The following is a 109497-nucleotide window of genomic DNA, read 5'->3' as shown; positions in this document are numbered from 1 at the left end:
TAATACAAGTAATTACGTTCTCGCATTTTGCAATGTCGGAATAGTTGCTAATCCAAACAAAAGTTTATATTTAAATGAGCATAGTATCTTTCGAATTATTTGGTTTGTTTGGCTAAATTTGCTGATTAGTGCTACAAAAGAGGTTATATAAAGAATAATATTAACTTACCTATCACCAATAAATCTGTTTATCATAATGCTCCTATTTGTGAACAATGAAGAAAACAGTTTAAGGAATACAGTTGTTTCCTAGATAAATAAAAGCTTATGAAATTGAACTAAATTGGCTTAATGTTGTGTTCACGTTTGATAATCTAGATTGTTGTTTGAAATCATATGGTAAGTCAGCAGTACAATTACCAAGAAAGAAAACGTCAAAGAATAAACTATGTCAAGTGATGGTATGCTTCTGTAAAGCAAATGTAGTACTTCTTTATAGAAAGACAACATTTTGGAAGTTTTAAACAACTACGGTAATAATTTATAGAAAACCAATAAAAAAACTCTAGGCATGACAGCTGCAAAAAATATATCACATACCACTGGTTTGATTTCTGTCGTTTGCGAGCTTTAATTTTGGTAATGGCTGAGTGTGTTCTCTTGCAGTGGTTTTACTTTTTTAGGACACAACATTTAAAGATTTCTAGAGATTTAATATAGGTATCTGGTGGATTGAGCATTGTGGATTACTTATTCAATAAAGTCTTAATTTCTTGACTTTTCAAATATTTTTCAACACTTTCATTATCATCATCTATTCTCAAATTTGAAAATTGTTTGACTAGCTTAAGCTTTGCTACCTTGTACCTAATTTTTTTGATGCTGTTTGTGTAAATGTTTATGTAACAGACTAACAGTTGATCTTGGCAACCCTTTCGTCTTTTGCTGCTATTCTTGTGCGAATTATTTGTAGTGTTTTGTATAATTTTATTTTTTTGCCAACAAAACAAATATCCTGAACTGCACTTTGCTGTATTTTGTTTTTATTGGGATAAAAGAAACAGGAGTGGTTTGCATTTATTGATATTTTGTAAGATTGGATGGATGTTGATTTTTTTTTAATTCTTTTTTATCAGTTTTGGTACTCCAGCATCAGTTGAGCTACAAGGAAAATGTCACATGGAGGTATATATCTTCATGGCCATTCCAGTGTAAACACTGCACTGACGAGACCGGAAGTTTGAAACGGTGTGCTGTGCACTGTCTGCAGATGTATATGTATATATAGATAAATATTTTGGATGTGGTGCTAGTACTGGGATGACAGCGAAAGACCACAAGGTCAATGAAGTCATCTTCTACGCTTATACAATTAAAATAAAATAGAAAAAGAAGAGGCAATAACAACAAGAGATTTTTTTGAATTTTTTTTATTCCTTAAAAGTTAAACAAAACAGTATATATTTATGTATTTGAAAGCTTAAGGCATGCACAGGACATGTTTGTAATTTGAACACTACATTCTTTAACTACAACAGCAAGGATCTGTTGTCCAAACAGCACGTTTCAATGCATTAAAATTATTACATTTCTAGAATATGTTTAAAACATTTATGTTTACATTTTTATTCTTGATGAATTTGACCAGAAAGGCAATCCTGTGTTATGTTTAATTGTAAAAACAATTTTATTTGGATGGAAAACTTCTTAGCAGCTTGACCAATGACCAGTCAAGCCGTTGCTATAAAAAAATCGGAATGGCCCGTTTCGGTGAGTCCGATTCGGTGAGTCCGATCCCTTAACGGGAGGATTTTTTCAATTTTTTTTTTAATTATTGGGTACCGTAGCCTAATTATCATTGCCGTTTTAGGGTTAGGGGTTAAGGTTAGGGGTTAGAAGTTAGGAACTCACCGAATCAGACTCACCGAATAGTAGCAGACCCTAAAAAAATATATATACGGTATGATATATAAACAAATTAACTTTTTAAAGAATCTATACCTCTGTCCTCTACTCTACATATTTTGCACAGTCGAGTAATTCCTATCTTTCATAATTTGACCGTTCATTGAGGTGTTCGTTTATATTTGAAGCAAAGTGGTTGATGTTGTTTGATGATGATAGTTTATTGTTGATATATACATAATACAGTAATCTCCTATGAATTATTATATAGTCTATAAAAAATATATATTTCTTCATTTCGGTAGTTTTTGAAGTTATTTTCTAAAATATATATATATACTATATATATAGTGCTTGTGATGGTTTTATGATTTCATTATATTCCTTTGCATTTGTGTCTGGTATATTTTGCCTGCCTCAATCCCCCAATAACTTGTGTAGAACAATTAAAATTAAATACCTTCTCTCTATTTAAACAACTTATAAAATTATGCATCTTTAGATATAGTATCAACACAACAGGCTACCAGTACATCAGAACATGATATATAACTTGTTTTTATCATTGCTAGTTAAAAATTTCATGTTTGTCCAATCAGGCTTCAGCATTGTGATTAAACGGATTATGTTCAATGCAGATTTAGATTTTGATGCAAGATTTGATAACTCCCTAGTCCTGTTCGCATTGTAGTATTTTGATGGTGTTTGAAGTGTCTGCAGGTTGCGGCAACAAATTGTTTTTCTCAATATTTTGATTTGAAGCAAAGCTAACAACTAACTGCTATGAAGACAGTTCCAACATCAACAATTTTTCGCACTGTTCAAAATTTACTGTGACAACAGTTTCTGCTGGTTTGGAAACTACATCTAATAGTGAGCACCCTTCAATGTGTCTCCAGTCACCATGTTACATGGTTTTATACCTTTGTAATAGTCGCTTGTTAAGATTGCATTATTCAACACACTGTGATACAGAATGGCATGAAAAATGAAACTCGCTTAAGAGATGGTTAATTTTACATTTTATTGAGATAAAAATTATTCGTGCTGCAAATACGATAGTGATCAGAATTTAGTTGATGATAAAAGTGGAAAACTTTGCTGTTGAAGTTACATAAACAGGTTTCTTGCTTTGATTGAATGCTGATTTAGGTTGTGCATGGGTCACACAGATAGCAATCTAACTGTATCAAGCTGTTCGGAATGGCCCGTTTCGATGAGTCCGATCCCTTAACGGGGGATTTTTTCAATTTTTTTTTTTGAATTATTGGGTACCGTAGCCTAATTATCATTGCCGTTTTAGGGTTAGGGGTTAGAGGTTAGGAACTCACCGAATCGGACTCACCGAATAGTAGCAGACCCTAAGCTGTTGTCATCTTAGTTACAAACGAAGTGTAATAATGCTTGTAACTTAACAACCACGCTCAAGCATTATGTTTTACTAGCTGTGCATTTACTAATAAGATGGCTTTCAGTTTTGACTTGATGATTGTGAACAGCCTTCCGTAATGTCGAATGGAATATCCCTGTGGTTGTTGAAAGTGTGTTGGCTACCTGAGTAACGATAGTTAACGAGAAACTTTCCGCCTGTGATAGGAAAACCACCTCTTGTTGCCATAAGGTGACTTGTTTGGTGGAAGCATCGTTATCAATGAAAAAGTGCGTAATTTTGTTTTTTATTGATTTTCTTGTGTTGGTCGTGCATCACTTCTAAACTAAATTAGTTTCCTGGTGTGATTGGTTTATCAGAACAACTGCATCTATTTTCAAGCGCATACGGTATCTACCTACTGCGCTGACAAAAATAACATCTTGCCAAGCAGCTTGTATTTCCTTGTTTATTTCAAAGAAAACATCCTGCATGTTTCATCTGCATTTGCATTAGAAGTATTGACATGCTACCTTTGTGTAACAATTGGATTTTATCAATAGCGATTTCTTTGTGATGTTAGCCGGAATGTCTTTGTTAGAACAGCTTTTGGAGGTACTGGGTTCGAAACCCACTGGTTCCAATAGCTGGAGACCGCCGAGCTCAACTGTGATCCGCTTGACATCGCGTGCTCATCATTGGCTAGAAATGAATGTTTTCACTGTTTGGATAAGAATTGATGCCTGCCATTATGACGTTGATTTTTAAGAATGATAATTATGTTATGACGTTTATTTTGAAAACGTCGTTCTTGACAAGACAGGTACTTGATTAAATTTCCTTCTTACTTTCACTTTTTGATCAAAGTAGCATTTCTACTCCACGCCAAGAAGCGAATAGCCACATGCATCACACATGTGGTCCTGTTCGTATTTTTGATCTGCAACCTACTTCCTGGTCAGATATAGACGATTTCGTCCAACCACGTGGAGTTTTGCCCTCGTCGATTTAAACGGGCAACACTGATATCCACTTTTGCACCGTTTGACAACATTGTGTTCATTTCCACCTTTGCTCAATCCATGCAGCACGAAAGCAGTTATTGAAAGGTTGAAGCAGGAAGGCAAGCTGTGGAAGCTGCTTGCACTGAAGAAAGAGCAACGGTTGAAGTTCATCTCAACCACGCTCTAACCTGACATGAATTGTATTTCTGTGAGATAAAGACGGCATCAGCAGCTGCTTAGTAGCAGACAGTTGCCACTGCTTGTTGTGGTTGGCTTGGGTTCGATTCCAGGTTAGGTTATCCCAAATCTTTTTACACTTTATCGATTGTGTTTTAAGGATAAGTCTTCTAAATAGTAATGAGGTCATATGATGAGGTTACGATACAAAACCAAAAAAAATACAGTCGATAAAAAATGCTTACTAGTTGCAAACAGAAAGTAAGTAACACGTTACAAACTTATTGTCATGATCTAAATTCGTTGGTTCGACACTTACTCGCACTAGTCAATGAAAGATTGGTTTCTTTCCACCAAAGGTCCATTAAGTTTGCCAAACGTAGTGGATAGAAAGGTGGCGGGAGAAAAGATTCGACACAGGAGCTCTCCGTTTGTGTGAAGAGAATGGAATCCTTTGCCAAAAAAATATTAATTCTTTGCGTTGATCCAAAGTCTGCAAACGTTAAAGCAATGAAAATAATGACTGATTTGTTGACTTTTGTACACACTGCAAAAGCGCGATCCAAAACTTTTTTGTTTTCTTTCTACAGCGACAATAATAGTGAAGGTTTCTATTAAAGTACTCATATTTTGCTTACTTTTGAAAGCAGGAGCGTCATTAAACTATAATTAGTGATTACAGGAAATAATAAAACCGCTAAGCACAATACGTGGTGTTACCAGCTTGCCACTTTTGATGCTTGTTTGTGTTTCGAGCAAATGACGGATCCAAGAACTTTCCTGAACCGTATCTTTTCTTAGAAGCAATAGCTAAGCGTCCACCAATAGCTTCTTCAGTACATCCTGTGCGTTAGAATTCAAGTAATATTGTCCAAAAAGTGTTCTTATGTTTTTGTTATTGCTTAGCAGAAGTGAAGAGCGTAAAAGTCCTAGTTGCAATATACGTGGTTGCGATATATCACATATACAGTATCATATAAGACAAGGCCACCGCCCACCATGTGTCACTGCTGGTACTTGCGGTGCACTCAGTTGATCAGTCGTATTCCTACACTGTACTGTTGTGGTACACACACGTGGTACATCACTGTACAACATGCATTTGTATGGGCAGGGGAGTGCCTTGTCTTATGGGCAGGGGAGGGCAGGGGAGGGCAGGGGAGTGCCTTGTCTTATGGAGTGCCTTGTATGGGCAGGGGAGTGCCTAGGGGAGTGCCTTGGCCCTTGTCCATGCCATGTTACCGTGAATATTTGAAGTTTGAAAATTTACTAAGCTCGCTAGATGCCAACAAAGACAGTATATACTAAAATTAAATGAGGCTGTTGGCAATACATCATTGGCAATAGTGGTTTCTAGTCATTAATTCGCAAGAAAACACAACTATAATGACACTTGAAAAAAATAGTTAAGAAAACACCATTGAAGTTTTGCCCATGACCAGCTTGTCTTTTGTGCGGTTGCAAGCGTTTCAAGCCTTGCACATTATTTATCCTGCCGGTCTGTGGTTTTCACGGTAACGCGGTGTTATGTCCATACCTCTAACTTTGTGGTCTTTGACAGTGCAATTTCTTAACAACCCTATTTGTTCAAATCCTTTACTTTTCTACGAATTGTAGCAGATCATCGAAAGAAGCACCAATGCAAGCGTAACTTTTGTATCTTACATTTCGCCAACTGTAATGGCAATGCGCATCTTTGGATCTATCAGTGGACAAAAGCAAATTGCGTGCTGTGGAGGTTAGTACTGATGAAAGAATCAAACTTACCTATCAACAGTACCAACTAGTAAACGCGGCGTTTTACATTGACTCAACGTTTGTGATGGTTGAATCAATATAAAAAGGGCCGGTTTTGCTCTTTGAGATAACTTATGCTTTGACCGAATCTTCTTATACTTATAGTTTTCTCGATGAAATTATCTGATTCCGCGTAACTGACCTTTGCTGGATTGTTGGCGTGTATGAGAATGTCGGCTGATCTTATGAAGTTTCATGTTGCGTTTTTACGTCAAACAAGCGTTGTAGAACAATAATTGAACACGACATGAACCGAACATTGTTGCTACGCACCTACGCATTGTGGCCGTGGTCCTCGGTTACAAGTCAGGCATTTATCCATTCATTCTTATTGTTGAAATACCTCTATCATGTCATATCGAGGTTACATGATAGCAAGTATCGATAGCTGTGTGATCACCATTTCAGTTTACTTAACGACATTTTGTAAATTCTATTAATGTTTCGCTTTAAACAGATTGCCCCATCCCTAGCAAGAACAATGCTCGGTGGTTACAGTTGACACCCAAGGTCATTTAATCCTTTTAAAGATATCCAATTTGCGAGTTACAAATTAATTTCGTTCTTTTAACGTGTAATCACCATACGCCAATGAAAGAGTAACGTGTTGTGTTAGCATAATAATAAACCTTTTCCATTTAAATTTGTGCTTATTGTTTCGTCTTTAGTTTACAACAAGTACTTTTTACGTTGATGTATTGTCGTCTGACGTTGTTTTGTCATAAACATCGATTGCGCAAAGTTGTCTTTCAATCACTGCGCGTCCTTAAACAATATTATCGCGACTTTTCTGTTGAGATTCTCTCAATTCGTTGATGATACCTTGCCAGACGAATTCCAAACGAGCTTATCAGCGTCATAGAACCTTGATACTGAAAAGCGTAAGTACTGAAGAGGTGATTTACTTAACGATAATGACGATAGGGAAAGCGCAAAGCGAAAGTTATGTTATGCTGTCGTGTCGTGTACCATGACAATGCGTATCATTAGCGAATATTTACAAAGAGATTTTTCTAAATACGTCTACGTACCTGGTAGAGTCCATCAACCCCTAAGCGATACAAAGGTTTACCAGAAAAAATCTTGCCCAGTTATAACTGTACAGGATGTGTCCCGGATGAAGTTGATAGGGTAACCTTTGGTTCAATTGAAAAGCAGATTATCAGCGTCAGGTGGCAATACATTAATGATGCTGTTGAGCGAGGCACATAGACACAGATTGAACCCACAAACGCTTTTCCGAAAGCTGCAGAAGATTCGTTTTTGTGCAGGGTAGCATGATTAAAAGCGGGTAACCTACTTGGTAGAGTTAAACTGTCTATATTTACAGCGGAATTCGTACTATGTGATCTTACTGTAAGACTTGCATTGTCCGTTGGACCCATCCTCACATCGATTTCCCGGTTAGCTTTATTTTCATCATTCAAGAGCATCTGTCAACGGAGCAACACCTTTCGAACGTCAATTGTGTTGGCTCATATAACTTGTCTGAGGGTTGCCAGTTTAGGGAAGTGAAAATGCGTTTTGTTGGCTTGATGTGGTAGTGGTTGTTTTGTTTACCAATTCACAAGCCCAGTGTATGGTTGGCGGTGATCAATGAGCGGGGAGCAGCTGACTCGAGGACTATATGTCACTTCGCTGCTTCCTATCGTCTGTTGTATCGCATCTGTGATGGCAGTGTACTGTGTTACCGCAGTGGGCGCAAATACAGTAAAAACACGATTATTATTATTGTTCAAAGATGTTTCAGATCTCGAATTTCGGCATTGAAAATTAATGTATTTTTTGTCTTGATTCTACCAGGCTAAGTGTGATGAGCTAAACTTTCTGATCTTTGTTGGATTGTGCTCCTGGCATAACCGTGTTATTGTTAAGACTATTTCTCATCAATAAGTTACAGTAAGTACGTACTACGTAGTCAATTAGTCATGAGTTTAATCTAGCGCAAGTAGGCTGAAGGTCAACGGGAAGAAATTGCTTTGACCAGATTTTTGCTTTGACCAGATTTTCTTCCAATATGCTTTGACCTTGACCATAAAATGCTTTGACCAGATTTTCTTCCAATTTGTATTGTCTGTGAATGCTTTAAGATGTAGATGGAGTCATCAGAGGTTGGTGTGTTTTAATCGAACCTTCCGATCTTTATCGACCGTAAAGCAAACAAGGCATTGTCTTGTTTGTAGTTTTGAAACAAATCATTTTTTTAAGAAACTTTTTTATAGGTTAAGTGAAATTTTATGCCATCGGGAATATCATGTATGAGCCCTCGGGCATCTTAACAAGCCACAAAATTTGCATTGAAATTTCCACCTTCACTTGTTACCACTTGCTCACTTGTTGCGTTGCTAGCATATTCATTCCTTTCATGAAGCAGCTGTGGTTTTTGATCAAATTTGTGACGCAGGAATAATGCGATTAGGTTGTACCAGATGGTTGCCTGGTTCAAGGTTAATATTAAATGATCAATCAAATATAAGAGTTTGCTTAACAGGAGTTTCTGCATCACCGTGTGGTGTGCGAACCACAATACCTTTCATAGTTTTCACCTATGTCTTCTTATTGGAAATTAATAAATCAAAACAATAAATATATACGTTTTTGTTTTCACGCACTGAGTCAACTGGCCATGGCAAATAACATATATACTTTCTGCAATAAACACGCTTTGTGCGAGAGGTGTACTCTGTCCGGCTGTCCCTGAGTCATGAATCATGAATCTTTGAAAGAGTATGAAAGAGATCATGAATCTTTCCAACAAATCCAGACATATTTTTGCATTGATTCCACGTTTGTAGATGTTAAATTAATATGAGATAGTCTGACTGATTTGTGTCATATGCTACTTATAGGCCTACTGGTTGAAAAATATATACCGTATATAAATAAATATTGTACATGACGTTGAATCACTGTAAAAAAGAAAGGACGGATGTTGCAAGTTGATAGTTTGCCTGGTGGGTTGTCATCGTACACGGCATCTCTGTGAAGTTGTCCACAAAATTATTACTTCTTCTTTTGTGACGCAACAATGATCAAGGTCGACTTATTTCTGTGAATAGGTTGCAGATCACTAACATTGACTTGGTTGGTAAATTGAAGCCTGGTTATGTTAAGATTACGTGTTATGACGTTGAGCGATCAATGTATTGACAAAATGGCGCAATTATTTGTTATTTGGCGAAATGGCATCATTAAGAAAATATCGCAAAGGTGAAGGACATTACTAACTGGCTGGTTATATTTTAATAGCAATGAGTTAATCTTTGACTAAGTTACTGTTGTTGTTTCTATTCCAATCCGTCAGTATCCCACAGCAAATCAACTGCTTTTTGCATTGATCCAACGTCTACAGACGTTGAATTGATATAAAAAACGGTTGATTTGCTGTCTATGATGTTTCGCGGGGTAAATATTTCTGACGTTTGACGTTGGATAATAAAAGCTTCTATGTCATTTTAATAGCAAAACAAAATTGTACTTCGGGAGTTCGAAAACGTTCTATTTGCGTCGCTTTATTTGTATTGAAGTAATGTAGTTTTCAACACTGAGTTGAAACTTGGTGCAGTATTTTTGTTTTTGGGGCAAGGCACTAAAATTTTTATCAAAATTGTATCAAAGCAACTCTGTATTGTTAGTTTCTCTTATGTGTCAAAATTGAATTCTACAAAACATGTATCAAAGTAGGCTACAGTTTATTAAATTTTGTTTTCATTTGGCAACATTGAACCAATTAAAAATGTTGGTATCTCTGCTTCGTTTGGTTTCATATCTATATTGAAATTATTGCTCAAGTTTTTTAATCGCATTGGTATTTTCTAAACCTTCTAATGACGTAATCGTTTGATTAATAATGTATAGCACTTACTGGAAGTCTGGCTCGTGTTAAAAATGACTAAAATGTTGAATCGAACTTAACCGAACGCCATTTTCTCTTAATCCCGACGCGTAGATCAACGCGTTTGTTAATTCGATGTCTTGTGATGATGAAACAACGTACAGACAACGATCAATGCATGGCACTAATTTTTTTGTTTTTTTTGTTGGATTTTGTCAAGTTTTCCATTAACGAACCTTTTTGATTTGCACGTTACCAATCTGTCGTTGCCAAGTCCCTCATTAGTTATATCCCAACACGAAGTCACGATTTTTAATAACGTGCCTTGAGACATCGTCGGGTTAATTATTGCAAGTTTGAGTGACAATTACATTTTTCATAACACGAATTTGCAATTGAGCTTATTGTTGTCTATGGCCTTTCTTCCATTTGATACTATGCTTATAATCCGCACTGCAAGTTTAATTATTCCTCGCGCGATTCCTTTGTTTAATGTTTATTTTAATTTCTAATTTCCAGTCTAACTGAGCGCTGTTTGTTTATTATTATTACGTCATAGTTTGTCTTATCTCGGAGCGGGTTAGCATTGTGGCATTCGAACCATCTCAGTGACGCGATGAATAATTCACCACTTTGCATTTGCCGACTCAATCAATGACTGGCACTGCCGATTACTTTACCATATAAATGTCTATTCGTATGCAATATGCCGCTATTACGTCTCGTAGTGTGTTAGGAGTTGCGATTGGTTGAAACTTACTGATTTCGATCTTTTACGCGGGCAAACGGTTGTGTTCTGCCTGCCAGACTAGCAGTAGTGACCAGTCCATCTGGTTGCTGATATATTTGCAATATTTGTATCTTATCAAGGTTTCGATGATAAATTGACAGATTTTTCTTTTCTCCGTCAAAGCAGATTCAGGTGATTGTGGTTTCTTGTGCCCTTATGAAGCTTTGAACAACTGACGCAGATTCGATTCCCGAGGTTGGCTGCTTAGAGTTTCAGTTGATTATTATTGCAAGTGCTCCAGTGTGGTTTCGATCACGAACTTGTCACTGCATGAATACTTGTTAGAAGAGAGTAGAGTTGATTTTGGTCTCTATTGTTTTTTTGTTAATAAAAAAAATCTTCGAAAAGTTGTAATCAGTTGAGTAACTTATATTCAAATTAAAAAAAATCGCATAAAATAACTTATAACTCTAAAAAATTCCACAAAACTGGAAATATCTTCTCTCGAAAGTGTTAGGTTAGTTTTACGTTGACACAACGTTGCTTGTGTTCATCAACCACTTCATTGTAAATGTTACTCTGAAAGTCGCTTTTTGTCGATTAAACCGCTACAAACGAAGAAGCGATGTTTGAAATTATTTCTGCTGCTTAGTGTGCCAAGCAAGCTTCCAGCTTTAAATAATTACTTATCCAGGGTCTATGATAGTTACAATCATCGGTTGCATCGTATTTACGTCGCTTAACAACGACCTGACGTTCTGGTGGGGTAGTTTTATGATCCGCCTACTGCTAGCGGCAATGCATTAAAATTGTGCAATTGATAATTGAAACGCTGCTGAACTTGGTTAACCCTCCAAGCTGCTCTGGTGAGCGACGATCGTTATAGTAATGAAGAGTCCAACCGATCCCAGTAATGCCGTCGTGGTTAGCGCAATCCCAGGCAGAAAAATCTGTCATTTTTCCATTGATTCAACATCTGCAGACGTTGAATCAATGTAAAAATGACAGATTTTGCTCTCTGTGATGAGGGTAGGTTGTAACATTAATTATTTTGTAAGGCCATTGAAGCCGGCGGAGATGGAAGAGGATTCAGTAGCAAACAATCTTTCAACGTTCACTGATAAATAATATCGGTGAATGCATATCAGACACAATACAAGCTTGCTTATGTTTTTCTGCTTCATCAAAGATGGCTTAACCCGGCGGATAGTGCTTTGTTGTTCGATTAGTGGCGACAACCGGTTGTTCTTAAGTCGTTTTTGAAAGGAATTTTTAAGGTTAGTCCGTTAGTCGAAAACTGTGCTTTGAACTACTAGGGCTGTCTTCTAAAGAGAAACACTTCGTTTCAACGTAAAATTCCTTTACTTTGTGTTGTTTTGAATTGAGCTTCTCAGTGACACTCTGAATTATTTCATTTTGTTAGGAGTTGAAAACGGGCACGAAAATCTTATAACGCAAATGCAGCCGAGAAAGTTCAGATGCGTGTCCTTGTGTCATGTTATTTCAAGATTTACTAACCATTCAGAGTTACAAATATTCTGGAGGTAACATGCAAAAAATTCGAAATGAAAGGTCGTTTCGGCTCAACATTTCCTACGTTCTATTTTGTTTTAAATTGAGTTTCCAAGTGGAACAGCGTTTCTAATTACGTCACAGAAACTGCTAAGTTTAAGGTTACTCGGAAATGTTCTCTGTCTTCAACCCACTCTTTGTCACGGATCCATCGATGACGATTTGCTCCCAAGAATAACGGCGCATTTCATCACATTGCGGCAATCGTGCAGCTGTGGGATGTCACTGAGATTGGTTGCTTTGGTCTTTCAAGCGAGCTGTTGTGGAGAAACGCGACACAGCGTTCAGTGAAAGCAATGCTGCGATTGATCACTAACTTTTGCCAGCTTTGCACCGGAGCCTTTTTTCCGTCTTCAGATTTGGGAAGCTTTAAAACTTCCGCTTGATCATAGTTCGCGGTTCTTGCTTCTCAGTTTGATTGAATCTTGGTTATAGACTGATTCGTGGTCAGGCAGTTGGTTGCTTGGCTGGCGAGTAAAGGTTTATAGTTCGATTCCCTTTGTGTTTAGTTTCAAAAAAAAAGATTCTGGATAATCTATCTTTATGAAAAGTATTCAACAGTTACATCGACATACTATATGAATAGAAGAGCGCCGCCTCGGCATACACTAACTCTATTTGTCAACAAATGTAGACTAGTACAAAATGTGCTTAGCAAATCTTTGTTCACAAATAGCTGAAAGTGTCAAAATCTCCGTATATTTATCGATGTTTTCATTTGCTATAGCAGATCAATGGGTCACTACTGTAGTGCAGCTAGAAAATAAGATTAGAAAAGTCCGACATTTTGCATTGATTCAATCTCTGCAGACGGATTTCGCCAGCTGGATTGAGTTGGTAGCGTATTATTTTTAAATAAAGTTAAAAGCAAGATCACCAAGTGGCGTCTCTTCCACTATAGACCTTGATTTCTCTCGTGAACCGCACGCTGCTCAAGAGAGAAATGCCTACGGCCCTTCTTAGGACCATGGTCTACTGAATGGGAAAGTAAGACAAATCTTCTTCACTTCCAACTGTCCGCCACCTGCATAGAACACTCCTTCAAATATTTTGCTCATGATGGGGGTCGAACCGTCGCCCTTTCGAACGTCGTACCAGTGCTATCATCGCTTGGCTAGGCATTTGATGTATATATTGTGGTTCTGCTTCTAAGTTAGCTTGGAGAGCAGCCAGAGTAGCCTCCAAGAAACAAGCACAATTTGTTGTTTCTTTGATCCAAACCAAGCACGCGCATGGGCTGTTACCATATAAACTTGGATTGATTTGTACGCGTTAGTATTCAAACGTATGCTTGCTTCATGCATCGCCAAATTTGACCATAGTTGAATGTTTTAAACATTGACAATTTTGCCGTTCAGATATTCCTAAAACTTTATTGTGTGATTAATTAAATTTTCGTTCATTTCAAGGTCGTTTTGCATACAACTAATCCAAAAGCAAGATTGCCAATAGGCGTAACTCTGCGCCAAAGTTGTCGCTACCCAGCATCTGTGCTCACTGGAGCTCTGACAAAAATTCATCTATGACCGTTTCAAATTTACAAAACTGTGTCCGTCTTGTGCCAATACCAGTAGGAATGATATCGTGGGGCTTCGTTATTTGAGTGCATGGTTGTATTGACGCATCATGCGAACTATCAGTGCCATATTTGCACTTGTCGAATATTAATGAATTCCACGTCCGCCTTAACATATTCGTGATCCCATTCGTTTGTTGGTGTATTAATAGCTTCGTTGTGTCAGCGATAGGCAGTGTGGAAAGTTATTGGTCGAAATATTTCGTTTCGTATGTATCGTGTAATTTTTACCCGATCAAGCGTGCGAATGCATTGTTTTTACATGTCATAACGTCAGAAGAATGTTTGCAGTATTGCAACACGCCCAGTAGCAATAAAGACAATAATTTCTCGGTCGTGTTTCGATCAGTCGCCTATTAACACCGCACAACAATAAATCCAATTTTGCGCTTGATGTCATTCTCGGGCTCTCGGCACTCGAGTGCATCAAGAATTGACAGCGACAGCGATAGACACGGTGTTTCGCCCACTAGACTGGCCTCATCAGTATAGCACCATTAATTCATACCGCAGAGTTCTCGACCGCTGCTTCTTTGTGTTAAGTAATTAGTTTTGATTGCAGTTCCTGCTTTCGTTAGACAACAGCGTTTACCGCTTCCACTGCTGCTACCCAGTCAGGCCGGGAAAAAAATTGAAAAAGAAAAATGGCAATAAAAGCTTTCTACACGGCATAGCTTTGATGGTTAGAAATCCCCAATTAACTATACATAGCCAGTAGCCACTGCGGCTTATCTTGTGGTCGTGACTGTGCTGGTCTAAAATAGCTCACCATTAAACTTCTATTCTCTTCGCTAACCCGATCGCTTTCATATAATTTCATTTGCTAGATCATCAGTTGTGAGTGGTGCGTGGGATTGTTGGTAATGGGCACCCCGCACATTCTGCCATTTATCATCAAAACCATAAAACCTGAGTCTTTTGTTTGTTACCAAATTTTTTTTAAGTAAATAAATTTACTTCACATTTTTGGATACATTAGAGGGAAATTAAAACTATCGTAAATATCAGGTTTTTTAACGTCACTTTTGTGTTGCTAAACGTTTGTTTCGGGTTTTGGTATGTACCTCCAGTAATTTTATGGTCATTACCATGCCAACTTTGGCAACCGCCCTACGTTATGGGCAGCGCAATAAACCATTCTCCGCGCATCTTCTAATCAACAACGACACTGCGCCGCCTGTTCAATATGCTCTTGGAGGACACATAGTGTTGTTTTTATGTCGGTTAAACATTTTCCCTTGGTTTTGTTCCTTTCTGTTGCTTTTCTTGATTTAAGTTAATTATTATGAGCAGTATAAACGCCAAGATTAATTCAAGCACACGTATAATAAAGTTTGTAAAAAGTTTTATTGCCATTAATGTCCTATTTTTAACGTGGCTATTAGTATTTATGACATCATAATATATAGTTTCTCGCTGCCGCATTATACTTGCGTGGTCTCTCAGCCTAATTAATGCATCATTCGTAGGTGGTGCTTGTAGGCCGCAATAAGAAAATAATGATAATGCATTTGTACGTACAGTCAAAACAAACAAAGTGGCCTTTTTCTTTATTCGAAGTGCTCTTGATCGAGATATGAAAAAATGTCACGACATTTTGCTTTGTGCGAGGTGAATGTAAATCAGTAGAGAAAGTTCGTTCAGTGAGTGGGATGTCAGTGGCCTGGTGGCGCAACTTGAGCTGAGTGTTGAGGTTGGGATTGTGCTGTGATTGCATTATGCTTCTTGCTGGTCCGCTTTAATCTTTCAGGCCTGTTAGCTTAGTTCCGCGATCAAGGAACCATAGTTCAAATGTTGTGAGGCGCGCTCCCAACACCTTTTGATTCAGCGGTATACGTTAACGAGCTTCTTCCAGAGCACATCATGCGGATTTTGTTATATAAACGAACATCCCCCCTTCTTGTGTCCTCTCTTGAATTCTCTTACTGTTGTACATCTTGCATCGTTGCATGAGCAGACGAAGCAATGCGAGAAGAGGTTGAAAAGCTTCTTGTAAAGAATGGAAGATTCGATTGCGTACATACACTGACAACTTGACTTGTCACTGGAATGTTTCAACTGTTAACCTCACCAGCAGATCTTGTACTGGGGACGCCTCTGCACGCTTAACTTTGTGAATATGTTTTTAATCGCACCAGCGTTAACCCAAGCAACAGATTTTCTTTAGTTTTTAGTTTTGATTCTTCTTAACTTGTACACATTTCAGTGTTTTCTATTCTTATCTGATGCTGAGTCTTTCATTTTGTCTTTGTATATTATGGTTTAGTTTTAAGTAGCTCCAAGCTGCGTTGAAAACAACCATTCGACACCATTGCGGTCAGAGTTACAAGTATATTCGCTCGCTTGTTGATAATTGGTTTTTCATCTGGATTCAGTTAAAAGTAAATTACTTTGATGGAAATTCTTAGTGTGGTTTTGATTTGGTTAGTTTTTGTCAGAAAGTTGTTGGAAGAAAGTTATGCTAAACAAGTTTATTTTAATATACACAATACGTCTGTACAAAATGCCCGAGGCCTTAGATGTTTTTTTTTTATGATTTACATATAAAGCGATTGGTTTTGTGACGCTTGTCGTTGGAAATACAAAAAAAAATTTCACGTAAGATTTGGTTTGGGATCCATCGCTGTATCATTTACTTACGTTTTTTTTTATAACCAAGTTTGGAGGTGCTCAGGTGTATTGTAAAACTGACATTAAACGACGTTGTTGTTATGATGTATGTTAGACGTCAGATTTAGTATGAAACTGATTGCATCAACCACATAACTTGATCCGTGCTGATCAATATCCAACCTTCTAATGGGTTGCTCGATAACCTGTGGTTGAAACAGCCCGAGATTCAAATAATCAATAGCAATAAGATTCGTTTACAATTCCAACCATATGCTGCAGAGAGGTTTCGTGTGTGAGGAGTTTTACTGTTTTTATGGTCAAATTACTGCTAAGCATCTGTAGGTAGCCTTGTGCCAACCTACACGAAAACATCAGAAGTACAATTTTGGTAAAGAGGTGATTTTTTTAACCATAGACAAATAAAACCTAACAACCACACGGCATTTAACATAATATAATAACATAAATATAAACTAAAAATTACAAACGTTTTCGGCCATACTCATGTTAGTCCTTCAGAGGTAGTAGTAGCAGAAGTAGCAGTAGAAATAAATCTTAATTTTGTCAATTGTTTCAGGGCTGCCAGGTCATGCACTAATACGGAATTACACGCGTAGTGTTTTTTCTAGGTACCAACCACCTGCTTGCATGTTAATATTAGTTCGAAGGGTCATACTTAGGTAATCCACTGGCTTTGCTCTCAACTTTGCTTGTTATTTAAGTATAGATGTTTCATCATTAATTATGCTTTTGTTATAGAATTGATCCGGAGTTGTTCCAAACTAGTTTTTTATGCATTAAGAAGACAGAAAATGTTGCATTCATTCCAACATATTTTTCTTTTAGTTTTACGCGTTGGACATTTTTGTTCTGTTGACGAATCAAAATGTAATGCTTTAAAAAATTGTTTTGAAAATTTGAAGCTGCGCGGACCACAATGCTAGGAACATAATATTTCCATAGTCACAAGCAACATTGGCATTGTTTGGGGTGTTCGTGTAGAGATCATGTTTCGATTATTGCTGTAAACTCACAAACCATTCTGTTGTGGCACGAATTGTTGCGTTATTGGGATGGATTTGATGTGTTGCTTTTGAAAATGAGTGACAAAGTGAACGTTTCATCTCTCGCTTCCGTTTTGCACTGAAACTTTTTATTTGGGGATTTTTAAGCAATTTCGCCCATTTACTGGCCCAGTCTTCTGATGCTCAGCTTTTATGGGTAAAAGTTTTCAAAGACCCCAACCATCAGCCTGACACTGACTATCCTTGTGCCGCTAAACTTTATTCCAATAATGACGCCCACTGTAAAGTTTTAATAAGATTCTTGCATTACGTACAAAGTCGTCTTTGATTATCTCAAACTGTCTGATTTGTTGAGGAAGTGGTTCGTCACGATTCCTGCTATTTATGTCAGAATAAACATTGCATTTGAACTAACCAATACAGTGTCTTAATCTAGCGCTACACTTTCATAAGTTTTTCAAATCATTTCCATGTTGAACGGTAATCGGGTGTTGTGTTCGCTATGATCTGTGCAAAATAACCAAGGTCAAGGAGCTGCTCAAATTTTCTAGCAACTAGTTAGTTTTGAAGCTGCAGTCATGCGTAACATCTCAAAGATTTTTTGTTCTTTTTTTTCGTAAACAATGACTTAGCGAGTTCGTGAGCGAATTACTAAGTTCTAGTTACCAACAGGCGCCAGTCTGCAGTCGTTTGTATTGTTGCTTCACAATGGGTGGAGTGAGGGAGTGTGGATAAGTTGGACTAAAAAGTAGTGAGATTTTGTGTTGTGTTGACTTTGTTTCAATTTCGATGCACTGTGAAGGAATAAAGTTCTCTAGTCCAGAGATGAGAGCACAATCTTGTTCTTTCTGGGATGTGCTGAGATTATGCGGAAGGTCTGTGACATGATCATCGACAGTGGAATTGTGTTTTCATCGCAGATCGGAATAGAATCACACGCTTATAAGGTTAAAATAATAACCACGATTGATCGGAGATACGTTTAAAGTGCGCAAACAACCAAAACAATATACAATATAATCTCACGGTCTTTGTTTTAGTGAAATGCCCACAATGAGTGGACTGATTGACGTACTGCAGGTGAAAAATGTAAACTGAAAGTATTTGCTTAAGTATATGACGTTTACCATTCAGTCAAAACACGGGGTTACTCGGTTGGGTTAAAGCTTGAACGGATGGATGGTTCTGCAAAATAAAAACGGGATTTTGTTCCATTTCCCTTCGAGTTGCGTGAACTGGAAGAGGCGATCTAGTCAGCATCACCATCAACGTCATTATCCAACGATAATTTCACTTAAAATGGCGGCGTCGACCAACTATTGATAGACTGGTTGTGTTTATATTGAACAAAGATGTGGCCAGGAGAGCTTTGTTTGTGCAATGGCCGCATCAATTAAATTATTTAACGGATTGAAACGAACCACGCAGTCAGTTTATTAGGCTCAATTAATTTTGTTTACTCAGTTTAACTAAACATTGTTTAATTATTGATTTTGTATTCAACGACAGAATGCAATCATTGGTTTAAATAAATAAATACATTAAGAATAAAGCATAAATTAACTTGATGCTTGTGAATGAAGTTGCGATCATGGACGAAGCAGAAGCCCCGAAATTCACGGTCAATCAAATCGTTTTGCTCCAGAAACTAAAGCAAAGCGGATTAACTAAAAATCAAATTGTGAAAGGGTTGGAAGAAATGGAAAAATTAGAAGACATGGGCTTGGGCAGTCCCGGTATAAGGTAAGCCGAGTTGCTCTACGACAGTGGTTTTCAACCTGTTTGGTGGAACGGAACCCAATAAAACATTCCAAAAGCTCGAGGAACCCCTGTTCAATAATTTAATTGCCTGATGCAAAAAACATCGTTTGATTAATAAAATTAAATTAAAATACTCATGTTCAGATTTATTTATGTACAATAAAAATACAAACTAGTGGCAAATAGTGGCAAACCTAATCAATATTTGATTATATTTAAACAATTTGCATATAATAATAAAATAGACTCTCAGATTTGAATGTGAACTTGCGGAACCCCTAGACTTACTGGCGGAACCTTAGGGTTCCGCGGAACCCTGGCTGAAAACCACTGCTCTACGATCTTTAACGCCGTGCCAATTTGTGTTGTTTTTTCGTTTCAATTCTCATCTTGTTTATGATAAAGCTTTGGTAACTTTGTGTGATAAAAATAAAATATGATAAACCCATTGAAGTTACTTTGTTGTGTATGCCTTGCTTACGAGACGACAATTTAGATGACATCTTCCGATTGTTGTAACCAGTGTTTTCTATTTAGAATACTACGTTGTCGCATCTTGTTGAATGTAGTAAGTGTATATATAATTAAAAAAAAAACATGCCACTAATTCTTATTTCCGTTGGACTACGCTAATATCACCGTGTTTGTTTCTTTGAATCTTGTCGGTTTGAAGAAGGTCACCCAATACAAAATGTGTTGTGTCCTGGTCGAAATCTCGTTATTAAGGCGACCGTCAGTCCCGCATCGAGATTGACGGTCGCCTTAATAACAAAAAAATTCCCAACCAACAGGTCTTTTTTCTCTGCTCAATCAACAGAAAATTTCAAATGTATCACAACACATATGCCCAAACTATGATCCCATAATGGCTTTTTGTCGCATCCAAGCTTATGCTCGATGGTTGAAGATTTAGATTCAGGCTTTCTATTAAATGTTCTTCCAAAGACACTGCCGCATGTTCTTAAACGGTGTCGAACCTTGCGAGCGTGGTGCCAGGACTCCACCACTCGGCTAGATGCAGATCGGAGTAAAGTTAAATCACCCACCCAATGGGGTAAATGTATCCTTCAAAACTCAGCAACTGGGAAACGAGAGTGAAATAATTCAAGGTGTCGATATGTAGGACCACAGTCAAGCAGATGTTAGAACAGATACGGTGTCAGTGCATCATAATGCTAAAATAATGGTGCCACGTTTGAGCGATGGTGATTCCAGAACGTTCAGAAATTGTAATTCCACTGTCACGCCAGCACGAGCATGACGCTATTGTCTTCCATCACTGGCTTTGCTTTTTGGCCTTTAATGGCCACTGGAATGAAAATTCTTTCTATTTTTGCATTTGATTTCCAATATTTTAATTTTTATGCGTCGATCACTTGAAAATAAAAACAATTCGTTTTAAGAATTTCTAAATTTAAAAAACTGAAACAAATAAAAACTTTAATTCATGAATTTTGCATCAAAACTTAATAAAAAAATACAAACTTAATGAAAAGTTCGCAGTTTACTATCTAGCATGGTGTGTTTCAGTGCAGTTTAAGCCAGTATTCAAATGTTGGACGACGGCTGAATGTATTACTGAACCATTTGTACGTAACAACTTTTTTGTGTTTGCTATAAGAACTATTATGACTGGAAGACCTACCACCTTTGTGATGTCACATTATCATTATTACACCATTACCTTTGATATTCGACTTATCTCTGGCATATTGGCGGAAGATTATCTCAATGTGCAACTGTGCATTCCAACGCTCATCAGATCTGTAATCTACGAAACCTCTTTACCGCGGTCTGGTATATTTGCTGGTGTATGTTTGCTTGTATATAATGTCATAACATTGATTGGTTAACAGCATTCTTCTTCTCTTCTTCTCTCGTTTGACTTGTAGTAGCTTAGATTGGCAATGCCTCCTCGTGCAGCCAAGATACGGTAGTTGGGTCCAGTTGTCGAATACCAGTGATTCCACTTGGGGGTCGTAAGATGGAACATTCGTGGAGTATGTGTTGCATTGTTTGTTCTACCGCTCCAAGTTAACTTTGCAAGTAGCAAAGTTAACAGCATTGACATGTCTCTCACAAAACATTGGCGATGATCTACCGCTCCAAGTTTAACTTTGCAAGTAGCAAAGTTAACAGCATTGACATGTCTCTCACAAAACATTGGCCAAGCAATAAAGTCAACTCTTTTTTACATTGTTTCAACGTCTGCTGAGGTTGATCACTTATAATGTAATTGTCTGCAGACGTTAAATCAATGTAGAGAAGAACTGACTGGGGCGACAGCACGAATGCGAACCCGCACTATCACGTATTACATAAAATACAGTTGCCATTCACTAAAAACCTTATCAGACCAAGACAGGCCGTTTCATCCTGATAGGGATCATCAAAAGGTTCTTATTCAAATAGAATCTAACGTATTATGTTAATGCTACAGCAGTACCCCCTCCCTACCAAACGGAAACGTCGCTGCCTCCCCTAACAGCCACTGCAGTACTGGATCAATCAGCAACACGACAGCCAACCAATCACAGAGTAAAGACAATGATGCTCAGAGGAGCACCTCCAGTCCTTCATCGCCCAGAGTAAGATTAATGATGTCTTTGTATAATGTTGAATAATTTTCGGATTGTGCTTATATATATATAATAAAATTTCTCGTCTTGACTGTTTTATTTTTAGCGGTTCTTGTCTTATTATTGGCGACACTTACATAACAAAATCAATTACCGGTACGTTGATATCGTCTGTCCTACCCGTCCTTGGATAAGATGTTGATTTGGTATGAAAAAAATATATATATATATATATAGTGTTAATTGTCCACAAGCAATGCGCATCATTGCATGGTCAATGGTGATGGACAATTGGACATGGTAGACAAATCAAGTTTTTGCCACATCGCATCCAATATATCAGTTCATGGGTTTCTTTTCATGTTTTTTTAAACCAGTTTTCCTAAGCACGCCTGGTTGGTCGGTGTTCAATCTTTATCCTCGGCTGACAAAGCCTCTGACATGTTAGTGGTGGCAGTTACGCATATAACTTGTTGAAGCTAAAAAAACGCCTAAAAGTAGCCTACATTGCTACTACGCGTCAGTGGGTAGCACTGCAATACCACATCTACATCTATTCGATGTAAAGTTTTATCTACCTAATGTCACAACAACGAGCTCTCTCAGTCACACCGTAAGTTGTCTACTCTCTAGCGGTCACGTTCTCATTTGGAACAAGTCGGGAAATGCCGCTTGCAACCTGAACCTGGCAACGCAAACGCAGATTCATTCAAGTTCTCAATCTCATGGTTGGTAGTTGGCCTGGGCAAACTTTCAGTAAATTTTTATTGTTTTCAGATAAAGTTCAGCATGGGCAGTGTCCACCACCCCCTGTCGCAACCCAACCCCTTGATGTTTGGGAGCCATTTACAGGTGATTTAAAAAAATTTAAAATTATATCCCAAACAGTAAAATTTGTCTGCAGACGTCGAATCAATCTAAAAATGACGGATGTTGTTGTCTCGTATGGTCTTGCGTGTTGAAAGAACGACCAATGCATGGTTGTAAAGTTATTGAGCCCACCTTTGGCACAGTTGCTTAGATCAATAAGAAGGGTTTACAAAAACTGACCAAAAAGAACAGCACTGACAAATTCCTATTGTGGAAATTGATTATTATTCAATGGTTGCAACACGGCGTTGCAAAAACACTGTTCTTGTTTCACAGATTGTTTTTCTACATTAAATGTCTTTCGCAGACAAAAAAATTCGCATTTTTTATCAGCTGACTTATGGGCTTGTTACAAAATGACCATAATTTTCGGTCAACAGCTAAAATTCTGCTTTTCATTAGAATAAACTGAATTGTTTGAGACCTTTGTGTATTTAGTTTTATTTCTGTTGTGTTAGTTTAGCATCGCATTACGTCACTTTTAACTATGATATCACAATAGTGCAGTTGTTCCTGGTATTTTGCTTTCCTCGTCTTGTTGCCAATTCAATAAAGGTGTGAAACGGTACTAATGGCAGGGCCGGTTCGCTTTATGATTAAATAATTAATGTTTAAAGTTGGCGTGCCTTCTTACAGAATCACAACCAGCTATCGCTGATACCCCCAGTTGGTGCCTGGCCCAATACATCACAAGCTGTCGCCGTGGCTACCGCCGCCAGTTTACTCCAAAATGGTTTTGCCCATGGGGCTGTACCCCCTTCAGCCTACCCGGGCCTCATCAGCAATAGAGGTAGGTAGGTCTGCATATAAAGCATCCAATTGCTTTATGAGTTTGTAATAATTCCGTCTCGTTCGCGTTGTATGAACAATGCCATCTGTAGTTTGTTTGAGTTGAAAAGTTTTACAACATTTAAGTTTTCCAGGCTCTGTGCTCCTTCAATTTCATATGTTTCTGCCACTTTATCTGCAATGTGCGTTCAGTATCACCTCAACGTGTAGTGTCATCAATGGTTGTGTTGAAAGCGAGAGAAAAAAACTTAATAGGCAGCGTTTTTATGTCTGTTGTGGTGAAACTCTACCAATATTGTATAGAGCTTTTATTTGTTCTTCTAACTTGTTTACTTTTGTATGAGTTTATTGTTTGTTATTTATACCTTCACCACAAGATGGCGTTGTCTCGGAATTGTTGATCACAGTTGTCCTAGTGCTTACGTCATACTTTTGATATTAACTAATCTTTTCACTCTTTCCAGGCCCGGATTTAGGGGGGGGCAGAGGGGGCATGTGCCCCGGGCCCCCCGACTTTTAAAGGGCCCCCCTACGTTGAAAAAATATGATTTTGTGTTATTTTTTTCCTTTCAGCCTTTAAAGTCTCTGCAAATTGCTGTGTAGTGCTGGAGTAATGCTATTGTAGACAGTGGAGGTGGTTTTTCGCGCCGTAGGCGCAAAAATTTTTTTTACAGGTGGGCCCCCCGATCTAAAAGTGCCCCGGGCCCCCCATCAGCTAAATCCGGCCCTGACTCTTTCCTTATGGTGCTATTCTGACACGAGAAATATCGAATTCTCTGAGCATTACTAAGTAAAAGTCCTGCCACAACGGGCCCAAGGGGAATTGCAATCGAATTGTTTGATCGTAGATAGATGCAGTTTTGAGTAAAGTCACTTTGATTGAGTTGATTTTCAACATTTTGAGTTGATATTTTCAATCTCACTTGAGCGTTTATTTAATTAATGTTTGGTTACAGAAGCTAAAATATTCATTGAGTCTACAAAGCGGTTTGTTTTCGCATCGCTATCTCCATGCCGCATCCGAAATAGGTCCTTTCAAAAACCGACCAGATAAGGTTGAGTTATTTTTTAGCAACCCTTGCGTAGTGACGAAATCCACATTAGAAATTAATGAATGATGTCCACGACAACTATTTCCCAATATTTACTTTGAAGTTGTATATTTAAATGAAGCAAACTACGTCAAGAATCAACAAATAGTATTTTTCCGCTTACTTCAACACAGCCAGGAACACAGTGATTGAATACACAATCAGGTTGTTTGTTCTGGTGACGACAAAGAATTAAAAAAAAAATATATTAATATTTTACAAATATTCGAAGCAGATCTCTTACATTTTGCGTTGCCATGATAATAATACGAATCATACGCCATACGCCAGGGTTGCTAAAAAATAAAAATATTACCGGTAGGTATATTTTTTTCTACAAGCTTCTATTTTCCTGAAGAAGTCAACTCTTCGAGACCCGAAACATCTAAACTATAAATTTTCCATACATTCCAAAGTCGTGTGTGAACTTGGTTCTAGGGTTCCAAACCGGATATTCGCTGTATCCGGATTTCAAACACGTTTTTGCGCATATTGTTGCCTAACGTGATCCAGACTGTGTGCTACTGTGTATGTGACTACCAACAGGCTTCATGTAGTTTGAACCCTGCAACACCATATGCTATGAAGTCTAATGGTTAAACTCCGCAGTGTTTTAATTTTATTAAATAAAAAAAGCGCATTGTCCCATTATTGGCAACTCATAAACCACCTATTTAAATAAATTGCACCAGTTGTGTTGCGGTAATCACGTGCTTAGGTGAGTCACCTTAATTTAAAACTCAAACTTATTGGGTTGTCGTGATACAATGTCCTCATAATCCTCCCGGTCTGTAGTCGGGAAGTGCTCTGTTGCATGGTTCTACCAACCATGTGTTTTACTTTGGCTGTGGAAGATTACGATAGCCAAGATGAAGATTACGATTACGTAGAAGATTACGATCTCGTAGTTTAGATTCAGCATGTACATCCGATGTACATACTCAAGCAGCACATTAACCGTTTTTTACATTGATTCAACGTCTGCAGACGTTAAATCAATATAAAAAGCGATTGATTTACTGACTGAGTAGCTTTGAAAAGTGTCGAACGAAACATAAATCACGAACCGAAAGTTTAATGGTATGGATTGCAGAAAATAGATCGTAATGATGCATGTAAATACAAGGGATGCATATGAAAAGGAGATTTAGAAATGTTTTTAGCACCAAAGCAGAGTATCGTATCCATATTTAAAACTATAGCGAAATCGATTCTTATTTAATAAATAACACTAAGAGGTTAGATTGTTGTGCAAATGCCAGCATTTGATGAATGCAAAATAGCAGTACCATATTTAAAAATATCATATTTGCGTTTATTTTTAACACTCACAAAAAAAACGTTAAAACAAATTTCATATATCGAACGTTTTCGACACATACATAGAGTGCCCTCGTCATGAATAGCTCTGGTTTACAAATTGTTACTTATCCCGGCGCGATCTTGTATTCAACAGTCAAGGCACTACTTGGTATGTACATTATTGGTAATTGCCATCTAGTCAAACTAGGGATGCACGTGCTGCCTGCTTCTATCAGAAGCTAGGGGGAAGAGAATTCTATTCAAGAGTTGTTCAACATTCTTACTCTAAATTCTTGCCAAGAAACCCAAACACGAAGCGAAACCAAGGCTCGTAATTATTTCGGTTTGTTTTCGATGTATCTCAACGATCCTACATTGTACACGGCACAAGAAAAAAAAAATTTTTCAAATGCTTTCGTTTTTGGACAGTTGTCAAAAGCGATGTCAAAACAGAACTTTATTGCAAAATTTCTTGTCTCGAACATGCTGGAAAGTTTTGTGACTAAAAAACAGGTATTTTGTACATTTCAAGAAGGCTTTTGCGTTTCTCCATCGAGTATACACTTATACACTGACCGTTGCACACTGTTCGTGCATTTTGAAATATTGTTTCCTTAGAATTTTCAGTCAGATTCCAACTATTATTTGAATGCAAGTTTGCAGCGCAATGGCTAAATTAGTTAATTAATTAATTTCGGTGCTTCAGATATTGAATTTACATTTTAATGCCATTTAATTGATGATCATGAGGTTGAGGCCTTGTTAGTCATGGACAACAGCACGCTGCAGTCATTTGATCTCGCCTAGCACCACGTGTTGATTATTATCTGTATTGTCGCAACGTCAACGTGCAGAAAGTGCATATGACAACATCATTTAGCATCAACTTAGCACCGTAGCGAAGCCAGTTGAGTGCAAACGACTTATGGTTATGCCATTGTCGTCTGTTTTCATTTGGTTATGCAAACCGCCTGAGACAACATGGCAATGCTTGGGTTATTTTTTAGCGTTGAAAGAACAACACACAGTCAAAATAATACCCCCATTTTATCCCCGTATTTAAACCAAGTCGAACTGGTGCCACCAGTGCACATGCCGGATCTATTAGATTTGTTTGATTAATTTAAACGCTGTCCTCTGAGCGTGGTATGATGTATCGCGGCGACAAAGTCATCGTGTGAGATACGTCAGCTGCATAGCTGAGTGGTGAGAGTCCTGGTACGGCACTTGAAAGAGCGCCGGTTCGACACCGCTCAAGAGCAAGCAGCTTGTAATACACTTAATGGCTTGCTTGAAGTAGAGAAATAAATGGGAGATACCAGCTGTTTCAGAGGAAGTGGGTTTTCTTCTATGTCGAGATAAAAGCCTAGTTTCTAATAAGGTCTGATCAAATTTACAAATCCACTTTCATTGTTCAGGGTTAGTGAGGAATGGAGGAAGCGGAGGCGGGAGTACCATCATTGAGATCGATGATGAAAAAGTCGACATCACTGAAGATCTGGAGGATCTTTTCAGGAGAGACCAGGCAGCAGTGAAAGAAGACATCCGGAAGTTCATCAGTGAACGTCACATCTCGCAGTCCGCCATCGCGAAGGCAACAAGGAACGGTAGGTATTGAACGAACTGAGATTTGCTCTTGTCAAACGTACCACGAATCAGATGTCGCTACAAAAAAATCTTTAAAAACCACAAACTCCTTTCAATAACGCCACGCCTGCCAAGCCCAGCCATGCATTAACATCTCATATAGCCCGGTACAAGTTCCCCTATAGCCCCATCCACTCCTTCTGTGAAGTATTCACGAGTCTAGAACCGGCCAGTTTTGACATTCATTCATTCATAGCTTGTCACGCCAGTGTCGGAGCCAGGTAAGAGCATTGTTTGTGATGTTTTTGAGGTCGTTGTCATCACATGAAGGGCTAAGGGGGCAGTTGGTGAGGATGTGCTTCATTGTCTGATTGTCTAGGCCGCAATCACACATTGGGTCAGGAGTCATCTTCCATCGGAAAAGATTGCTTTTATTTCTCCCGACTCCGCAGCGGGCTCTGTTTAGGCAGCACCACTCTCTTCTCTCAAGGGTGGGAGTTTGTTGTAGACTTTCGGAAGGACTTGGGATGGCAGGATGTTGTGTCCTATCGGGCTCATAGGTCCACATTTCTAGTCGTGCAGCTGTCGCGCTTGTGTGTTCCAATGGGCCGACTTTGATGAAGCTTTTGCGTGACTTGAGTCTTGCTGGAATAAGTTTGTGTTCATAGAGAGGGTGGCGTTGGTCGGATATTTGTTTTACTCTTTCCTTTTTTGACATGACGTCATATAGTGACTTACCAGCTAACAAATGGGTCCTTTATACTTTGATTTAACGTCTACAGACGTTGTATCAAAGTAAAAAAAAATATTTTTTTTATCTAGTTTTATTATCAGTGATCAATGGCACGGTTGCCAACCAATGCACTGAAACTAGATCAGTGTAAAACTTTCCGTTTAATTCGATTTGTTTTTTCTTTCATTGGAAATTATTAAAAAATAAAATTCTAATGTAGTCTGATTGAACTTTCAGATTGAGTGGGCGGAAATTTCATGCTTTTTGTGACAGTTATTTGGCCAATGCTGGAGTAAATAATAATCGCTCATTTGCGTCATTTGGAAAAGTTGGCAGCCGACTATGATAAGTAGCTGCCGAAATAAATGGGAAAAAATTAGCTAAATCATTTAACTTTAATGAAATTAACTGGCAGAAAAGAACACTGTCACTGTCTTGTGCGGAAAATTAGCAGAGTTTTACTTGCAAATAATAATAATCAATAAAAGAAATATTCATTTTCTGTTCAAAGCCTTTCTCTGGCATCGCTTTAGTAATTCTGCTTGTACTTTCCAAGACTTAATATCTGCACTGGCCACAACAGATCATTAGTGAATCTGAAGAGTCGTTGAAATTGAATTTGCAAGGTTCGTTTGAGGTTACGTTTTTCCATGATTTGGCTCACACTTTGATGCAATTTGTAAAAACATTAATTTAAGGGATAAAATGTATATTACAAATTCATGTCGTCTGTTTTTTTCTTTACAATTTCTTGAGTAACTTGTCCAGCTATAGGCAGACGGAATACTCTTTGCGTGAAAATCAACATGACAAAATAAATATGTGATCAAGCGTTAAAAAGTTTTAAGCAGCTCACAATAATAGAGCTTTGATAGAGAGTTCGCATTGTTTCTTTTATGTCCTAAAATAAATTCAACCACACTTTTTGTTTGGCCTCGCTTTGTGGGAATTTCAATTTCCACGATTTAAATTTCAAGCTCTATTTGATTTGAACGTGTTGGTCCATGACGTCACATCCGGGCTGAAACCTGGTGGTTAAAGATGTGGATTGAGTGGACGGGAAAGCAAGGAAGCCAATCTTCATTTTAAGTTCAAACTTATCAAGTGTCTTGCCATTAATCAGGCTCTGCTTTCGGTGGACGTTGAACCGACGTCACTCGAGAGTGAATAAAACTGTGGGTCTCAATTATCTTATTATCATTGCGCCAACATAAAATGACGTCATAAAATGGTCTATTTTAATGATCCAATGACGTGGTTTATGAAGCTTGTTATGGGTGTTATTAAAGTATGCCAATCAAGTACGAGATTAAGCTTGAAGTTTATCACTCTAATAATTCCTTTGTAATCGCGACAACTATTTCTATTCAACTAATGACGAATTTTGCTGTCGTGGATAGTCACGAGAAAGTATGGAAACCTGCGCAATGATGTCCTAGTTAATGCACAAGCCTATCGCGTGCACTATGAGAGTTTAGCGTTGAGAGAGCTGGTCTTGAAAGACTATTTTGACAAGTTGCATAATATTGTCACGGTTGTGAATTACTTGAAACACACCGCAAAACATTTATGAGAGAATTGTGTATTGCCGGATCAAACAACGTCTTCTGAAGGTTAATCCTGACAGTTTCGCATTCTTGCAAGAGCTTTCAATAACTGTTGCAAACCCGGTCTCAAACGTTCCAATTCGCCGCTGATAGCTTGCACGGAAGGGGAGGTTGCGCATATCATGTTTTCTATCTATATCAGGTTATTGTGATTATTGTTGCGTAACAAATCCAATTGTTTGTTCAGCAATCAGCCAGAGCTACATCTCACAATGGCTGGCCCAACCGCAGGACATCAGCGGCCAGAAGAAGAAGGCCATGTACACTTGGTATCTCGCGGAAAAACGGAAGCCCCCAGGAATGTCCAATGGTAAGTTTGTTGTCAGTGAAGTGAACGTCTTCATATCCGACAGCAGCATTTTGGCTGATCTGTTTAACCCAAATTTCTTAGTTGATTATTGTCTGTATGTGGCAGAGTAGAATTACTTTATTCCCAAAATTATACGAACCTCTTCAACGGCCAAGCTGATGTAATTTTGGTTGCGTGGATCTTCAAGCGACAATGTTAGCTGATCCTACTGTATCATATAGATGGCAATGTTCTACTGCCCTACCATACAATAAGTTCCCTTTTATGTTGAATCAACGTCTACAACATTAACTTAATGCCAAAAAGAACTGATTTGCTGACGAGGCTGGCGGCCAAAAGTAAAGTGGTTTAGTTAAAAGTAAAGTCAGTTTCAACTGGAACTGCTTTATTCGGCATGTTTGCCAGTCTCCGCTTGATTGAACCGTGAAGGAATTTAGAGATAATTTCAAGTTTTGAAAAACCTCTTTTGTTTTGACGTTTACTTTTTATGGGGTATTCTGTCAGTCTAAAACAGTCTCCAACATTCAGTGCAATGCCAATAATAATGTGTTAGATTCACCGTTGCGTTGCTTCTCAGCACTTAACAAAGCAATCAGTACAGCCATATAGAGGTGCAGCCGCGTGCATGATTAACCACACATATTAACACTTTATTTACTACATCAATGTTATTATTACTATTGATGACTAGATTACCGTGACGTCACATATTCTCAAAAGATACTGGCAACACAAACCAAACCTTGCTGTTGCATGTTTCGCTGATCCTATGCATTTCGGGAGGCGCCTGTTTTTAAATTATAATTTTAAGTTTAAAAATTCATAATGCGACGCTGATTGGCGGCCTTGTGCAATGTAGGCGTGTTTACAATACTTCTTGATAAATAATGCATCTGGTATAAATGATGAATTAACTGCCGTGTTTTTCATCATTATATCTTTTCAGCAAATCCCCTGTTTTTGATTCGATCATTGTTACGTGCATGCAACGTCATAGCGATCGAATCACAAGCAATAGCGTTGTCCATCGTGCACACCTCGTCTGCTACTTCGTGTATAACACTTCGCCGCGTTAATATTAATAACATATCATCGGTGAGCATCTTGCTCTTGTTGGCTTCTCGCGGCAGGGCAGCGTGTTGGAAGATCATTGATAACGTATGTTGGTGTGAACCTGTCGTGTTCATGTGTCAAAGGATATTCGGCCCACCAACGCGCGTATAATGTCGCCATTAAAACGACATAATATCGTTTTATTACATTTATTTCATCTCCTCTTGATCTTTGCAAAAATCATGAAAATCTGTCGTTCTGAAAACACCTGGCCCGATATAAGTCCGGAAGCCTGTTGCTAATGGGGATTGTGAGTAGATTGTGATGTTTTGAGGTGAATCTCTTCACAATGTTATCATTATCTTGCAACAATAAACAAGCAACGTAGAAGGTCCAGATCTTGCAATTTAAATCTTTAAAAGTTTCGGCTGACTTCCTTGAAGTGACATGATTTTCAATCTCATTTTTCCCAATTATAGGCAGCTGATTTAACCCTGCTTTTTGTTCATAAGAAAACACCAACAAATGAATGTAATGTGTTTTTTTTTCGAAACAAACCTCTTCCGTTGACTTTTCGTTAGTGTAGGTTACGTTAACGTTGAAGAGTTATAAATAAACCATTTTACAGTAAAATTTATTTTTACCCTGTATGCTCTTTAACATTATCATTTGGCCGCCATCTTGTACAAATAACTTTTTATTTACTTTCAATAAATTTTTCAACTTTTCAAAAACATTTTTCAAATTTCTATTTATTTTTGTTCTTGAGTCGGTCAACCGCCTAACGTTATCTCAGAAGGGTTGTTCAAGTACTACTTAGCGCGGTTTTGACCTCATTTGAGATGATTTATATTGGAATGCTACAATTTGATTTGCTCGCCATTAATTAACGCTTACATTATTGCTAATAAATGCATCTACCTTCTCATTATGACATGTGGATGACCTTCGTTTACCTATTTGAAATGCACTGTGAGACCATTTAAGTTTATACTGATCTTAAATTTTTGTGGTGGCAGTAAATGCTTCATCATAACACGCAATATCAACGTAACATTCAATGCATTAGCAAGCATCAAATTATTGTTTGTTGTTTAATTAATTGCATAGTAATCAGTTGCGCCTCCATGTTTGTTTATTTGTTTGCATTGTGCCCATAGGATGACCATGATTACCGTCAACAACTAATGCCTTGTGCGCTTTCTAATTGCCTCTGTAGGTAAATCAAGGACAAAATAGAAGCTTTTCATTCCGATCATTAATTGCGATGTAATTCTTAACCGGGCAGCGGCTCAACAATGCCACCGAATACGTTGTGTGATTTAGCTCTACCGTACATCAAAACCATATCATCCCTTGTGAAGAAGGGAGCGATGGGCGAAACACGGTGTCTATCGCTGTCAATTCTTGCTACAATCGGCTACCGAGAAACACATATCTCTTATGGAATCCCAATTTATTTCCAACTTAAGCTTAACATTTAGTTTATTGTATTTTCGAAAGCCACGAAAAAAATATTATTCCACAATAATCTTGTTTGGCGTGTTTGAAACGAAATTTCGTTTCTGTCAAAGTACCTTAAACCAGTCTTCATACTTGACTCATTTTCACTCCAGGCATGGGGACTTTCCAACATGTGTCGTCGTACCGCGGCGTGGACAACGACCAAGATGGGATCAACCCCATACTCCTCAAGGCGAAAAGAGGAGCGAGGTGAGAGACTTTGGGTTGTGTCAGAGGTTTGCTATGTTGTTGAGACTCCCTTTCACGTCCGGATAACTTTTTTCCGTTGTGGTTAACCCAGTAGTCTTCCTGTTAGTGATTAAGGCCACGATCGAACGAAAATTGAAGACGCCATACTCGAGTTTCACTCTTGTTTGGGATCATCAGTTGTGCATATCCATGTGTCTTGTGCGGGAATCGAACTTACAACTTGATGGAAATTATGGACGTCCTTGACTTGAGTGGGAATCGAACCTCCGTTTAGATTGTACTAAGGTGTCCAGCATGTCGTTCTCAACCACTCGGCCACGTCTCGGGGTCTACGTCTAACCTTCTACGATTATAGTTAAATTCACTTCTACGTTTGTTGTCTTGTTGCAAGTTTGTTTTGTGTCATGATTGCGCTGCTGGTTGGGGTTCGACGAAGAATTAAGGAAATATTGGAAGGGTTCGGTATCTTTGCACAGTTTAAGTAATACTGCTCAAAATGGCGCTGATGAAATAATGAAATGTGAACATGGTGGTCATAAGGTGTACATCTGTAGGTTCACCTGGCCCAAGGAATGCCTCTCCATCTTGGAAAACTATTACAACGCCAATTCGTATCCTGACGAATGCAAACGTGAAGAAATCGCTCATGCGTGCAACAGCATCATCCAATCACAAAAGCCAGGTGTGTATTCTAATTGTAACGCTATCAATTAGAAATTTGCTATCACTATGTGAAGCAGACCGTGCCACCAACATATCCTCCATAAGGTCCTTGTATCCCGGATGGCGAGCTGGGTGGCTAAGTTGTAACACCATTGGGGTAAAGTCCACCTATGTGGGGATAAGAGAAAATGATCCCCTGCGCGCCATAGGGTATAAATCCTGTGTAGTAAGAAGACGATATTTATGAGATCCATGCAGACTCAAATGTTGTGCTTGTGGTGACTTCCCTTGGAATTCTCCTTCCCAGTCCAACTTGAGGCTACCCCCGCAACAGATTCTGATTTCTGACTCGATTGAGCGAATTCAATTAAAATTCTTTTCATTTGCATCCAATATCAAGCGCAAGTGGCCAGGAAATGAGATGCCTGCTGCATTGCTGCAAAGCCAAAAATCGTAAAAAAAATCAGTCTCATCCTTATTGGTCCCGCAACCCACAATGACGTTGAATCAATGTCGCAACATCAAGATTTTGCAATTGGCAGACAGTGCCTCTGACGATTCTTTTCATTAGTTTTCAAATGTTATGAAACTATCTGCTCTTAATTGAAATTATTGTGACATCACTGAGTATTCATTAATGACGTTTGGTTGGTATTTGCTATCGGAAGAACATTCTAACATGGGCTTCGTTGAAAGCGAGGTTGAGAGAAAGCTCAAGGCCGATGTTTCAGAAGCGATGGCCGACGCATTACGATGTCGGTGGCGATGGCCGCATTATGTTATGACGTAACAAACACGTCATTACCTTAGCGCATTGCCTCTATTTTAGCGATGCATTTGCGGAGATAAATTTGATATTTGTCATACGTAATCATACAATGTGACGCTTTCAAAGGAATCGTTGCTCTCACAATCCGCCCTGGGCAGGAAAACAAAAGGTGGTTGGTTGTGACGTCATAATTGTGGCGCGAGAAAACCAGCGATCACATGACTCTGATAACTGAAGTTGTATCTTTCCAGATCAGATATAGATTGTTATATATATATGTATACAGTAGTTGCTATGTAGTATTATATATATGTAGTATAATATAAAAACAATGAAAACTATTAATACTACAAAAAGTGCTCAATGCCAAGCAAAAAGGCAAAGCAGAGCGAATTAAATCAAATGTAGTTATTACTATCTGAAGCCTTTACAAATTGTTTCACCTAACGGATCATCAGAAGGTCTTATTCAAATAGATTCTATTTGAATAAGACCTTCTGATGATCCGTTAGGTGAAACAATTTGTAAAGGCTTCAGATAGTAATAACTACATTTGATGTAGTATAATATATGTATAATATATATATGTAATATATGTAGTTGTATATACAGTAGTTGCTCTGTGTAGATGTGATATCGTTCCTCTGTTGTTTTGCTTTATTTAGCTATATCGTGTATTCGCATATGTTACCACCATTTTCACAAAACTAAAGCGTTCTATTAGGTTAAGCTTGTGCAAAAATAGCGTTGCTTGTGGTCATTATGCAACACAAAGAGGTCTATTAAAAGATAAAATCTTACTTATTTTGTCAACATTTTTAAAAAACTACAATATCTTTAAGTCCCGTTACTTAAATTTCACATTAGCAACCACGTGGTCATAGCCTCTCTCTTCTCAAATGATCAACAAATAATAATTGTTCATTTAAAATACGCCTTAGTGGAATCTTTCTCGTAATTTAGACCACAAACTTCACTGATCGCCACTTACTTCAAAAGGCCACTTTCGATCCAAGATGCAGTTATTGTCGAACTAAGTCAGCTTCCCACAGACAAGCCACATAGCGCAACTGTCATTTTGTTTCATGAGTTTACGACTCGGGCAGTAACACAGGAATAAATGAAGGAAATACTCAAAAATGCTTCTATTTGAGCCTTGTTAGGAATATCAAAAAATTAAAAAGTAAAATTTATGTTTTGAATATATTTCCGTTGTAAGGAGAGTCCTATTGGAGAATAAGTTAGAGTTCAGAATGCCCAATAATAATTTCCCTTTTTAAATTTCTTATACTTAAATCACTAAACCTAAGAGCCGCATGCCAGGCGTGGATTTTACCGATGCTTCCCCTCATTTTATCGAGATGACTACCAAGAATGGCCAAGGGCATAATTCACCGCACATCTCCCATTCTGTATTGAGTGGCTAATCAATGTTGTATAAGGAACATCCAGTGTTAGTGGCTTATATAACGCAGTTGCTGTGCGATTTGTTTATCTGTTTACGATTTTGATCAACAGGTTGATTGAAGTTCAACTGTTCGTGATCGTCTTGTTTAAATTCTAGATTTCATCAAAACGATCTCGCATAAAATTAGCTCAGCTTTGCACAAACCATGCCAAAAGAGTTTTTAAATTTCTGAATTAATTTATAATATAAGTCGTTTAGATTTCATTAACAAATGTAGATACTAACGACCTGTTCAGCCTGATGCTGCGAGTTCGCTGTGGTAGTAACGGCGACGACCTCGCAGCATCAGGCTAAAACAGGTCGTTAGTGTCCACATTTGTGAAGTTAACAACGATCATGCTTCTAAAAGCGAAACTCAATTTATTACATTATTTCAAGTTCCACGTTTTCTTTTTTGTGCGCTGGTATGATATTTGCGATGGCACGTTTGGCCCTATCTCTTTAAACTGGAGCTACCAAGCTGAAGAGCTGGGCGGCCTTATTAAAGGGCTGCAACTTTACCATCGTTAACAATCTTCACACGCTTAAAGACTTCAAAACGTTTTTGAAAGCTTCGTTCTTGTACAGAAGGCTCATGTGGTTATCATCTCCAAAACAGTTGTGGTGAAAAGCTTGTTAAGGGGATGATCATGTGCATATGCGTACAATCACAATAACGTGCTCACAATTACAATAACATACTCACGATCACAATAACATGCTCACGATCACAATAACTTACTCACGATCACAATAACTTACGATCACAATAACATACTCACGATCACAATAACTTACTCACGATCACAATAACATACTCACGATCACAATAACTTACGATCACAATAACATACTCACGATCACAATAACTTACTCACGATCACAATAACATACTCACGATCACAATAACATAATCACGATCATGTGCTTTCGATAGCTAATCATGTCCACACTTCCCACAGGCATGATGCTATCAGACCTCGACAAAGTGACAACAGTGAAGGTTTACAACTGGTTTGCGAACAGAAGGAAGGACGACAAGAGACGCCGCCATATTGGTGAGAGCTATGCCCATTGCCCAGTCATATCAACTTTTTTTCGGGACGCCGCAAGTTGTACATTTAATTCTACGCCGCTTTCCTATACTATAATTACTTTTTCTGCATTTCACACGGAAGTTGTGTTGTGCTGCTCCTTCGTGTTGTAAAAATACTTTAGAAGGAAGGTCACTCTTTTGTAGCTACTTCTGGTTTTCTATGCATAGCGGTGGATGGTTAAGACTCGGAAGGGCGTTGATTCGACACCTTCGGGAGCACTTGGCTGTGTTTTTAGAAACACGCTTAATTACAATTTTGAAGGTGGATACGAAGATTGGCTTCCTTGCTTTCCCGTTCACTCAATCTAATTTTTTATAATCAAAAATCGTATTCAAACCCGTTGGCGGTATGACGACAGCACGTGCGTTTCCGCCGCGACTCAGGCGTTCGATTCCTCGGTTTTCTTTCAACAATTGACATTCATTTGTAACAATGCTTCTTTCTCCAGAGAACGTTGAAGCGATGAACCACTCGCAGATCATGATGAGTCCTCGAAGAAACTCCACCATCTCCCCCGCCCCATCCTGCAACTCCACGGACAGCCACCATGACATTGACGCCGCCAACGTCAGTGATAGGGTGAGCCCACTTCCCACCCTCGTCTTTAACAAAATATTATAATTCACTAATTTTATTTTGCTTGTTTTGCGCATCGGGATTTTAACTTTCTAAAATTTTGAATTTTTTTTATATTATTCATAACATTCTTGAAGAGTTGATATGTGGTACAGAACTTGAAAATTGCAAAGAAAAGGTTTTTCATGGCTCGAAGCTGCAGTTCTTTTCGTCTGACTCTCTTCAGGGGCTTGTCGCCAGCTCTCAAAGCTCCCGAAGAAAGTCAGACAAAAAGAACTGCAGCTTTGAGCCATAAAAAACCTTCTCGCAATATTTAAAACATTGTGAAGAAAGGGGCGTTCTTCCCGGCTATCAGCACAAGGTTGAGCACTCACTAGTACAGCACGTTTCTATCGCTGTTAATTCTTGCTACAATTCGGCTGCCGAGAAACATATTAAAACATTGTATTGAAATAAGAATATGGTGATGAAGCCACGCTTCTGTTGCGAAAAGTTTGCAATACACTTGAATTTATCAATAGTGTGGTACACTGCTTAATTGAAAGGTTGTGTTTTTATATTTAGAGCATCACCAACATAAAGAAGGAGAATCCGATGTCCTACGCCATGGAGATGGCAGCTGTCAATCATTCTATACTCGCCCTTGTAAACCCCCATCATGACTCAACATCTCATGATGATGATGAGGATGACGAGCACGACTCAGCATTTGACAACCGATTGAATGAGAGAAAGGACTCTTATCATCATCCGGAACGGATGGCAGAATGTCGGAGTTACGCAGGATAAATCCGCTTTTTGTCTTCATTGAGGTGTTGATCCGCTAACCGATACTGTCCGTGCGCGTTTGTTCCGCTTATTATTTTTATCTCAAGCTATAAAACCCAGCAGGCTCGGTAATTAGCGATTCCTTCTTTGGCCCCTTAAGTCAGTACATAGCTTAAACCCATCAACTCAAAAGACTTTCACAAGCATGGTCAATTACTTCCTCAACTTGGTTGCAAGTATCAAATTGTGCTGATTTCGACAGTTATATTTACACGCTACCGTAGGCTGTCTGCTGGTGGTTGCTGTTTGGACATATTTACCTGATAGGGAATTGAACCTGTAACTCCCTATTGGAACAAACAATAACGTTTCGTGTTCTTTGTTGTTTGATTTGCTTTTACGCGTGTGGCGCGAAACATCGGCGTCTGGGTAACTCCCGATGGTAGGACTGCTGTTGCCACGACAACGCAAGAGTTAATGACGTCGTTGAATTAGGAGGAAACTGCCAGGTCATCGTCATAAGCGCCCGTGACGTCATCAGTGACGTTGCACTTTCATCACTGTATATTTTTACGTTCATTGAAGATTTGTAAGAGAACCTCATATCGGGTTAGGCTGTCACTCCTGAGAGGGCAACGGTTGCATTGCTGTTAGTTTAACGTTGTCCAACGTCAACGTGATGCATTGACAGAGGTAATACCTTGCACAGGTTTGCGCATTTTCTCGATTTTACATTCTCTTTCAAGAAACGTTGTAAAGATGTAAACACAACAAACTGTATTTATTTGGTTTGGACTCGTTCGGAGTCTTCGGTTCTTGGCTGCTGTGCTCATGTACAAGGAGACTCCAGTAATCCGACCGCCCGTTGTCCGCAGCCTTGGAGTTTCTACGCTAGTTTTGCGAATATGTTGGAATGGAACGATGTTGAGGAGATGAGATATTTTCGGTCGGGGTCATTTGAAGGGGCACTTTTATTCCTTTCCAGGGTACAGGAAAGAAGGAAACACCATATATTCTGTGGATTCCTATTGTTTTTAGAGACCTCTTGTTTGGAGGGCCGTGGTCTCTCATTTGTACCAGGTACAAATTTACTTTTTAACAGCCCACACGTATGTTGGGTCGTCAGATTGGTCGTGTTGCCGGAGTTTCTTTGAACAGCTTTCGCACCCACACGTAACTTTAAGCATTTTTTTAATCTATCGGTGTTTGGTATTTTCTTTTATTCTGTATGTTGTCTAACGACAAAATATTCAAATTCATTTCTTTGGAACAACGGCCCGCGCTTTCCATTGAACAATCTTTGTGATGTCATAATGCTGTCGCCGGGAAGTTCCAACTCTCTGTTCTTGGATATTGGAACGTTGAGCAACAATCAGTTGGACATTCGAATACTCAACATTTTTTTTGTCAATTATGCGTCTCTCTTTGGAGCAAAAGCATACAAATGATGCTGTCGAGATTGTAAAATGTCAAACAGGACTTTTACCTTGTTAGGCCATGCTCATCATAACTTTTTTGTCATCATCCAGTGGTTGTGATGCTTTGACGTATTGTTACCACGATAAAAACTTTAACATGATCAAAGATTTAACAAACGAAAGCAGAAACGGTGAGAAAACAAAGTGTGGTTTACGAAAACTAGAGAATAAAAAGACCACTTTCTTAAATGTTAGTTTCCCTTTTTATTCTCTCGTTTCTGCAAACCACACTTTCTTTTCTCACCGTTTATGTTTTGTTTATTAAATCTATGACCATACTAAAGCTTTTACCTGTTGCCACACCTCCCGTGGTGAGTGGTAACCAGCTTCCATTATATTTCTATTTCATTCATTTTCTTGTGTCTACTGTTGTTAGCTTCTTATTCCTTTCAATGTTGTATCATGTTCCAACGTTTTATTTCCATCTCGGGATGAAAATTCAACGCAAGATATCATGACTTCCCCTGTCATCAGTGTTATGAGACCCACGTGTGGTTCTTTCTTATGGTGCTTGTTGTGTGGTGTTGGTTGCAATATAGCATCAGCGACCCTGGGATGAAGACAGTATTATTTAATACCATCCTGTTTTTAGAAGATTTATTTATTAACTTTGCAGCCTATCCAGCCAGCAAAATTTATCTGCTGACGTTGAATCAATGTAAAAATGGAAGATTTCGCTGGCTGGGTATGGTTCAATATCAAACTGATTTCACCTTTTCTCACATTTTTCTGTGTTTTTAAAAGTTTTTTATTGTTTATTTTTGCGAGCTTTGTTTCTGCCATTGTGACGTCACTGCCGGGGGCGCGCGTTCCGGGCGGTGGCGCAAGAGATTAATAATTGTTGATTGCATATAGTAAGCAATAGTGCGGGGATATACTGTATCTGTTCTGTACATATCGCGAGATCAAATTTTGCCCGAGCTGACCTGGTGGTCATCGGAGGCAAGCAACCCCCTGTGTTCATGCAACTCTGCCTCGGGTAGATCTGGGTTCGATTCCAGGTTGGGTCATACCTAAGACTTTAAAAATGGCTCCGGTTGTGTTCTCTCTTTAACGTTGAGACAATGACGCCACCTGGTGGATAAGACCAAACGTTAAAAAATCTATTAATTTTCAACAACAAAAACAATCGATTAGTAAAAGATAAGTTGCTTGCTTTTGGTGTATGATTGCCAGCAAACAACCACACTTTCTTCGTTTTCATTTCGGTATTTTTCGGAACATTTCGGCTGATCGAACACTTCTCGGAATTCCAGTTATTTGATGCGTTCGAGTCATTAAAGAATCAACGTTTACGGATGCCGTGACATACCTTGTTCGAGAATTTTTGATTGTTAAACTGACCGGTGCTTTATCTGCATGTCTGTGTAGTTTTGTGGCGTATACTTGTCCTCTTTGTGACGTCATATCGGGAGTTGACGTGTTTGCTTGAAAATGCGAAATAAAGACAGTGATATTTAAGAATTCGTGTGTGTATTTTTTCACTTTTCCCAGTAGCCTAATGGTTTTTATTTGTGTAAGCATAGTTGGCTTCAAGACTAATTTTAACGTCTTTCAACAGCTAGCCCTTTTGTTTCTACAACAAAACGTAAAAGCCACCACGTGTTGGTATTGGAAGGTTGGTTGGTTTGAATCTTCATCCTCGGACTGACAAAGCCTTTGATAGTTTATTCCTGGTAGTTTCGCATACTTGCAGAGGCTTTTGACGCAGGGCCGGTTACCGAGATCGGCAGATTAAAGTTTCCGATTGTTGAAGTGCTGGAGAACTGTTGCATCCACTAGGTGCCGCTGAATGAAGAGCAGTCCTTGTAATGCATTGCTCAAGCGCACACTCTGAGAGTGAACCAGCGCCGCTTGATCTTGAGTTGAGCGCTTAACCACTGCGCTAACGGGACTAAAACAAACGCAGGGTAAGGGCAGCGGTAGGCAATTCAACGTATTCCACTATCCCATCGCAATCATGCGTAACATAGTCTACGATTCCTCGCGAATCAGCTGATTGCAGTCATGTGACTCAGCACATGATGTTGTGAGCGTTCTTCTCAAAAGTTTTTTCATACGAAATAAACTAAGTGAAAGAATCGCCATTACCAGCGTATTGGTCATTCTGATACAAAATTAATAGTTGAAGAGCGACCATAAATAAAATTATTATTATAACATCAGTGACAAATGTGAGCTGGCTGCGTCATAATTTATGTTGGTAGCCTACTTAAATATCCGATAATCTTCCATTAATCAAAAGAGCACCACGTATTATGGTGGGCCAATCACATAAAACAGGGGTCGGCAAACTGCGGCCCGCGGGCCAAATGCGGCCCGCGGACAATTTTTTTTTGCGGCCCTCGAACGATCTTACTTTTAGTGCATAAACTAAAGTTTCATCATTATGTACGCATGAATTTATTTTATATCATAACAATGTCTACTGTTGTTAAAATAATCAACTTTGTTTTGGCAAGAGGCCTTAACCACAGCCAATTCGAAAGTTTATTTGAAGAGATGAATGCTGTGCATCAAGATCTGGTGCCTATTTTTGCGAGGTTAGATGGCTAAGTCGCAGTGCAATGTTACAACGGTTTTATGATTTGCGAAACGAAATAATGACTTTCTTGAAACAAAAGAATGCAGGTTTCGGCATTGATGAACTTATTGATCCTGATTGGTTAACAGATTTAGCCTTTCTCACTGATTTCACTTCTCATATGAACAAGCTAAACTTACAACTACAAGGAAAGGAGCAATTTATTAATCAGATGTATGATCATATTACTGCCTTCGTAAACAATTAAGCTACGTCTTTGGGAAACTCAATTAATCAATTCCAACTTTGCTCATTTTCCCAGTTTTGGCCTTTGTAAACCTTCCAACCCTGATAAGTACATATCACTTATCGTTTCCACTAAAAGTAACTTTGAATCTCGATTTTGCAAGTTGAAAAATCAAAAAAACAGATTCCATTTATTTGCCTTCCATTTTCAATGGATGTCAATACTATGCCACATAGAGCAAATGGAAATAATTGAACTTCAATCATTCAACATATTGAAGGCCAAATACGATTCAGTTCCAATTGCCAACTTTTATAAAGAATATGTCCAGAAATCCACCTATCTTCATCTGTTGACAATGCAAAACGTGTAATGTGCATGTTTGGAAGCACATATTGCTGTGAGCAGCTTTTTTCAAAAATGAATTACGCAAAGAATAAACTTCGCACTCGCCTGTCAGATCGTCATTTGAATTACGTACGGTACCGAGTATTGCAAATATCATCAACAAAGTTGCAAGTTGATTTAAACACCTTGGCCATGACACAGAAACAACATCATCCTTCACATTGATAAATGATAAGTAAATAAAAACAATGCATTGCATTTTAATACGTGTTTGATAATAAATATGAAACGGCAACAAACACGTCTCGTTGTGCAATAGACACAGGAATAGGAGTTGCAGGTGCGCCATGATTTTAAGGATAATGTGGCGATTGTTTATAGGTTGAAATTTATGCGGCCCGCACGTTACCGGAAATTTGCAGATTTGGCCCAGTAGTACAGAAAGTTTGCCGACCCCTGACATAAAAGCTGGCGCACTGAAATACTTTGATGTTCCAAGAACTTTGTAAGTAGACCTACTACCATACGAAATACTCGGGCTGGTTGAAACTGAACCTACGTCACTGGTTTAAATAAAACGTTTTTAAAAAGAAAACGCAATTCAATACAAAATCTTTTTTTCTTCCCGAATTTAGTTTCTTGATGAAAGGTAGCGTCATAATGCAAATTGTTCCGAGCTCTAGGACACGAAACTTGAACAAACAGAAAAACAAAGTTGAAAACTCAATGAATTCGGTCTATGTACGTACATCTATTCTGTAGAGTGTAGAGGTCTAGAAAGACGCGTTATAATCAGCTTCAGCTCGTGTCCGAGCATTGGTTTCGTCTCCAAGTTGTCGGCTGTGACTTTGAATGTTGATGTTGGATGCGGCTTTGGATGATGTTGTGAGAATTTGAAGGAACACCGTGTAGACCTACTATTTTTCTATAGTAGCCTACATTTCTGGAGGTGTTTGCTTCGGTGGCCCATCTATCTCATTGGCACCGAGTCCACATTATCCTATCAACACTCTTGTATATTACTGACGATACATAGCCTACTGACTGGACTGACGATATGTCAAACCTGTCAATATATATCTTTACTTTAGTCACTGAAGATAGCGACTGCGTGAGAAAAGTGGTAATGACCCAGACAGGAAATCAGACGTTTTTACAACTTTTTCAGACGTTGAATCAATGTAAAAACAACTGATTTGTTGTCTGAGAAGTTTCATGTACGCTTAAGCCCAATTTGATTGGCTCCGTTCTGATGTAAATAGATATCTCGTAAGGATCAACTGATGTCGCATACCCAAAGAGGTATTTTTGTCCTCGTATTTTGTGGTTTCGATCCATCCACAGATAGCTCTTGATTTCATCTTGGGAACATGGCCAAGGTACCACACGTAATCTTTCATCTTGTGTTCTCGCGGTAGATGATGCGTTGTGATTGGACAAATTGAGAGCATGAACTTTAGTGAGTTGATGTCGGAGCTTCCAATACACAGTATGTAGGACATATACGAAACGAAATGATTATGCGACGCCCTTGAAAAATTGAAACGACGTACCAGGGCGTCGAGACGCACAATTTGAAAACCTTTGTCGTACAGGATGATGGTGCGTCACAATAGATGAATAGAAACACGATGATGATGATGATGATGATAATGCAACTATTTCCATGAATATGTTGGACAAATAGAAACGCATCAGTTGTAGCATGACGCTGTTGTTTGAAAACAGCGTATTCGGTAGAATTAGTTGAACAAAAAGTGTCAGTTAACATAAAGCAATTGTAATGCCTTTTTCTGTTGAAACAGAGATTGATGTAGCCGAGCTAGGTTATATTTATTTGCATTGAAATTGGTACAAAATCACTCACAGAAAAGCAAAGATTTGATGTACATGGACTGTAAGTATCTCGATGATCTAAAAGCTCATTGAGAGTTGGAACATTCACGAGTATTAGAACTAAACAGTATTAGAACTATATTAGAAGTATTAGAACAGTATTAGAACTAAACAGTCAGAGGATATTAAGATGTTCATGAAGCGATGTGAAGAATGAATAGTGTGGTTTGTTGGCCAAGCAAAGGATGACTTTCAAAATTTAGTGATAATCCAACATCACTTGTTGTTCATGGGAACGGGCATAGCGAGTCAGATTGTGGAAACACGGAATGAATCGTGGCAGCACTCAAATGCTTCAAACTGGAACGGCTTTGCCTGTTCCACCACCAAGGTACATAAAGCGACATGCAATAAGAACGAAATAAAGTTGTTTTACAGCCGTCCAATATTTATAAAAAAAAAAGATATTCTTCCATTCTCTTGGCACTGTACAGCCAGACAAGTGACAGCATAATGACAGACTAATGACAGCATAATAAAGACTAGAAACTTATTCGGAAAAAACTTTTTGAGTGCGATGATTTCTTATTTTGATAAACTTAACTAAAAATGACAAATAGAAATCGATTGAAAAGACTCTTGTGAAAATAAATTTACTCATATTGCAAGTAATGTGACCAAGTCGTTTATAGCAAGCATTCTGGTGGGTTTGACATCTGTGACTTTTCTAAAGATAGGCTACTTTTATCTTTTTGTCTAACGTTCGATGTGCAAAGTGACAACAGATAAAAAATATGTTATCAAAACTCATCTTAAAAAATTCCTAAAAATCAATGACCTTTCCACAATTCACAGATAAAGCGCGTTAGATCACAATGCATGTCGTTATTGGGTTACGGCTTTTGTTAGTTTCTGTCTTGTCATCAATCACGATAGAAGCAACGACTATATATCGCTTCTATGAGCAATCAACCAATGAAATTCCAACATGCACGAAACAAACTGTTCTGAGGGAAAACTCTGGATGGAAAGCTTGGTCTGGACAGAGCGACGTTGACGCAATAAAAGAAACTGCCGCTCAAGCTATAAACGGTAGGTAGGCCTGATCAGTGACGTAACATGAAGAAGATGATAGAGGACAAAAACAACCGTTAGAGGGGGTGCTTTATGTTTGAAAATATAGCTACTGAATGCAGCCAAACGTTTTATAAACGTCATTAAACGTACAATTTCGTTAAAACGTTGTTGTAGTATTAAAGCATATTTTTTTGGGGAGAGAAGGGGAAAAACAATTTTTTAGGGGTAAGATTGCTCCCCAAGTCTCCCCGTGGCTACGTCCCTGGGCCTGATGTACACTGAGTAAATGCGCAAACTGACAATAATGATTTTATGGTTATGATAGACTACATTTATTATTAAATTTGGTTGCAGGCTACCTTGTGTCATCAACAGCTGTTGAGGAAAACTGATAAATATTTTCTTGGTTTGTGTTTTAGTTAAGTCAGTTGTTCTTAAGGGGGTACGGGAATGCTGAATCATTAAGGTCAGTTATAAAATGACATAAAAAGCTACGCTTGTTTACCAGACATGTGGTCACATGGAAACATTCGCCTAGTTGATAGTTTAACATTCAGTGGAAGAGATCAGTCATGCATTTGCGTATTTGAAAAATTATTATGCAACACTTTGTCTTGCCACGTCTTCACAGTCGTTCAGCGTTTCCTCAAATATCAACTGCAGTTGATATAGTAAAAAACCTTAAATGAAGTTTGTCTACCTGTATGGCAGTTGGATATTGTTGTTTGAAAAGCAATATTTTTTTTGTATCAGATACAACGTTAAATATGGGTTTATAAAATTACTTCACTTATTTTCAGACAGCTTGGATCTGATCAATACAAACCACAAAACTATTCTGAAAGAGCTGGATGAAGTGAAACAATTATTGACTGCAAAGCCAGCAGCAAGTAATTAATGCATTGAAATGTGTAAATACTGTGTTCAAACCATGTTTGTTGTTCTTTTGGTCTTGATAGGAAAACTGCTCTTCTTTCTACTACACATCTCTCTCTCTTCAGCTTTCTTTCAATCTCATAGTATAAAACTTGTTTTTCGTCTTTGCAGATACCATCATTATTGTCATGCCCTTATTGGCTTTCCTTCTTTTTCTTGATGTAGCGTTCCATCCTACACTGCTCTTTTCTCTTTCACAAATCTCTCTCTTCAACTTCCGTTGTATCTGACAAAGAGAAATTGTCTTCGCAAAATCCTGCATCTTTTGTTCATGTCTTTCTTTGTATTCTCCCGATAGCCTGTACTTTTATACAACCTTTAATCCCATCATGTCATGTTCCAAAGTCATATATTGCATCACAAATATCGCAAACCTACTTATACAAGACTTTGGTAATACTTTTGAACGATAGGCCTACTAACTTATATGAGTTACCGTACCGTACATTAATTAGTTTACGCTGTTTTACAACAAGAAGTTTAGGTCAAATTATCTTAATCAAAAATTAAAGAGACCGAAATTTAGATCCTCAACTCATGTTCAACAAACAAACGTTTCAGAAATTTATATCACTGAAGATGAAGACAGTATAGTTTTTGAAACGTTTGTTTGCTGAACATGAGTTTAGTATCTAGCCTACATTTTGAGCTCTTTATTTTTTGATTGGAGCTTTGACCAAAGTTACAAATATCTTCCAGGTTTCTCAAAATTTTAAAAGAAGTATTTGATTTCTTTTTCAATCGTCTGAACTTGAACTCAAGTCTTCAACTTAAACCACTACAATTGTTTCTTATTATTGCGTCATAGCGGTGGCAGGTGGTATGTGTTGTGGATCAGAAGTTCCACCATTCGTTAATTAACGTTCATGCTCAGGTTGTCCTATGATAACGCATCATTTCCCACGAGAACTCAAAACGGAAGATTACGTGCGGTACCGTAATTATGTTCCCACGATGAAATCAGGAACTATCTGTGGATGGATCGAAACCACAAATTTTAAGAACGCAATTTGTCCTCTTGGATACGCAGCAGGACATTACAACGCGCTAACTCTCTTCTTTATAACGAATCCAGACAGATTAAGCTTCTACGTGCATGATCAGAAAGAGTACATTTCTACACCGCTGTTATCTTCATTATCAAAGGTATCAACCGCTATTGTAGGCTAGTCTGTCGCCAGTATTAGACGGTATCGTGCTTTAAAAATTTTCAATTTTTTTGTTGTTTGATCCAAACTGACGCCAGGTGGTTGCAGATGTGGATCAAGTAGGCGGAAAGGCAAAGAAGCCAATCTTCGTGTTTACCTTCAGGCATGCCTTTAAGTGTCCTGCCAAAGACACAGCTGCATGCTCTTGAGCAGTGTCAAACCGGCGCTCAGTTTTCAAGTGATAGCTAGCCGATGATACTTCTGCTTCTTATGCCCTATAAAGTAAACAACGTTGAAGAGGTCGGAGTCCGCCCCGGTATCTCAGTTGGTGAAGCCCCCAACTTTGCGCACGAAGAAAACTCAAGATATAACGGAGCTGGTTGGGCTCTCGAGGCGTGCGCTTGAGAAAAGTATTTTTGGACTGTTCCAAATTCAGTGGAACCTAGTAAATGGAATAATTCCCCGACAACGACACTTTAACAGGCGGAAACTTCACTTTGTCAATCTCGGTGACATCGCCTGCGTCAGTGGTTCACAGGGACGGGCAAGATCACCAGTTTTGGTTTCACCAAAATAACGTGATCTTGAAGATCATGATCACTTTTTTTAAACTTGAAAAAATGACGTTTTTGATCAATGATGCTGCAAACAAAAACCTAATTTTACTATAAGCAACGTGATAAAAGACAGCTGGGATGAAATTCGCTAACTCACCTTTTATAATATTGCATCTGGATACCACACCACATATCAAAGACATATAATTTCAACATTACAATCACAATAAAAATAACATTTACCACTTTTGTTATAGCATATATAGCCTAGCTCACAGCCTTGTTCTTCCGCGTCAGTCAGTATGGGATCTTTGTACATCTTTGGATGGTAGCATATGGTATATTGGCAGAGATGGGCAAGATCACCAGTTTTGGTGATCTTAAAGATCAAGATTAAAAAGAATATGTGATCTTGCAATTCAAGATCAGACCACCAAAAATATGTGATCTTAAAGATCAAGATCAGACATCCAAAAATATGTGATCTTGAAGATCAAGATCATTTTTTGTTTACTTAAAAGTGACGTTTTTGATCAATGATGATGCAAAAACCAAATTTTTAATTGGAGCCTGGTTAAAGATAGTTGGTACGGTAGGCTATTGCTAACTGTTACTTTTAACTACTCGATTGCTGGCCTAACAATTGCAATAAGTTAGTTACTGTTGTTATTAGGCCTACCGATCTTTGTCGTAACTTAGTTTGCATAGAATCGCAACGTCAAACCAAGGCCGAGGGTAATTACAGTAGGCTACTAAAAAAGTAACAAAATTTGCAATTAATTTAATGCTATTTATTAAAATAAAAAACACCTTTCAACTGCATCATTTTTTACCAAATTTTGTCTGGATTATATGGGAAGGTTTTATTTGTGTTACTAAGTATTTTCAACTTTAACTAAGTCTAAGTTATATTATATCCATGTTTATTGCACCATTCACGCATCTGGCAACATTGAGACTGTTGTCTGTTGTCAAAAACGGTAGGCACTTTAACATTACCCACTCGTCGAAAAGCGTACTCGCGATTCAGCTGATTTCAGTCATGTGACTCGACACGTGATATTCTGATCGAAAAATTTTGATACAAAGAAATTTAACTGAATGCTTCGCTACAACAACCACCGTTGCGTAATGGTTAGGGCAGAGGAGTAGTAATTTCGATTTCGTGGGTTCGATTCCCACCCTCTGCTAATACTATTTTTTCTACTGCAACTGAACTGAGTGCAAGAAGGATCTTAAAGTGCCTCTGACAGGTAAATAAATTCGCTAAATTTACCTAAGATACCAAAAAGATGACACTAACAAACTTCCTTGACCAGCAAATCGTAAAAAATATCAACAGGCTACTAAGTTACACGCTTGCAAACTTTCGTTGACATCGGCGAATCTGGCACTCATTCAATTGCGAAAATAAAAACGGCAACACCGCTGTGACGTCACAGTAAGCGGGAAGGATACATTCTTTCTCTGTGATGACTTGGTAAAGTATGGTGCGGCTACTGCAAAACGTGAATGTGTGGGGCTCTGTTGGTCTAAAAAAGCATGTGCAAATTAGGAATTACCGAAATGAAAAAGTGAACTTATTATTGCTATCAGGTTTCGATCAAATAGGTTGAGTTTATTTTTTTCAAACAGCATCTCAATTCAATTGAAATTGCAGTTTCATAAGGCTACAACTTTCACACTTTTTTATTTGTCCTAATCTGGCTATAGCCATTTGCAGTGTAACAACAGTATCTCACAAACAGTACCTTTAATTTATGGTTGAGGCAATGCCTACAAATTGCTGTTTATGTGACATTGTCAGTGACAAACACCGTGTGCTTTCTTTTCCCACAAAACAAGGTACTGAGAAGAAAATGGTCAAAGTTTTCTTCAAGTGTTCGAAAATGGGATGGGCCATACAAAACTAGTCGTATATGTTCACTTCACTGAAGATGATTTTGTTAATACCACTCAAGTAAAAATGCCTACAGGCATGTGTTGGAGTGTATGCTACAAGGTACTGCTCTCGGAAGCAACAATCGGATTGTGATGCCGTCATGCATTGTTTGGCGAATCCGAAACAATTTTTATGATCCAGATGGCCGTTAGGCTACACAGGATTTCAATGGCCAACTGAAGGCACATTATGAGAGAGAGAGAGAACTTTTATTTATTTTTGAATAGTGATGATGAATTAAATATGAATAATGATTCGTACAATTTCTTCATTTTTCACTTCAAGTATATTTTAGGTTTTGTAGGAACGTATCCAGTACAGTTTTATTAAACTGCAAAAGACAATAAATCTTCTAAAAAAGCAACCACTTGTACCAACTCCGACCAAACTGTGATCCACCAATTACAAGAAGCGTTTGTTTCATCCGTTGCTAACGACGTCCACTTAGGATGACGTAATACCACCAAAGTCGTCCCAGAGCAGTGAAATATGGAGTTTCACCTGTGGTGGCGCTGCGGAGCAGTCGTTTGATTAAATTACGCCCTAACCAGTCGAGCTACGAGGTTAAGATTAAAAAGTTCGCTAAGTGTAATTCTGCGCTAGGAAATGCTATAAAAAGTTACTATACTTGGATCCAACCTGTCAGGGGCACTTTAATGACTGCAATCAATGGAGTTTATAAGGAAAATTGTGACTAAAACACAAAGCAATTTCACATTGAAAAGCAGGCACTTTTCGACGAGTGGGTAATGTTAAAGTGCCTACCGTCAAAAACGTTCTGAGGTCAGATAAACCGCTAAAATTAGATCAAAGAAAGCAAAAGTTTTTTTTGGAATTCACCAGTGTTGTACGTTGACGCCGTCAATTTGACGGCGTCAACTTTTTGTTGACGCTGAGGCTAGTGCCGTCAGTTTATTTTTTATTTGACGGAAGTGATAGCGCCGTCAATTATTTTACCGATTTTAAGCGTCAAGCGCTATGCGTCATTTTTTGTTTTCATGGAAAATCTCGTTTCACAATAAGAGTTTCACAATGTATTCTGGCCAGCGCGACTCATCCGAATTACCCGATTTCGCGTTGGTTGGAATAGCTACCTGCAATACAAGCGGAAGAAGTTCGCCAAATGGTGATCACTGATATCGAGAACGAGGGATCAGAGAGAGAAAGCGAAAAATCAATGAATGTCATCGCGGTGGTTGAAGGTACTTTATTTCAAGAGCTCTATGCCTTTGAAAAGAGCGATGTTGGTGCAGTGGACTTCGTTAAAAGATATTGGTCACAGCGGTAAACCATAATCTCTTCGTGGGAAAATTGTAACATAAGATTCCCGAATCCGTTCGTCTGTATGTAATGACCGAAAGAGAAACACTCTTCTGAAACGCCTATTCAAAATTGTATTTCTGTAAAATTAGCCACCTGGCTGTCGAAATGGGACGCAACACGGTACGCCACTAAAACCTGTCACTACAATACAAACTACTTAGATAAAGACGGAATTTTTGTCCAGCTAGCAAGCACTAAGCAAACAGTTAAATGTGCGACTAACTCTCAAGCAACCATTTCACGAATGACCAGAATACATTGCAATACCTCAAACTCACGTAAACAGTAACTGTGACGCAATAATGAAAGACATTGTCACGCAATTCAAACAGGTGTTCAAAGGTGGTGGTGCAATGTTTCATGTTTAAACAGGTTTAACACAAGTCTTACGAACGATGGTGCAATTTTGGCTCATTTTCTAGCAACTTCCATGACGTAGCCTAAGATGCCAGCTAGGTTAAGTAGACCATAACGGTTTTTATATGACGTTTGATTAGGTGAACAATTGTCTGGAACAGATATATATATATATATGCTAAGCAGCTAAGCCATCACAGCACGCTTGGAACAGTGATACCTTTCCGAGTAAACGTCTTCAAGACTTGTTTTTGAAATACAACACACCAATAGCCTACCATTCAGCGCTGCTGTGGAACGCATGTTTTCACTTGGAAAGGACATTATGCGTCCCAAACATTATGCGTCCCCAAGGAAATAACTAATAAGCTAAAGCAGCTAGTTACAATACAGTCTCAAAACATAAAACCTGCTCTTTATTTATAGCTTTTTTAGTCTAAACTTGGTTGAAAAACTTCCGTTTTGTGAGACCCTGGCTAAAATAGCGCTACAAATTAGCGCTGACGCTGTCGCCGACAATTTCTTTACGAGCTTACGCAGTACTTTATGCCGTAAAGTTTTTAGGCAATTCGCGCTGACGCTGACGCCGTCAATTTATTTCATTGCCGAGTACAACACTGGAATTCACCAAATAGAATTGTGACCAAAGTTGAATTATTTTTTATGAAACGTCAACATAAAGTATTCGCGGAAGTTGACTTACTTATTATGACGAACTCAGAAAACTTTTTAAATCAAAAAATAGCAACACAGATCAAATTATTGAAACTTCAAATCGACTTTTCTTGGACACATATCCTATTAAAGGGATACTAAAGGAAAAACCTGACTTGGCGATTTTCCACGTTTTTTGTGTTTAACATGCTACCATAAAACAATTTTCAATAAAATTTTGCCCCATTGCGGTCTGACCACCATTGCGCGCGTGCTTTTGTCAGAGCTTTCAAAACGAACTTGGCCTGAGCAGCGAAGCGTGCGACTGTACAGTTACGTCACTAAAGACTATAGCAATCAGCTAATCGCGTAATAATTGTTACTGCGGCGATTTGACTGTAGGCTATGTATGTATGTACATCAAAACAACACATTTCAACATCAAAACATCAGACAGTTTGCTCAAAACATCAGATGTGGTAACGTGGCTTTTGTTATTGCTGTCTTTAGTGACGTATTCTCCAGCAGTGTTTGCATTTTTTGGTCATTTTGAAAAAAATGAAAATAAATGCAACATTGGACTTTGGGCCTTACCAGCGCCATTGAAAACAAATTTTTTTCGGTAATTTTTTTTTGAAATGTATTCTTGAATGTTTAGTTTACTCATTTCAATGCTTAATTCCCGTTAGAAACTTTCATTTAGTATGCCTTTTTAACAGATGCTCAATGTTAGTAATTGTCACTATTCCACCCCGATAGCCATAGCATCTTTTCACAAATTGGGACTAGGTGGGCAAATTTTTAAAAAAGAGCACTTTTAGCGCGAGAGTTATGTTAAAAAGGGCACTTTTCGCGCGTAATGATGGGAAAAAGGGCATTTTTCCCGAGCGTAAACTATGCAAGCTTAAAAATGTAGATTTTTTAGGCAAATTGTGGGTAAAAAGGCATATTATACCTAGATTAAACATTTGAGACCCATAATTGATTCCTATATTCATCCCTGCCCACAATATTTTATAAATACTGTAATAACACAAGCCAACACACTTTTTGTGTCAGCATAGTAAATGTCTTTCTAGGGTATATTTTGGGTGCTGAATTCAAAAATTACATCAGATTTTTTGTATCACATCAGGATTTCATGATATCTGTATGCCTTTTTGGTAAAAATTGGTAAAATCGACTCTTGATCTGTATTGGTACTGGTAGACTATTGCGTTTCATGGAATTTGAACCCTTTTTCGTCAACAAGGTCTGCGATAAAGTCTAAATTCATCACGATAAAGTCTAAAGTCTACACAAGACATAGCTACAAGTATAATATTAATGAAAACATTGAGGTATTTCAAGATCTGTTTTATTTTATTTTTTTTTTATTGACGTCTGGTAACTTGAACCCAATTCTTCAAAGTTTATCTGCTAACAGTAAACGTTCAACGTTCTTTTTTTTCAAGAGTAGGCTACATTGTTATTTTTTTCGTGTTAAGAAGTAGGTTTGGTGGCTGTGCAAATCTCCAATGCATATTTTAAACCTTTTGATTTTGCCATCTTGTCCTTTTGTTGGTGCTACAGTTGTGTGTTTGTAATGCCATTCGCTATATGTTTGCGCCAGCAAAGAAAAATAAAATTGTAGAAATTGAATAGAATAGACACTTAAAAATAGGTTCAGTTCTACAGAAAAAAGGAAATTAACATGCAGTTTTGGGAAACGTTACTCTGGGACAAACTTTCGCTTGCATGATTTTCGTGAATGTTGTGAGTTGATTTAGGATTTCCATTGATCTATCGTCTTTGGTTTTCCACACAAGCTTTACATGCAGTATGTGGAGCCCATGATTTGTCCTGATCACCCAGGCGAATTTGCAAGATATGCTTGTTTCACAAAATTTGTTATGGTTTGCCATTGGTTAGGAACAGTATAACTGCCACATATGTAACAAAAAACATCAGGGTCATTTTCACATTTTCTCCTTGAAGATGCCATCCTGCCACTTATTCACACCACAAACAGAAATAACACCTTGATAATCAGGCCCGTAACTAGGGGGGGCGCAGGGGGGGGCGAAGCCCCCCCTGCAAAAATGTTGGCACCCCCTGGAAAAAATTATGTTAATTAGCTCTGTTCGCTGACTTTTCAGTTTTATACTCAATTTTCTTGTGTTATTTAATTGTAAACATTGTGTGTTTAAGGGTGTGGTAGAATGTTGTCTCTAAAACAAAGTTTGCCTAATTTTAAACGAAACTGCATTAAAAGAGCGAGTTTTGCCAATACCAAGCATTCAAATATCTCAGCCAGGAATTAGCAACAAGAAAACATAGAGACTTAGCTTTATTACCGAAAAATGCCCTAGAAAACATGATCTTATCCTTTTGCTATGCCACCGGACAGCACCATTTTACAGGAATATTTATACCCACGTGTTTGTTGAAAATGCTTTCAGAATGCACCAAATTCAAAGTAATTTTTCAAAATTTTCTGGGGGAGGCCCCCCAGACCCCCCGCTGCTGGGTGTCGCCTTTGGCGAAGACGCCGTCGGTCTTTGCCCGTCGGCCGTCAACCCCCACCCCCTTTCAAAATTCCTGGCTACGCCACTGACTGTTTCTATGATAAACTAGCCTAATGTAAACGTTGTATTAGGCCTACGATTAATGTTCTTGCGTAAATATACCCACATTGTGTACAAACGTCGTTTTCGTACATGATACGGAAGGTAAAAGTTGGGCCCCCTCTAGAATACTTTTTGCCCCCCTGCTGCTCCAAGCTAGTTACGGGCCTGTTGATAATATGAAAAAATCTGAATACATGAAAATTCAAAAAAGAATGAGTTATACACAAGTTTCACATAAGCTTAAATATCCACGTTCAGCAAAAAAGATATAACCGATGTTATATATCAAAAGTGGAGTGGTACTGACAACGTGAATGTAACCCTGCCTGTAAGGAGTGGTTTATGGACAGTTCTCAGAAAATACAAAGTTGGATGGTCTACCATAGACAGATGGTCGACTAGCCAGACGGTCTATGTGACTTTTTTGACCAGTGGATTATCTAGCTAGGGGGTCTTCTGACTAGTGTACCTTCTGAAGATAGGTCGGTCACCCCAATGGTCATAGTGTCATCATACATCTCCAAATGTTACAAAATAAAATCATTTCCATGATTATGACAAATTTTCAAACACTATTGGCTCATAAGGTCTTTACAAAACGATAACAGTAAGAGAAAATTCGGCCAAAAAGCCAAAATTATGAGAAAAAATATCATGCAAAGATCTCAAAAACTTGATGTGATGGTAAAATCTGTGATTTTTGAAATCAGCAGCCTCAATATACCCCAAATCACATCTTACATTGCAGACACAAAATTTTTTATCTTTTTTGTTGGCCTGTGTAGTCTAATAAAATTTAATCTAGCAACATTTAGTTGCAGAGGTCTCTTGTACTAAAGTAAAAAGAAACAACTATGATAATAGCCTATATGAAACACAACTGCTAAGATAGTACAATGAGTTGAATCTTTGCAGAATTAGATGATTCTAAAGAGCTGATGGTATTTTATTTTAATAAAATCAGGAAACAAACTTCGGTAATTCAGACATTTAGAATCTCACACAAAATATGAGGTAGGCTACTCACAACACAAATTGATAATAATTAATCTGCTTGAATGGAACATTAAGGATATTATAAGTAAAGTCAAAGGTAGGCTGATAAGTTCTAAATGTATGCTGAAGCTTTCCATTTAGCTGTTCATTCTTTAACTTGGATCTAACTTAAACAAAAATTAGGTCTTAAAAATTGCCCACCTAGATTCAAACTAGGTGGGCAAAGAAAGGGCTAGGGGGGCAAGCAAAGGGACTAGGTGGGCAATTGCCCACCTAGTTTATATGTGAAAAGATGCTATGCCGATAGCTCAGTTGGTTAGCGCGTGACTTTGTAAACGAAGAAGCTTCAAGAACAAGCAACGCTGGTTCGACTCTCGGAGTGTACGCTTGAGCAACGCAATATAAGGGCTGCCCTACATTCAGCGATACTTAGTGGATGGAATAACTCCCCGCCAACAACAATCGGAAACTTCACTCTTTCAATCTCGGTGACCGGGCCGCAAAATTTTTTTTCCCACAAGATTTTTGTCTCATTTACATATTTTGGTAAAAGTTTGTATTAAAACCGTCTGAATGCAACAATTTCTCGTTGACACGGTTGGTTCAGTGGTTTCATCCTTTGCCTAGTGTTCGTGAGAACGAGGGTTCGACACCCGTCGAAGACAAAAATTTTTTTTCCCTAAATTAATTTTTGCGGTGCACAAGAGCTTTTCAAAAAAAGTAGGGTTAGGGAAAGCTTATATTTTATTATCATTGCAGAATTTCATTGGCAAATAGTTATTTCGCAATCTGAATCAACAAATCTCTCAAAACACTTTCGGAAAATCTTACTTTTAGAGTGACTAGAATCAATGAGACAGAAATCTCGTGGGAAAAAAAATTCGCGAGCGGCCTGCGTCAGTGGTTCAAAGCCTCTACGAGTACGCGAAACTTCCAGGATTAAGCTCTGCAAGAAACTTTCCCAATCCGAGGATAATGATTCAGTCAATCAATTACTTCGTACAGTAGTTGTAAAAAATAGTTAGTAATAAAAAATGCCTTCATCTTTTAAGTCAACTTATATTTTAAAGTGATCTTGATCATAAAGAACAAAAGATCGAAAAGATTTAGGTCAAAGTTACCAAAATAAAAGTGATTTTTAAGATCAAGATCATTTGTGATCTTCAAGATCACTTGGGATCTTCAAGATCAAGCCCATCTCTAACTACAAGTAAGCGAAACTTCCAGAATCACAGGATTTCTCATTATGAACATAAAAATTCAAACCAACCAAGAATTTTTTATTTTAAAAGGAAGCACAAAATTTGATGAATTTTGCGTGTCCGAATTTGAAATCGATTTTCAGCCCCTTGCGATGCCAAAGTTGTGTAATTTCTTTTAGATTAACATCACTGCTGCTGGACAGTGCCATTGTTTTAGATGTAGACCGTGGTTCGATTCTAGCTCGGGTTACACTGAAGACTTCAAAAATGCTACTAACATTTTTTCGTATATACAGTATAATACTGAAGATTGTAGTTTTCTTTTCTTATTTTGAGCAGAGAAAATAAAAAAATAACTTTCTCCTGTGAAAATTTCAGTTCCACTTATGCCTGACATTTTCTTCCACTTTAAATCAAAGAAGCGTTTATGTCAATGGTAATAAAGTGGAAACAGTTTCAACATCAACAAGTCAACTGAATGGAGGAGGAAAACTGGTGTTAGGACAAGACCATGATAAATCTGGAGAATTTCAACGAGATCAAAGCTTTTTGTAAGTAGCCAGCAAACCGCATAAAGCAGCACTCAAATAGAGCTCAAAATGCAACTAAAAAAGTAGCACACAAAAGCAGCTTCTGAAGCAGTGGTAGGCCTACTTATTGTTGCTTCTGAAAACGACTTAACGGATTGCAATTAGTTGCCCATGGCAACCGGGAAATACGACCTGATTTGTTATATTCTGCAGATTGTGCAGATCTTGCCAACTTTTGCAAGCTGCCTGAATGAAATTGTTTGAATATCATATTTTTATGCCTTTTTACTACGTTCCTTCGCCAGGTGACACATTAGTCTACGTTTTAACATCACCACAAGCTTTGAAAAACAAACACAATTTAATTTGGAAAATTTCGATTAGATTGCTAGCCATTGACTAACAAACTAAAGAAAAAAAAAAGAAATTTATATTTGGAATTTACATCTTTTTTGTTTCATTTTATATTTGTGTTAAAGAAATGGCCCGCTCTCCTCACTAATTGTATTTGCGGATGTCTGCTCCTTATTGAATATAAAGTTAGCAATATTTTTATTGTAAAGAACAACTTCTTAACTTCAACATTTTCACAGGGGAAACATTACAAACTTTATGATCTGGCCACGTGTCCTCAGTGGACAAGAAGTGAGCAACATCGCGCGTAACTGCGACTGCCCGAGCGATTTCGCTATAGCGATGACTTTGGATAGAGTGGAAAATCTTGGCGAAACTTATTACAGCATCCCAGACAAATGTCCAGTAGTGTAAAAGAAGAAGATGAATCTGAAACGAAGTTGTCATGAAAATATTTTTCTTGCATTTCATTGTATTTTTGACTTGCAAGCGTAAAACCAAACAAGGCTCTCGCACGAAATGTCCAGTCCCTAAACGAATGGAAAAAGATAATTTCACAAAATGACAAATTTGAGTTAAATGTCAAAAAGAAGAAGTCCTTAGGCTATGTGCAAAATTGTTAGAGCGTCTGGTTAATGTAACCAAAACATTAAGACAGTTTGTTTTCGAAATGTTGCTGAGCATTCGTTTAGTGTCAACATTTCGGGCGTTTTAAATTTTTATTAAACCTATGTGGTTTTTGCTATGATGCAAAAGTCTATTTGTAATATTGGTCACTTCGCAGCCTCCTGCTGCTGTGATGCTATTATCATTTTTCTTTTTTTAATTGTAATCTTTTTAACAGTTTTACTGTACATTGTGTTTTGATTTATCGTAGGCTACATCTTTTTCGCAGCAGCCAACAAACATCTATCTATCTTATACTGTATAGAAACAATTTGTAATGGTCGTGAAAACATTTTCTTGGCAAGACCACGTCAAGAGCATTCAACCCGTAATACTAATAGCCTAACTCTGCAATCATAAAAAGCTATCCAAATAAAAATATTTTAGTTTTGTCTCTGAACGCAATTCTCTGTCGTGGTTTTATGTTGTTTCGTATATAAACGGCTTTATTCTATTATATCGAACTATTTCTATTCCATTGCTATGTGGTTATCGGCTTCGCCTCTAGTGCTGTAGGTCGGTGTTTGCTTCCAGGTGGGTTATATCAACGACTTTAAAAACAGCACCGCGTTATTTCTTGCAGGAGAAGTCGGGTAACAACATGGTGATGTTGTAAATATGACGTCAGATTGAAACAAAAATACCTTTAGTTTCTCTTTAAGCGACAATAAATCTAAAATGATATGTAACCAAATGCGTCCTTCTAGATCTTTTGCAGTTTTCGGTTTAAACAGCTTTGGTTTAGTACAATTCCTTTTCAACCTTTTCTGAGCCATCGAACACCTTAGGCATGAAAGATTTACTGGACTACTACTAGGCCTACCATATTTTCATCTCCTAAAAAAGGACACATTTCGCAAGCAAGTAAAATACAAGTAGAATTTTACGTTTGAAGAATCTTTTCTATCTTTTTGGAGTCTATGCAGAATGCAGCAACAGTTACATCAACACCAGACCCCAAAAAAAATTGATTTGTCAGATTTGGTTGGCCCCACGGATATCTAGTTGTTGATATCCGTGGGTTGGCCCATAAATATTTTGCAGTTCTCTTTTAAGCCATGGCTGTCTGGAGACACAGCCTGGTTTTCTAGATTCTACAAGACTTTTCCAGATTTTTCCAACATTTGGTAAACTGTGTGAATGAAATTTTTAAAAATTATATTTTCAGATCTTTTTTGTTCCCTTTCCTTGGTGACACAATAAGTTTTAATATCACAAGGTTTGGAAAAACGAAGACAATTGTACTGAGACAATTTTAGTCACTCTGGTAGCCACTTGCTGACAATCGAGTTGAACATTTTTTAATTTTATTTTTCCCATTTTTACAAGGCTTTCACAAGGCAACAAAAAGCTTTTATATTATTACGACTCAGCAAAAAGTGAAAAATTCTGATTTTAGAGAGTTTCAGTCAGACAGTGAGCAACAATCGCAAAAATCTACAAAATGTAGCAAATCGAGCAGAATGTCCAAGTAGCCATGCCTTATTTTTCTGTAAGAAAGTGCTAGCTCAAACGACATTAAAAAATTACTTGCACAAAATACAAGATTGAAATTGTACAAAAATACACAACCATTTGGATGCTCAAACGGACTCAACTAAGAGGCTATTTCTTGCACTATTGTGGCTGTATCATTGATAAAATGTGTTCCATTTGCATTTACAAAAGCTGGAAGTATCTACGCCCCGCTTTCTTTTGCGGTAGGCACTTTAACAAGCAGATTTCTAATAAACCACGAACCAATCAGAAGCTACGCTGTTCATGAAGTACCCGGACATTTTGCCGAAAGACATTTTGCCGAAAGGACATTTTGCCGAAAGACATTTTGCTAAATGGACATTTTGCCGAAACTCATTTTTGTGTTATATGTATCGATATTCTCCAGAATGTGTTTTAGTCTATCGTTCACAACCTTAGTCCTTTCGGCAATTTGTCCATCGGCAAAATGTCCTTTCGGCAAAATGTCCGTGCACGGTTCATGACGTCATCAAGGTTACGCTTAGGAAGAATAAAGGAAAAAAGGAAAAAATTAATTAGCTAAATTAAATCAATGCTTTGACATCGGTTGACTTGGCGCATTGGGTTAGGGCGGTGGTAGTCATTACATTGACGTGGGTTTGATTCCCATCTCTGCTGTAGCTCTTTTTTCTTCTGTAATTACCAGATAAATTTAGTTTGAAGAGGAAGGGGACATTTTGATCAGTATATCAATTGGTTCGTGGTTCAATTATCAATTGGTTCAACATCTAATTGGTTCGTGGTTGGATTGGACGTCGAATAGCAGATCATGGATTTGATATCTGCGTGTTAAAGTGCCTTCCAGGACACGTGGCCAGATCATGAAGTTTCCTTTGTAAAAACGTCGAAAAGCAGATATGATTTGTTAGCAACAATTGTAAAACACCAAGAAAATGATTATGTTTAATAATACAATCGAGCAGTAGCATTCGTGTGAGGGCGATTTGAACTTGCACACTGCTTCGATGTTCAGTCTGCCCAGTGGTCTGATGCCTACCAAGGTATAATCTTCTGTACACATCGCTGTGGAAAACAGTCAAAATTTTTTCTATTCCAATTTAAATTTGACACTAGACCTATCAATGACTTAGTTTGAAGAGGGAGGGGACATTTTGATCAGTATATCAATTGTAGATAAATAGCAATGATCATTATCAAGTGCTAGTGTTAGCCTACTTCAACTAAAAAGAAAATCCGTTCAAATAGCTCTAATACATTTCGAACGGTAATGATGGTGACGACATAAAGCTTAATACGTAGGTAAAGCTTTGAGTACTTTTAAAACCGAATCCTCCTAAGTCATCATGATCCTGTCCAAGAACTAACATTCCTCCTCCAACCACATGAATAGTTGAAAATGTTACATTCCCCATTTCATCACCGTTGGTATAGATCCTTCTTTGATTCAACTTGGAAGAAAATGTCAGGCATACATGGAACTGAAAGTTTCACAGGTAGTCAACTTTACTTCATACTTGTTTAAAAAACAATTAAATTAGTATTTCCTGTATAGCCTATCAACCTCACAAGGTGCTTGAATAAAGTTTCTACGGTCAGCTCAAATCAAAAAAGTAGCGCGTTAAGGTAGCGATACCCCGCTACTTTTAGCTGGAGTAGCAGGAGCGCGTTGCTTTTCATCGATCGGAAGCGGGCAGCGGGAGTGTCGTTCTTTTTGTATATTGCGCGTTGCGATAGCGTGTTGCTTCGAAAGTAACAGATGCCTAGTTGAATTAAGGGGTAATTTACACTCTGGCACGAGGTAATTTTAGTGACTGGGACGTTTCTAGGGTCCTGAAAACTACAAAGACACCGTGTATAATATTTCCGTATCATATTTTTAAAGGTGTTAGCTTCGATGGCTCATCTATCTCATTGGCACCGGGCCTACATTATCCTATCACGCTCTTGTATATTAGTGACGATACAATAGCCTACTGACTGGACTGACGACACACACCGACTGGACTGACGATATACTGTACACTGACTGTATTGACGATACACATTGACTGGACTGACGATACACACTGACTGGTCTGACGATACACACTGACTGGACTGACGATTAATATTGACAAGACTGACGACACACACTGACTGGACTGACGATACACACTGACTGGACTAACAATTCACATTGACAAGACTGACGACACACACTGATTGGACTGACGATACACACTAACTGACGATATACACTGACTGGACTGACGATATACACTGACTGGACTGACGATACACACTGACTGAACTGACGATACACACTGACTGGACTGACGATTCATATTGATAAGACTGACGATACACACTGACTGGACTGACGATACACACTGACTGGACTAACAATTCACATTGACAAGACTGACGACACACACTGATTGGACTGACGATACACACTAACTGACGATATACACTGACTGGACTGACGATATACACTGACTGGACTGACGATACATACTGACTGAACTGACGATACACACTGACTGGACTGACGATTCACATTGACAAGACTGACGACACACACTGATTGGACTGACGATACACACTAACTGACGATATACACTGACTGGACTGACGATATACACTGACTGGACTGACGATACACACTGACTGTACTGACGATGCACACTGACTGAACTGATGATACACACTCACTGACGATACACACTGACTGGACTGACGATTCATATTGATAAGACTGACGATACACACTGACTGAAATGACGATACACACTGACTGAAATGACGATACACACTCACTGACGATACACACTGACTGGTCTGACGATACACACACGGTTTGACGATACATCCACAATGGGTCGCAAAAGGGTTTAAACTTCCTATAAACTTGTATGTCAAAAATAAATACAATCATATACTCTTTGACGTACTGAACTACTGAGTTTCGTCTTTCCACCTAAAACATCGGAAAGCTGACCGTGAGCTACATGTTCAGAACAATGGAAAACCTATGTCCTTCTGCCCCAAACCAAAATATTCTAGGGTGACACTAGACAGATCGCTCACATACCGCCACCATTTAGTGTCACTGCGCGAGAAACTGACATCCCGCGCTGCGCTACTCAAGCGCCTGGCAGGCTCCATCTGGGAGGCGAGAGCTGACACTTTGCGTATAGCAGCATTAGCCCTTGTCCACTCTTCATCAGAGTACTGTTCACCTGTTTGATGCTGCAGTGCTCACTGCCACAACATCGACACAGCCATAAACAGCGCCTTGCACACAGTGACCGGATGCCTGCGTCCCACAACATTAGACAACCTCCCCATTCTCGCTGGCATCCAACCAGCTGATCTTCGTCGTGAAGAAGCCACTTTGTCTCTCAGTCGACGGCACTGGAGCCTAACCATCTTCTCTACCACAAGATCTCTGCTCTCCCAAACGAGCACCTCCGTCGATTGAAATCAAGACACCCATTCGTGCCAGCCGCTCAACTTCTGATCAGCGAAGCTGATGAACAAAACATCTCTGCGGCTACTTTGGCAAACCATCAATTGAATTCTGAACGGAAGTCAAGTACCGTAGCCTATTACCAGACTCCATTCGTTCATTTCCTACGCCGACACATGCTCCATAGGCCTGATACTACAAAGATAGGCATGGGTGCGCCTCAACAGTTTTCGTACGGACGTCGGGCTTTTCCGCTCAACCATGCACCAATGGTGAATGACCTCTTCCTCCTCCTGTCAATGTGTTGCCGAGGAACAGACCGCAGACCACATCATCAATGACTGTAGAACGGAGTAGAAGGTCTGCGCGTCTTGGATGATGAAACCAAAGACAGGGTGTTCTCTAATAGCCTTCCAGTGTAGTCCTGGAACATCGTGAATCTGGAGTGGTAAAAGGGTAGATCCTCGGCCCTAGAGGCTTACACGACGACGACCACAGTTAGTAGGTCTACTCGCTTATTAAGCCCAATTTAGTCCATTCCTGAATTACTGAAAGTATAGGAGTGGTAGAAAATTCCCCCCTCCCCCTCCGCTCAGTAAGCCCAAAATTGTCCGGTCCCGATGTGGGCTTAATAAGTGGGGACGACCGTATTGAAATTGATATTAATTTGCAAAAGATTTTGCGCAAGCTTATATGCTTCTGAAACCTTTGGGCCGCGACGATTTCGAACGATTGTCTTTTGGGTCACGCCAACATGTATTTACGGACCCCTGTTCTAAACAAGCAACAACATATTAACATGTTTATTTACAACTATCTGGAATGTTTCAGCTGATCATAGGTAGCTGATCCTGTGATCGTATGTACACTACACCTTCTCCAAAACGTGGACCTTTTCGGCTTAAGAGGGGGTTCCCGGAACCCCCCTCCCCTGGCTACGGGGCTGCACAGTGTGTAGGCTACCGCTTTTAATCCACTATTAATAAGAAATAATAAACAGAAACGCAATGATAAGAAAATATAGTTTTAGCACTAGTTGAATCGTTCATCTGATGAAAGTGAAAGTAAAAGCAACAACAAATAGGTTGATGTATTGCTCACTGACGTTTTGCGCACCATGATAATACGCTATCCTCACAGCAGATCTATCTATTTTGTATGTTATTCGTTCTAAGGATGCGCATTGACATAATACGCGAAACTTCACTGAAGTAATAAATCAACTTGTTTGCTGTTCGATAGCTATTCGATAGCGTTATTCGTTGCTTTCTGAATATCGAATGCTTATACCCATTCCATTTAAAAATAAGTATCGAATGCGCGTTATTCACTGCTTTTTTATGTAAGCAGTGAAATCATTATTCGTTTTTCACTAATCGACATTTAGGAGAACTGCTGAATCATTTTTTGTTGTTCACTTACTTCATCGTCAAAACGAATTTACGAGATTTAGTTTTCGGATAACTACACGACCCAGTTCCCTTCCGGTTTTCGAACTTTAATAGATTAAGGAAAATTTTGCTGCTACACAGTTCCGTTAACAGTGTTGCCAACCTTGCGGTTTTCCCTCAAGTTTGGGCTTGTTTTTTTTTCGAGTTCGCGGGTTGCTTGTTTTTAGGTTTGTTTTTTTGGCCAGTTAAACTTTTTTTAACTTGTTTTTGACGCTGAAATTGCGAGGTTTTTATTGTAATCAACATTGTATCCCTTCTTTTCAAGATAATTATTGCTTGGAATGGGGTAAACAAATGTCATTCTTGAAATAAACGTGATGTAGGCTATGGACTGCAAAGGTTGTATTGAAAATTTTGAACTGCTAAACTGCGTGCTTTATGCTAATTGGTATTGGTTGCAAATTAGGGGAAGGTCGGGACCCATGATTATAGCGGCACCGATGAGCCACCCCATAATTTTTAAATAAAAAAGGCTTTCAATGCTTAGTGCTCGATTTCTATTTTTCATGCATCAGTAACCTCACAACAAAGAAATGGACACCATTGATCAAACGTTTGCTTCGTAGGAGCTGTTAGTTTGTTTTGATGCATGTTGAGTAAATTTTGAGTTGGTGCTTGCATTGGGAACTATTTGATCACATTGAAGAGTAAGTGTGTGAAGTATCGTGTTATACGAAGATAATTTATTATTGTAGACCAGGATTACTCAACTAATCTTTATAAAGGTCCAGTTTGACAAGTTGAATATTTTTAGCGGTCCGGTGAATAAGAAAGTTATTTCACACGCAACCACGAAAGTCAAACTATTTGTACCAAATCACCTTTTTAGGTAAAATGTAACTCGACTTAGATTTCTGAGAAAGTGTTGGAGAGTCTGGGAGTCGAAGCCTCCCCAGCAGCTTGGATAATCACAGTAAAAACTGCTTCGTCCTAGTAGAAATCTCTTTAAAGAAGCCCTGAAACGTGGCAATGAGGTTATTCTTCCAAAAGCTCAAGCTCCACCATCAACACCCAGAAGGTCCGGATTCGGACCGTGGTCCGCCAGTTGAATAGCCCTGTTGTAAACATTGTAACAGAGTTGGAAAGCTAACTTTAGCATATGGGAAGAAAATTTGTTGGAAAGATGATTGTAGCAGTTCGGATCCTTTGAGCCATCAGAAGTTGGAACCCATGAGCCATATATGGTTATAGCCTACTGTATGTAAAATATATTTGTAAAAGTTAGGTTATATGTAAAAGTTAGGTCTGCCTCTGCTTATTCTTTGCACTAAAATATTGCACCAACAAATAATTCGAAGACATTTCAGCTATTTGGGGAGGGCCCCTTTCTTATAAACTTGCACTCCCCCCTCCCGGCTCAAAATCGCTTCGCAGTAGAAAGCAAATTCAATGCAACTTATAAAAAACAATTTGTAACTATTTGCAAGCCCAATTTCTATTCAGTGCCTTACAAAAAGATGCAATTGTATGGTGTATAGAGATGGATCATGGGACCCTCCATGGAGGGACCGATGAGTTTTTTAGTTTTTTATTAATAGTTTTTTATTATTTTGTTAATATTCTTGGTAATTTTATGTTAAATAAAAAAATGTTTCTGTACGGATCTTAGGTATACCGTAGGCTACACTGCTTCCACATTTCAGCATCAAATCTTGTTCCTGCTACCAAATATGTATGAATATGTCAAAAGTGGCTAATGGGTCCCGACCTTCCCCTATTTTGCTTGTTTTTTAGATTCACTTGCTTGTTTTCAAAAAACAACCTGGCATCCCTGGTCGTTAAATACGCAAATACACATACCGCTGAATGGAGAGCTGTTCATGTGTTGCTCAAGCGCACACCCCGAAAGCCGAACCAGTGTCGGTTGATGTGCAGTTTCTTCGTTTGTAAAATCAGGCGCTTATCTAACTGAGCTATTGGGGCAGGGTATTGCCACTATTTGAGTTGTTTTGCAATTTTTGCATAATAATTCACTTAATAAGTTTCATGTTTTTGCTTTTGAACTGTAATCAAAAGTTACCAGGAATTGTAAATGATTTGAAAAGCACAGTAATTCCACTTTCAATGGTTTCTACACCAACTTTAGACTGCTTGTAGTCTACTAGTCTTCTAGCTTGTAGTCTTCTTCTTCTTCATCTTTCTTCTTCTTCTTCTTCTTCTTCTTTTTCATCTTTCTTCTTCTTCTTCTTCTTCTTCTTCTGCGTTTGAACTTTCTTCGCCACTCCAGGGGTTGAGGGGCTCTGTCATTTACCACCTTTGGGCAGTGGCGGCGACGCGGTCTAGATGTTTGGGCAGGTGGGCAGGTGTCGAGCAGCCATTTAAATGATTCGTCATCCAGTCCACGTAGACCACGCACACCATTTAGCGCATGGTAGATGGCGCAGTTACAGATGGTGTAGTCTGCAGTCTGTTACTCCTTGCCACACTCCCAGGTTGCGAATGGATCCGCCTTCCATTTGCGCATGTTGCAGCAGAATCGTTCAGTTCAAGCTCTATTGGTGGTCTGCCAAGTAGCCGCACTGATGGAGTGGTCTTCAGCTGTTTTCATCAAAATTTATCAAGTTACTTGTATTCCATAAAATACCGGTTGAAAATTAAAATCAAAACAGCTTTGCACCTGTTTTTCTGCAATTCCTGCCTGAATATCAATTTTGCAATCATCCAAACAGGCCGAGATATCGCACTTAGAAAAACTGAAAGTGAATACATTTTGTTGTGTTGTTTATTTTATTGCATCATTATTAGGGCTATCATATTTCCTTTTTTAAGAGGACTTGTCTTTTTTTTTCAAGAAAAATAAATGGTCTTACGAGGACACTCAAAAATGCTCAAATGTCCTTTTTTTGGCATTTTGAGTTTTCTTGCTGAAATTTTCAACAGGACTTATTGTCATGTGACTTTTCGGAGATAGTTTGAAAGCTATTTTGATTTCCAAAAGTTTTCTGTACCAATGTAAAATGCTGATTCATACATTTTACAAGAAATTGGCCTAATCCAAAATTAAAGAGCCTGAAATGTAGATCCTCAACTCATGTTCAGCAAACAAACGTTTCCGAAACTACATTGTCTTCATCTTCAGTGCTATAAATATTAACATTACATTTATATTTATAGCACTGAAGATGAAGATAGTAGCCTATAGTTTTCGTAACGATTTTTTTCTGAACATGAGTTTATTATCTACATTTTTGGGCTCTTCATTTTTTGATTGGATTAACCAGGCGTTTAAACCATTTAGAGCCTAAATTGGCACCTTGTTAAACCGTTGTTGCGAACAATGTAAGACGTTCATTGCAACATATTAAACGCCATTGTGTTGCAGTTATCGTAAGTGATGGTCAGTGATGAATTTTTGTTGTCAAAAGTAATTAAAAAATGTTTCACAAAGAAAACTTGTGACGAAATCAGAAAAATTGGGAAATCAAAAAAATAAATATGACCTCAAGAGAAAAAAATTGCCAAAGGTCTTATCGTACTTATAATTTACTGTTTTCACACTTCTACAAACAATTTCTTTTTTACCCAAATCTATTTTATGTTGATTCAACGCTTAGACCTTGTTGATTACCAACTGAACAGTTTGGCTCGTTTGTTACGTGAAGCGAATGGGAAAGAATGTCCAACAGTGCACTGCGCATAACATGGCCTACTGCAAAAAGAAAGCGTGGCGTGGATACTTCCAGCTTTTGTAAATGCAAATAGAACACATTTTATCAATGATACAGCCACAATAGTGCAAGAAATAGCCTCTTAGTTGAGTCCGTTTGAGCATCCTAATGGTTGTGTATTTGTGTACAATTTCAATCCTGTACTTTGTGCAAGTAATTTTATAATGTCGTTTGAGCTAGCACTTTCTTACTGAAAAATAAGGCATGGCTACTTGGACATTCTGCTCGATTTGCTACATTTTGTAGATTTTTGCGATTGTTGCTCACTGTCTGACTGAAACTCTCTAAAATCAGAATTGTTCACTTTTTGTTGAGTCGTAATAATATAAAAGCTTTTTGTTGCCTTGTGAAAGCCTGGTAAAAATGGGAAAAATAAAATTAAAAAATGTTCAACTCGATTGTCAGCAAGTGGCTATCAGAGTGACTAAAATTTTCTCAGTACAATTGTCTTCGTTTTTCCAAACCTTGTCATATTAAAACTTATTGTGTCACCCAGGAAAGGGAACAAAAAAGATCTGAAAATATAATTTTTAAAAATTTCATTCACACAGTTTACCAAATGTTGGAAAAATCTGGAAAAGTCTTGTAGAATGTAGAAAACCAGGCTGTGTCTCCAGACAGCCATGGCTTAAAAGAGAACTGCAAAATATTTATGGGCCAACCCACGGATATCAACAACTAGATATCCGTGGGGCCAACCAAATCTGACAAATAATTTTTTTTTGGGTCTGTTGTTAATGTAACTGTTGCTGCATTCTGCATAGACTCCAAAAAGATGGAAAAGATTCTTCAAACGTAAAATTCTACTTGTATTTTACTTGCTTGCGAAATGTGTCCTTTTTTAGGAGATGAAAGTATGGTAGGCCTAGTAGTAGTCCAGTAAATCTTTCATGCCTAAGGTGTTCGATGGCTCAGAAAAGGTTGAAAAGGAATTGTACTAAACCAAAGCTGTTTAAACCGAAAACTTCAAAAGATCTAGAAGGACGCATTTGGTTACATATCATTTTAGATTTATTGTCGCTTAAAGAGAAACTAAAGGTCTTTTTGTTTTAATCTGACGTCATATTCACAACGTCACCATGTTGTTACCCGACTTCTCCTGCAAGAAATAACGCGGTGCTGTTTTTAAAGTCGTTGGTATAACCCACCTGGAAGCAAACACCGACCTACAGCACTAGAGGCGAAGCCGATAACCACATAGCAATGGAATAGAAATAGTTCGATATAATAGAATAAAGCCGTTTAGATACGAAACAACATAAAACCACGACAGAGAATTGCGTTCAGAGACAAAACTAAAATATTTTTATTTGGATAGCTTTTTATGATTGCAGAGTTAGGCTATTAGTATTACGGGTTGAATGCTCTTGACGTGGTCTTGCCAAGAAAATGTTTTCACGACCATTACAAATTGTTTTTATACAGTAGGCCTATAAGATAGATAGATGTTTGTTGGCTGCTGCGAAAAAGATATAGCCTACGATAAATCAAAACACAATGTACAGTAAAACTGTTAAAAAGATTACAATTAAAAAAAGAAAAATGATAATAGCATCACAGCAGCAGGAGGCTGCGAAGTGACCAATATTACAAATAGACTTTTGCATCATAGCAAAAACCACATAGGTTTAATAAAAATTTAAAAAGCCCGAAATGTTGACACTAAACGAATGCTCAGCAACATTTCGAAAACAAACTGTCTTAATGTTTTGGTTACATTAACCAGACGCTCTAACAATTTTGCACATAGCCTAAGGACTTCTTCTTTTTGACATTTAACCCAAATTTGTCATTTTGTGAAATTATCTTTTTCCATTCGTTTAGGACTGGACATTTCGTGCGAGAGCCTTGTTTGGTTTTACGCTTGCAAGTCAAAAATATAATGAAATGCAAGAAAAGTATTTTCATGACAACTTCGTTTCAGATTCATCTTCTTCTTTTACACTACTGGACATTTGTCTGGGATGCTGTAATAAGTTTCGCCAAGATTTTCCACTCTATCCAAAGTCATCGCTATAGCGAAATCGCTCGGACAATCGCAGTTACGCGCGATGTTGCTCACTTCTTGTCCACTGAGGACACGTGGCCAGATCATAAAGTTTGTAATGTTTCCCCTGTGAAAATGTTGAAGTTAAGAAGTTGTTATTTACAATAAAAATATTGCTAACTTTATATTCAATAAGGAGCAGACATCCCGCAAATACAATTAGTGAGGAGAGCGGGCCATTTCTTTAACACAAATATAAAATGAAACAAAAAAGATGTAAATTCCAAATACAAATTTCTTTTTTTTTCTTTAGTTTGTTAGTCAATGGCTAGCAATCTAATCGAAATTTTCCAAATTAAATTGTGTTTGTTTTTCAAAGCCTGTGGTGATGTTAAAACGTAGACTAATGTGTCACCTGGGGAAGGAACGTAGTAAAAAGGCATAAAAATATGATATTCAAACAATCTGCAGAATATAACAAATCAGGTCGTATTTCCCGGTTGCCATGGGAAACTAATTGCAATCCGTTAAGTCGTTTTCAGAAGCAACAATAAGTAGGCCTACCACTGCTTTAGAAGCTGCTTTTGTGTGCTACTTTTTTTAGTTGCATTTTGAGCTCTATTTGAGTGCTGCTTTATGCGGTTTGCTGGCTACTTACAAAAAGCTTTGATCTCGTTGAAATCCTCCAGATTTATCATGGTCTTGTCCTAACACCAGTTTTCCTCCTCCATTCAGTTGACTTGTTGATGTTGAAACTGTTTCCCCTTTATTACCATTGACATAAACGCTTCTTTGATTTAAAGTGGAAGAAAATGTCAGGCATAAGTGGAACTGAAAGTTTCACAGGAGAAAGTTATTTTTTTATTTTCTCTGCTCAAAATAAGAAAAGAAAACTACAATCTTCAGTATTATACTGTATATACGAAAAAATGTTAGTAGCATTTTTGAAGTCTTCAGTGTAACCCGAGCTAGAATCGAACCACGGTCTACATCTAAAACAATGGCACTGTCCAGCAGCAGTGATGTTAATCTAAAAGAAATTACACAACTTTGGCATCGCAAGGGGCTGAAAATCGATTTCAAATTCGGACACACAAAAATTCATCAAATTTTGTGCTTCCTTTTAAAATAAAAAATTCTTGGTTTGAATTTTTATGTTCATAATGAGAAATCCTGTGATTCTGGAAGTTTCGCTTACTTGTAGTTAGAGATGGGCTTGATCTTGAAGATCCCAAGTAATCTTGAAGATCACTAATGATCTTGATCTTAAAAATCACTTTTATTTTGGTGACTTTGACCTAAATCTTTTCGATCTTTTTGTTCTTTATGATCAAGATCACTTTAAAATATAAGTTGACTTAAAAGATGAAGGCATTTTTTATTACTAACTATTTTTTACAACTACTGTACGAAGTAATTGATTGACTGAATCATTATCCTCGGATTGGGAAAGTTTCTTGCAGAGCTTAATCCTGACAGTTTCGCATACTCGTAGACGTAGAGGCTTTGAACCACTGACGCAGGCCCGGTCACCGAGATTGACAGAGTGAAGTTTCCGATTGTTGTTGGCGGGGAGTTATTCCATCCACTAGGTACCGCTGAATGTAGGGCAGCCCTTATATTGCGTTGCTCAAGCGCACACCCCGAAAGTCGAACCAGCGTTGCCTGATCTTGAAGCTTCTTCGTTCACAAAGTCACGCGCTAAGCAACTGAGCTATCGGGGTGGATTAGTGACAATTACTAACATTGAGCATCTGTTAATAGGATATGTGTCCAAGAAAAGTCGATTTGAAGTTTCAATAATTTGGTCTGTGTTGCCATTTTTTGATTTAAAAAGTTTTCTGAGTTCGTCATAATAAGTAAGTCAACTTCCGCGAATACTTTATGTTGACGTTTCATAAAAAATAATTCAACTTTGGTCACAATTCTATTTGGTGAATTCCAGTGTTGTACGCGTCAATGAAATAAATTGACGGCGTCAGCGCGAATTGCCTAAAAACTTTACGGCATAAAGTACTGCGTAAGCTCGTAAAGAAATTGATGGCGTCAGCGTCAGCGCTATTTTAGCTAGGGTCTCACAAAACGGAAGTATTTCAACCAAGTTTAGGCTAACAATAGCTATAAATAAAGAGCAGGTTTTATGTTTTGAGACTGTATTGTAACTAGCTGGTTTAGCTTATTAGTTATTTCCTTGGGGACGCATAATGTCCTTTCCAAATGAAAACATGCGTTCCACAGCAGCGCTGAATGGTAGGCTATTGGTGTGTTGTATTTCAAAAACAAGTCTTCAAAACGTTTACTCGGAAAGGTATCACTGTTCCAAGCGTGCTGTGATGGTTTAGCTGCTTAGCATATATATATATATATATATATAACTGCAGACAGTGCACACCGTTTCGACCTCCCGGTCTCATCAGTGCAGTAGTTACACTGGAATAATGGCCATGGAGATATATATATCTCCATGTGACATTTTCCCATTTGTGGTACCTTATCATTAACCAAAAATGGTACTACTGCCAACCTTGCCAAAGTGCTCAAACTGCAAGCAGTGAGCTTTGCGCAATGCATAGCAAGGTGCCTCCAGTAAAGTGCTCAATTGGCGTAAACCAAGAGCGTCAATATATATCTTTTAACGAGGTCCACTGCACCAACATCGCTCTTTTCAAAGGCATAGAGCTCTTGAAATAAAGTACCTTCAACCACCGCGAAGGCATTCATTGATTTTTCGCTTTCTCTCTCTGATCCCTCGTTCTCGATATCAGTGATCACCATTTGGCGAACTTCTTCCGCTTGTATTGCAGGTAGCTATTCCAACCAACGCGAAATCGGGTAATTCGGATGAGTCGCGCTGGCCAGAATACATTGTGAAACTCTAATTGTGAAACGAGATTTTCCATGAAAACAAAAAATGACGCATAGCGCTTGACGCTTAAAATCGGCAAAATAATTGACGGCGCTATCACTTCCGTCAAATAAAAAATAAACTGACGGCACTAGCCTCAGCGTCAACGTACAACACTGGTGAATTCCAAAAAAAACTTTTGCTTTCTTTGATCTTATTTTAGCGGTTTATCTGACCTCAGAATGTTTTTGACGGTAGGCACTTTAACATTACCCACTCGTCGAAGAGTGCCTGCTTTTCAATGCGAAATTGCTTTGTGTTTTAGTCACAATTTTCCTTATAAACTCCATTGATTGCAGTCATTAAGATCCTTCTTGCAATCAGTTCAGTTGCAGAAGAAAAAGTAGTATTAGCAGAGGGTGGGAATCGAACCGACGAAATTACTATTCCTCTGCCCTAACCATTAGGCAACGCTGGTTGTAGCGAAGCATTCAGTTAAATTTCTTTGTATCAAAATTTTTCGATCAGATACACGTGTCGAGTCACATGACTGAAATCAGCTGAATCGCGAGTACGCTTTTCGACGAGTGGGTAATGTTAAAGTGCCTACCGTTTTTGACAACAGACAACAGTCTCAATGTTGCCAGATGCGTGAATGGTGCAATAAACATGGATATAATATAACTTAGACTTAGTTAAAGTTGAAAATACTTAGTAACACGAATAAAAGCTTCCCATATAAACCAGACAAAATTTGGTAAAAAATGATGCAGTTGAAAGGTGTTTTTTTTAATAAATAGCATTACATTAATTGCAAATTTTGTTACTTTTTTAGTAGCCTACTGTAATTACCCTCGGCCTTGGTTTGACGTTGCGATTCTATGCAAACTAAGTTACGACAAAGATCGGTAGGCCTAATAGCAACAGTAACTAACTTATTGCAATTGTTAGGCCAGCAATCGAGTAGTTAAAAGTAACAGTTAGCAATAGCCTACCAACTATCTTTAACCAGGCTCCATTTAAAAATTTGGTTTTTGCATCATCATTGATCAAAAACGTCACTTTTAAGTAAACAAAAAATGATCTTGATCTTCAAGATCACATATTTTTGGATGTCTGATCTTGATCTTTAAGATCACATATTTTTGGTGGTCTGATCTTGAATTGCAAGATCACATATTCTTTTTAATCTTGATCTTTAAGATCACCAAAACTGGTGATCTTGCCCATCTCTGCCAATATAGCCTACCATATGCTACCATCCAAAGATGTACAAAGATCCCATACTGACTGACGCGGAAGAACAAGGCTGTGAGCTAGGCTATATAGTATATAATGTATGTTATAACAAAAGTGGTAAATGTTATTTTTATTGTGATTGTAATGTTGAAATTATATGTCTTTGATATGTGGTGTGGTATCCAGATGCAATATTATAAAAGGTGAGTTAGCGAATTTCATCCCAGCTGTCTTTTATCACGTCGCTTATAGTAAAATTAGGTTTTTGTTTGCAGCATCATTGATCAAAAACGTCATTTTTTCAAGTTTAAAAAAAGTGATCATGATCTTCAAGATCACATATTTTTGGTGAAACCAAAACTGGTGATCTTGCCCGTCCCTGTGAACCACTGACGCAGGCGAAGTCACCGAGATTGACAAAGTGAAGTTTCCGCCTGTTAAAGTGTCGTTGTCGGGGAATTATTCCATTTACTAGGTTCCACTGAATTTGGAACAGTCCAAAAATACTTTTCTCAAGTGCACGCCTCGAGAGCCGAACCAGCTCCGCTATATCTTGAGTTTTCTTCGTGCGCAAAGTTGGGGGCTTCACCAACTGAGATACCGGGGCGGACTCCGACCTCTTCAACGTTGTTTACTTTATAGGGCATAAGAAGCAGAAGTATCATCGGCTAGCTATCACTTGAAAACTGAGCGCCGGTTCGACACTGCTCAAGAGCATGCAGCTGTGTCTTTGGCAGGACACATAAAGACATGCCTGAAGGTGGACACGAAAATTGGCTTCCTTGCCTTTCCGCCTACTTGATCCACATCTGCCACCACATCTGCAACCACCTGGCGTCAGTTTGGATCAAACAACAAAAAAATTGAAAATTTTTAAAGCATGATACCGTCTAATACTGGCGACAGACTAGCCTACAATAGCGGTTGATACCTTTGATAATGAAGATAACAGCGGTGTAGAAATGTACTCTTTCTGATCATGCACGTAGAAGCTTAATCTGTCTGGATTCGTTATAAAGAAGAGAGTTAGCGCGTTGTAATGTCCTGCTGCGTATCCAAGAGGACAAATTGCGTTCTTAAAATTTGTGGTTTCGATCCATCCACAGATAGTTCCTGATTTCATCGTGGGAACATAATTACGGTACCGCACGTAATCTTCCGTTTTGAGTTCTCGTGGGAAATGATGCGTTATCATAGGACAACCTGAGCATGAACGTTAATTAACGAATGGTGGAACTTCTGATCCACAACACATACCACCTGCCACCGCTATGACGCAATAATAAGAAACAATTGTAGTGGTTTAAGTTGAAGACTTGAGTTCAAGTTCAGACGATTGAAAAAGAAATCAAATACTTCTTTTAAAATTTTGAGAAACCTGGAAGATATTTGTAACTTTGGTCAAAGCTCCAATCAAAAAATAAAGAGCTCAAAATGTAGGCTAGATACTAAACTCATGTTCAGCAAACAAACGTTTCAAAAACTATACTGTCTTCATCTTCAGTGATATAAAATTCTGAAACGTTTGTTTGCTGAACATGAGTTGAGGATCTAAATTTCGGTCCCTTTAATTTTTGATTAAGATAATTTGACTTAAACTTCTTGTTGTAAAACAACGTAAACTAATTAATGTACGGTACGGTAACTCATATAAGTTAGTAGGCCTATCGTTCAAAAGTATTACCAAAGTCTTGTATAAGTAGGTTTGCGATATTTGTGATGCAATATGACTTTGGAACATGACATGATGGGATTAAAGGTTGTATAGAAGTACAGGCTATCGGGAGAATACAAAGAAAGACATGAACAAAAGATGCAGGATTTTGCGAAGACAATTTCTCTTTGTCAGATACAACGGAAGTTGAAGAGAGAGATTTGTGAAAGAGAAAAGAGCAGTGTATAGGATGGAACGCTACATCAAGAAAAAGAAGGAAAGCCAATAAGGGCATGACAATAATGGTGGTATCTGCAAAGACGAAAAACAAGTTTTATACTATGAGATTGAAAGAAAGCTGAAGACAGAGATGTGAGGATGAAAGAAGAGCAGTTTTCCTATCAAGACCAAAAGAACAACAAACATGGTTTGAACACAGTATTTACACATTTCAATGCATTAATTACTTGCTGCTGGCTTTGCAGTCAACAATTGTTTCACTTCATCCAGCTCTTTCAGAATAGTTTTGTGGTTTGTGTTGATCAGGTCCAAGCTGTCTGAAAATAAGTGAAGTAATTTTATAAACCCATATTTAACGTTGTATCTGATACAAAAAAAATTATTGCTTTTCAAACAACAATATCCAACTGCCATGCAGGTAGACAAACTTCATTTAAGATTTTCTACTGCAGTTGATATTTGAGGAAACGCTGAACGACTGTGAAGACGTGGCAAGACAAAGTGTTGCATAATAATTAATTTTTCAAATACGCAAATGCATGACTGATCTCTTCCACTGAATGAAACTATCAAGTGCTAGGCGAATGTTTCCATGTGACCACATGTCTGGTAAACAAGCGTAGCTTTTTATGTCATTTTATAACTGACCTTAATGATTCAGCATTCCCGTACCCCCTTAAGAACAACTGACTTAACTAAAACACAAACCAAGAAAATATTTATCAGTTTTCCTCAACAGCTGTTGATGACACAAGGTAGCCTGCAACCAAATTTAATAATAAATGTAGTCTATCATAACCATAAAATCATTATTGTCAGTTTGCGCATTTACTCAGTGTACATCAGGCCCAGGGACGTAGCCACGGGGAGACTTGGGGAGCAATCTTACCCCTAAAAAATTGTTTTTCCCCTTCTCTCCCCAAAAAAATATGCTTTAATACTACAACAACGTTTTAACGAAATTGTACGTTTAATGACGTTTATAAAACGTTTGGCTGCATTCAGTAGCTATATTTTCAAACATAAAGCACCCCCTTCTAACGGTTGTTTTTGTCCTCTATCATCTTCTTCATGTTACGTTACTGATCAGGCCTACCTACCGTTTATAGCTTGAGCGGCAGTTTCTTTTATTGCGTCAACGTAGCTCTGTCCAGACCAAGCTTTCCATCCAGAGTTTTCCCTCAGAACAGTTTGTTTCGTGCATGTTGGAATTCCATTGGTTGATTGCTCGTAGAAACGATATATAGTCGTTGCTTCTATCGTGATTGAGGATAAGACAGAAACTAACAAAAGTCGTAACCCAATAACGACATGCATTGTGATCTAATTCTCTTTATCTGTGAATTGTGGAAAGGTCATTGATTTTTAGGAATTTTTAAGATGAGTTTTGATAACATATTTTTTACTTGTTGTCACTTTGCACATTGAACGTAGGAGTAAAAGATAAAAGTATCTTTTGAAAAGTCACAGATGTCAAACCCACCAGAATGCTTGCTATAAACGACTTGGCCGAATGACTTGTAATATGAGTAAATATATTTTCACAAAAGTCTTTTCACTTCATTTCCATTTATGATTTTTAGTTAAGTTTATCAAATTAAAAAGTTTTTTCCAAACAAGTTTCTAGTCTCTAGATACGCTCTCATTAGTCTACAGTGCTAATCACAAGCAAGAATATCATTGTTATAAATATTGGACGGCTGTAAAATCACTTTATTTCATTCTTATTGCATGTCGCTTTGCACTTTGGTGGTGGAGCAGGCAAAGCCGTTCCACTATGAAGCATTTGAGTGCTGCCACGAATCATTCAGTGTTTCCACAATCTAACTCGCTATGTCGGTTCCGCATGAACAACAAGTGATGTAGGCTTATCAGATAACTACGTTTCATACAAAACTTTGAAAGTCATGCTTTGTTTGGCCAACAAACCACACTATTCATTCTTCACATCGCTTCATGAACATTTTAATATCCTCTGACTGTTTAGTTCATTCTAATACTGGTGAATGTTCCAACTCTCAATGAGTTTTTAGATCATCGAAACACTTACAGTCTATGTACATTAAGTCTTTGCTTTTCAGTGAGTGATTTTGTATGGATTTCAGTGCAAGTAAATATAACCTAGCTAGGCTACACTAAACTCTGTTTCAACAGAGGCATTACAATTTAATTGCTTTATAGAAACTGACACTTTTTGTTCAACTAATTCTACTGAATACACTGTTTTCAAACAACAACGTCATACTAAAACTGGTGCGTTTCTATTTGTCCAACATTTTTATGGAAATAACTGCATTATCATCATCACCATCACCGTACTTCTATTGTGACGTACAATCATCCTGTACGACAGAGGTTTTGAAATTGTGCCTCCAAACGCACTGGGGCGTCGCATCAATTTTCCAAGGGCGCCGCATAATCATTCCGTTTCGTATATAAACTCCATTGCGGTAATAAAATGCTCATAAATATTATGATATTGTCGATTAAGCGCTACCATATCGAAAAATCTGATGTGATAGAAGAAATTTGAGTTTAAATTCGGATTTAGCACCCCATAATTACTCTAAATCAGTTCCAAATGGTGTACACCTGTGTAATCGATTGTAACAAGTGACGTTTTGGGCTTTGTCGGTCTTATAATAGATTGACTTTCGCTTTTAGCAGCATGATCGTTGCTTACTTCACAATGTAGATAGGCCGACTGACGACCTGTTTTATCCTGATGCTGCCAGTTCGCTGTGGTAATAGCGAATTGAACTAGCTTTCGAAACACAGTTCTCGAGTCATGTCCTATGACGAAAGCTTGTCGGTTTTGTTTGTTATAATAATCGACATCAAGAGGTGAAGAGGTGATAGTAGCACTAGCAAACCCAAAAACGTCACAACTTTTCCAAGAAGACAGTTACAAATTATTGAAATTCTTTTCTGACTTTGAAAAAACATTTTGACGTTTACTTTCAAATTTAGACCAATTCATATAACTTTAACCAAGAAAACACTCACTAGTGATTTAAAAAATGTTTTCAAATTATTTTACTAACTTATTTCAATGTCTTTTTTCCTCAAATGAATGCAAAAACTTAAGTTATAAAAAAGTAAAAAAAAGTGTGCAGGGTATGGTGTGCTGTGTATAGTCTACCATTGGGAGAAGGTTGCTGACAGCTTAAACAAACTTTTTTAATTTTACTGAAATATTATGCAAGATTATAGGCTACGAAATTTCTGCAAAATACAAATTATTGAAATTCTTTTCTGACTTTGAAAAAAACAGCTTGACGCTTACTTTCAAATTTAGACCAATTCATATAACTGCAACTCATAAAAGTATATTTTAATTTGAAGAATTTTATCTAATGTAGGCTATACAGTGTTAGTCAAAAAACGAAGCCAAGTAAGCTTTCTCAATCCATATCAGACCGATTCGGTGTTGTAGGCCTACTGCAGTTTCTCCACCGTTGGTCGAGGATAGTTTGCGGCCAAGTTATGCAAATTCTGATACTTGTTCCATTTGCTTTCTGTATACAGTGCGATTGTGTGAGTTGTCAATTGTATCGGTTGTTATATACGTTTAGTTTTGGGCACATTTACTTAAAGGCCTACTTAACTTACTGGCCTGTTATTGCTGGTTTCATTTCCGATATTTTATAGGCCTCAAAGTGGATGGGCTAGGGTTCACAATCTCCTTCTGGCAACGTCACGGGTTCCGGGGCACAGTCCTTACGGTGTCAATAAGAGAGCGTAGCAGCAATCCTAGCACTTTTTCGGGCTATCAAAATTGTGATCACCTAAACAATAATATACTACAAATGCTCCTCTTGGAAACTTTGGATCTCGCCTGAAGAATTTGCCTTAAATTAATGAATCATCCAACGACCAACCCCACGGATGTTACACATTTAGAAATTCAGCATCACCTTTTTGCTTTTACCTAGTCATGTGAAACGACTATTGTCATGCAGCACTAGCGTTGGCTCACCGTCGCAGCCACAGCGATTTACTTATTCTAGCAATTGCGCATTGAAAACAGCTGCTCTAGTAATTCATATCTAATCTGATTAGTGATTAGGAGTACTGTAGCTACTAGATGTGTCCTTCCTGAAAAAAGTCATAACGAACCAGAGCGTCTGATGATACTATAAAATTTCCGTGTAGGAACTACTACATCACCACACAAAGACTGCCATCTATGTGACATGTGAGTACATTTAGTTCACGCAATTAGACTAATCGGAAATTTATGAATAATAAAGTTTGTCCTGAATAAACAGAAGTAACGATAGCTGTGGGAGGGGGCGGTCGCTACCTCGCTGGAAAAAACGTCGCAAGTTTTGGCGAAATTGTCCAGTTATTTGGGAAAATCACTCTTTCCATGATGTTTCGAGATCTTACCAGTTTAGAAACTTTACACAGAGGTGGGCAGTAGCGCGCTACTTTTGTAAATTGGTAGCGGGTAGCGCGGGCTATTTTGGTCCAACGCGCTACTTTAAAAGTAGCGGGTACCCACCTCTGACTTTACATAATTGTTATAATTTATGAGATACATTAACATTTTCCAATAAATGTAAAATGTATTATTGTTGATTTTAGACATTATTGCATGTACTACTGCAATCTAGCAGAATGATACATTTCGATTTAATAATTTTTCTCAATATCTTACTAGTGTTGTTATTTGTTAAAGCCATTTGGGCAAAAATGACTACGGTAGTTGTTTAGACAGTTCTAAATAAATAATTTCTTAATGAATAATTCTTAAATTATTCTTAATAAATTACACTAAGAGGTTAGATTGTTGTGCAAATGCCAGCATTTGATAAATGCAAAATAGCAGTAGCCTACCATAGTTATTTAGACAAATCAGTTTATACCATGACTTTTCAACATTCTACCAGTTCAGGAACTTTGTGCATTTGTTTATAGTGTTGTATTTTGTATGAAATACATTTACATTTTTCTTTAAATGTTAAATGTAGTGTCATCAATTTTGGAACTTTTGTATTTGGTATATTGCAATTTGGGCAGAATGTTAAGCTTCGATTCGATATCTGCAGAATGTAAAATAATGCAATTGGTATGAGCTAGATACACAAGATGGTAATCATCAGTGGCGCCGGCAGAGGGGGGCAGTCGGGGCAGCTGCCCCTCCCCCCAATGTTTTGGGCATCATCTTTTTAATTTTTTTATATTATTACAATTTATTTTTATTTTTTTAATATTTGGATCCCAACCTGAAGTCAACTCAAGTTGCAAGGGGGGGTAGGGGTAAAAGATTTCTCTTTTATTTTAAACTTGCTCTTCTTGCTGCTGTTATTATTACGATTTTGTGATTCTATTCACGTACTTCGCCTGCTGCCTGTCACGTAGCAATTGTTACCGGCTGTTCAGCAGATTGGCTCTTGCTTGGTTCTAGAGTGGTGGTAGTGCATACAGCAGTGGATCATTCAATGTTTCAAGGATATAATGTAGATTTAACTCAACGAAGTCTACTAAAGTAATACAATAAGTAACCAGTGGATTGATGACTATCTCCGGCTGGAGTATGCAGAAGCTAAGGATGCCACATTTTGCTTTCTCTGTCGAGTTTTCAACAGCTTGGTATATGTTATAGTCCTGTTAATATTAGTTAATGTTTATTTTATTAAACTGCAATTATGCTCCACCGGTTATAAATAAAAAAAAATTCTTAATGTTTCTTTATCCTATCCACGAAGATTTCATGCGTAATATAATGACGATAAAGTTTAAAACACAAAATGAGCGAACAATTATATTATTGAAGTAAACTTAATTCACTTGTACAACAACCTTGCAAAGACTTTAATAAAATAGAAAGCAACTGCATCTGCAAATAAAAGGATACATAAATAACTGCTTCCGAACGTACATAATGCTGCAACAACAGAACTGAATGAATGAACGACTGAAGAAAACGTAGAACCAAGGCGTGTAGAAAACAAGGCGTGTAGAAAACAAGGCGTGTAGAAAACAAGGCGTGTAGAAAACAAGGCGTGTAGAAAACAAGGCGTGTAGAAAACAAGGCAATAATTAACTGAGTAATAAGCTTGAGGGACAGAGCGCCGTGCTCAGAAACACACGACATTCTCCCCCTCTCAAAATTGCATTATATATAGCACAACCACGCAAAATATAGTTCATAAGCGTAACTTGGACAGCAGGCGTGATTTTACATGAAATCAAAGCAGACTGCTAAAAATATGGCACTGCACCATAACTATCAACCGAACGACGAATACGAGTAGATCTGCCTAAGTGTGTTGTATCAGTGGTGGGCGAAGACGATGACATAGAGTGATCAGTAGTTTCACGTTGTACATTATGTACAATGTCGCCATCGTCACTACGCACACTTAAATTTACATCCGGTGATGTTGAAGTCACGTCATTATTTACAAATCCACTGCAGGCCTCGAAATTCGTTTTTGTTGACGGCGGACAAACGTGTCCGGTCTGAGCAGCTATCTCGGCGGACAAATTACGTCTCACGGCGGACACACCAGTATTTGCGTCGAACGTCATGCTTAATCAGTTTATCTTGAAAATTCTTTGCCATTTGAGAAGTTATGAGAACTATAGCTACTAGGGTGGGTCGCGAAATGGACTTTTTCACCAATTCGAAAACCTCAAATGGATATGTGAAAATAGGCCCGAAAAAATACTCCATGCCAAATCTGAGCTGATTTGGACCAGAAATAGCTTGCGAAAATGCATTTGAAATTTCCAAAAATATAGACTTTTGGGCGAAAATGGCATTTATTATTTTTTTATCCAGAACTTAAAAAGAATTATTCTGTGATCCAATATTGATGAAATGCATCTCCTTATACATTTTAGATACCACTATACCCTTTTCAAGGTCACAATTCACCTCATGCTTATATTAAAAACTACTTTAGAATTGTGAAAAAATTGCTAAATTATGCAATATTGCATCATTCACAAAATTATACTGTAAGAGAGAGGTAGTGTTAATGTAGACTGATTAGTGATTACAATGCTGTCAAAATTGAAAATAACCAGAAAAAATGCATGCCCGATCGTTGGTCCTTCTAGAGAGCTACCCTAGGCACAACTTCCAATATCTAAGGATATTTTAAAGAAAGTGAATCTCCTTAGGGAAAGATGCCTGGGGGATGGGGACGAAGAAGCTGTCCTTTCACAAATAATGTCAGATGTGAAATCAATTAACCTCAAAATCTGTACCAATATTCCACTAATTTCAAACAAGACTATGAAAACCAAATTGGTTAGGCTCCTTAAAGAATATGAAGATCTCAAAAGAAACCATCTCACCAAGAAAAAACGGACTAACTTTACTTCAAAAGGACACAATTGTGGATGTGATATGAAAGCTCATATCAAATGCAAGTGCCCAAAAGAGGATCAAATACCATTGATTGATCTGCATTTTGTGTGGGATCAGCGGTTAAGGGATAGTGGTCGCTCAAGTTCTCAAATTCAAAGTGTCGATCCAACTGGAACTGCAGCACTAAGAGAGCAAGTACGGAAACAAGCAAAGAAAGAATTTAGGTCCGCAGCTGCACATTACAGCACATTTGCCAGTGACATTCAGGGAGACTCTACTAATACTGATGATACCGATAACTCGTCGTCAACTGTTTCCTCTGTTAGGCCTTCATTTAGGGATGTTGTTGCTGATACGCCAGAACTGTCAATGTCGAAAACGTATCAAATTCTCGATTGGCTTCACAAAAGAAGATCTTTGAAAATACTGTACGCGAAAGTGAAAGATATGGTGTGTCCATTCGAGCAACAGCAGTGATATGTACCGCTCTCTTAGTTGATATCGGCATCATTACGGAAGATGATACTTCACAAATAATTGATAAGAGTAAAATCCAAAGAGATAAGGAATATCTTAGAAATAAAAATGTGGATTGCTATTCCATCGCAGTGTGCCCGGCTTTGGTCCAGGATGTGTATTTTGATGGCCGTAAAGATCAAACACTTGTTCCACGACCAGGAAGCAGCGGCAAGCACGTGGCCAGGGCCCGATTAACCATGAGGCACACGAGGCACAGGTCTCAGGCCCCCTGGTTTTGGGGGCCCCCAATTCTTTTTACATTATTACCGTAGGCGTCAATACTTTTATAGGTTTCAAGCATTGCCGTGTCAAGGGGGCCCGGACCCAGGGCCCACCATCTCAAGGGGCCCACAAATAATAGATTTTTGCGTTTCAGTAAAGTGTTTTGAGTTGCTAAAGTTCACTGCGTGTATTTGTCCATTAAGAAGATGATTTAGGCTCTTATTATACTAAAACATCTCAAATTTGGGCCCTATTATACAAATTTGGGCCTTAACTACACTGAAACATCTCTAAAAGCACCATTACTATCTAAAAATAAAGTTAAAATGGCTGCGATAGCGTTAGTAACATGATCTGCAGAAATGTATGTAACATATTAGGGTGCAACCTAGTTCGTACCTTGAACCATTCGTACAGTCAGTTCGTACCCTGAAAAGATCAAGAGAAAAAATTAAAAAAGCCGGTCGCTGATCGCAGTTTAATAGCACAAAGCCGAAGTCGCTGATCGGAGTTTCCCCAAACAATTTGAAACAAACTCGAGGGTTAGGGTTAGCGGAAACTGCGGTTAGCGGAAACTGCGGTTAGCGGAAACTGCAAAACTGCGGAAAAATGTTTGCGAAAACTGCGATCAGCGAGGGTTAGGGTTAGAGCATAGATTACTTTGTGGTTAGAGTTAGGGTAAGCGGAAACTGCGGTTAGCGGAAACTGCGGAAAAATGTTTGCGGAAACTGCGATCAGCGAGGGTTAGAGCATAGATTACTCTATAGTTAGGGTAAAGGTAGGGATATGGTAAAGGTTAGCGGAAACTGCGGAAAAATGGTTGCGGAAACTGCGATCAGCGGACTTCGGTTTTGAGCTATTTTTTCTCTCGATCTTTTCAGGGGAGAAATTTTAAAATGATTGCGGAAACTGCGATCAGCGACTTTGGCTTTTTTTAATTTTTTTTTCTCGATCTTTTCAAGGTGCGAACTGTTGTTGGATGCAATTGAATATATGAATTCAAAAAGGGCCCAATTGCCACAAAGTGTTTTTGGCTCAACTGTTTTAATTATTTTGGTCATTTACTTTTGTGGTGAAACTTCGATAATGATTATATGCTTAAACATAGGCCTACTGGTAAGAAGCATCATACCTAAGAAGTTCACTCAGTGAGGATTCTGTGGAGAAACTATAGAGAAGTTGAAGTGCAATTGCTGTAGTTGGGCCCATTTCAAAATCAATGGAAAAATAGATAGGGTATTTTTTATGTGTTTACTGATATGTTTGAAAAATTTGGCTGTTTTTTTTAAAGTATCATTTAGAAGACATTGAAAGAAATCGGAAAACACAAATAGTGAAAGAAAAAAAAAAAAAACTGGAGGCCCCTTTTTGAATTCACATATTCAATTTATTTTTGTTAAAAGAAATCGGCAAGCACAAAAAGTAAAATAAAAAAATGGTGTTGGGCCCTTTGTGAATTCACATATTCAATTTATTTTCATCAATAAAAGTGCTTTGTTTAAAAAAATTGTTAGCTGTAAGCTAAATAGCATTTCAGATAGTTTAATTATCATTTCATTTTTAACATTTATTACAATACCGTAATTATAAATATCCTTGACTAGTGATGTTGCGAGCAGGAAAACCTGTCCTGTACTTTTAGCAGAAACGTTCTTCTGTATTTACTTTTTCTGAATATATGCACATGAAATTGCTCTTATCTTCAAATACCTTATAAGCTTGGCATACCACGTGTTGTACGGTACAAAACAAAAATCATTCTTCACAAGGGACCTGTTTATTCTTGCCACTAACCTAGGCTACCATACTCTAAAAACTTTAATTAACTTGAATGCCTACATGAAATTATGAAAGCTTTGCCTTGGAATGAAGTAATGTTGAATAAAAATAATTGAACACCTGATCCTCAAAACGCTTTACACTGCTTTTGTTTACAAATTACAATGTTTTCACCTTGGTTGACAGAACAAGCAATGTTGCCAGATAAAACATAAAAATGGTGAAAAACAATAATGTTACCAGATGACCAAATCTGAATGGAAATTAATAATTTCTACAGTTTTGGTTTTATCCTCAGATTTTGTCTGCGCGGTACCGGGCGGCAAAGTCCAAACAGTCAAAATTTGTACGGTACGATGGTATTATCGTGTCGTGACCGATATGTTTGATATGTTCCATTGCCAGTATTTTTTTTATTAGAAATTGTTAACACTTTTGGCTTTCATTCCGAGCAAAGGTGTAGCTAAGAAATGATAGAACTGTGTTTGCGGTTACTTACACTTGTGTTGTTTTCTAAACTGGTGAGAAAGTCTATTGAAATGAACCACATTTTTATGTCGGTGCAGTGAAAATATACACAATATTATAGGTCTGCTTGACGATAGAGGGCCCAAAATTATGCTGGCCCCGGGGCCAACAAAGGGTTTAACACAGCACTGGTTTCAAGGAACCATTAATATACTCTGCTAGAATTTTTGTAACAAGTATAAGAGTGTTCATATTGTTAGAAAGTTGTAGGTAAATTGGCTAAATTAATATTTATGAAGTTATAGTTTTGCTTGAACTATTTGTTAGCCCATATTTCATCATTCGCAGAGACTACATGGCATTGCATTGAAAGCGATTGCCAACAGGGGCCCCTAAACTTAGCTGTGCCTCGGGCCCCCGTGAGCCTTAATCAGGCCCTGCACGTGGCCAAAGAAGAACATTATTCTGTAGTGAAACAGCCTGGTGGCAGGTACCTAACTCACTTCACTCCTCAAAGCGGACAGAATAAGGACATTCAGCAATTCTTATCGGCTGCCCTGAAAGAAAAAAATTGGCTGACCACTGACCTGTTTGAAGTTCATCGGATGTGACTCAACAAATGTTAACGTTGGAATGCATGGCGGGGTTATCGCATTATAAGAAAAGCATTTGGACCATCGGCTTGTCTGGCTGATATGTATGCTGCACATGAATGAGTTGCCATAACAACAGGATCATACTTTGATAAACGAACATGACGCCGTAGAAACACTTTATTGTTTTAAATTTTGTTATGATTTGTGCTTGAGTACATAAATGAAAAACGATCGCTAAAGCTTCCTTTTCTACGCTGGAATATCGAATTTCACTCTTGTTTAGCACCCTCGAAAACAAAGCTACAGGGCGTCCTTGCTGATTCAGCGTTGCTGATACTGCGTTGTCGGATGCGTCGGTTTCAAGCACAAACGGGAGTTGTTCATTTACTGTCCCAAGCATCCCAAGAGTAGCAATGCCCAAATCTTGTTTCAACGTGGAGAGAGCTTGTATTGCTTGCTTGTCAAGTGGAAAAGTTTTTGACAAAACCAGAGGTTTAATTTTTTCCGAGTACTGAGGGATCCACTGCGCATAGTAAGCAAACATGCCTACCACGCGCTGAAGTTCTTTAGCAGTGTTAGGAACAGCCATTTCAATAACTGGTTTTACTCTTTCAGGATCTGGTTCAACCAAACCTTTCGAGATGCGATATCCTAACAATGTTATTGTTTCTACGCAAAAACTACATTTGTCTTCATTAAACGTTAGATTACAGTCTTTTGCCGCACCCAGGAAAACTTGAAGATTTTTATCGAGCTCCTCGCGCGTCTCACCACACACCGTGACGTCATCAAGATAGGCAAATGTTCCTTTGCAAGCATATTTCGAAATGATTCCATTGATAACTCGTTGAAAACAAGGCACTGCATTCTTAAGGCCAAACGGAATCCTTTTAAAGTGATACAGCTGTCCGTTGGCTTCAAAGGCGGTGTACTCTTGTTCTTCAGGCAGCAAGGGAACTTGGTGATAAGCGCTGCGTAGATCCAGAGTAGAAAACCATTTGTACTGAGAAAGATTATCTATAATGCTTTGCATGTTCGGAATCGGGTAGGCATCGAGCAAAGTAAATTTGTTTACTGCTTGACTGTAGTCCACACTCATGCGTTTTTTATGGTTTTCATTTTTTACAATTACCAATTGAGCACGCGATGGTGACGTGCTTGGTTCAATAACATCATCACGCAAGAGTTGAGCGACTTGATTCTTAATAAAACTTTGATCAGCTTTAGAATATCGACGTGATTTGGAAGCAATTGGGCAACAGTCTCCTGTCATATGCTCAAATAAACGTATTGGCATTGGGCTCCTCAAAGGTTTTAAGGACCCAAGGTTCAAAGGTTGTTCAGATCCTCCAAAGTTAAAATTTACGCATTTATGCTGTTGTAAAAACTCACGTCCAAGAATTACGTCCCAGAGTAGTCCGTACATGACACTGAATTTCACATCAGCATAATTGCGATCCAGGAGTTGTAGAGTTGCAAAGCAGGAGCCTCGAGTTTTCACTGATGAGCCTTTTACAGCTAAATCCACATGCTGCTCGTCACTATAGCTTACTTTCAACTTAGCGCGATGACTGAATTCATGGCTTATGTGGTTGTTTTGGGCGCCCGTATCAATAAGGCATTTAGCTAGTTTTCCATTGATCTCAATGGATACGTTTACGTTTTGATCTGATTTAGACATCGATGTGAGAGCTGCCAAGCTTGTTGATTGACATGCAGCGGTTGCGTTACTGCTCGTCGAACGGCACACATTAGCGAAGTAGCCTTTTTTGTTACATTTGTAGCAAATCTGTTCTTTGGCAGGACATTTGTCTCTGGGATGAAGTCTTCTGCCACAAAAGAAGCATTTTTTCTGCTCTATTGCAAGGCAGTCGCTTTTGCGAGGTGGCGTTTTGTTGCTGGATTGGGAATCCCAAGAACATGACTCGCACACAGCTAGAGGATCATTCAAAGCTTCGCCGCCAGGGGGCATCACGTACGCTTCGGCATTACGTTGGGCATCATAAACCGACCGAGCTTTTTCAAAGACTCTTTGTAGTTCCAAGGCATTGTCTTCAAGAAGTCTTTGTCGGATGTAACTTGAAGTGATTCCCGCAATAAAGGCGTCCCGAATGGCTGCTTCTTTGTTTTGAGCTGCAGAAACTGCACTAAAGTTGCAGTCAGCACTGAGCTGTTTTAGTCTTTGAAGAAAACTATCCAGGGGTTCGTCCACTTTTTGCTTGCATGTGTTGTCGGTGTCGCGCAAAAATTTCGTTGATCGGTTTATTGTAGAGGATGTCCAACTGAGCAATGGCGTTATCGTAAGTGTCACTTTCACTGATGTGCGCATACACATGTGACTCTAGTAAATTTACTAGGATGTCGAGCTTCGCTTGCGCATCTGCACCCTCAATCCTTGCGACATAGTTTCGAAACGTCCGCTTCCAATGTTGCCACTTCCTTGATGCTTCCGGGGAGTTTGCGTCGACCCCAAACACTTGGGGTTGCATGAACTTATGCATAGCTACTATTTTATTAAATTGAAGTAAACTTAATTCACTTGTACAACAACCTTGCAAAGGCTTTAATAAAATAGAAAGCAACTACATCTGCAAATAGAAGGATACATAAATAACTGCTTCCGAACGTACACAATGCTGCAACAACAGAACTGAATGAATGAACGACTGAAGAAAACGTAGAATCAAGGCGTGTAGAAAACAAGGCAATAATTAACTGAGTAACAAGCTTGAGGGACAGAGCGCCGTGCTCAGAAACACACGACAATTATAATAGGTATTAAGATGCAAAAACTGCAGGATGACGAAATAATGCAACTAAAGTCAATATGTTCCTACGTCCTACAACGTTGAATCGATGTAAAATCAGCAGATTTAGCTGGCTGGGGTTATCGTTTTAATTGATTATTTTTACTTTCAGTGAAGCTTGTTTTTACTCAGTGAAGCTTGTTAATACTGTAATAATAATTAACTTTTAAAAACTGTGATAATCTCGCAAAAAAGTAATCAACCTATGTCTCTTAAACGAAGTTTGCTTAATTCTAAACGAAACTGCATAAAAAGAGCGAGTTTTGCCAATACCAAACATTCAAATATCTCAGCCTGGAAATAGCAACAAGAAAACATAGAGACTTAGCTTTATTTCAGAAAAATGCCGAAGAAAACATGATCTTATCCTTTTGCTATGCCACGGGACAGCACCATTTTACAGAAATATTCATACCCACAATTTTGTTGGAAATGCTCGCAGAATGCACCAAACTGAAAGTAATTTTTCAAAAGTTTCTGGGTGGGCCCCCCCAGCCGCTGAGTGTCGCCTTTGGTGAACACGCCATCGGGCTTCGCCTGCCGGCCGTCAACACCGCTCCTTTCAAAATTCCTGACTACGCTACTGTCTTGCACTGTCAATATTTTGCCCCTCTCCAGTGTTGAAGGTCTGGCGGCGCCAGTGGTAATCACCAATGACATCATTGTTATGCCGAGTTGATATTTCGGGCAATAGATTGAAGTTGGAATTGATTTTCGCTTTTAGCAGAATGAGCGTTGTTCACTTTGCAATGTAGATAGGCTACCAACGACTTGTTTTAACCGGTTGCACTAGTGAGATTCTTGAGTTCGCTGCTGTAATAGCGGCTTTCACTGGCTGCAAACTAGTCATCATCATCATAAAACAGATAATGACTCGTAACCGCTGAATGGAGAGCAGTTATTGAAATGGGTTGCTCAAGCGTACATCTCGAGTCAAACCAGCGCCGCGTGATCTTGCAGCTTCTTCGTAAAGCCAGGCATTTAACCAACTGAGCTATCGGGACGGAGTTACAGTTGATTAATTCTTTTGACGAGAGCAGAAAGCTTCTGCGTCGATAAAACTCGAATTTTTTCGGTTTTGACCGTCAGGTTTTTCATGTCTTGCTAAGGCTTCCGTTAAACGTGACGTAATCCTCTGCGTCACAAATCAACAAACTGGTTCAGTTGTGGTTTGACTTTGATCACAAAAACGACACAAAAGTTAAATAAAAACAAAAGCACAAACGTAACAATACATCATTGTTGCGTGAAGTGACGACAAAATAAACAAACGCACGACCGTTGTTCCTCAGTGCATTGAGTCGACGTTTGTTTTGGATTGTTCGTGTGATATGATACTTGGCGCCAATACTTTATTTTTTCAGTCGTGTGCGTTTGAAGAAGTAGGCTACTGTACTGAAAAAGGTAATTGCAGTTAAAGTGATGGTTGGTTGTGATGAATATGCACGAAGGTGCTGTACATAGCGATGGTGAATACAAACAGTTATGTTGAATTGTGTGCTTTTGCAGCGACACCGCATGATTTTTTCATCGTGCACTAAATAAGACCACCATGCTATCACAAACCGTAACTGGTACAAACAGCCCAAGGTTTACGGATAATAAACATACGTTAATTTGACGTTTAGGCTAGCAGAACAATAGCCGTTCCCATTGTTAAAAAAACAAAAACTATCTGTACCCATTTGACCAGGACACTACTGCAAGTAAAACAATGAAATATGAAAGTAATTGTGGCATTGCAACATCATAATAACGTCACAGAAGGAGGTTTGTCCGAGGTCTTCCGCTTCTTTCGGTGAGCTTGCTTTATTCCAGGATGAGGATCGGATGGTGGGAAATCAGGAGGATTAAAAACATCCGGTGTGGAGGCAGCAGAAGATAGCTCCTGGAAAACAAAGAGGATGTTCTGACTGGGAAAGTTATGTTATGCGGCGACTTTGGTAAACAATAACAATCCAAAGAGACGTAGACACAAAGTGGAGTCTGGATCAATCGCCATCATAATCTTTCCAATATACAGCGTACCTTATTTCCATCTATACTTCTACTTTTGAAGATTTTCTTCTTCCCGTGTGGTTTTTCTTTCAACTCCGGAGTTGATTTTGAAAGCAAAAGGAGGTCCTGTAATAATCATAATATTCATTAGCCCAGTTGACAGTATGTTACTCACGTTAGCAGATAATTTTGACTTTTCTGATTTCAAAACGTACCAGCTGCAACACACTACACAGTGAAGGGCTTAAAACTGTAGCTAGTTCCAACTGATAAAAAAAATCAACAAATCGCAGTAGCCTGAGCGACGAAACGTTTGTATATGTTGGTTTCCTAACAGCGAGTTGTGTGTTACAGGTTACAGCTAATAATGTGACTCAATCCGAATACTTCGTTGTCATTCATCTGCTACGCTACGGCAGAATCGCTTCTATCATAAAGGACAAATTGAATACTGACTGGTTTCTTGGCGTTGTCGGCTTTTGCTTTGACAACTTTCCTCTTCAACTGACTGTCATTGTCATCAAGACGCTGCTTCTTCTTGTAGCGGATACCACGCTGCAAAAGTTACAAATTAAATTAGCACCAGCATGGACATGTGATAAGGAGGGAGGAAGGAAGTTTTCTTAGAAAGGCACTAGATCTAAAGGTGGATGGGAAGAGGAAACGCGGTCGTCCAAGAAGAACGTGGAAACAACAAGTGAAGGATGAATTTAAAAAAGTCGGACTGAAGGAGGAAGATGCAAGGGACAGGGTGAAATGGAAAAAAGGGATAAAAACAATTGCTGCGCGGAAACAATCGGCCACCCCCACTAGTGGGGAACAAACCGACGATGGATTATGATGATGATGATGATACGCGCCGACTTCCGAGGGGGGGTCCCCCGTAAATTTATGGTTGAGGTGCAACAAAAATGGCTATTACAAGTGGTGTTTCAAGGATAAAATACTTCGCGAAAGAGATTTAGATCTTTTAAACGGACTTAAAGAATGCCGAAAGCGAAAAACAGCCTACGTTGCTCATGCCCGCAAAACAGCAGCTGATCGCATGGCTTTCTCTGGAACATGAATTACTGAGATGTACTACTGCGCAAGTTACAAATTAAATTAACACCAGTATAGTGAAATAGTTCGACACTTTAAAAGTCCAGTTAGCTTGAATCTTCTGTGTGAAATCTATATTGCTGGAGAGTGATTGAATACTTTTCCTTTAAATTGTGTTGGACATTGCTCAAACATCATACAAAAAACGAGTAGAAAAAGCAAAACTGGCGTCATATGACATAGATGCTGGGTATTAGACGACGAACTGGTCAGGTTGGTGCATTTTTTAGTAATCAAAATTCTAAATATTTATGTAAATATTACGTAAGCGTGTGAAAGTTTTGATTCTCAAGATTTTGCAATGTATAAAGTTTTATTAACAATTAAATTAAAAAAGTTCATAACAAAATGCCAGAGTAGGCCGCAATAGTGATCATAAAAAAGTCACTCACCTTGTTCTTCTTCTCGTGGCTTGAATCCAGGTCATCATCAGTCCCTCCTGTTGCAGGAGATGGGTACGGAGCTCCAAGTTCAACAGCTGATGGTGATTTACCTGCAAACAAATGAAACATCAACATCACATGAATATGGGCCGAAGACATCGCCTATGCACCACATGCTCACATATTTGGCCAAGAAACGATTTTTGGGGTGAGCCATGGCTTGTTTTATGTAGTCGCACGCATGGGCTCTATCCAAAAGTGGATAGAGCCCCAGGTCGCACGCACCATGGAAGCTGATCAGTCGCTTCAATTGACATTAAATTTTTGTTCAAACGTGGTAGGCACTTTCATGATGTGATTGGTTTTGATATGAGACATTGTGACACAATAATCTTACCTCTCGACTTGTGCCGTTTGTGTTGCTTGAATTCTTTTCTGTGACGTAGCACTAAAGGTGATTCCCCTTCATGGCGTTGCTGGCCTGATCTCAGGAGAGGGGAATCGCCTTCCTCAACCCCATATACCACTGGGTCAATTGTGAAACTGGATTGAAGGGTGTCGGTAGACTCGCCCCGGGGAAAGTTCTTTTCCAGAACAGGGGTAGTAGAAGCACTCCCGCTTGCTTCTGATGATTCCTACACAATCAAGCAGTTTAATGAAGCATCTCAGCTTTTTCCCTGGGAAACACAAGGAAAAGTTGTAGATTTGTTTTGCACAAGTGAGAAAATCAGTCAAAAAGCCCCAAAATGGGTGTTGTACATGAAGAATGGCCGATCTTGGATAGTTCCGATCCCTCGACAAGAGCGTCATATATTCCAACATGGGATAAGAAAAAAAAGCGGCTTACTTCACGAGGAAGTTGATCTTTCAGCGTGGATGAGCTATCCTTCAGAGAAATGGCATTCAGGTTCCCAACGATGGATTTCCACTCCCCGCTGTCCTCATTGGATGTGGGGGAGGCGGACACGCGGTCGGAATTGCTGGATAATTCTAGAAATACAAATCGATACAGTAAATGTCGCACTATCATCTGCTTCGGGAAATCTGCGAAAAACAACGAAATATTTTGCACGTGAGTACCTCATTACTTTTGAATCAGTTAAAAATTATGATAATTTTCCCCCAAGACTGTTCGAATGATGTCAATTTCTTGCTTGTCTTCATAACTACCTTGACGGTTTTGATACTTTCTACTGGAGGGCACTATACTATATAATACGGTATTGGAATGGCCCTTTCAGAACAGTTAACCACAACGTACAAATTATTGTCCAGAGATTGCTGAGCGAATTTAGTTTGAAAACGCCATCAAACAATGTTCTTTGGGTTATTCTGGATTTCTTCATCTGTCTCACCCGAACCAAGCATCGATGGCCTGATACAAGCAAGCAGCCCACATTTCTCTTTTGGACGAATTGTGTGTAGTTTGTTCTTACCTCGTCATAGAATTGTGTCAATAAGCTTGCCAAGTGATGCGTCCCATTAATTTTACCAAGTTTAACGTGACCCAAAATTTTGCATAGTTTGAGTTCATTCCAATAGTTTCCGCTTATTAAACCCACGGTTAACATGCCCGCCAACGTATTGAGCTCAATTTAGTCCTGTCCGAAATTACTGCACGTATAGTGGCAGGAAATCGTCTCTCCTTAATAAGCCCAAAAATCGTCCGGTCCGGAGGTGGGATTAATAAGCGGGGACTACTTTATTTTTCAATTGGGATCCAAGTTGGTTTGAAGATTTAAATGATGATAAAGCAAAAAGAACTAGAGGGATACCGAAAAGAAGATGGTGGGATGACATTGAAGTAAAGATTGGCATCACCTGGATGAGAACAGCGAAAGAAGAATGATGTGGAAAGATATGTGGAGGTCATCTGCCTACAGTGGCATGACTGGTTGATAATGGTGACGATAATGATGAAGAAAATTTACTCACCGTTTATATGAATAGTGTTTGAGGTGTTGCCGTCCTCGGTTTCAGAAAGTGTTCTTTGCTTGGGAGGAGCATCCCACCAACTGACGTCTTCTGACGTGTTTTCAACGCTATGTTCACGAAGGAAACTGTCATAATACAACCGATCCTTGGGGCCGGGAATAAAATGTCGCATTCCTGAAAAAACAATTGCAACTTTTTATAAGCGATTTATTTTGTCCACTGTATGAGTGCTAAACCAAACAGCAAAATCCTTACAACAACACGGCGTTAGAGCTCCACTGACACTTGGAAAAATCAAATGTTTATTGTATTTGTAAAAATTGATGATGGTGGGGTGCACGGCACCCCTGTTTATCACCTCACCCCTATCCCTCTTTGAAACTTACCCAGCATCAAGGACTTTCTCTGTTCGGTATAAATCCCCATCAATTGCTCGCAGAAGACTTTTATTGGCACGTTTCCTGTCCTAAAGTGGTGCAGGTGTTGAGCGAACAAACCCAATTCTTCTGTTGTCAACCGTTCTTTGAGCTGATGGAAGGAAAAGATTAAGTTAACATTGCGTGGTCTTTTGTAGATTTTGGTACAATTTGCGGTTATTTTATGTAAACAAGACAATTGATAGCATCACAACGACAATAACCGAAAAGATCCATTTTTGGTTATTGATGAAAAAATCCACCAATTACTGAGTCACTTTTGCTCTGCTTCAATGCGTCTCGCACCACTATGACATCATAATAACGGAGGAAATGTTTAACCGGCGTTCGAGACGTTTGGAAATTTATAATAACGTGACAAATGAAAGCGATAGCAATTAATCTGCTAACTCTTTCTATCAAAATTAATTGAACTATTGATAAGCTGATCCCATATAAAGTTACGTCATCTACTCTTGTACGATGATGACGTCAGACCACTAAAAAGAAATGACGTCATTCACGCCCTCTAGTGGCAAAACGAATATGCAGCTCACCACTTCAATGTATTCCTTTAACTGCAACTGGTGGTGGGAGGAGTGGTTTGTTGGTACGGAGCTACTACTGCTCCCGGATGTGAATGGCTTCCGATGGAACCCAACTGGAGAGGAAGGGGTGGAGGAAGAGGACACGGGAGAGCACACACCCCCATTGCTCCCGTGATGGGAAGCGTCTTGCTTGTGACTAAACAATGTGAAGATGTTTTTAAGTTAAAACATTGGAAGGAGTTTACTTCGCCGCACCACAAACATTGTACATAACTAATTAACTATGCAACACAAACAAACTTATCACTCATTTATTTAGACATACCGTACAAAATAGTGAAGGTTTTTAGCACAACATTGTAAAAAAAACTTAAATATTTCGAAAAAACAAAATCTTAAGTTTAATTTTCAAACATTATGACACTGAAAGCTAAAAGTAAAGATACGTATGAACCGTGGACTGCGAACATTTTTGTTTGCACTAAACGGGACGATACATCAGACGCAAAAATACACAAGGAATTTTGTTCGAAACTCAGATCTGCTTCTAACACAAATCCTTGAAGACCTGTATGTTTGACGTCATAATCCATCGTTAAACGGACAAACATATAGCGCTGTATCAGAGAGGGCTTTGGTTGTGATCTTCTCTTAACGCTGCTTCAGTTTCGTTTTGCACGTCACTATGATATATACGTCTCGACAGTCATCGTCTTAAAAGCCCAGCCACGAATTAAAGACTCTTGCTCGATGTTGGGTTCAAATACAAAGGGAATTCAGTGCAAGTTTTGCAAATGACCCGACAGGGTGTCGAACTCACATTCACGAACAATAAATGCTTCATGAAATTAAAAGCTGAGTGAGAAGACCTCCAGAAACATTTGTACTTTCAGGTAAACAAAAGATTTTGACGTGAACAAGATATTGAAAGTTGCGCAAGTGACAATTTGAGTCAACAGTTTTTTGTCGTTTCATCAAACGGTTGAATCACCAAAACAAATCCCATGCAATAGGTTTACAATCTAGTCTAAGGAAAGTAAACCTTTGGCAAATTACGTCAAAGGCCTTTATGTAGCGTAGGTGAAAATCTAAAATAGAAAAATCAATATAGAGTCAAAGGTGACGTCATAGTGCTAAAACCTTTTATAGAAATTAAAACAAAGTCGCTCCTGGGCTGACGTCACAAGGCAAGGTCTCGCATGCTGACAAGAGAGAAAGTATGACATCGGCAAACAGTAACAATTGATACATCGCTTTCTATTATTGCGACTATGTCGTCATAATAAATGGACTTCAGAGCAAATGGATTTTGAAAGCAAATAAGAATTACTGTTGAGGCAAGGAAGGTATCGGATGCAAAGAAAGTATGATATGCGCTTTACTAAATAGCCAAAACGAAGGTCGACTCGGCTGCATTGACCCTGTCTGCTTTACTTACGCATGTAAATGTTCAGTTGTTCACGATGATTTCAGCGCCACATAAAACAACACACATTGTTGTTATGATGAAATAAACAGTGTCACCCAAGACAACAAGCCAAGTAAAACCAGTCATGGGAAAAGCATAAATAATACACAAAATCTAACCTAAGAAACTAGACAATTTTTTGACAAAATCCACAATACAGGTTCCAGCCAGTACACAAGCGGGTGAATTTTATATTTTAAAATTTTACATACTTTGAAGAAAATGGCAGAGTTGAAGACTTCGATGCATCTGAAAAGTTGTGACCGTTTCTCACAAGAGGCTGAAATTCTGCTGAGGAGTGGTTTTGCAATTCTCTACAAAGTAAACTGTACTGTAGCGATATACTGTCGTACAAAAGTAAAAAACAAAAAGCGGAAATAGCACCCCAAATATAACCCTGTCATAACATAACCCTCGGTTTCCTTCACCATAAAATAGAATCAAATCTTTTAAATACGTTTGGTAAGACTAACTTCATTTAGAAGCCAAAGCTGGTAACCACCTTGTGTAGTACAGTGCAATCAAAAATTCCGAAAAAGTTCAAATATTAACATGATGCAAAAACAAAACGATATTTCAATAAGAGTATTGAAAAGCTTGACACATGCAGTCTGTCGATAATTTGAAACAGTTGAAGATAGAAAGTGACAGATAGTCAAAAATAAATAGCATCTGCACAAGTTACAATGGGATGTTTTTTGTTTGTCGTAAGCATCCAGGCTTACACCAAGTGGTTGAAGATTTAGATCGAGTGGACGGGAAGGCAAGGAAGCCAATCTTCATGTCCACCTTCAGGCATGCCTTTAAGTGTCCTGCCAGAGACACAGCCGCATGTTCTTGAGCGGTGTCGAACCGGCGCCCTTTTAATTGCCGTTCCAGGGCATCATTCTCACCATTCGGCTATGCAGCCGGCTTGGGATGATTCGCCTTTTATGCATTTGAAAATGAAATTATCCTGCTGACAAATCGTTCCTTTTTTACATTGATTCAATGTCTTGTCTGCAGACGTTAAATGAATATAAAAATGACTGATTTTCTGGCTGAATAGAAATATCTAACGGTTATAACCACCCACCTGTGCTGGTCTACGTTCAGCGACAGCTTTATGGTATCTGACTTCTTCTCTGCAGAATCGTCTGCAATTACGAACACTAATTAGCTCGAATTTACACATTAATTTATCGTAGAATGCACAAAATTTATGACAGTGGTGAAAAAGTAATACAAACGAATTTATTTTCACACAAGTCAGTCCAATCATAAACAGCTTATAATCGATTTCGATCAGCTAACAGCTAGATCATCTTCCGTTAAGCTGAAAGCAAACAGCACAAAAAATCAAATGATGAAAGTGCGAAAGAAAGAAAAAATGAAAAATGCACCTTCATAATTTGATTTTTTGTGCTGTTTGCTTTCAGCTTAACTGAAGATGATGTAGCTAGTAGCTGATCGAAATCGATTTTTAGCTGTTTATGATTGAACTGATTCGTGTGAAAATAAATTCGTTCGCATTACAACTTACAGGACATGTAGCCGAGTTATACATATCAAACATTGTTGTGGGTTTGACACCTGTCAGAAGATATTTCATTTTCTTGATGGTGAAAAAGTAAAGGTGAATCCTGTAACAACTGTAATGTTTCCTCAATCCTTAGTCCTATCCGTCTTCTTCCTGTTTTACGTCTCATATCCAGGATGTCGAGGCAGCAGGTGATCATTTGATTAACTAACCCAGTAGTAGATCTTTGATTTGAGGCCAACTTTAGAACATTTATGAGAAAACCAAATTGAAATTCTACTATCTTGAGCGTCTATACTGGCTTCAAAATACTTCCCAATTACATGTCTGCTTGCGTACAGTTTGAGAGGCACAAAGGAGTACCAACCTGTACTGTATGAATGATTCTTCGGCGTCACAGCGCCATCTTGGATGGACTTGTCAAAGAACTCCATGGTGGAATTGGTGTAGGCCAACTGGAATAGCTGCTGAGTGAGATAGCATATTTCCTGCGCCAGTGACTGAAATACATTTAAGAAAATGTACAAAGGAAATATCATTCTCATGATCCGTTTCCTTTGCTAAATGACAGCTCAAACAATAGATGGGTGACCATCAGTTAGTATGATGCAGGCAAGCTGCTGCAATCGCCATTTTTATATCGTTTCAATATCGCAAAATGTAGAAATGAGCTAAAAATGACAGGTTTTACTAATTGAGTGTAAAGTCTCAGTTTATCAAAACCGCTACAACAATTTTCGCTAGCAAAAGTATTTTTCTCGTCGTTTCGATGTGGCCAAATGTTGTGTAGAGCCCAAACTGAACCTGTTAGGGCTCAAAACAACATTGTATATAACTGGCATGGTCACAAAACCACCATGAATGTGAAACAAGATTTACTTCTCACCTTTGATGCACAGGAAAAAAAAGCCAAGTTAGCCAACCCATGGTGCAATTCGGAAGCTGAAACAGAAATGTGATTTAATTAATGAGAGTGCGCGTGCCCTTTTGTAGCGCGTGCAACCACCTTGACACATACGAGATTATGAACTGAACAAAACAACCACCAATCAGACGACTAGCCAACATTGATAGACGTTGTAACGATGTCAAAATGATATTGCTTACTGAGTTATCTCGTCAAGCAAGGTTATGCTTTTAGCGCTAATTCGATGTCCGATGCAGCAACGCCCCAGACAGCAAATCAACCGTTTTTTACATTGATTCGACGTTGAATCAATGTAAAAATGGTTGATTTGCTGTCTCGGGCGCGGCCCACTGCATTGGAATCTTATCAAACATGCATTTTTTTATACGATCATACTTCTGAAGTAATGGTTCGAAAACCTCGCCAACAGTAACAAACTTTTTAATGGTTCCGACGTTAGACAACGTCGATTTAATGAATTGCAAATGCAAAGATCTGTTTTAATGAATCAAGCTGTCATCAACCCTCACAGGATTGCATTGCGATGAAATCAGTTAATACGCCAATGCTGTAATATTTATCGTAACCTCAGCATCAGCTAACATGTGCGTCACAATGGTTAAAAGGCGACAGGGTAGTTTAGAAATGCTTTTAGGTACTGCCAGCTTGCTCCAGCAATCATCCTAAGTGATGTTGAACGCTGGGCACTGTAGATCAGTGTGATAGCAGGACCGATAATCACAACCGTCATTTTTACATTGATTCAACGTTTGCAGACATTGATTTAACATAAAAAAGGACTGGTTTTATAACTGGCAATTAGCTAACTGATTTTCTAGCTAGGGGATAATCTGTTGACAATGCAGCTCAAGAAATGTTCGAATGATGCAGCAAGTTAACCGGTGACAATGACCGTTCACAGATGAAGCGATCTCGCAAGTTTTTCAGCGATTTCTTTTCCATTGTGCTTGCCACGATGTGAACGCATAGAGGCCAACACGGTCAAAAACTTGACTTTTCACACTGATTAAAAGCATAGCGACCTTTATATAACTATACTTCAAAGTTAGCACATGTTGAATAAATTGCCAATCATATGTACACAAATCCTGTAATGAGTTGTTTGATGGCACTCAGCGATTTCACCTATTCATGTTGACAATATGAAGTTATTTGTAGATCAACTTAGCCTCACCGCTTTTCGTACGAAAGTACGGGGGACTTATTTAACAAAAATTTTAAAATGACAAATGAATGAATACAATAATAAATAATTATGATAAATACTATGATGGCTTGTTTAATGTTGCTGAGCAATATCACTTTGTGCTAATATTGATAACATGAGGACATTTCTAAGTCAAGTTATCCTCAATATACGCACGAAACAACGTAATTGATTCCATAATTACAATCACAGGGTTGGCACGATGTGGAATCGAACTAGATTCCAAGAAAAAGCGGTCACAAATGACCGTTTGTTAATTGAAGGGTGTCAAAGTTAAAGTATGTCTATAGAAGCAACAAATTGACAACATGAACTGCATAATCTCGCAGCCGTGGCAACAGCCGCAACACCGGTCATTTATCATGCGCCAAAGAGTGTGTATGGTCTGGACTCTGGATGACCTATGGCTTCTCGACGCCTGTCCACATATCTAAACCGAGTCACCGCCACTGTTCAAGGGTGGTAAAAGCAGAACCCTCGACCCTTGGAGTGGCAAAGAGCGAAGGTTCAAACGACGAAAGACATGTCAGTTCGTAAAACCAACAACCCAGCAAGCAATATCCGTCTTTTCAGCATTGCCTTAATGCTTACAAACGCCGCACCAATGTAAAAAGAACCAATTTTATCAGCTGGAAAGCAACTTATGAAAAATTCTCCCAACTTTTAAGTATATACATTTAAGATCGATTTGACTCGGTTTTAAAAATCGATCGTTGGAAGAACGAGAGCAGTTTTAACCAGTTCAAGATGCGGAAATGAAGAAAAGACTGATTCAAGCAATAAAGCCAAATTGGTAGATTTTCAAACCAAACAGTGTTTGAGCGAAAAGCTGAGTGAAAATGTCTATGCACAGCACTAAGTATGCAATACTATGCATACACCTTCAGTTGAAAAGGTTTGGCCTCACCTTGTGATAATAGAGTTCTGTGCTTACAAAGCACAATGCAACATATTGATATCAAAACCCTTCGCACAAAAAACTTCTCAATAAAGCACAATAGAAAATGTGCCAAGAAATGATCACGAGAAGGTCTGAATAGAATACTTCATATCTGAAGCTGGTTTTTACCCAGTACCCGCACCACAAACTTCGCTACCTGGGTCCTGGTTATTGTTCCCAATAAGTAGCAGTTTAGTCTACGGTCAATCAAAACGGCACGTTTATTATGAGATTAGATCTCTAAGGAACAATTCCAATTTACCCCTTAACGTTATTCTACACTGCGCCCACCGTAGAGCAGTGAAACATAGCTTTAGTCTTGGGTGGGTCACTGGGTTTGCATTGAGAAAAAGCAGGCGAGAGCGCATTGAGAGTTGGCAAATCTCGTAAATTTACTTTCCCAGGCAAAGATTCGAAAACAAAAGTTTGCATTCAGTCAGCAATGCATTTATTTATCAAAGTGTTTGGTAATAAGCCAAAACAAAGTTGACAGACAGCACATATGAAACAATCGCCTCACCGAACTTGAAGAAGAGTATGACTTGGTTGTCGTCTTGTACGTAGCCAGTGGCGGCTATTTGGTGGGTTGGAATTCGGTGGATAACTTCTTCTCCTGAATATAAAGTCATCAATTAAAACAAATGCACAATTGTGTGTTCACAATACAAGACGATAGTTATAACGTAATCTGTTGTAACCAAGGCTATGTTAGCATTATATTTTGCAATTTTTGTAACTTTTTTTTTTCAGGTTTTTTTTTATATAACTCTTTTTTGTTTCCTTTTTGTCTTGTTTTTCTGAAGGTTTTGCGACCGTGTCAATTTGTGTTAAACTTAAACACTTATTTTGGTCTCAAGCATGTTTTAACGGTTGCGTTTTGTCGCTTCCACCTTTTTCTATACCTTTGTTATGTTGACATGTATTGTTTTCGCTGTGATGGTCAGAAATATAAAAACAACTGAACAAACTTTGCCGTCCACTCCGTCGTTTTAGAGTAAGAGGGACTCATCTTTCCATTGGAAGATAGGCTACCTCATTTTACTATGAATAACAACTAAAAACAGTTTCTTATTGTGAACAGCTCAAGCACAACAGTATTAAGTGGCATCTTGGTTCCTCTTTTCTCTAAATTCGCCAATTCATTGACTGTTCTTGCTTTCACCAAACATAAACCTGGTTTTTGGTATATCTAAAAATAGCACAAACATGAAAGAAATACTCTGAGTATTGAGAATCATCATTTGATAATGATGTTCGCCCTTTGTGTACGAAGATGGACAACGAATCAGGCTTCAATACGTGGTTGGTGTATACGTGTGTCAAAATGACTGGTGAGGCTGATCTGTGCAATGAAGCCTCTGTTGCAAAATGGACAGATGCTGCAGACTTTGCATCTAGTAATGTTTTGATTCTATTTGATTGTGAACATATGAAGATGAGACAGCGTCATGCCACAGCACATTGAACGATGTTTAACGCAACTTGACACCATCTTGGTCCTGTTTTCTTGTCTTTTGTTCGGTATTTTTATTTGTGGGTTTCTGTATTGGCCTTTAATAGCTCTCTTGTAGCCTCCCACTGTAGCAAGAATAAACAACTACAACCTGGACTGACCTAAGGTCTCCAGCTCCAGAGGCTCACAAGAAGAAGATGTCTTCATAGTTAGAGTTTCAGTGTTTTGCTACATCCGACAACTACCACTCTTCTGGATGATGTTTCATTGCTATTTCGATGCAATGTTTAAACTTGGTTACGTAACTGCATTCGATTCATGTTTTGGCACCTACAGCACTTATCACAGAATATCAACAAGTTTAGATTCTATCTACCACCCCCCAAATAATATCACATTCATCTCCCTGGGAGAAAGAGATGTGTGCCCAAGGAAAAGTTAAAATAGTGATTTGATAGTTTCATTTGTAAGAACCAACACTTGTATAGTCCTCTTTTTGAGGGGGGAGATACGCACTAGCAGTAGCATATGTAAGAATATTTTTGTCACATATTTGTGAAAATATTCATAAATCATACAAAAGGACACTTGGACCACTTATTGATATGAGGCCGTCGATGCCTGGTTTAGCCATTGAGACAATTGAAGAACATCCGACTCACCATCCCGGCGCGAGAGTTTCACTTGGTAAACGGAGAAACTCATGATGACGTCATGACGCCAGGATAACTGCGCAGGCAGCAAACCCACTTTCTGAAAGACAATGAGGTGTTAGAAACAGTAATGTAGCTAGAAAGTAAATTTTAGGGGGGTAAAGTAAGTGTTGGAGGACAAACGTCATTCTACATGAATTACAAATACAATGGTATTAAGATATGTTTTGGGGGGGGGCAAGATAAAATTTAGGAGGAACCATTGCCCCCAAGCTTCCTTCTCCGTGGCTATGTTCTTGGTTAGAAACATGAAGTCTACTTCATGATGTTAACACACAGAGTAAAAGCATAGGTGCTGATGATACTCAGTAGACCTCAGCAGCTGTTTTGCTTTACTCTGACAAGAAACAGCTGCCAAGATACCACGTGCCATTGTGGATATATATTAACTTAGGAGAAAGCTTGATTCAAATAATCCAGAAATCTTAGCTGCAGTTAACATAAGTCTGCCCTGTTTTAAATTTATACTTACATTATTACATCAAAAATGACACCTAAACATCTTTAAGCATCTTCTTCAAAATTTAAATTAAGTTTCACTAATTTCATAAACACATACACTATACAGTACAGAGGTATAATTATAAACATATCAACTTCAATCTTATGTATATATACATAGCCTATGTAATTCAAATTTCAACTTACTCGTTTTTCATCTAGTAGGGATAGTACAGTTGACCGGTTCCCAACGTCGAAGTCATATCCAATATCAGTGATTGTTCCCATAAACTACACAACAATAAAATAAAGCATATAATACTGTCCTGTTGAGAGTTTCTTGATAAAGTTCTAAACTAACTCACAATCAATCATTTGCAGTTAGTTCAATGAACGAAGGTTTGTAACAAGCCCCTTGTTAAAGAATGTTCATGTTTAAGTTAAATATATATTGCAAATACTATGAAATTTCCTGGAATGGGATAGCTTAAGAAGCTGTTCTAACTACATCATTTTCTTACTTCCTGCACATGACACCCATACAGCATGTCATTTGTTAACATTTATACTACAATATGACGATCCTCACACTTCCAAGGCCGTCATCCAATACTTTAACAGCCAATAAACCACTGCAACCAAGAGCCACACATAAACACCTAACAGGGTATGATTTAAAAAAAAAACACTTCAAATTTACTAAATCTAAGTTGACTCAACTATTTTTATCCTAAAAGCATTTTTCAACACAAGAATATTTAAATGGATAATTCGATGTGCATCAACTCAGGAACATACTTTAGTTTCCTTTTCAACATATTCTTTAGCAAGAACTTCTGGATCAACTTTGCATTGTGGCCCATTTGTAGGTACAGAGCGTAGCGGTCTGCGCTCTCGTGGAGGAGAAGCGGAGGCGAGAGAATATGTAGAATGTCCGTGTGAAACAGTGGATCCTGATGATCCTCCTCCAAACATCCGACGAAATATTCCGATCTAACAAAGTAAATTGAACACCAATCAAAAAAATAATAAGCAAAGTTAACTTCATCAGGGAATGGTTTCCTTCAATTTAAAATTTAATTATGCAGTGCATAATTAAACTTCCAAACATCATAATATGCACACCAAAACAATGACAACTAAAAGTGAGTCATAAATTGGACAATGAATAGCAATACCAGTAGTACAGATCTTAACACTAGTTGTTAAAATCGATCAGTTGATGAAAAACTTTCTACAGTAGAAGCATTTATACAATATAAAACATGTTTAAATAAAACGTGATCCCCAACATATTTACAGGCCCTTCAATTTCAATAGAGATCCTGCACAATTGACAGGCTGCAATTGCTCATGCAAAATTCACAACACAAATTAGGTAAATAAGTAGGAGAACATGATTACTACTACTGTAACAACAATCCTCATTTAATCTTTGTACACTGTTCAATCAATTTTTATTTATACAAACTTTGAATTTAAAAGCAGGGTAAAATAGTTTTCTTATCATACTTTTGTGATAATTTACTTGTAAATCAAAAAGAAGTTAACATATTTAAAGTCATACTCTTTTTCCTCTTCTTCCATCATATTCCATCTCATACTTCAAAAAAACAACCATTTCCTGACAATACACATAGCCAGATAAAATATGGCTTCAACTACATAATGGCAAAATCGCCATTATAAAACTACTTCCAAACCTTTCAAAAACTCTACTTGCTCATACTGTTGTGAAAACAAAAAACATATTTCATGAATTTCACTTCTTTTAACTTAATGTTGGAGTTTTTTAACTTTTTACAACATACACCCCTTTGGCCCTTGCAAAGATGAGCAGCAACACTTTGCAGAATTCAATAACTGCTGATACAGTAGTCCACGCTTATTAAGCCCACCTCGGGATCAGACGATTTTGGGCTTATTAAGTAGGCCTAATAATAATTTAAATACTGTACTCCAAAATAAATTTATTGCTGTTATTCAAAAAGTAATTTCATATCGCTCACATCTACCTCCATGACAATATTTACAAAATACATACAGTAGCGTACGCTATTCCAAACTAATTATTATCAGTTATCACACACAAGTCTAAGAGAAATTTTGGTTACATATTTAGATTTGCGGATGATACATTCAAAGCCAATTAGCAAACTGTTCTTCTAAGCCAGGTGTGCCTAAAGTGCAACCCAAGTGAACAGTATCTGAGGCCTCCATCTGCACTCTACAATATAGCCATCAAGCTTATGCCAAATTTCTAGGAAGAAATATGTGATAACTTTAATATGGTCTACCAAGACTCGCAAACTGTGTCTACAAAAGTGCGTGGGCACACATGTTTTAAGCAGTCTTACTATAGCCAATGGCTATGGTGGGTCTGCTACTATTCGGTGAGTCCGATTCGGTGAGTCTGATTCGGTGAGTTCCTAACCTCTTACCCTAACCCCCTAACCCTAAAACGGCAATGATAATTAGGCTGCGGTACCCAATTAAAAAAAAATTGAAAAAATCCCCCGTTAAGGGATCGGACTCACCGAATCGGGCTCACCGAAACGGGCCATTCCCGGCTATGGTCGATGTGTGTATTTGCGACATCAAGGTAATTGCGCCGGATGCAACCTAGTTCGTACCCTGAACAGTTCGTACCCTCAGTTCGTACCCTGAAAAGATTGAGGGAAAAATTTTTAAAAAGCCGAAGTAGCTGATCGCAGTTTCCGCAAACAAACAAAAACTCTTAGGATCATTACCGGAAATTTCAAAATGTTTGCGGAAACTCCGATCAGCGACTTCGGCAAACTCTTAAGATCATTACTGGAAATTTAAAAATGTTTGCCGAAACTGCGGAAAAACAGTTCTATTTTTTTCTCTCGACCTTTTTAGTTTGTTTGTTTGCGGAAACCCCGATCAGCAACTTCGGCTTTTTTAATTTTTTTCTCTCGATTGTTTCTTAACCCTAACCCCTTTTAAAATGTTTGCGGAAACTACGATCAGCGACTTTGGCAAACCCTTAGGATCATTACCAGAAATTTTAAAACGTTTGCGGAAAAACGGAAAGTGCAATCAGCGACTTTGGCTTAGTTCTATTTTTTCTTTCGATCTTTTCAGTTTGTTTGTTTGCGGAAACTCCGATTAGTGACTTCGACTTTTTTAATTTTATTTTCTCGATCTTTTCCTAAGCCAACCCTAAACCCTAACCCTTTTAAAATGTTTGATGAATTTGCGATCAACGAATTCGGCAAACTCTTAGGATCATTACCGGGAATTTTAAAATGTTTGTGGAAAAACGGAAACTCCGATCAGCGACTTTGGCTTTGTTCTATTTTTTTCTCTCGATCTTTTCAGGGGGACAATTTTAAAATGTTTGCGGAAACAGCGATCAGCAACTTTGGCTTTTTTTTATTTTTTCTCTCAATCTTTTCAGGGTACGAACTGTTCAGGGTACAAACAAGGTTGCACCCAATTGTGTCCACCTCACAAACCTTGTAAATATGAATATTTTGCAATTGAAAATAATTTGACAGAAAAAAATTTAACAGTTCATTTATTAATAATATTATCACAATTTGTGAAGTTTTGTCTTTTTATGCCAAACTACGATCAGCGACTTTGGCAAACCAATTCAATTCAATTTATTTTTCTTTGTCAGAATGCAAAAGAAATGATATTGTGA

The 109497-nt window shown here is 38.3% G+C and overlaps 4 protein-coding genes across 5 annotated transcripts; 2 read left to right on the top strand and 2 right to left on the bottom strand.

The window, feature by feature from the left end:
• The first annotated feature begins 19066 nt into the window (after positions 1–19066).
• On the top strand, positions 19067–41194 carry LOC145785738 (uncharacterized). The gene is made up of 11 exons (XM_082597438.1): positions 19067–19286; positions 21745–21892; positions 22661–22735; positions 23390–23543; positions 27354–27542; positions 30050–30172; positions 32842–32938; positions 33493–33620; positions 36780–36875; positions 37363–37493; positions 38055–41194. The coding sequence occupies exons 1-11, from the start codon at positions 19111–19113 to the stop codon at positions 38277–38279; spliced, it is 1542 nt and encodes a 513-aa protein (XP_082453564.1). The 5' UTR covers positions 19067–19110; the 3' UTR covers positions 38280–41194.
• A 4372-nt stretch (positions 41195–45566) lies between these two features.
• On the top strand, positions 45567–51510 carry LOC145785293 (uncharacterized). The gene is made up of 4 exons (XM_082596964.1): positions 45567–45783; positions 46569–46658; positions 47579–47850; positions 51399–51510. The coding sequence occupies exons 1-4, from the start codon at positions 45567–45569 to the stop codon at positions 51486–51488; spliced, it is 669 nt and encodes a 222-aa protein (XP_082453090.1). The 3' UTR covers positions 51489–51510.
• An 18618-nt stretch (positions 51511–70128) lies between these two features.
• On the bottom strand, positions 70129–78373 carry LOC145785292 (C-reactive protein 1.1-like). Its single transcript, XM_082596963.1, has 5 exons — positions 78157–78373; positions 77284–77373; positions 76094–76365; positions 71737–71909; positions 70129–71205 (listed from the first exon to the last, which is right to left on the bottom strand). Exons 1-5 carry the CDS (start codon positions 78371–78373, stop codon positions 71031–71033), a joined length of 927 nt encoding a protein of 308 aa, XP_082453089.1. The 3' UTR covers positions 70129–71030.
• Positions 78374–91939: 13566 nt separating this feature from the next.
• LOC145785546 (uncharacterized) lies at positions 91940–107543 on the bottom strand. Of its 2 annotated transcripts, XM_082597206.1 has the most exons (18): positions 107392–107543; positions 106623–106817; positions 106032–106115; positions 105333–105423; positions 103738–103830; positions 101029–101084; positions 100510–100642; positions 99699–99759; positions 98836–98937; positions 97165–97351; positions 96578–96719; positions 96192–96365; positions 95104–95246; positions 94654–94891; positions 94266–94366; positions 93229–93327; positions 92803–92898; positions 91940–92662 (listed from the first exon to the last, which is right to left on the bottom strand). In XM_082597206.1, the coding sequence occupies exons 1-18, from the start codon at positions 107443–107445 to the stop codon at positions 92522–92524; spliced, it is 2190 nt and encodes a 729-aa protein (XP_082453332.1). In that variant the 5' UTR covers positions 107446–107543; the 3' UTR covers positions 91940–92521. The 2 variants fall into 2 exon arrangements, with proteins under 2 accessions (XP_082453332.1, XP_082453333.1); XM_082597207.1 differs by lacking the exons at positions 105333–105423; positions 106032–106115; positions 106623–106817; positions 107392–107543 and adding an exon at positions 104832–104967.
• Positions 107544–109497: the final 1954 nt, after the last annotated feature.

The sequence above is a fragment of the Aplidium turbinatum genome, chromosome 16 (genome assembly GCF_918807975.1).
Source record: "Aplidium turbinatum chromosome 16, kaAplTurb1.1, whole genome shotgun sequence".
Classification (NCBI taxonomy): Eukaryota; Metazoa; Chordata; class Ascidiacea; order Aplousobranchia; family Polyclinidae; genus Aplidium; species Aplidium turbinatum.
This window is presented reverse-complemented; position numbering and strand designations above follow the sequence as displayed.

Excerpts from the sequence above, each read along its gene's own strand:
- LOC145785292 (XM_082596963.1), bottom strand. The coding sequence starts at position 78,373 with ATGCATGTCGTTATTGGGTTACGACTTTTGTTAGTTTCTGTCTTATCC. Across the intron at positions 76,366-77,283 it reads GACTGCAAAGCCAGCAGCAA|GTTGTCCTATGATAACGCAT; the intron begins GTAATTAATGCA and ends GTTCATGCTCAG. Across the intron at positions 71,206-71,736 it reads CAACGAGATCAAAGCTTTTT|GGGAAACATTACAAACTTTA; the intron begins GTAAGTAGCCAG and ends ACATTTTCACAG.
- LOC145785293 (XM_082596964.1), top strand. The coding sequence starts at position 45,567 with ATGCATGTCGTTATTGGGTTACGGCTTTTGTTAGTTTCTGTCTTGTCA. Across the intron at positions 46,659-47,578 it reads GACTGCAAAGCCAGCAGCAA|GTTGTCCTATGATAACGCAT; the intron begins GTAATTAATGCA and ends GTTCATGCTCAG. Across the intron at positions 47,851-51,398 it reads TGTTATCTTCATTATCAAAG|CGCGACTCATCCGAATTACC; the intron begins GTATCAACCGCT and ends TATTCTGGCCAG.
- LOC145785546 (XM_082597206.1), bottom strand. The coding sequence starts at position 107,445 with ATGGTTGTTTTTTTGAAGTATGAGATGGAATATGATGGAAGAAGAGGA. Across the intron at positions 105,424-106,031 it reads CCCTACTAGATGAAAAACGA|AAAGTGGGTTTGCTGCCTGC; the intron begins GTAAGTTGAAAT and ends ATTGTCTTTCAG. Across the intron at positions 93,328-94,265 it reads GCCACGAGAAGAAGAACAAG|CGTGGTATCCGCTACAAGAA; the intron begins GTGAGTGACTTT and ends TAACTTTTGCAG.
- LOC145785738 (XM_082597438.1), top strand. The coding sequence starts at position 19,111 with ATGCTTGTGAATGAAGTTGCGATCATGGACGAAGCAGAAGCCCCGAAA. Across the intron at positions 30,173-32,841 it reads GCCCCCAGGAATGTCCAATG|GCATGGGGACTTTCCAACAT; the intron begins GTAAGTTTGTTG and ends TTTTCACTCCAG. Across the intron at positions 32,939-33,492 it reads AAGGCGAAAAGAGGAGCGAG|GTTCACCTGGCCCAAGGAAT; the intron begins GTGAGAGACTTT and ends GTACATCTGTAG.